The sequence below is a fragment of the Chaetodon trifascialis genome, chromosome 19 (genome assembly GCF_039877785.1).
Source record: "Chaetodon trifascialis isolate fChaTrf1 chromosome 19, fChaTrf1.hap1, whole genome shotgun sequence".
Lineage (NCBI taxonomy): Eukaryota > Metazoa > Chordata > Actinopteri > Chaetodontiformes > Chaetodontidae > Chaetodon > Chaetodon trifascialis.
The window spans coordinates 6787413-6929605 of record NC_092074.1 but is presented as its reverse complement, the minus strand read 5'-3'; the positions used below and the strand labels follow the sequence as shown (position 1 = coordinate 6929605).

The window sequence follows — 142193 nt, the reverse complement described above, 5'->3', positions numbered from 1 at the left end:
TCCGGAAACCTGAGCGGGTGTGTCGGCAGTGTGGTTTGGCGTGGCGGAGTTGGATCCACGTGGCTGTCTTGAGACGTAGGTCGGCGTGTCTCCTCTGCTCACTTTGCCAGATTTGGCCTGTACTCTGGCCGGGGGTTGGGAGTGTGTGGCCTCGGAGCCGTGCGCAATAATTCGCGCACCGCGTTGGGAACTCTCAGTCACAAAGGTGGTTGGTTGGTGGCTATCTCTTCTGTTGCCTGTGACGCTGCGCCCTCACTCACGGCAGGTGGCTCCTCCTCTGACGTGGGCCGCTGCGCTGCTGCTGCTGTTCTGTCCACCTGTTCCGTCTCGAGTTCGCCTCAGCAAGCTTATTGTTCTCGTACATTTGTGTTTATTGTTTTTCGTTGTTTTGTTTTTTTTTGACATCGTCATTGTGTGCAGGCGCTTGGAGTTTCGCACGCCGGAAGTAAGTCAATCTGGATGAAACTCAAGTGTTGGCTGCGCTGTATGCAGTGCTGCTCATGTGGAGGAAATGAATGCAGCAAAGGACTTAAAGCTGCTCCACGAGGACTGATCCACGTCAGCACTTTATTAAGTCTTGGTTGATTATTGTTTCTTTGTATTGTAATTAGATAATTATTTTGATTATTGGTGGATTTTGTGACCGTTGTTGTTTTCTATAGATTTTTTTTGTGTTTAGTCATTTAGTTATTTTTGCATAGGTTTTGGTTTCCTATTTTGTTTGTTTATTATTTGTTTGTTATATCAACAGAGGTACAATCAACCTTGGTGGGGACCTCCTGGGCCCAGCCTAGTGTGGTGTTGGGGCAGTTTCTGGCTTGGTTTTGTTTTTTTCTTGCCCCTTGCCTTGACTAATATCTGCCTCTTTTGTTGGACAGGAGCTGTTGGGCTGGTGTGGCGGGTGACTGACTGATCCCTGCGGTGGCGGTCCCCTCACACCCTGTACAGTAGTGCACATGGGTGCCGGTTGATGGTGTGTGGTTTCTTTTTTTCTTCACGTGTGGTGTGCCTCATCAGGACCCTTCCCATCCCTCTCAGTCGTCTCCGCTTGGTGAGCCCTCAGCCTGTTACACAGCACAGGCACTTGTCCTTGGCAAACTTAACCAACCTGCCAAGAGGCCCCAGAGGATTGTGCAATAATTTGCCTCTTATTATTATTATTATAGTAATCTTGCTTGCATCAGCACTGAGATTGGCTCAGCCTTTTAACCTTTGAAATATCATTAATAAACTTTCTCTTTTATATTTTATTTTGGAACCCGTCAGTCTCTGTGTCTCTCGTACCTGTGTGACCTTCCTTACAGTATTAGAGAGGCGTTTCCCCTCTGACATATTTCCTGGGAGTGAAATTCCCCTAGGTGGCGTTGTCGACACTTATTAGCAGAAATAAATAAATCCAACCCTCATAGCATTGCCACATATGCATTGACACAAAAAAAAAAGAAAAGTGCACAGGGAAGAACTGGAGTTCTCTCTTAACTCCTCGAGAAAAAAAATTAACATCAATGACATGCAAATATTTAGATCTGCGGCAGCTTTGGCTTTACAGCCATTTGAGAGCTTTAAAGCTCCTGTAACCAACATTTTTATATTATGAATGGGTAAAATGACGGTGTAATGTGAAAGGAGTCACTTGTAGCAAAAAACCCACAGAGAATTATCACACAACTCTGGAGCACCCCTCAGCTTTACTCTCCATAAAGCCTGGGGGAGCCATTCAGCTCATTGTTTTGCTTTTACAGCTCACAACTTCACTGTATTCTTCGCTCTCAATGCTCTCACACACCTCAGGCAGCTGTTTCCAGCTAAAAAGCTTTGCAGAGGACACTACCTGCCCACACTGACATGCTGCTGAAGAGCAGGTATTTCCTGAGTTGGTAGAGACCAAAAACAGAGCTAAAAGGGAGTAAAAATTAGACCTACAGTCCTCAGGTGGTGATTTTTGATGTCGTCAGTTGTTACAGTTTGTTTCCCCCAAGTGGCCAACGTAATTAGTTGAAACAGGTTATAAAAGGGATGGTTTAACGTACAAACAGACATGTAGAAATTTAAATCTGCATCTGTGTCAACACACAGTGGGAGCTCCCAAAAATTGTTTTTGAGGTGCCTTCCAGGAACTCATCATGAGCCAGTGGTTTATTAATACATAATTAATTAATTAGCAGTTACTCATTTTTTTCTCCTCTTGTTTCTGTGTAACTCCTGAGGATTACGTGCACCTGAGTATGTGTTACTCCTATTCCAATAACACTTTGATAACTACGAACCTGTTAATTGAGCAGAGGTGCACAGGTTGTGACTTTTATAAATGATCCTGACTTTTGTGAGACAGCAACAAAAATATGTTTCTCAAGTGAGCATATTATGAGCAGATACTCGGATTTGATGTCTGATGACTGTTTTTCTTTAGCGAGACGACTGTCACAGCAGGCAAGAAGAGCTCAATCTTAGACACTGAGCAATAGATCAAGGGCACTTATCGAGAGGAAAGACATAAAACAGGGACATCTGGGTGTTTCTCTGGCTGTTGTTTACCACGAAGAGTTGATTGAAACAGTTGTAAAAGCAAGTAAAAGCAAGAGTCCCTCTTCACGATCTGGCAAAGATATAGTCCAAAGGAAAACAAATCAAACAAAGTGCAAATTAGAGAAAAGAACCTAACCAAGTGAAGATTTAATGTCCCACAAGACCTAATATAATTTGCTTGAAAAAACGATTATTTATTTAGTTTAAATGAATCGGAAACACCTAATGGACAAGTCCGATTTGAGAAGACAGTGCTCTGAAATGATTCTCACCCTGCTTAACACTTACGACTTTCTGATAGGGTCTAAATTGAGTGTGTCAGGCCTATTCATCTTGACCGCCCCCATCATTTCCTGAAAGCTACCAGCCACATTGATTAAGTTCAACAATAGCCTTGTTCACACACTGCCTGAGAAATGGAGGGACTGCCTCAGAGCCAAAGTAATTGCATACATTAAAAGTAAAGACACTTTTGAGGAAGACATTTGGTCTCTGAATTAATAAAACTTCACACCCAGTAATTACTTTGATGGTCATGGAAAATATGATCAGTTTAACTTTAATGGCTGTTTACAACATCAGTGAGCATGACAGAGTTAATGAGATGAGAGGAGAGAGGTCCTGAGGGTTATTTTAGAGCATTATTATTGTACGATATTAATGTCATGTGTCAGTCAGTTGATTACATTTATCATTAAATTCAGTTGAGGCATTCGTGGTCACCAGAAGATGAATCCTAATGACTTGGGTCAAGGTTTCCACAGTTTTCTGGTTTCTAATGAGCATTAAGGCCTGAACACACCAGGGTTTAAAAGACCAAGGATCTTGTGGATCTGCCAGATGAGGTGAATTAGTTAGTCAATTCAATGATAGTCTCACACCTCTCCTTGTGTTTACCAACCAGTCCGTAATCAAATCCATCGAGATTCTTTTCAATCAAGCTTTGAAACTCTTGGACAAAAAGACGATTTTGCCACATTTGAAAGGAAATGCAAGATTTTAAATTTTTTGCCAACTACTGGAATTGTATATTGGTTGAAATTTGCTGCAAACTTCACTTTTAAGAGAGCTTGGAAGTCTTGGTTAATTCAAAAAGATCAAGCTGTACTCATGTCTGGTTTATAAATGCAATGTTTTTTTAAATGGTTGCTTTATTGCATCTGGCTGTACTCAGTTTACTTTCTTGTTTCTTTACTGTTTTAACTTCTTAATCTAATAAAAGATGTTGCAAATTAGCACCTGCTATAAAACTTGCATCAGATAGATTTTTTTTTTTGTTTGTTTATCTGTGTCTGTCCCCGTCAAATAAACCATAAATAAATAATAAATAATAATTGTATCATACCATTCACTTTTATTTAGCCTCCTCTATCTAAGTCAAAACTGTTCCCCATCAGAAAAATGGTTTGCAGACAATAAAGAATCAGTTAAGGCAGGAGTCGATAGTACAAATGCATCTTTTGAAAAAAACTGTGTGAACTTATTGTCCCATTAGCAACTGAGCTAAGCTAATAGGTGTGCTTAGCAAGCTTGTTGTCTCTGTGACCTTCTTCAGTAATTTTTCATTGAATGAATATCGTGTTGTAGTTTCGCTGCAGCTCCATCACTTCCAGTAGAAGCATTTCAGAAATTTCTTTAAGCGGTCAACCACAATTGAAATACTGTTGCTTTGCCAACATTTTTAGTGATTTACAAGCACATGCAAAAGACATTTTCAGCTTGCTCATGATCAGTGTAGTAACAGAAGCTTTGCAGCTTTTATTACTGTTTCCAACTATTACTGTAAGCAGGATGTTGTCTTTACTGTGGATTTCCTGAATACTGTGTACCAGCACAAGGAAAACTAGCATTTCTTCTCCCTCTTCACAGACTTTGAAGAAAAGCAAACAAAAAAATGAACTTTTGATGTTTCTACATTAAGACAAATAAAGGAAATACATTGTTAAAAATGAATTTCATGTCAGTTGTCAGTAAATAAAAGGAATTTACAAAGATTCAAACCTGAATTTCACAGTTCAGAGACACGAACTGCTCCTGCCACAATAGGTGCAATGCCTTAAACATAATGGATCAGAGAAAAGAGCTGCACATGATCAACAGGTGAGATGCTCCATTTACTCATCAGGTGGACATCGACACAGTGGGTGGAATGACGGAAGATTGTCTCCAGCAGCCACAGTGGAGTCTGGTGGACACTGGGAGATGCAGCCTCAAAGGGACACCACAGCTGTAGACATCTGGACTACCCAGGTGCTTGTTAACAACCCACAGGGGATTTACACAGTGGGTTGAATAAAACATTTACATGGATCATGGCAAAGGTGAATGGCACAATAATCCAGGGGGGTCTTCAGAATTATGTCTAAAATACTCTCCAGGGCTGTTGATGTAAAAATCATGAAATGGCCGATGTCTAACAGACATGTGAGAGTTTGCATATTGTTGAACTGTCACCCAAACTGAACATTTATATTGAAGGTCAAGAACGACACAAGAGATCCATCCATCCATCCATCCATCCATTTTCTATGCCGCTTATCCCTTTCGGGGTCACGGGGGGCCGGAGCCTATCTCGGCTGTCAACGGGCGAGAGGCGGGGTACACCCTGGACCAGTCGCCGGGCAGACAGAAGAGATCATCTTTAAATCTTTATGTTTTCATTTTTTTATTCATGGTTTGGTTCAAGTTCAATAATCCCCTCTCAGTTCTGTCTGTCAGATAACTGGCTCGTTGCAGTGCAGCCCCGGGTACATACTGGAACACACAATCACACACATCAATGCCCAAGACATAAAATATAAGCCACACCCGGAGGGAAAGAGTAGCCTGTAATAGCTTCCCAGTCAATGAAATTAGCTGTAGCCACAATCCATTTCCAAAAACAGCAATTACAATATCTTTTCACAGTTATTTCCAATGACATTAGCTCTTTGTTACTTCTGTTTTGTTCATTTACACTGCGTAATTAGGAAGTTTTTGTCAAAACTTTGTTCAATACTTGTTCTGGTGGCGAACCATTATGTTTGGAAAGTCCGGATTTCTGTTGAGCAGACAGTTTTTGCTCATTTCCATCAGTCTGCAGAGTTGATCAAGCTCTTTATGTTCGTATTCATTGGTCACGCACTTTGACAGACAGTCACATCCATTACAGAATATATCAGGCTGTAATCACAAGCCACTTAGTCTGATGATTAACCAGCCCTGTTGACCTGTCCTTTCTATCATGGAACGCTGCCCTGCATTAGCCTCTGTGCATCTGTAAACATTAACCTTTGCTGGTATTATTTCATATGCTAATCCAGTTAGCTGACTGCCGCCGACATCCTCTCTTGTATTTTTGCTTCCTGATTTACTTCTCTCTCTCTTTCTCTCTCCACTTCAGCATGCAGGCCGGTGGTTTGGAGATCAGAGAGTCATCATTTCATAGTTTCATAGTTTCTAGGCTGTGCTTATGTACTTCAGGTTCATCAGACAGGATGTCTCTCAGTTACCCTCAATCTCTCCATTAAGGATTAATCGTCAATTATTTACGGTGGACAGTGACTAAGGATGTCAGTCAATTAAGTGAAATCAGGATCCAAGTACCATTTTGTATCTTAACAATACAATAGGTGTTTGCTTTTTTAAATCAGATACCTCAGTTCCAGTGCCAGTGAGTATCTGTACTGCTGGGATGTCCTTGTTCAATCAGGTAAACTGAAAAACTACTTTTACAATATGGGAAGATTTGCACTCTTGAGTTCAGGCCCATACATTACACTCATGATCCCCAGGGGATGAATCCTACTGACGCTGGTGATCCCCCAGCTTCTCCTCCAGCACCACAATGAGGTTGATATTTGGTTTTTTAGTATTTTAGTGTTAGATGAACTGCCATGAAATTCATATTGATATTCACAGTGGCCAGAGGATGACTCAAAAGGACTTAAGTGATCTCATGACGTTTTATCTAGCACAGCAATGACGTTTCATTTGTCATTTGGAGTAAGATGGCCTGGCTGCTACTGGATGGGTTGCCATTAAATCTGGACATTTGCGTTCCCTTCTGAATAAGGGTGACAAGATGATGGGAGAGAAAGCAGTTTAAATTCAGTGACAGCATGCTAACAAGCTAAACTAAGATGCTGAACATAGTAAATATTACACTTTAACACAGCATGTTATAAATGTGATTGCAACATTACCTGAACGGTCTAAGTACATATATATACATATACGCAGACAGGTAAAATATCTGAAATCTACATGTGACAAAAACATGTGATTTCTTCATGTGATGTCTTGTATGTAACAATGTGAAATACATGAAAATCAAATGTGCCTATGTGCGAAATTCACATGAAAACATTGTTCCAGATGTGAAATGCTTGTTTGTACATGTAGTTGAAAAACCAAATCAAATTTCCTCCACAAGGAGACCGGCTGACAAAAACTAAGCCACTCTCCAAAAATAGCAAATGTTTGCAGGAAGAAGTGCTGCCATTATCGTTACACATTAGACAAGGGTCGGTAAATAGGAGCCTAAAAAGTACTGTTATGGCAGTATATGATTCAGGAAAAGCAAGTGGCTTACTCACTCACTTAGTCAGCCTGACCCTATTTCCCATCCGTAGTCCCCTTGCTGTTGAAGCTGAACCCTCCCTCCCTCTGCTGAGTGGATTCAGTCCTCTCACTCACTCTGAGATAAAAATCAATGCTCTCCCACAGAGCTGTAATCAATAGCTTGGCTTCCACTCCAGAGCCAGAGAGGGCTACAGGGAGCTCTCTCATTATCTGTGTTGCGACAGTTCTTTTTCTGTGATGTTACATCTTGATTGGCCAAAACTATTACCGTAATTTCCAGCTCAAACAGGGTGCTATATAAATAGATAAGCTGTTTTTTTTTTGTTCTGAAGTGCTGCTTGTCAGATTTCAAAGCAATACTCAGATCACAATTTAAAAGAACACACTGGAGCAGAGAAATGGTATTAGTCAAAAAGCACCGCATATGGGTAGCTACTCATTTCGAAACTAATATTTTTTAAGTTGATATGTGAGCAGCTGTTACTCACACGACTTCACACACCACCAAAATGTGAATGTCGAATGCCATTCCTGCAGTGGCATCAGATATTTTTTGAACATTTCAGTTTCAGAATAATATTTACAAAATGACTACTGTAGCTATAAATTAGCCATGCTCTTTTTTTCTTTTTCTTTTTCAAGCAGCCTGATTTCAACGTAGGTTTTGTTTGCTGTTGCATTCAAGTGTGTCAGACAATACCAAGGGTCCCAAAGAATGAGCTTCGTGAAGAATTTACATTAATTAACAGTCATGCTAGCAGTCTGATGTTGATGCTTGCATTGAGCTACGGTAAATGCTAACAACATCCTCACATGTTCACCATGACACATTGATGTTTAGCAGGTATAATGTCTACCATGTCCACCATATTTGTTTGACACCTTAGCATATTTGCCAATTAGCACAAAATAGGAGAGCAGTGTCCATCAAATGCCATGCCGGTTCCTGCCGCCTATTGCATGTGCACATACAGTATGCTACCTGCTAACAGCTGAACGTCATTTGCTTGCCCTGCAGTCGTGTTTGAGTAACAGTGACATAATGGATACAAAAGTCTCCTCAGAGCTTTTCACATTACAGCTGGGTTCATGCAGCTTTATAGTTTCTGTTTCTAAAGTTTTCTAAACTGGAAGAAAAACTCTGACTGCTTCACTTAAAGGCTTCAATGACCATGGTGCGCTCAGACCATGACCTTAAGTGGCAAATTCTTTGCTTCAAAAGCTTCCTCTTTGCATATGAATGAAGCCAGGTACTGTAGGTCCCTGAATATAGTTCTATTATCACAGGGGTATCTGGATGACAATTTTTCATGACTTTTATCCACTTCACATTTAATTATCATTTTAACTTTTACACTGGAGGTCTGGGTCCATTTTGTTATGTTGTGTAACAGCCTTTTTTCCTCCTCTCCTCTTCTTCATCAAATTGGTGGATCTTTCTGGAAATACTGCGAGTCGTTTGCAAGCATTTTCTAAGATAAAATTAATACTTATTCATGGTCTAGTGTCAAACATCTACTTTCCACATGAAGATAATCTGGTTCAGCTGCCAGCCTCATTAGCCTGATAACCGTTCTCTTTTCAAACCAATCAGAAGGGGAAAGAAAACAAAAAAGTCTACTTCAAAGACAAAGTTGATTTTCTATGAAAAAAATTGACCAATATCAGTCACATTTATTCTATGACTGACTGACTGAACACAACATTCAAAAGTGGTGTTACAGTTACTGATAAGCCATATAGTCGCCTGGTCATTGTCATATAAATCCAATGTTAACCATCTTACAGCTAACCTAGAGCAAGCAAAATGCCAAACAAATGCAAACGGTCCAACATTCAGATGCTCATGACCTGAGGTGAAAAGTTACTTCACCTTGAGACAACCAGCAGTTTAAATCTGATATGCAGAGCTCCGTTTAGGATCCCTTATCAATATCAACAATGGCCAACTGTTCCTCATGTTTACCCCACTGTACGGCAGCCAGTACATGTGCACAGCTGGTAGGCGCACTGAAAATATTCTGAAGCAGCAAGCAGTTACCATACATAACACTCCTGTAATACATTAAGCAAAAATAGTCACCATAACACCAGCGGTTAGCTGGGATGTGACTGTGACCTCAGTTGGATAAATCATCAGAATCCAAAAGTGTAAGTGTTTACCATATGTTATTTTTCCTGAAGCTGTGTGTGTGTGTGTGTGTGTGTGTGTGTGTGTGTGTGTGTGTGTGTGTGTGTGTGTGTGTGTGTGTGTGTGTTTTCATGAGCATATGGCCCATATGGCTCTCTTGTCAGCAAAGTCCTGCTGTTGCAGTACTGTCTACATTATTCCCATGGGTGTGTATGGGTATAGGTGTGGTTTACATTATGTGTGTGTACGAGTGTTTGAGAGCTTACAAATCACTAACAATTGGCCCCCTGAGGCAGCTCACAATGTGTCTAACTGCAGATACAAATTGAAGAGAAATATCACTCAATGTAGTCATTTCTGCAGCACCGCAGGTTTTAAGATTCTTTTTAAGCTTGTTGCCCTTATTTGACAGTCAGTGTGGAGAGAGACAGGAAACATGGGGAGAGTCAAACTGTGGAGGCTGCGCTCTGTGGTGTGCACCTTAAAGCAGTGGTTCCCAACCTTTTTTCCCTTGCCTGTGCCCAAGACAAGCCAGGCCCCCCAACCCCAACTCCTACCTGCATACACGCACTAAAAGAATAAAGTGATTAATTACAAACTTTTATTTGCAAAAATAAAAAGCAGTTGTAGGTTTTTATTCTTATCCAATTGGGTGTATTATTGGGATTTTAGAAATTTAATGTGCACAAATATAATTTTGGTAACCTCACAACCTCAGATAAAATTGTGCACACCCCCTGTGATCTCTGGCACCATGGACCCCAGGTTGGGAACCACTGCCTTAAAGGACTACTCCACTGATTTTAACATGAAAGTCTGTTCACCGGTCGAGGGGGGCACCAATACATGTATGAAAAAAGTTGTATTAAGACTTTTGAGGCTTCAGAGGGTGCTGTGCAAAGTCTGGTAAACTGCCTGAAGTGATGCCACTTGAGGCAACACCAGTTAGAGCTTTTGGAAATGAAAAGTCTGGGGTTAAAGTAAGATTACCAGACTTCTGTAGCCCACTCCTCATCTCTGCTTGAGAGAGGTTTTCAGGTTGAGCTGCAACTACCCTGACATACCCCAGTGCTCTTTGAACCATTAGACTACTGCAACTGTGGTTGTATAACCAATGAGCAAGTAAATGGGCCAACAGAGGCACACCCTCATACTTTAACAACTGAATAGGTCGATTGCTAATGACTTCCCAAAATGGCATATATGACTGTTGGACAGTACTTGGTTAGGTTTAGGAAAAAAATCATGATTTGGGTTAAAAACGCTACTGTTGCTTACATTACGTAACTTACATCACTTAAGATAACTCAGGGTTGATTTTTGGTTTCACACGAGACATGAGCAGTCTCATGTTTGTTTGATCTATCCACCCACCCCACCTTCCTCCAACTGCAGACTTTCTTGCTCTTTATGCTACGCCACTTGATTTACTCATTTGCTCCTGTCATAATACTACGGCCACAAGAGGTTGCTGCCTAAACATAAATACGACCTACACAGCTGTTTTTCTGGTGAGGACAGGTTGATAAAAGACATTTTTGTGATGACTTACCACACTTCACGGTTATGTACTGTTAACCTGTGTAATTGCTCACTATACCTCTTAGTATTGAATCTAGCAGTTATTTAGTAGCCAATATTTTGGCAACTTTTACTTTCGTAACAGAGATCTTTATTATTGTCTCTGCAGGATGAAACATGACGTCTCACTGTACTAGTGCATTTCCTTATGCTCTTGTCAAACTTCATAATGTGCAAGCATCTCATCAAAATGAACACATCATGCTACATGTTTCTGCCTGTCACTTCCTTGTCTGTGAATACATTTGGATTGGATAAACAGTATTTTAAGATTGCTTGGATGGATGAATGAGTGAAGTGAATAAAGCTTCAAAGGAGTGGGCATCACAAAGGTAAGGTCTTGCTCCATCGGTTTTTAACTTACATGGCCTCTACAATTTCAGTTGGCCATTTCTGCCGATGAAAAAAGGTTCATTTTGCTCTGTTCTCTGCTCATATGGCTCTCGTGTTCAGCATTCATATTCCTGAATTTAAGAAAATTAACCACAATGAAACTTAAATGATCAGTCTGGAGAAATTTATTGGTATTATCTCACAGAAACTGTTAATGAACCCCTAAAAAAGTCAGACATGTACAGTTTTCCAAGCAAATGCAGAATGATGTGTGCAGAATGAACAGCATTAGTATTCTACAGTAATTATCTGTCCTTCTGGCTGTTAACAAAGTCTTAGCAGACCATAAAAGACCTGAGAATGTTATCTAAGTAAAACACACTTTGCACAATGATGCCACTGAGAACAAGAGGCAGCCCTTTTCTCAGTGTAAAGAATTGACATTCCCACCTGTTCCCTAGATATCTTAAATATTACATTCTTTATATATTCTTAGATGTTCCACGTAGCAGAGCATATGTGGGTGTTTTAATGAAATATCAGTAGGAAGAAGAAGGGCAGCAAAGAAGAGAGAAGAGCTGCTGTCAAACTCATAACTTCTCCCCCTACAGACGTAGTTAATTAAGGACCTCAGCAGCAGCACGTGGCTTTGAATTAATCTGTCCTCATTACTGTGGAAAAATGAGTTAGTTTATTTCTATTTTATCTCTTTCAATCTGTTTCTCTTCATTTTTTTCATCGCATCGCAGCTCTCTCACTCTCCATTCTTGTGGAGTTTTTTCCACTATGTGCATGGATTCATTGCTCATCCACCCAATTTAAACTGATTTCTCTCCCGTCCTCCTGTCACCTCCAGTTTCAGCTGATAGCTTTATGTGAGTTAGCCTACAAGTTAGTGTCACAGCAGATAAACTGTAACTTATGGTCTGGCAGCTTACCTTTGTTTCTGTGCAGATGTAAAATGGCACTCTGAATTCTGATTATTTAGAAGGATATTCTTAGAAAAAGAGGGAAGTAAACAGTTTGCAGAGTTTGTTTCAAAATGATTTATGGCATCTTATTTGTTTCACAACACTAAGAGTCAATATGTGTCATACACCTCAGAGTTTTACCTATTTTGTCACGGCAGAGAGGGGCCAGAGAATTCGCCGAACCAAACTTTGAAGCCCAAGCCCACACTAAAAAACACTGGGTTAAAAATTGACCCATTGACCCAAAACATTCCTTCTCATGGGTGGTTTTCTACCCATTGGTATTGCTTCATTGCAATATTGACCCCACACATTCAATTTTAGCTCCGTTTTTTGAGCATGCCAATACATACAAGCTGATTTTGAATAAAAAAAGCTATTTTTTTTAACACTAAATAGGAAATTTGTTTGAAAAAAATGTTTCATTAACACCATATGCCAACAGAAAGTTTCTGTTTTTACAATATCCTCAATGTAGCTTATCGCAAAAACTCAGGACCTTCCCATTTAATGTAATGATCCAATAGATTTATATCATGACCGTCAGTTTTAATTTTTTCAACTTTTGCTTCTGAGTTTTCAGGTTTTGACCATCAGTTTGGCATGGTGGACAGGTTACAGTTTTTCGCAATTGCTAAAACACATTTCTTGAAACCTCCAAACATTTTCTCAAAACCTTAAACACAAATCCAAAAATTCAAACTACATTCGCAAAACCCCAGACTTTTCTATCACAATCAAACTATCACCTCAAAACCAGTTATCCTGTGTTCAAAACCAAACAATGTGTTCAGATCATACACACAGCAAGTAAAAACATATTCACCTCAGAGCATTCATTAGACACTACATAAAATAATTTAGGACACAGCATCCAGGGCATGCAGTCAACAGAAAATGTTTATTGTAAATGCATTCAACAAAAAATTATCCTAGTCAAAGTGATATCTACATTCAACAAAATAAAAATTCAAAAAAAAAAAAAAGAAGAAGAAAGAGAAAGAAAAGCACATTACTGTTCAGTCAAAGTCACTGAGATTCATTCTCCAACATCTTGTCTTTGTGCGGGGTCGGGCCAGAAGACTTCATCCACATCGCAGGCAATATTTTCCCTTGCCAGACAACGGGGGAAGAACCCTCTGGTGTGCCAAACCCAGCCTTGACAAAACTCCACAGTTATATCATCACAGACCTGTTCCATTGTCTCCAATAAATTTTCCCTGGTGTAGGGCTGTCGGTCATAGACCTTCCACCGCCATGCAGAGAAAAACTCCTCTGTTGGATTCAGGAAGGGGCTGGAAGGAAAACCTTGATGAAGCGCTGGTTGTTGGTGAACCACTCCTGCTCCTGTTCTGCTTCTCTCATTGTCATACCATGAACAAGGACATGGTGTACAATAGTTGCCCGAATTTCATCAGTGTTGATTGTTCTAGGTCTTCCTCGGCCTCTTCCTCATCCCCTTCCTCCTTGTCCACCACCTCTCATTCGAACTCCTCTGCCTCTGTGTTGTTCTATGTTTCTATCCATCGTAGATGAAAGCACATGTGCCACCTGTGCCCTCTGAACTGGCTTTTATCCTGCCCAATTGGTCTGATCACATCATTAGAAACATGTGCGTTCACTTTTGAGTTGTGTGTAAAAGATGACAGCCATGTTGGAGTTGTGTTCACTTTGCTGCCAGTGTTTACAATTTTGCAACACAAGTGTATTACAGTGTGAAATGTGCTTAGTGACTGAGAATGTGTTCAAGGTTCTGCAAAAAAGAGCAAATGAGTTTTGCAAATTGAGTCTAACTGCCTGAACAGTGTTTAAGGTTTGGCCAAAAGAGTGTTTGATTCAAAAAATTAGTTTAGGCCACTGAGAAATGGCTCAGAGAATGGGGTTTAGTGTTTTAGCAATTGTGAAAAACTGTAAAAACTACAATACCCATGACCCTCAGCCACAGACGTGAATCAGAGCTGTCGCAATTCAGAAAGTTTTGACATTGAATTTGTTCATTCAGGAGTGGACCCTGAACCCAAAAGTCAATGGATTTAAGCTGCAGATTGTGTCTTTTGTTTTTTCAGCACTGTACTGTAATCTTTAGCTTTCACCAGCCCTTACAGCTGAGACTGATAGGAACATCATTAGTTATGGTCACAAACCAAAGTGGTAGACAAATGCTGCCCCGATGATCAGAGGTGATCATCATCCATCCATCTACAATCCATCTTGAGGGCAATATACAGAAATTCCATGGTAATCCATCCAATAGCTGTTGAGATATTTCAGGAACCAAAGTGGTGGACTGACAGCTTACTAAAAGCAAGAGTATTACCAGAGAAAAATCCTTGTGGTGAGTTTATGTGCCCGAGATTACAACATAAAATGTATGAGAGCAAAAGGGTGTATTGAGAGTTATCAGCAAACAGAGATTTTCCTGACCTCTCCTTCGCTATTGTCTGCCCTGCTCTCAAACATCGCTTTCACCAGCGGCTCTACCAGCACAGTCCTCCAGCAAGAAGAATGTCCACTCTGCAGTTATGTGGGCTGATATGGCTGCGTAATGATTTTTATTGGTCCAATAATGCTGTGGCTTAATAAGTGTAATCTGTCCGCTAGCCCAAAGGTTAAAGCCCAGCAATATATCAGTGTCCCACTGCTATATTGCCGATCTGTAATTGCTTTGCTGGTGGCTTAATTGTTGAGGTGTACGTGGAGATCATTTGGAAATGATCCATCGCTTAGTACTGTAATAATGAGTTTCCGATGGTTGGCTGGGCTGAAGCAGCCTCCCTCGCTCCCCACAGAGGGAGTTGTTGAACCAGAGCGCTGCGCTGTGTGGTGAGGCGCAGCAGAGTGGAATCGTAAGAGCGAGACTATTCGTGTGAAGGGGATTGTAGGGTTGGGTTTGTTTATGTGTGTATGTGTGTGCGTGTGAGTATTACTCACTGCACCACTCTTAATCAAACCAGCTCTATCCCCTTGCGTCCTCCAATTTGTAAGTACAAACCTGCATTGCATAGAAATCAGGATACAGCCCATTCGTAATCCATGAAGCTGCATTACTTTATATAATTATGAGAGGAGATTGAACTCTCTCTTTTCTCTCACCATTTTCTGCCTTTCTGTGCTGTGAATTATCAGATAAGGCTAAAGTGGCCCTGTCTAAAAAAAGGGACAGCCACTTTCAGCATCCTGCCTCTGGGATGCAACTTACGATCATTTTTCAGCAGATGATGGCCCCATCCGCCACAACCAGACACCACTTCCACCATTTACCCAGTGGACACACATTGCACTCCAATTTGCAATTTTCATGTTTTAAATGTCAACCCGCAGTTGATTATGCAGTCTGCTTTTCCATTAAAGCAGCATCTCAAAAGAATTTAATGCACTTGGAGTACACAGGTTACAAGGTGCTGGTTTTGAAAGGCAGCCATTACCATAATAAAGAGCAAACAATTTCTGTAATCAAACAAGCCTGCTGTCGCCACACAGACCCACATACTACGCAGCAGGTAATTTTCACAGTTCGAGCTGAACTTGAAAATTCTGTAATGTCTATTGATGGGCGGTAAAGAAAAAGATTCTTTTCTTCCTTTGGAACTTCATAATGTGACAGTTAATGATGGATTGGATGTCAGGGGAAAAAACAACGCATGAAGCTGAAAGGCGGGTGATAGTGGCTGCTGCTGTCATTGTGAAACATCACTGTGAATCTCCAAAAAACCTCTGTATATGTGGATTTACAATATGAAGTGAGAACGTTGTCCCACTCTGCTCTGACTGAGCAATTTACATTTGCTGGATGGTCCCTATAGCAGAGAGTCAGACTGAGGTGAGAGCTGCACTATAATGAGATATGTTGTTTGTTTTGTCTGCAGTGACATATGATAATCACAGTATGTTTTGTTATGTAGAGTCAGAAATGTTGTTTTGGTAATATTTTCTTTCCCTGTCTCAACCGCAAGAACACATAATGATTCACTTTTTTTATGCAGCTAAGCAATGCAGAATCGGCTGCCTTCACCGTGCACAACATATGCCGAGAGGCAATTCCAGAGTGAGCAATAGCTTAAAATAATGTGGCACTTCGCATATTTTTCTGTCCGAATTCTAATGCCTTCGTTTCCGGAAAATGTATTGTTTTTAGTGCAGTATAAGACAGACTGTAAATTTAAAATGGTTTATATGAAATATATATTTAACTATATAATATAGAGTTTTTAAATATACGCAGCACATATCTTAGATGTAATATGTTTACATTTCCTCTCAGACGATACATTACCTCTCAATGCTTTTATATGATAATCTTTTTTTTGTTTGTTTTTTTCAAATCCAAACCAGAAACATCCCAGAAAGTTATGTTCTCACTCACACAAACAATAGTAACCACAGACAGTGATACACTGGATGACCTTTCAGCCAATTTCAAAGATATTTCTTCACTAAAATGCTGTTCACCAGGTATTATAAGCAACTGAATACCCAATTTTGTCATTTAATTGTGACTGAATTTCACTGATACACTATATGTATTTAACCCTCCAGCTTGCAGATATAAACACTTGGTCGTTATATAAATAATATAATGCATTACATCTTCATATGGTCCATTTTTTTAATATTTCATCTATAAATCTTTGTGTCACTTTATGATGTGTCAGTAAGTGATCATAAAAATCATAACAGCATGGATTTTTAAAGCCCCCTGACCCACCAATCACATAATACCTGTATTTTTGTATGTTCCCGCTTTACAATATGTATTTATTTGGCCACCATGTAATTCCTGCACCACAGTGACATTCTGGTCAAGCCACTCATCTCTCTGTCCAATTTAAGTGTCTCATTTCTCAACCAAAAAACTGTAGCCATCATACGAGTGATTTATATCTTCCTCGTGTGTGTTTTTCCCTCTCCTTCCTCCGACTTTCCTGGCAGGCTGAAATTGCTTTATTATTCCCCCAGAGTCTGTCAAATCCCCCAGCAGCTACAAACTCATCACCCATCACCGGCTCTTTGTCTGAGAGGAAATAAAGTGTCGGGATTTCCTGGGTGACAGATTTGTGTAATCGTCCTTCGTCCAGGCTGGGGGAACAACTCAGTGGACACAAGAGGAGAGCAGAGGAGAAAAGGAACGAGCGAGAGGGTGGCAGATCAGTCTGCCTTTTTAAAGTGAAAATTGAGTTTCTTTGAAGGGGAGCATCTCAGGTGGTGAGGGTCCAAGACCTTTCCTTTTGAATTCTGAAAAGGAGAAAGTCACCCTACCAGCTCTTGCCTCAGTCCAAGGCGTTATCAGGGACTGGCTGACAAAAAAGATGGCAGCATTCACACTGAGGGTTCCCTCAGCTACTCTGGGTGATTTCCCGCACTGTGTTTTGATTGCATGTTGCTTCAGATACATGTTAGGTTGAAGTGACACCATTTTCTTCGATTTCTCTTCTGCCTCATCCTGTGTTGGGCAGAGAGGGTGATATTTGTCATGTTGTTTTTAACAATTCATTTTTTGAAATGGTAATTTGGTAAAAAAAAATTTAATCTGTATCAGTTTGTCATCTGGGAATAGCTGAACATTTCTCCTTACGCTTATTTGCTTGATTGAGTTGGAGGAGAAGCCAGCAGACACTGAGCTTAGCTTAGCATAAAGACTGCAGCAGCATCTCTGCAGCTCTCTTACTACAGTGCAGCACAATCAATTTGGTTTCTTTAGTCTGTAGACACTGAAGTATTAAAAAGCTGAATTTGCTGTGTTAGTTTAGCTCATTTTATAAATCTATAAGGAAACAGATTAAAAGAATCTGCAGAAATAGTTTGCTAAATTACAGTTTCACAGGGGTTATGTGCAAAAAAAAAAAAAACGCACAGGAAACATAAAAAGAAACTTCTTATTTTGAAATGTCAGTTTCTGGACTGAGTTAACAAACAAGATACAACAAGATCATTTAGTGAACTGAAGATGTGCTGGTAGGTGGATTTTTTTTATTTTTGAACACAACCAAACTAGCTGTTTCCCCTGCTCTCAGTCTTTATGCTAAGCAAGGCTAATTGTCACTTTCTCTAGCTTCACATGTAGCATATGTAGCATTCATCTTCTCATTTAACTAAAGAACTATTGCTACTTTACTATTACTTTAAAAGGTCATATCACTAACATTTTCTTACTTTCATAATACTCGTGCAGTCCAAGCTTTGAGATTTCCTTTCCTGAGATTTCCTCCTCAACACCAAAAGAATGGAAGTATGATGGAAGTAAGATTTCTTTCCAGAAACAGTGAGCAGAACACACCGTCATCAGGTTTAATCCATACTGATTATCAGCAATACATGTACATATTGATCTTGTACATATCACATATTTGTTGCACCATTTGTGTTGCTATTTTAGCTTTAAGTGTAGTTACCAAGCAACCATTAATTACAGGTGGCATTCACAGAAAAGAAATATCTAAAATTGCAGCCAAGCTCATCACTGACCCCAGTGATGAGTTATACGTTAAAGCCCTGCGGTCTTTCATTAAGATCTACAGAAAACTGGGACGTTTTGAATGGTTGTAATCAAACTGTCATTTATTTTGCCCCCGCCAGGCATAACTATTGTCCATGAAAATCACATCTCAAGAGAAACATGGAAGTACAGAAATTTATTCGACTGTTGATAGACGCAAAGCATGAAAACTTCAGCCGTGGCCAACTCCTTCTCAGCTTGTTGATCGTTCACATGTCGGCCAATTCTCAGTGGACACTCAGGCTGTAGGAAATAAATAATCTGGTCCAAAAAGACATAACAGAGAAACTGAGGGGCCAATGTATGCTTTCTCACAATGAGGAAAGTCTGCAGCCTGGAGCCAACAAAAAAAAAAATCAAAATGTCAAGGATCCCCTTTAAAATCACATCCCAAGACATTTAAGTATATGAGGCATCCAGTGGAAACAAATCCTTGTAAGCAAATCAGGGAATCGGTATTGATTCCGTCCCAAAGCATATTAGATATTATCTGTGCTTAAAACATCAGCATTTCTCATCTTCTCACTCATCATCCTGACCCCGATTCCACTGCCTCCGTGCTGGACTCCCTCCTCTGGATGTGAGGCCTCACACGCTGCAGCTCTGCAGAAAGAGATGTGTTCCAGCTTCACGGTGTCTGCAGATATACAGAAGATGAGTTACTGTCAATGCTGATTAAGCCTGTATCAAACACTAACACATTATCAATAGACTTTCTCGATGTGCTCTCTTGAGCGATGTGCAGCGTCTGTGCTTCTTTAAACAAGCAAAATGTCTGCTTTCACAAAATAAACTTATTTCCCAGAGGAGAGGATAAAGTAAACTTATTGACTGGACTAGAATTTCAAAACGCTTGCTTTGTGACAATTGTTCATCTCTTGTATTCAGAGATGGATTTATTGGCTCTGTCTACCCAAACAATCGACTAAAATGTGTCTTCATTTGTATTTCTTTTCTTGTTTGCTCTTGTCTTGTCTTTCATTTTTAATATATATTATGTTTCATATATCCATTCATCTGTGTCTCATTTTAAGTGCAACAGTAACAGATTGTTTTTAATTGTTCACTTTGTCACCCATATTGAGCAAATATTCGGACACAGACTTTTCCTCTGTTTGAAAAGTTAATACACACACTTGTTCATGTTCTTGATGGCTGGAAGTTGAATGCAGTATAGCAATGGTCCCTGTTTAGCACGCAGTTTAAACTCCTTGACTCTTTGCTTTGGCACTGTCATCCTTTCATCTTCAGTGGACCTCTCTCACAATTATGGACTGTTCACGCCTCACCTCACATGTTTGAAATGGCAAAATTTCACAGTAGATCAATTCATTTCACTGGAACCGCTGCACACATTGGATTCATGGCACAGATCTATTGCGTGAAGTTCAGCTTGCCAGTTGAAGTTCAGTCTGCCTCTGATTGGCTCTGACCCTGATTTTTTTTTCTCACCCTAACCTTCTAACCGACCATATAATCCTAACCCTAACGGAGCAATGAACACTAACCTATCAGAGGCACTTTGGGCAGGTCTTTGTGGACATTTTTCAGACTATTGGAGTTTTGGAATAGTTGGCTGCGGGAACAATTGATAATCCCCCCCCATTGGCACACCAGCTGCAGCATTTTACCATCTGGTCCTGCAAATAGTCAATATGTCATCAAGTATCTTGAACTGCATATTTCCTGAAAGTGTGCAGATGAATTTTCTGCATCTTTCTGATGTATCCAGGATTAGCCGAGCTTCTAAGCACCCGTAGACTCAGCGCATGGGAACCAGATTATATTTCTGAGCTGAATTTGTATTTTTGAGCAGGTGTTAAACAGGAGAGAGGACAATTTGAACGTGATATGCACAGTTTTTATGTTGTCGTCTGAGTGGCCTCATGCCACACTGATAAAAGTTTAAAAATGAGCATGCCCCAATGTTTAGAAATTAAATCAAAAGTGCAGCCATGTGAAACTGCACTGCTCTCGTCTTTTCCTGAAAGGTTCAGAAGGGCTGCCTGTTCCACCAACTTGGTTTAATTACATTGATGTGAGAAGCCGGCGAGAACTTGTTAAGCCTCTCTGATTGTTCTCCTCCGGAGCCCTTCACCTATCTCTCCCCCGACGACGACACTGCCCAGCATCGCACTGACTCAATTATCCATGAAATATTCTCCCACACGCATCCTCTGATGACGCATTATGTTGAGAATGACTCTCTGGTTGTGCTTTTCATCTACGCAAGATCAGGGGATGTGAGGGGGGAAAAAACACTGGGAAGGGTGTGTGTGAGGCCAATTTCATTTTCGCCTTGTTTGTCATTTTTGTCTTTAATTAGCCAGCTGATGGTGAATTGTTTGTTGGCTGTTAGTGGTCTGATTCCCTCTCCTTCTACAGAACAGATTGGTGTGCCGCCGGTCACGGTTGCCATGACAACAGCAGTGATAACAGCCACTGGTGGGAAGTTTGCCTTTCATGGTATGTATTGGTCCCATTGTTCTGTTTAGACTGGCAGGGGGATTTTACGATTTTTGGATACTCAACAATATAAACAGAGAACAAAAATAAGTTGTGCTTTTGTAAAATGTAGTGGGATGAGATGTGAATGGCATCCAGATAAATTTGAAGCGATCCAGCATTTTGTTATTCAGCACCAGCATCACACTGCGATAGAAAAACTCCAGCCTCATCTTAAATTCATGATTTACCACTTCACAACAAAAAAAAATCAGCTTTTCCAAAATAATCTAGTTCTACAAAACAACGTATGTGTGCTCCAACTAAATCTCCTTTCCTGTTTGAATCAAGATATTCCTGAAAAAAAAAGAAGAGGTGGAGTAGCAAAATGCTGTCAGGTGACAAATGTTTTGCATCAAAGGGAACACAATAACACCGGTGGCAACCACATAAGGAGCCCCTCTGGAGACTGTAGGTGGTTGTCTGTGCTGACACAGGGACTTCACAGCCCATTCATCCTGCGCAATAGGACCACCAGGTAGGGCCACTTCATTGCTGGAACCCAGGAAGACACCGACACAGACGCCTCGCAGGGCCGAAACAACGGGGCCGCTTCCTCTGGGGGATAAACAAAGGGCCGCATCAACTCGTGAATAAACAGAAACACGCTGCTGAGGTTCAATATACAGCAACAAACACAGAGGGGTACTCGCAAACACACTGTGCTCTCATTACTGAACACAGTCAGTTTATCACTGGGGTCTGTCTGGATTTCACTGTTTTAGCAAATAAATGTAGGCTGGGGCTTACTTGATTCTTAATGAAAAGCAGATGGAAATGTGTGATAGGAAGATGGTTGAAAGGAATGTTTGGTCTGTTTCTGTCCTAGCTAAAACACACACATGCAGACACAATCTGAGAAAACATATTGTTTGGCAAACTTTGGTAAATACTTGCGTTTTTTGGAGGGACTGCAGAGTTAAAAGGTGAAACTTGAGGTGTTTCTGTCTCATCTCCATCTAAACTTGATAAGGAGTTGGAAAGATAGGAATATTTATGCAGGGATGCAGTCAGTCACTGTGGGAGATTTTTGGATCTCAACGCTAGACTGAGAGAAGAAATAACTTTGAGTGAAAGACCCGGCAGGTTCATCCAAGTGGCAACCATCACAGGTGAGTGTGGAAGCCAAACGTGAAAGTAACTTAAACCACCAATCCAATTTTTTTCAAGAAAACAATGGATCAAATGACTATGAAAGGTGCCACTTAAAGTGACTTGGCTCACAGAGAAATACCACCCTGCTCTGCAGCTTTTTAACCTTTCTTAACTAATTGTTTTGGCCCACAAAGCCAGCTCTCAGTGACCTCATGTCCAGTAGTAGCAAACATATGTTTTTAGTAAAAATGGCTGCAATAAATCCATTACACACTACCTGCCAAAAAACAACAGAAAAAATAAAACTAGCTGCTGAACATAATACAGCTTTTAGCAGGAGTTGGTGGAGACCAAGCAGAGCTAAAGGAGAGTGAATTTTAGCTTTACATCTCAGAAGTGGATGGAAAAACGACTCCAAATTAAGGCTGAAGTTGCTCTCTGTGCTCTCTGGATGTAAGGCAGTTCTTTGCTACCACATACAATATAAAAACTTTCTCTGCTGCTTTTTTATCTTCAAAGCTCCAGTAGGCGATCATAACATCCTCTCTCTAGTATTCTCTCAGACCACTTGAATTACAATATGCTGAAAGGTTATTATGGAATTTTTTGCTAAGTCCAAAATAAACTGCCTACTACAGCTTTCATTAGAGTTCCTTTGCCGCCAAGTGGCCCGAAAATCAATGAAATACCACTTTAAAACTTAGTTCCTGTAATGGACAAACAATGCTGGGTACAAAAAGATAAATAAAAACCCCTTTCATTTTCATTTACTTTCATTGATTTATTGTATGTGTTATTGTTAAGCAGAATTGCCGTGTTAGGACCTAGAGATGCAGACCCGGAGACAGGGTTTGTGTAAAACCAAGCAATATTTATTTAACAAACCAGAAACAAAAACGCACTCAACGAGTGGATGGGAAACAAACAAAAGAGTGGATGAACGAAAGGAGCTCCGACGAAGCGGGTTTGGAAAAAACGAGGCACGCGTGGCAGCGGCAGGGAGGCACTGGAACAAAGAAAAACACAGCACCCGGTCAGTGGCTGGAACCAAACAATGGACAACAAACAATTTCTCTGAGATCGAGGGAAAACGGGAGACGTGGTACTTACAGACCAGAAAACCAGACACCGACATGGGAGGATGAAGGAATAATCCGGCAAGGAAGAGAAGACTGCTCACTCCTTAAATACTCGGGCTCATCTGGGAGAATGAACACAGGTGAGTCGAATGAGGTGGAGCTGGCAGCAGGTAAGGGGCTGCCCAGCCACGCCAGCAGGGGTAACCAGACAAACACACACACAGGGAAAAGGGGAAAAAGACACAAAAGGAGAGACAGGAAGGCAGGATCCTAACAGTTATTGGTGTGAGCTTTTAAAATAATTGTTCAAACAAGGAGATATTAAGGCTTAAACCTTCATTAGTCTTTTTTTTGTCAGCTTGGGGGTAACAAGCAGTAAACATAGCACTTACATATTTATCACCTTATAATGATGCTAACGCATTAGCAAACAACTGCCCATTTACACATTCAGCAGGTGCAAAGCAACATTAGCTTTTATTTGGAGTCATGATTCTGTCTGCATGATCAATGTAAGTATAATATTCACGCTGCTTTTAACTTTTTTTTTTTGGTCGCCACCAACTCTTGGGGGAAATATCTGGCTCTTTAGCTGCTAGTTGCTCACTCTGTCAGCTGTTTGGTGCTGAACAGGCAGCGTACAGGGGGTTTTTATCAAAGCTTTTTTACTAAAAAGGGTTGTGTGCTGCTGCTAGAAACTGGCCTGATGAGGCTCAGTGGTGAATTCGAACCAAAACGGTAAAGTTGATATGAAAGATATGATATGAAAGATGCTACAAAGAGCAGAGGGGAACTGCAGAGTCAGGTGATAATACTCTGTAGGTTTGTCACTACACACAACCACTTTCCCATCACACATTTGACAGCCATTGATCCCTTGTTAATATAAAAAAAACACTGATTGGTGCAGCTTTAAAGACAAGAATATTTTAGGTTGTGTTGGCTTTAGGTTGACAGGTGTCTCTGCTGTGGTGGTTTCTGTTTGCTCACCTCGCCTCATCTGAACCCAGCCTCTGCTCTGTTGCCCAAATTTGAATGTTGGACGGGTGATACAAACAGCAAGATGTGGCAGAGGCGGGAGTGATGGAAATCAATCAGAGCCGTGTGATTCGAAGCCAAAACCGGGACTGCAATTCCTGTCGGTCAAGCCGGATTTGGAGGAAGTTAAAAGCAGGCAACCCAGAAGGTCGTATCTTTGTTGAAAGTGTTGAAATGACATCTATTAGCAGGTATCTGGAACATATTCCCTGTTTTGCTTCAGGAAATCAGTTTGTTTTAGTCGAGATGTGTTTCCGCTCTGTTTCCTGGCTATTGTGTCCATCTGATGCAAACTTTCAGCAACCTTAAGTTTGCCATGGAAGCTATCAAAGACCTCATCATTAAAACCAGGTTCTTGTTCATGTGGAGTGATGCGAAAGTATCAGATTTATCTAGTGGAAGTGGATAAGAATCGTGTTTATACGTGCAGTGATGAAATTCAATCGTTTGGCTCAAATCAGGAGCTCTAACTGGAGGGGGAGAGAGGGCTGAGCGTGCAGTGCTTTGTTTGCTTTGATGATCACATTTCTCCCAGATATAAATATATGAAACTGTCTCCAAAAGTGTAATTGAAAGTGAGCACCAGCGTTTGAACCGTAACACCGGTCTCACTTCGCCACACTAATAAGCTACAATTCTAGCTTTGATGTGGAAGTGTGTCACCTCCTGAGGAGAGGAGCAGAGTGAGGGACTCTCCTTCTCTCTCCTTCTCTCTCTCTCTGGGTTCTTTTTATCAACTAAACAGGCAGATATTATCAGTGTATGTGTGAGATGTCATCTGAAGTGAGATACACACACACACACACACACACACACCCTGTTCTGTACATCAAATTATTAATCACCATAACAAAGAATCATCAGCAGCACCCACAAACTGGCACAAAAGAAAGTAGCAGTTCTGACTGTGGCTAAAGGAGAGATATCCATAATTAATTGATTGCAGATATGCCACATGGGACGAGCAGCTTTCATGACAAATTGCCATGCATAAAGTGAAGAACAAAAAGACGGAGGAATAAAAGTCATCACGGGAAACTCATTTTTCATTCCCTCACAATGTTCCCTCTCATATGACATCTCTGTCTGTCTGTCAGTCTCTCCACTCCCTCCCTCCTCACCGTCCCCGCTCATTAACACACCTTTCAGCTGCGACATATAGATGACATTTGAATATAAATCACAAGCATTAACATTTATAAACATGAGGGTTTTATGATGGCCCTGTAATGATGTGTTATAAATCCCACGGCCATGGTTCACAGTGCCAGTGGATACATAAACCACAGAGAGCACTGAATTCTGCTGTGACACAGACATCTGACATCCAGCAAAGATACCGCATAACTGAGTTATGGGCTCGTGTTGCAGGTAACAGACATTGTACATACTGTGTGACATCAATGTATAAATCTAACTGAAGAGTGCACAGAGAAAATAGACAGATGTGACTGAGAGTCGCACTGGGACGGCCTGAGGTCAAAGCTCTGTGCAGGCCAGATGAGTTCATCCACAAAGAGCCTTTTCGAAACTGTTGCCAGGAAGTTGGAAGCATTGTCTAACCTATCACTGCATGCTGTAGATTTACAGTTTCCCTCAATTAAAACTACAGAAAAGCCTGTTTCCCAAGAATTACATTTAAAAAACATTAAAAAGTCATTAAACATTCTTTCCTAATGTATCTGCAAAAAACTCAATGACAATGATTATTATTATTAGTAGTATTAGTATTAGTATTAGTATTGTTATCATTATTATTAATGATAACAATAATAATAAAATTAAGTATGGTTACCATTTTTATGGCTTTGTGTTGGTAAGTCAATGCACATGATTAAGCCTAGGATAAGATTCTCTTAAATATTTAAATTAAAATATCTTAAATTCTACAGAATTAAATATTCATGACCAGATAAGCAACAATCAAAGTTATACTTGGAAACTCAACATTTTTAGATATTATTTCACACTAATCTACTTCTGCAGGACTGTGTAGGTGTGGTTTGATCAGGTTCGATTGACGCCAAGTACCCCACAGCTGTCCTCAAAGTGTGATTAAATTTCCATATATATGAAAATCAACTAACATATTGCTCAATCTTGACAGCAACAAGAGCAGAGAAATAAACAACAGAGAAATCTGTGATGAGGACTAAACAAAACTGCTGTAACTTTGGCAGAAAATTGTGTGTTCATGTAGGAGCCCGTCGCTCAATACCAGTTGCAAATTGCTTTTTAGAGCCTTTCAAGCACAAGACTGAACATGTTTACTTTTTCAATGATTACCCAAAATCCACCCCGATTCCCTGCCCAGATATTTTGAGCAATGGTAAAACACAATCACAGAACAATTACGTTTCCTCATAAATAAAGCCATTTAGTTCTGTTTAACTGTAATGTTTCATAGATAGATAGGTGGATTGATAACAATTTGCTACCTTAACAGGTACAAGGTGGAAGTAAAGAATTGAAGAGTAGAAAAACAACAGTAAAGTGCAGTTTGAATGATGTTTGTGTAAGAAAAGACATTAAGCAGCGGATCAATAGTAGAGGACAAGCAGCCTGAGTATTAAACTGATCATGACATCAAGCTAAAGGCAGAGAGGCTCTCCGAAGACTTCCTTTTGGCAGCACTTTATTCATCTGCAGCAGAGCCTTTTCATTAAGCACTGGACATAATAGATGATCCATTGATTCTCTCTCTGCTTCTCTGTGTCACTCTGTCTGCCAGGCTTTCCCCGATGTCAAAAAATCAGCTACATCTCAGAGTTTTCGACAGTCGCCAGCAATCAAAAGCAAACATTCATCTTGATTACAGTCCGCTCTGAGCCACAGGAGCAGCATCATTTTTGTCTATTCATCATGTCACCGCCTCGCTCGGTAGGAGCTGGGCTCAGCTGCAGCGGCGGACGAGGCAGCAGCTCGCCACATTTTCCAAAACACAACGATTGTGTTTTCATGTAGATATCCAGGAGAGATTCAGGTGAGAGCTGAGAGGTGAGAGGTGAAGGAGAGGAGATGATGAAGTTTAGCCCTGAAGCAGCTTGTCAGTGACTACATCACCCTGTTTGACACCGGCTTCTTCTACTTTTCAGGTGAATCTCAAAGCACACCTGAGCTTGTTTGTGGATGCACTGCAGGGTTAAAGCTGCACTCAGTTACATTGAGAGTGTTGAGGGTCAGCAGTCTTTTACAGCGCTGCATCTCGGTGTGTTGAGCCCCAGGACACGCTTGTAATGTAATGCATTTTACTGCAGGTGCAGAGTGAAGCGAGTCTTTTATGATTATATTAGCTGTGGGCGCTATATAACAGCCACTAGGGGGTCAGACAGTAGAAAAATACTGTATTAATGTGGCCTGACCTCACCTTTGAGTTTATGATGGAATGTATTGAAGCCTTTGGGTTTAGGAGCTGAGCTGGGAGAAGGGGGCACCCTCCAACGAGGCTAAAGGTGTTAGGCTGAGACACAAAACAGCTACCAGCACCTCTAAAGCTCACTGAGTAATACGCTACTACTCTTTATGCTAAGCTATGCTAACCAGAAGCTAGCTGTAGCTTCATAATAAATAGGAAGACAACATGCTATCAGTCTTTGCATTTGCAATGACGTCAGACTACTTAAAATTACTGTTAACAGTAACTTTGAAATGAGACTAATTACTCCTGTAACATCATGTTTGTGTGCATTGTGATTGAGAAATCCCATTAATAACACCATTCCATTAATAATCCCATTAATAACACCTAAAATACAAAACAAATATTTAGTCAATAGCAAGTTGACCCTCAGTGCGTGTCACTGAACTCTAAATCAGGTATGAAATGACACGAGCAATCATTAATCATGATCACATACATATTAGTTGCTATATTTTGTTGTCTCCTGAGGTAAAGTGGTTGATGCTTCAGTACTTCATGATTACCATTAATTACCATTTTTATCTTCCTTCAAGTAAAGCAGAACATCATGCTACCAAACTTTTTTTTCCCTTTAACTCATCAATAACTCAGACCAGATTTCTTAAAATCGCATTTGAATCTTTACATTTACATTCATATTAATATCCGTATGTCATATTGGCTGCTATGTGTAGTGTGAGAAACAACTTTTGTGAATGAACAAAGACATTAAGACATTTTTTTTAAGTAGTCCCATAGCTTGCCATTATTGAGTGATAAAAAAAAAAGTGTAATTCAATACAAGAAGACACATCAGTTCAGCAGTTGGTTTGCATCTCTGATACGGCATATGGGTGTGAATATTAATGGGAACGTGTTCTGAACTGATTATCAGTGTGTTTTTGTTGTCTCTGTCCTGTGTTACTCATGTATTAATCATGCATTCTGGACTTTTTAATGGTGCAAATCTAATAGTATGGAAATACTTCCACTTTATGTACTAATGCATGTGCATAATAAGGAAGCAAATATAATTTATTGCTTGCGTCCCATTTAGCTCCTTTCCTCAGTTAATCAGGAACAGACAAATAAGAAAATGGTCATTGTGTTAATTCAAAGATGATAATCCAAAAATGGAAATAATTATGATAGAAACTGGTTCATTAAATTAACTTTATAATTGTTTACTATATAATTCCTCAATTATAGCAAGTACATGTTAACTATCTGTTAATTAGAAGTTAGCTCCTGATTGGTTCCCACTTGGGTCAACAGCTCAATACTTCTTCTTCCACACCAAGTCCTGATGTTTCATGTGCTTTTAACCAGATTTCAGTTGGACAGCAGCCATTTCCTTACTGTATTCATCAGTGCTCGACACTCCTAATGTGCTGCTGTTTCCATTACTACTTGATGATATTCTTTAAATTGAACTCTTAGCAAATAATTCAGCGGCAAAGTCTCAGCTCTACAGTCACACCGCAGGGAGGGAAAGTTTATTTGGGCTGCTTATGTCAACACCTGCAGTGTATCTTTTATGATGCAGTAAATCTTTACTGATTGCCTCTATCAGACAGGTCGTAGGTGGTGGAGTGGTGTGTTTGAGTGTGTGTGTGTGTGTGTGTGTGTGTGTGTGTGTGTGTGTGTGTGTGTGTGTGTGTGTGTGTGTGTGTGTGTGTGTGTGTGTGCATGCATGGATGTCCCTAACAGGCCAGCAGCAATTTCACCATGCATTAGGTGTGATAGATCAGACGCACAGTGCCACACACCTTAGAGCTGCAGGTGTATAAAAACAGTCAACACATGTATCAAGAACATGGAGATAGTGGTGTGATTCTGTAGGGTTGATGAGATATGACAGGGGAATAATAATGAAACACAGCTGCTGTCTTACCACTGACCTGGATTGATATAGTACAACTGAGATACAGAGGCAGTCAATCCTCCAACACAGCGGGTTCTCTGTCAGAACGCCCTACGCCTAATCCCATTTGTCAACAGCAAAGACACGCTTGGATTTTGGGGTCGTGGCGTCGAACAGCACGTTCAAACACATGGAGACGGCAGCCGTCGCTGCTTAGGATGGCTTTACACTGTGTTGGTGTGTGTTTGTGTGGGCAGAGATGGATAGGTCAGCGCAGTTAGTGAGTGATGTGCTTTGGACTGTCAGCATGAGTTACTGTAATAAAACATCACAACCGAGCGCACTGTGCATACAAACATTTTTAGTTCACTTTCTTGTGAGTTTATCTCCTTTCTGCCACAGAAGCCTCCACATGAAAGGTGTTGGATTCTCATTGCACATCTCTACTTTCTGTGGCAAGCCAGGCATAAATAATAAACATTATCAGTTTCCTTATTGTTTGTCTTTGATGTAGGAGCAGCCTCCTTCTGTCAACCTAGCTCCTGCCTCTTCTTTGTTGGCTTTCATGCACATTTAACGAGGTTATACGTAGTGTGTTAGGTCTATCCCACTTGTGTGCTCGTGTGATGGCGAACCATGTGGGTTTTGTTGTGCGTGTCCTCATGGCTGATGAAAATGCCAAAGCCTGCACGATGAAGCATTTTAGCATGCCTGTTAATGAGAAATACACCCAAAAACAGAATTTTTAAACGATCCCTGCTCTGATCTCGCATCTGAACATCTTGATCTGTGCGAATAAACAACCCAATCTCACTGTTATTGCGAAAATAAATAAAGTGCTAATCTGAGATTTTTTTTTTTTCTCTCTCGCAGAGATAGATTAAAGCTTTGGCTCTTGCTTTTTTTGCGCCTGTTCACGCTGTCCAAGCTGACTGAAAAAAAAACAAAAGCCGCTCTCTTTTAGTGTAGGTTGGCCCTTTAATGTGTTTTCCCTGGCTGAGACTGTGGCACAGCTAGCACACAGATGACAGATGACAGGAGGGAGAGCCTTTCCATGACCTTCCGAGCATTCAACTCATTTGACTTTGATGTGTAAAGTAGAGCAATGAATGAAGGAGCGGCTGGGCTTTAATTTTGGTCTAAATTACAAACTCAAATGAGTAGAGCACGGGGTGAACACAGTGGCAAGGTGCAAGGACCCCCACTCTGTTCCCATGACACAACAGTGCCACCTACTGGTGTGTGCTTTTGTGTGTGTGTGTGGGTGTGCGTGTGTGTACACAAAATCCCCTTCAGACTGGTTTGAAATACTCTGCTGTGAATAATAATTTGTGTCTGATGTGTTTTTTCCACAAAATATTTGGACTAAAAAAATCATCTATTCCTTCCTCGTTTCAAAAGCCAGACTCTGTGTCCACGACTGGACACAACATGTCTCCTACTCCACTGCAAAGCCCACTCTCAGTGTATCTGAGCTCGAGGTTTCACGTTTCAGGTTTCACACTTGTGTAAGGTGCTGATTGGACCACGAATAGCTTCCAAACAATGATGTGATGTCATAAAATAAGACTCAGGCAGCAGATGAATGTGAAAGCCTCCATCTAGTCGGAGTCGACCTCCGCACATGCATCACTCTGCACAGTGTAGCTCAACCACCCAGGAAAAATTCATATAAGCAAAACAAATATTTGAGTGGAGGGAGATGTTTTTTAATCCTCAAGACTGTCATGAAATCAAACCCTATTCGTTGATATTAATCATTGTTTACATTATATTGTGTTTACATTCAGTGATTCTCTCTTTATGTAGTAGTTTTTATTGTTAGTGGCAGAGTCTAACGTTCCTGCACTGGATTCAGATTGCTGTGCCGACTTAAACACAAGAGATTCATAGGAAAATGCAATCCTGTGCAATTTTATCTGCTTGATAAGGAACACATTAGTGCAAAGGGAACATTTCCCGCTGGTGCTGCTTCAAATTGAACAAGTTTAGCCAGCAAAACAGAGGATGGCACTGAAGCAGCAGGACATGCAACATGTTTCTCAGCTGTGTTTGTTACTGGGTTTATTAACTGTAATGTATTTACCCAATTTCAGATTGTAATCCCTTACACTACTCATTACTGAGAAAAGTAACTACATCACTGTAAGGTGTTACTGTAGTTCATTACTGCCCACCGTTGCTTCTTTTTGATACCTCGTGTCTTGGTGCACTTTGTCGCACTCTAGTATTCTTTCAGGTTTGTATACTGTGGTATTTGTTTCCTTTTAGTTTTTGCTTTTTCAATGCTCCTCTTTGTATTTAGTATATGTCATCGGTGGAACAGTGGTAACACTGTCGCCTCCCAGCTATAAGGCTCGATTCCCACTGTGGGTGCCGGGGGCGTGTCCTCCACCATGCCTTCAGTGCCTGCTGCTCGAGGAAAAAGGGTCCTTTCTGTGTGGAGTTTGCATGTTCACCTGGGGTATCCTCCACAAAAAAACCCTACTGAAAACATGCAAGAAGATCACCACCTGAACAATGGTGACGGCTGGCAGCCCACCGCTCCTGGTCTGCCGCGGAGGAAGGACTGCCCAAGGATGGGTCAAATGTGAAGGAATAATTTCACTGAAGCATGTGCATGATGTGTTGTTTGTTCTTCAGAAGCATGAAATGTGTGTGATTAATAAAGTTCTTCTTCTTCTCTTTGTCAGGCACATTTGTGCACAGATACACGAAATAGCTGGACTGAGACGTTATGTAAATTCACGTCTGGTCCACTTCCAAATGAAATGGGGTGCTGTTTGCTAGAATAACATGTGGGCATAAGGTCATTCCACACAGGCAGATCAGTTTTAGGGTTATATTGACATCTGAGTGCCAGCAGTTATTCAGGGCAAGGTCTACTCTCCAGTGATGCTCATATTTAGCTATTTCTTCCTTAAACCTCACTTTGTGGCTGCTGAGGGACAGCTGAAACAAGCTGTAAACACAACATGGACATATCATCAATTTCTTAGATGGCATGGTGAGCAGCTGCTTATTTACACATTCGGCAGATATTGTAGCATTAATTTGAGTTGTAGCATTGATTTGAACAACAGCGTTAATTAAGTTATGTTTCTGACCACCTCATGTATGTAAGCCCAATATTCACTCTTCTTTTAGCTCCGGTTTGGTCTCCACCAACTTCTGAGCTAAATCTTCAAAGGTTAAAGGCTCCACTATGTTCAGCTTGGCACTGAGCAGGTATAGCAGAGCGGGTAAATCACATCTTTTTTGCCTTGAGCTGGAAATGAAAAATGGAATAAAACAGTAAACTTTCATAAAGCCAAAAGGTGCTAAAACGCTCCGTAGAGCTGAAGGGAACTGCAGTCGGGTGATAATTATCTGTTCGTCACTTTGATCACCCTTTCCACATAAAGCCAGTCATTTGAACCATTGTTGATATAAAGTAATGATAATAGCAGCCTTAAGTAGCATTACAGGGACTGTAATCAGACTTGCTTTGAGTCCTGGAATGGATGTAACATCCTACACGGTTGTCTGCTAAACACACTGCTTGTTTATCCATGTATGTGTAACCGTAGGTGAGATCACACCATACAACAGCTAGTATGTGAATAAACACAATTGTTTCAGCAGTCGCTTAGTTTGCAGCGGTACCTGTTCTGAATGTCATGGATTTGTGGAATATACAACGTGCGGTGGCAAAAACCTGAGAACGCCTGTTCGTCTCATCACTTCATCTTGTACGTCTTTCCCTGTGTGTCTGTGTGTCAGTGTCACTGCGGTGATGTGCTGCTTCTCCTCCCATCACATCCCACTGAATGAGCCGTGTGAGAACGCAGACTAAAATAACTGGCGTTAGGACTTGTGCATCCTCAGCTTGATGGCGTATGCATTATAGATGCCCACTTCACAATGTGTCACATCATGTCTTGATTTGCATGCGTACCACGCATTTGATCTTCTTCAGGCAGGAGTAATAACCAAAGCAGAGAGATCTGAGAGATTTTCGCTCGTAGAAGAGGGGGAGCCGCTGAGCTCGACACTAATGAACACGTCTATGTGCAGAGGCTCAGAAATGATGTTGAGTTTGTGATGTTTTCCAGGGTGGAGGGGGGAGCGGGGCACACTACAGTGCAGACTGAACTTTGCCTACATAATTGAATTCCAAGAGATACTTTGCAATAAAAAATGTACATTTAGAAGTTGCATTTACAGTATTTCTCATGCAGCTCCAAACTAGAGAACATTTTCAAAAAATGCAAAGGCCACTACTTAACACACAGCACTGAGGACTCTACACCTGTGTAAATACACACAAGCCATCATAACAATATTATTAACCACTAAATATTGTAGCGTCCTGGGAAGCAGTTGCGTAGGAAAGCCTCCCAGCAGGCTCCAGGGCTTTTGTGTTCTACTATGTTCCTGCTGTTTCCACACTATCTGCTTTATGCATTACCTGCAATTGGGTTAAACTGTGAGCGACTTTGTGTGCATGATTAGTGCAGATCATTTTATTGATGGTTTAGTGTTGTCATAAATGGGAGAATATTGATGGTTCTGTTGCACTGCTGACTTGATGCTTGTTGCTATTATCATGCTGCTAAAGGTAAAATCTGCTCTCTACTGTTTGTTTTTTTTAACATAGAATAACAAGTGATTATTCAAGTCAGTTTACAACAAGACTGAACTGACACATAAACCAAAAACTTTGGTCTGCTCAATGTACAGTAATAATAAGACAGTAACCTTGATGATATACTGTAGAATGAATGTCATACATGGTATTTGAGCTATGTAAGGTATTTGAGGACATTATGTTCTCTTGTAGACTTAGTGGTTTCTGTTTGTTTCTGGTCAAACATCACAAGACACCAGTCCTGTTGCTCAGTCCTCCAAGGGGAAGGACTTCACCAGTAGTTGTACATGTATCAGCCCATTTGCTAGAGATTACATACAGTATACATAACAGTACAGAGACCTGTTTCACAAATGTTGTCTTTAAGACATTGATTTATTTTATTTTTTTTGGTTTGTTTTTGATTTGTTACAATCCAGATCACTATTTGTTTCCACTGATTTCTGTTGGCAAACTCATAAAATTAGCCTCAGCTGTTATGTATCATGGTGTCATCAAGTCCCCAGTATCACAGTATAATAATTATTACCTCATTTTTATAAGGTAATGGATACTTTTCAAATCATTGTGCAATTCAGCTGCATTGCCAAGCCAAGACAATGCAACTGTGGTAGTTGCTTTTTTTTTTCTTTTTTTTTTTACTTGACATGAAAACTTGCCAGTTTATTATACTGGTACAGTCCTTTAATGTTCCCTTTCTATGGGCCATACATACTTTATGTACGCAACCATGAACCACGACCACGCAAGCCAGTGCAGCTTCTAACAGACTTCAATGCTGCTCAGTCCTCAACAGTCCCCGCTTATTGTATGCGAAGCAGACTAGACAGATTGGAGTGTTTCCACACTTCCAAAGAACTGGCCACTCAGCTTTCTGATTCAGACATTTCTTATTCGTGTCCTTCACAGAAGTCACTGTGTGGGGCTGACAGGGGAGACAAAGTGTATGTGTACTGATTGTGTAAATGCTCCTGCAGCAACTCCTCTGTTGACAGGTCAAAGGGCGAGGAGTCATGGGAGGCTGATGGCCATCAGGTTCTCTCAGGTTCTCTCTGTTGTATCACTGGCTGAATAACTTAACTGTTAAGCAGCCACCAGATGATATTGAGTGTTTTCATCCAGCTGATTGACTGGAATGTAGACATAGCACCAGTCAAGTAACACTGATAGGGAAAGATGAGATTTGAGACATCAATAGCCTGCCAAGGGTGATATATGATATATTTAATCACATTTCAGTGTTTACATTTATTTTGGATTTGATGTTTTCTAATTAGGGATCCAACTAAGATTTATTTTCATTGCAGATTCATTTTTTGAATGATCTCTTGGTCTGTAAAATATTAGGAAAAAGTGACAAATGGCCATCACAGTTATGTAGAGCTCAGGGAGGTGTCATAAAATGTCTTGTGTGACCAACAATCCAAAACCCAAAGATATTCAATTTAATGTACAACAAGTAAAAGCAGCTAATTCTTCCAGTTGAGAACCTAAAATGACTGAATGAATCAATCAATTATTGTTATTTCTGTTAAAAAACTGATCGATGAATTGACCAATCGGCTCTCCTTATTTATGTAAGCAGAATGTTCTTTAATGATGCTTTTGTGGAATTACTTCTTTTCTGAGACCATGATCATGATGGGATCCTCATGACAACCCCTGTGATCATCTATTTTCTATGCCGCTTATCCCTTTTGGGGTCGCGGGGGGCCGGAGCCTATCTCAGCTGTCAACGGGCGGGAGACAGGGTACACCCTGGACCGGTCGCCAGCCGAACGCAACATATACAGACATACAACCATTCACACTCACACTCACACCTAGGGGCAATTTTAGAGTCACCAATCAATCTAATGAGCATGTTTTTGGTCTGTTGGAGGAAGCCGGAGTGCCCGGAGAGAACCCACGCATGCACGGGAAGAACATGCAAACTTCACACAGAGGGGTCTGACCCGGGAATCGAACCGGCAACCTTCTTGCTGTGAGGCACCCGCACTACCTGGTGCGCCACCGTGCGCCACCGTGCAGCCCCCCCCATTTTCCAAGTGTGTGCCTTTCAGTGGCTGTGGGTTTGTTGATCTGGTCCATGAAGAGGATTCTCCCAGAGGAGTTCAGGAGGAAAACCAAGAAGGGTCTGTCTATTTTGATGCTTGATGGCAAATTGCGGAATACTACCTGCTTAATGGTGGCGGTTGCTGTCTCTTTTCCCACCTCAGTGACACTCAGCACAGCCTTCTGGGAAATCTGTGGAGGAAGAGGCAGTCAAGAGTCTAGTTTGAAAAATGTAGAAGCTAAAGGGTATTTTTCAGCATTCTCTGGAGGTATATGTCACTATTCTGCAGTTGTTCCTGAACTAGTGCTCATGCGGTGGAGTACACATATTCCCATGTTCATAAGGACTTCAACTCCCGCAACAAACCTAAGAAGAAAGACTTTGAGACTTTGAGCTCGACAGGGTTAGACATACCAGAGAAATCAGTGTTCTCCTCAAAAGCATTCGCTATGCCCACTTCTTTCAGTGTTTCGCCCAGAGAGGCATCAGCAGAGGTGGAGAATTTAGGCAGAATCCCTGGAACATACAGTTGAATTACAGCCTGTCTTATTAAGTTAAAATGCTAATCAAGAACACATTACTTGTTGTTTCAAGTAAATCAGATACATCTAATCCAGTTTACATTTTCTCAAGCATTACTTCACCCACATTATTATATATTATATATCCAGTCAATGAGTCAATTCACTCTACAACACAACACAACACAACACAACACAACACAACACAACACAACACAACACAACACAACACACTTTATCCACAGCCAGATTGGAGGATTCAAAAGTAGCTTCCTCTCCAGTGTCTGATGTAGTCCTTGTTGATGCAGTCCTCCATCTCCATTATTCTTACCTTCATCAGGCAGGACGATCATCGTGGAGGTGTTGCCCTCTGGCAGCATGTTGATGGTGGTGTGGTCGTCAACATCCCATGTATGAGGCGGCGGGAAAATGACGGTAATTTGTCTTTAACTGTCGGTGTTTGTTCTACAGTTATCACACTTCGTGTTTTCATCATTAAAACTGCTTTATTTGACATCTTCTTGCCTCTACAGTAGACATAGCTGATCAGCACCATGGCCAGGGTCCGAGTTCTTCACCATATCTCTTATCTTGGCCTGCGTTTTATTATCAAAGAATGAATTGAACGGCCTAGTCAGTGCCTGACATCCACCAGGAAATGTTCCATAGGATTGAAGCCAGAGCATATAACCACACAATTACCAACATTCATCTGCTCCATGCATGTCAAAAAGATGCTTGTACATTTCATTGATTTAAGGAGCTGTAGCCCAAGCTAGAGATCAGCTGATTGTGGTTTCCTCCTGTAGACAGCACAGACAGAACAGTGGAGATGTTCTCTCCAGCAGCAGATATGGCGTTCAGACTTTTGTAGAGGGCAAAAGCTTGTTGCAGTTAATTTCTCCATCATGGCTGTGTTCTAAGCCGAGACGGTGGTGGTGGCCTGCTTGGGCTGCAGCCAGCAGCAATGCTGCAAGTGCACAACTAGCAAAGATCCCACGCATTTTTACAGCCTGTCCATATGACAGGAAAAACCAGAGGAAGCTGAGCTCGACCATATTTGGTCATGGAAGTATTTGATGAAGAAAAGTCATATTAAAGGCCAAAATGTTGAAACAAAACACACTGATGATCTAATCTTAACAGTTTTACATTGCCATTGTAACACACATGTTTTACAAATTTCATGTCTAAACTTCACTTATTCCAAATGTCAATTACTTCTTAACTTTATGTCCAAGTCCTCAAAATGTTTCTATAACATTCCACATATTTCATCAGATGTCCATGCTTACCATAAGTGTCCTCTTTGCCGCAGTTTGGCAGAAACTTCAGCATTATATTCAGCGGATCAATGACGGTCAGCTGACCAATCTATTAAAAATTAACAAGGAGCAGCCTGTGTTGTCCTGTGCTAAGAGATTTCTGGCACAGCAAGCGGCACTTCACTCAACACAACATGGGCCTACAGTAATCATCACATTACAAAAACAAATGATATTGCAGAGCCTTTGATGGAAATATGAAGCATCTCATTCCAAACAATCATTTCAAATTACTTTAAATCCTTTCTGGAAAAAGAAATGTTAATTTATTTTCAATAAACAGCAATAATTAGTATTGTAAACCATATTGCCACAGGAATGATCTTGACAGTAATATCTGATTTAAAGTTGAATGAATAAAATAACATATATAATGTAAGTTGTTAATGACAAGTCTTTTATGTTGAAACAATTTCTTCTCAATAACACCCAAGCTGGCTCAGCAGTCAGCAGTGTAATACATTATTAGGTGTATATACAAGTCAGCTGGATACAATATATAATGATGTATGTAGACCTTTAGACACCTTACCAGGTTCTGATGACTGATGATAAGAAACTTGTCACGGTGAAAGACTGCAAACAGACTAACTATCTATTTGTGATTGATCTGTCTGTGGCATTGAGCAAACTGTCCACTATTCATCATCTCCCTGACTGGCTTAATATCACTCTGGCATCTCTACAGCGCTTTATGAGGCCATATGAGCTAAAATCCCCAAAATCTACTACAATGTGTAAAAGGTTATATAAGTGACTATGGTTCTCCGAGTGGAGGTGATCATGCTCAGCCATACATGTACATATGCAGTGAAATGCTTTGTTACCCTCCCCAGTAGCATTAAGTCATTAAAAAGGAGCAAATATAAAATAGAAATAGGGGCAAATAAAAAATAAGTAACAGTGACATAATAGTGAAAGACTAGATAGCGTGAGGTCAACATACTGTAAAGATAGAGAACATTACAGGGGAAGTACATTTGCAGACATAAAAGTTATCTATCCATCCATCCATTATCTATACCGCCTATCCCTTTCGGGGTTGCGGGGGGCTGGAGCCTATCCCAGCTACAATGGGCGAGAGGCGGGGTACACCCTGAACCGGTTGCCAGCCGATTGCAGGGCCACATACATGGACAGACAAACATTCACACTCACACCTACGGACAATTTAGAGTCATCAATTAACCTAATGAGCATGTTTTTGGTCTGTGGGAGGAAGCCGGAGTACCCGGAGAGAACCCACGCATGCACGGGAAGAACATGCAAACTTCACACAGAAAGGCCCCGCCTGACCCGGGGATCAAACTGGCAACCTTCTTGCTGTGAGGCACGCGCACTACCTGCTGCGCCACCGTGCAGCCCTAAAAGTTATCTATATAATATAAAAAGTATACAATAAAAACAATGGCAGTAGTGTACTCTACCGTTTAATAAATATGGATCATGCACCCGGAGATGTAAGAGGAGTGCAGTGTACAAGAGTGCTGTCGCTGGTGTTGAAGGGGCATCATGTCGGCTCGAGGCACTGTCCTCAGTAAGGATCCAGGCAGCCCGAGAAGAGAAGCTCAGTTGTCGCCATCTTTGTGTAGAGTATCTTTTTGTGTATACAGTTTATTGATCACACACGGTGTCCATGTCACTTGCAGTCAGATAACAGACTGATTCTCCTCAGTAAATTCAGTCAGCATTATAAACTGTTTGTGCTCACCTTGGATTACTGCAGCTACCTCTGTTCCCTGCTGCAGAGCAGAGCTCAGAGGCTGGATTCATTCATTCATTCATTCACTAAATTACTTCTCATTGTCTGGGATTAGTTTGAGAGGCGAGGTTAGCCAAATAACATTAACACAGTGATATTATTGATATATCAGTCCTTCTTATAATGATACAGAAGAGCTGACTTAAAGTAATGTTAATGTTACATACACATCAGCAGCACTTTATAGTGTTATAGTATCTTAGCTTTACATAACCATTGCCATGTTGTCTGAATGTTTTCATGCCATTCCCTTTACTAGATCATCTATGGTGTTCTTGCCTGTGCTTTCCAGCGCTATATTCTGAATGCAGACCTGCTGGGTTTTGCCCAGCTCATACTCTTTGGAACCCTTTTTCACCAAGTAAACTGCCTTTCATATTCTAATCTCATCTCTGTGTTCTGCTTTTCAGTCCTCACCATTAAATCAGAACTATAATGCTTTAAGAACAAATGAGCTAAAATCTCAAAGCTACTAAAACCTACTGAAATGTAACAAATGTAACATCTGCTCCCCATTGTGTGCCTTTACATGGCTATAGGGTTGTTGATCTTGGCCGTGAAGAGGATGCTCCTGATGGAGTTCACAAAGATGAAGACAAATTAAGTTGTTGAGTTTCATGGTTTCAGGCATATTCCAGGATGCCAGCCTGACAATGGTGATGGCTGTTGCCTCTGTTCCAATCTCATCCACTCTCAGCAGAGCCTGGAGGGACACCTGTGGAGGAACCAGGAGGAGGCAATCAGTGTCTTGTTAGAAACAGAACACATCTAGGAAAACTATAGAGGCTACACAAGTTAGTAAAAGGTCTTTCAACACATTTTATTGACAACCAGTTGTGAGGATTCAAACATTAATTTAATTTATGTTAAGGAGAGGGAGTCTCGCCAGTGCTTGATATAGCCCTCGTTTATGCAGCCTTTCACCTCTTTTACGATGACCACCATAGGGGATTTACCCTGAGGGCAGCATGATGGTGGTGATACAATTTTCGACATCCTGGTAGAAAATGAAGTGATTCCTGTTGTCATCATAAACGTTCACAAGAACAAGTCATTGTGCAAAGTCATCCACATTGAAGCCTGCCTTTGTGTGTGAAAACAATGTAGATGTGTCAGTGCAAATACTTTCTGTTATATGCTTTTAAGATATATTAACATGTTACATTAATATTTAAATCATCACTTCATGCAGTGTCTTGGCCTGTTAAAGTGGGTGAAACTGAAATTTACTTCCCTTGCCTGTGAAACAGACATTGTTGATCAGCACCATGGCCTTTGCAGGATCCAGGGCCTTCACCACATCTTTTAGCCAAAACAAGTTTGATAAGGTTGATGTTGAAGATGTCACCAGAGTTGTAGTGCCTGACATCCTTCAGATGCCAGAGAACTGAAGCCAGGGTGCAGGGGCGCTGAGTTGCCAAGATTCGATTTCTGATTCTCTTGGCTGTGACAAGAAAAAATATGCTTATGCGCTTCATTGTCCACAATCCGGTTTAAAGAAGTGCAGCTCAGGCTGGAGAACAGCTGACTGTCAGTTGTAGTAGAACTACAAAGCAGACCGGCAGACAGCACGGACAAGGCGCCACAGAGTACAAGATGTTCTCTCCAACAGCAGCCCTGGCGTTTAGGCTTTAGACGGCAAAGGCAAAGTCAGTACCAGGAGAGGATAGCATGTGGCAGATCAGCTCTCCCTCTCGGCTGTGTTCAGGCTGGTGGTGGTGTTGGTGGTCTGCCCAGGCTACAGCCAGCAACTGTGCTGAGAGTGCTCGATAGGATACTACGCATCTTTACTGCCCGTCCATACGACAGGAAAAGCCAGAGAAAGTTGTTAGTACATCGTAGCAAATCAAAATAGTCTTCAATAATAAACAACTTTACAATGATTGTAAAAAATAACTGGTGTTTCATTTGATACTGTGTTGTGATAGTATACTTTATCTACTGTGATGAATTAAAATATGAAGCGTATAATGACTAATGGCTCAATACCTTTGAATGTTACTTCTAAACAGCATTACACTTCCATTCTATCACACTTGATCCCCACATGTTGAAAGCTTCTTCATTTCTGAAATTTACATCCAAGTTCTTAATTATATAAACCATTCAGCATATTTTAAGAGCCACTCTCATCATTCACATCCTCTTTGCTGGGATTGGCAGAAACTTCACCCTTGCATTCAACTGATCCAAGAGAGTTAGCTGACAGCTTTATTAAATATTAACTTTTTATGTCGTGTGCCAAGAGATCTCTGGCAAACTTATCTGTACTAATGCAATACAGATCACTGGGCACAGCGTCGGTGAAGAAGCACTGGCGTGTTGGATGAAATGTGTATGATCTTCACACAATTACAGAACTCAAACGATACACCAGAAACCAGTGTCCTCGGAGGGTAATATAAAGAGACTCTCAGAACTGTCATTTCAACTACTTTCCATTTTTTACAGAACAATTCATTCTTCTATCAGTAATCTCTCATTATTTCATATTGTAATTCATGAAGCCCCAATTTTAAAATGATTGGATCTGTGAACTTGATAGAAGATGACATAAAATGGCAGGTGTTCATGACAAATCTTTATTTCGCTTGATAATGAACAACGTTGAGACAGCAAAAGCCCAGTGACACATTAGCTCAATGTGTCAGCAGATGCTTCAAGTGATGTACATCGACTCATGGTTGCATCACATGCAACAGTCAGCTGGATGAAAATGTAACATTTATTTCCCTCGCATCTTTACATGGCTGTGGGGTCGTTAATCTTGCCCATGAAGAGGACGCTCTTAGTCGAGTGCTCCAGGATGAAGAGCAAGAAGGGTCTGTCGAGTTTTATGGTTTCAGGCATACTCATGGGCATGATCTCGAGGGTGGTGGCGGCTGCTGCCTCTGTTCCTGTTTCATCCACACTCAGCACAGCCTTGTGGGACACCTGTGGAGGAACCAGGACCAGGCAGTGAATGTCTTGTTAAGAAGTGTAGAAGCAACAAGCTAGCAAAGGGTCTCTGCAACAAACATCTACTCTACACGATGTACTTGTGATCAATAACATTCCTCCATGCGCACAACATAGGCATGTTCCTTTAATGTTTTCTGTGTACATAACAAACACGTTCACCTCTCCTACCTTTGAGAGTTTGAGCTTGACGTCTTCAGATATGCCAGAGAAATCAGCACTTTCTGCAAAGGCGTCAGTTATGCCCATTTCTTTCAATGTGCTTTCCAGGGAGGCATCAGCTGAGATGGAGAATTTTGGCACGCACAGGTCCACAGAGCTGACAAACAGACCACCACCAAGGTCAGAATCACTGGAATATATAAGCTGATTTCCAGGTTGTTTATTCAACTACAGACTACTCAACTACACTTTACAACCATGGAGACGAGAGTTCGAAAGAAAATCAAATGAATCTCTTACTTCTTGAAGAGTGAGTCATGCCAATGCTTGATGTAGTCCTTGTTGATGTAGCCCTCCACCTTCGCCATCTTGCCTTCCTCAGGCAGGACGACCATCATGGAGGTGTTACCCTTGTAGGGCAGCATGATGACAGTGGTGTGGTTCTCAACATCCTGATACAAGTCGTAGCGGCCTGTCCTCCTCATCATATCCACCTGAACCGTGGTGGTATCATCCACGTGGAAGTCAGCCTTGATTGTTAAGTTTGCATTGAAGGGTTTCTCCCACTGTCCTGTATGATGCAGTGGAGGGGGAAAGTAGTCACTGCTTGTCAGCTCAAACAATCGTGGTTACTTGTTTTAAAACGTTGTAGTATGTAAAATTATCTTGCATTCTTTTACTCTCACGACTCATCTAATTTACACATTCATAGCATGCTCTGTCATTCAGCACCTCACACTACACATGTACACCTCAACTGGTATAGATGGTGTGTCTCTACTGTATGTGTTCTTCAAAGCAGTCTGCATGCATAGTCAGTTCATTTGAGAATTTCTCTGTATGTGTCCTACCTCTGAAGTAGACATAGTTGATCAGCACCATTGCCATGTTAGAGTCCAAGTCCTTCACCAGGTCTTTGATCTTGTCCTTTGTTTTTTCCGCAATCATTCTGTTGATCTCAGCTGCAGCCTCAGGAGTTTTGGTAAAGTCGATATTGTGGATCTCACCGGAGTAGTAGTGCTGCACATCCTTGGTGAATTTCTCCACAGGACTGAAGCCAGTGCGCACCGCAGCAATGTTGCCAACATCCAACTGCGAATTCTCCTGGCTGTGGCCAAGCATGTGGAAAAGATGCTCATACGCCTCATTGATCTCTGCCTGGTTGTGAGCCTTGTAGCCCAATGTGGAGAACAGCTGGCTGTGGGTTTCACCACTGGCCCCTGCAGACAACATGGACAGAGAGGTGGAGATGCCCAGCGGCGAGTAGAAGATGTTCTTTCCAGCTGCAGCCTTGGCATTCAGATTTTTGTAGAGGGCAAAGGCAAAGTCAGCACTGGGAGGGGACAGCTTGTGGCAGCTCATTTCTCCCTCATGGCTGTGTTCAGTGCCGGCATGGTGGTGGTGGTGGTGGTGGTGCTCATGGTGGTCTGCCCAGGCTGCAGCCAGCAGCAGTGCTGTGAGTACGCAACTAGCAAAGATCCCATGCATCTTAACAGCCTGTCCAGGGAAACCAGAGGAGGTTAGTTGGGCTCAGTACAGTAGGTTACAGTAGTATTAGATAGTATAGACCCCTGATGGCGCCATGCCTTTTACTTAAACAGGACACGTCGCTGATGTGGTTTAGCCTCTAAGCAGCTCTACACTTCCAAATTATTATGTATCACCATGCCGTCAAAGGTTCATTTTCAAACCTGATTTTTAAACTTTAAAGTTATATAAAAAATGGTGGCATATTCCAATAAAGTGCCTTGCTTACCTTTAATGTCCTCTTTGCTGCAGACAGTTTGCCAGAAACTTCCCCATTATATACATGAGCTCTGAGAGTCAGCTGACAGTTCGGTCAAAAATTAACCAAGCCAACCCAACCCCTATTCTGTGCTCTCGCATATCTGACCAGACTATGTCTCATGATGCAACCCAACTCATTCACCACAGCCTGGGTGAAGGATCACTGGTCAGATAATGGGCTGCTGGAAAAACATCTGCACATATGTTTTATAACATATTGCATCACATACCGTCATGCTTATATTATCATCACATAACTAAAGATAGCAAATAATACAGCAGAATTCACTGGCCTTTCAGTATGCAGGGAAACATGAGAGAAATCCTTTCAGACTGTGAAGTCATTCTGGTTTTCACTTGATATCCATTGTGAAATCATTGGTTTGCTTTTTTCATGAAATAACATGAAGTGGTATTCTAAATCATACAACCTTTCATCAACCTTTCATCAACATAACTGGGTGACTGAACTCCCTGTTGGCTCATCTTAATAACAATATTGATTTAAAGTAGAAAGATAATAGCATGCCAGTATTTCTTGATCAAGCTTTACTTTGCTTCATGGCAAGCCATAAAAAAATGCTGTGCATGCCGTACATGCAGTTTAAACACTCGTCTTCCAACTTTATAACATATGGACACAATATATAACGTATAATAAAATTTTTAGGCTATATCCAGAGTCCAAAGTCCTTAAGCAAGTCCTGCTGATAGAAGTCCAATCGGATACTATGTTTTCCTAAATGTTGATTGATATGTATCTGACACATTGAAATAACTGCTGTAGCCCGACACACCTTATTTTTCACAAGCTACTTAATCCAAATACTCAAAGCCCTGATTCATAACTAAAAGGTTGATAATACAGACGTCCTACGACAATCCTAAGTATCAGTAATGGAGCAGATCTGGCCATATTTTAATGGATCTGTTTGAGTTACAATGAAAAATAAATCAGAGTCCTGGCCTGTCTGCATCTTTATTGTAAACCAGCCAATAAAAGCAAAATACAGAAACAATGAAGGAGACAAACAAGCAGGCAGCTGTGTGCTAGCATGGCATCTTTTTAAGCCTTGATGTCACCTCCAAGGTTTCTACTTCAAACACAACTACTACAGTTACATTGTTAGTATTCATATTGTAAGATAATCGAGTATCTACGACAGCACCCGCTATTGGAGGCTTAACAATAATTTAAGCTTCATCAAAGAAAAAATATAGCTCCTGTGAAAATTCACAAGTGTGGGTACTTATGTCATCATAACTTGGATTCTCCCATATTTATGAGGTCCACCAACTCGATGTTTAGCTGTCATTTCTGCTGTCTAAAAACATGTTTACGCCCTTCTGTCCTGCTGCTATTACAGCCATGTGTGAAGTGGCCTCAGCCACCCAACTCAACCATGGACTCACCTCACTCTGTCAGCTGATGACGTTTCTGCCACTTTGGCGTAATGCACTTTAGACTCTAATAATGAGCAGCTAGGTTTGCAAATTTTTCAACATCAGCCTCTGAGTTGTGACGGAGCTGTGATAGCACGGTAGAAAAAACCTGCATTGTTGGCACTTAAATTTAAATAAAATCCTGTAGTAATATTAATATAAGCAACTCAGCTAACTGAAGAGGCAATAATTTGACTGTAAGGTCATCAGTGGGGGTAGCCATCGACCATCTTGGAAAATGCATGAACGCTCTAAAGTGGGAAGAATGAGAGGTATTCCTATTCTTTCCATTCTGCCAACATTTGTGTGAATGCTGTATTAACCCATGATGGCCTAAGGCTTATAGGAAATGATGCTTTTCATTCCTACACATGACAATGTGTTATGATATGCCTGCAAACCTTCCAATGAGGTGCAGAAGGGGGTATAATGCATCAAGTGGGGAAGGAGTTTTAGGAGGACAAATAACGCACCTGGATGGTCTGAGTGGAGGCTAAGATAAATTTCACTCTTGTATGTGTAAATAGAGATATCCTTGACAATATGAATATGTACATGTGTGTAAACCTCTAAAGAAGCATATTTGAGAGGTGATTAAGAAAAAAAAATGTGTAGTTACTTTTTAATGTAATACTGTGCTCAATAAAAGACTTGAGATATGATGTAAAATAAAGGCATTGGTCAATGTTTCTTATGAACAAATCAACTGAAATTCACAGGCAATGAACCCAGGGACAGTGAGGAAGAACTCACCCGAGAATCAGGTTTGAGAGACAGAAAAATGCTAGTCTACACCCAACTTATTACTCCTGGAATAATTAGCTATGATCTATAGTAGAATCTACAGTATAAGAATCCATTTAGAACAGTGTATTGCTACCAAGTGTACTACCTATCAGACACTAACCAAGGCAGATGAAAATCTAACCATCATAGAAGCCATCATATCCAGTTACCTACTGTTTGTAGGTTTTCAGCGCTGTGTCCACCATTCTCATAACGTTCAGCCCAGAAACATCCTCACCACGGCAAAATAAGAAAATTCAGGCAGAAGGAAGGGTCACTTCAGATAAATAGACAGTGACAGGTTTTTGAGGAGAATCCTGCATAGTATACCTGTAATATCTGCTGCATAATGACAGGTCTGCCTGCTCAACCACTCATTAGACCTGTCATTGAGAAGCACAGCAAAGAACCGACTGTGTTGCGTCGGCAAGGATGTCCACCAGCACCAGAGCAGCTGTCATTATATACGACAGTTAGGGACGGCTGTGGCTATTATAGTGCCTTGTTTTCCTAAACCATCAGCAGCTATGAAATCTCAGTCATCATTAAGAGTCAGACAGATGATCAGTGAGTAATATATATAAAGCTCATATTGAAATAGAATTTGACAGTTAAAATTTCGCTTATAAATTCACCTTTGACTGCAAAATAATAACACAGGTAATATCTCAAATAATCTAAACAATGTTTTTTTATAATGTCTCTCACCTCTTCCTTATAGCACCCATAGAAGTCTGTGTGTACCCCTGGCATTAAGTATGTGTGAGGTGCTCACATTCTCACCACTTAAATTTTTTATACATAGAAAACATCAGTCCCAGGTCACTGATGGCGTGAAGATTTGACATTTCTGTTATTTGTCCTAGATCTGTTTTCCTATTCCTCTGTTGTTCATTTCCTCAACAAGCTAAATATTATCTCGAGATCTCCACCAGTCTGTCTGATGCCGAGGTAAAATGAGCTAATGTCCAGGAGTTGCTAAGCTCTGCTGCAGTATGAAAATGTAACAGTGTTTTATGAGCGTTTTCATTTCTGTCTTGGCAAATAAGCTTCGACATTCTTGCAAAGCCACTTCCGATAATTGCATAAGATGATACAGAGATGTTACAGGAGGAAATGGGCTGCAGAGTGAAAAAACGACAAAAGAGAAAATGCTTTTGTAGTGGAAGAAACGTGTTTTATGTTTTTTGCAGGAATAGCAAAGATTCAGTCACAGGGATAAATTACTGCCATTTAAATGTCTTTTCATCATTCTGTGAAAATGGAGGAATGAACTCTAAATCATGCTGAAATGTTTGGAAAATTGGAGGTAAAGCAAAACACGCTTGGCAAATTCAGTGAAATTGCAGGAAATGCATTTTTTCCCCAATATATTATGCCATATTATGGAAAAAAACAAACCAATGCTGTTATATAATGTACTGTAAGTGAATGCAGTATAACATCTATAGCAAAAGGGAAAAAAAGACAAAAAGGAGAGTGTAAAGTTCACTTTACTTTAGACATCTGTAGGATCAATAATTCTCCCTATGAGCAGGACAAGCCCTGTGACATTGTCATAGATTATGAGGATGAAAGGTCTGCTAAAGGTAATTCTCGGAGGGACAGAGAAGTCCAGCATGGTGTCAGGTCTCCCCCCGTCTTCTGACTTGGTCTCTTCCATCTCCAGCATGGTCTCATGAGGAGCCTGAGTGTAACGACACAAAAAACGGGAGTAGTGACAGAACAAAGATGGAGAGAATAAACTAAGTAAAATGTGCATCAAGAAGCGAGATGAGCAAAAAGTATAGTTCAGCATGTCAGTTGTACAAAGTGAGTGAGTTCCTCAAAGGTCTCAACCAAATGTTTATGCCTAGTAGTTTTGTGTATTCCATACTGACAAAGAAAAACAGGACATTTTGGTTCTCTATTAACCTTGACAAGCTTCAACGTCTTCTTTGGCGATATTCCCGAGAAGTCTGCTGAGTCTGAGAAAATGGACGATACCCCGGAGTTCCTCAGGAGATTTTCTAAACTGTAGGATTTCCTTAGTTGGAATTTAGGGAAAAGGATTTCTGCCCGCCTGTGAAAACAACAATCAATGCGTGAATGGATTTGCTCTAAGTTGTCTTGTTACAACCTGTGGGACCTGGACTGCAGGCTTTCACGCACTGATGTATAGAGAGCAGTAATTACTGCTGACTTAGAATCTACTCAGCATCATTCATCATGCTACTGAACGACAAAAAGCCAGTGACTGCTGGGGACCAGTGAGAGGGTGTCTGTCCTGTGACGTGGATCAATATACTGTACGCTCAGGGATAAGCAAACATTCTTTAGAGAGGGCAAATACTGTACATGGAACCTATGTGTTAGTATGCTCAAACACTCATATGTAGGTTCCACCCACCACACGTTTCATAACTAAAACCCTGTAATAAATATGACCTTTGGGTTCTTAAAGGGTGCATTCACCCAAATTTAACAAAAAGCACATTAAAAAACATATTTTCTCACTTTCTCTTGCCCTTGTAATATCTAGCCATGCTTTATGTGTCCTGGATTTGAGATATTCATCTCTGACATTTATGCTTCCACCCAAAACAATGAAAGTGAATTGAGTTCTGTTTATGAGCTTCACAATATTGAAAAATAACGTGAAGAAATTTTGTACAAAGAGGTTATAAAAAAAGTGTTCACAGTATTTTCTGAGGACTATCCAGATCAACTGGGACACTTGTAAACTTTCTATCCAAATTTAGCGTAAATGTATGAATGCGTGTTTGTATCCACTGATAAGACAAACAGTTGGTGGCACTGATTCTCCCGTCAGGTGCCATTAAACAATTGTAGAAGAAGAGTGCTCAATGAGATGATGCGACTCAAAGAGCTCCAGTCAAACCCTCAATGAATGAAAACGATGTTAGAAACATTGCATTTATATTGCTTCCACGTATGAATTTGAGGAAGGTTTCAAACTCTTCATAAAACCAGTGGATAGAAAGACACTTATTGCCTCTGGATGCAATGTTGTAGAATTCCTAAAATGTCAAAATGGTCAATGCTATGGGCATCACAAATGAAACTCCATCCACCTTCATTACATTGAGCTGGAAATACAAATCTCAAAGACAGATGTCTTGAAAACGGGAATCATCAAAACAATGTGCATCGCGAGATACCACCAGGGGTACAAGAGATTTCTCGGTGTAATAATTGTATTTGAGGTGAACCAACCCTTCAAATGTTGCATTTCCAGCTTAACAATCATTGTGTTTTCCCACTGGCTCCTCCTGGCCTCAAATTGAAGCTTTTTTTTCTGAATTCACTCCAATAAGAGCTTGATGTAATTAAGATAGGGATGAAAAAGTGTCAACATGTCACATTCACTCATCCTTGAAGCTGCTGACACAGAAGTCCATGCAAGTAGTCAGGAGAACACATGAATGAGAGTGTAGCTTGACATGCCTTGCTCATTCATGGTCAACCATTTGGACACTACCTACCCTGGCTTCAGGTTGCTGAGCCAAAAGCTCATCCGGCTGTCAGAGAGGCAGTCCTCCAGGGGCTGCAGCTCAGCTTTAGGAAGAAGGAGCAGTGAGGCCAGGCGATCTGACTGGGCCAGCCGCACCACTGTGGCGGAGCAGTTGGTGTCATATAGCATCATCACGTCAGAAGAGTCATCCCTGAACATCATGGCAACCTCCACGCTGGTCGTAGCATTCAGCTGGAAGCTCCGTGGCACTGTGTGGCGCCGCTCAAATGGTTGACGACCTGATTTGTGTCATTAATAAAGGGGACAGGTTACAGATTAAATAAGAAAACAGATTGGCAAAGATAGAGGTCGCACACCTATAAAAAGCACCCACTGTGTGAATTTACATATTGGAAGTGTAATGCTGCTTTTTATAATTTAGCTGCAATGTCATTGTCATTTGACCTTTCACGTGTTTTTGAAGATGTACATTTCTCTTTTGCAAAGCAATGAAAGTGATCCATCCCTCTGTTTATACCCTTAATGTACAGGAGTATTTCCCAACCATTGCATTGAGAATAATCAGTACTGTGCAAAAGTTTTATGCAGGTGTGAAAAAATGCTGTAAACTAAGAATGCTTTCAAAAATGTAAGTGTTAATAGTTTAGTTTAGAGAAATCTAAAATCAGTATTTGGTGTGATCACCCTTTGCCTTCAAAACAGCATCAATTCTTCTAGGTACACTTGCACACAGTTTTTGAAGGAACTTGGCTGGTAGGTTGTTCCAAACATCTTGGAGAACTAACCACAGATGTTCTGTGGATGTAGGCTTCCTCGATGATGTTGAAATCATACCGTACAATCACTTCCAGGACTTCTTGTTCCTCTTTACGCGGAAGATAGTTCTTAATGACATTGGCTGTATGTTTGGGGTTGTTGTCCTGCCAGAATAATTCTGGGGCCAATCATACGCCTCCCTGATGGTATTGCATGATGGATAAGTATGGAACCTCCACCATGCTTCACTGTTGCCTGCAGACACTCTTAAATGTACCGCTCTCCAGTCCTTCAGCAAACAAACTGCCTTCTGCTCCAGCCAAATATTTAAAATTTTGACTCATCAGTCCAGAGCACCTGCTGCCATTTTTCTGCACCCCAGTTCCTAAGTTTTCGTGCATAGTTGGGTCGCTTGGCCTTGTTTCCATGTCCATGCCATACGGCTTTTTAGCTGCAACTCTTCCATGAAGACCAGTTCTGGCCAGACTTCTCCAGACAGTAGATGGGTGTACTGGGTCCCACTGATTTCTGCCAGTTTTGAGCTGATGGCACTGCTAGACATCTTCCGATTTTGAAGGGAAATAAGCTTGATGTGTTTTTCATCTGCTGCACTAAATTTCCTTGGCCGACCACTGCGTCTATGATACTCAACGTTGCCCGTTTCTTTGTGCTTCTACAAAAGTGCTTGAACAGTACATCTTGAAACCCCAGTCTGCTTTGAAATCTTTGTCTGGGAGAGACCTTGCTGATGCAGTATAACTACTGTGTCTTGTTGCTGTGCTCAGTCTTGCCATGGTGTATGACCTGTGACATGAAACTGTCTTCAGCAGCCTCACCTTGACTGTTTGGCTGTTCCTCACCCAGTTTTAAGCATCCTACAAAGCTGTTTCTGTTTCAGTTAATGACTGTGTTTCAACCTACATGTGAAATTGATGATCATTAGCACCTGTCTGGTATAATTGACCGGTTCTACAAAATCCCTGACTTTGTGCAAGTGTACCTATAAGAACTGATGCTGGTTTGAAGGCAAAGGGTAGTAACACCAAATACCAAACACTTTGCATTCTGTAAATTGGAAAAAAAAAAAAATTAATTATATTTTTGAAAGCATTCTTAGTTTACAACATTTTTCACACCTGCCTAAAACTTTTGCACAGTACTGTAAATACATGTGCACAAAAACTGCAACTGTCATCAGCCATACAACAAGAAGCTACCTTTGAAATACACATAATTGTTAAGTTCAAGTTTGTCAGAGGCTTGCAAGTCTTTCATCAACGTCTCAAAGCTGATGTTGAAGGCGGAGGGTCCAGTGTGCTGAGGCCTGGACAAAAAACTGTCATAGTCCAGTGAGGGTCTTCCATCAATATGTAGGCCGCTCCACACTTTCAAGTGACCCCCAGCATGAACCCCATCCTCAGTTCCAGTCCTGCCCTCTGCTCCATCATCTACATCAGCTCTGTTTCCAGCATCTGCACCTCCAATTTCAACCCCCGCTGTGGCCCCAATCCCTGCTCCTGTTCCAGCTCCAGCCTTAGACTCTGCACTTTGAGCTCCACCTCCAACCCCTCCCTCCTGCAGTGTGAGGCTGTGTTGCAGATTTGTAAGAGCAGATATGGTGGCCTCCACGCTCTGCTCTGTAGAGTTGGCTGCCAGCCCCAATGCCTCCAGGGCTTGGCTCCGACTCTCGGACCGAGAGGCCTGGGACAGCAGGGCCAGGGCTGACGCCAGGCCCAAGGGCGAGAACAAGATGTTGCGCTGCTGCTGCTGCTGGACCCCAGGCTCAGCAGTGGTTCTGGTGGCCAGGTCATGGTAAGGTTCAAAGGCCAAGGCTGTGTTTAAAGCTGATGTGTTGAGCTGCTGATTGACCTCTAGCTCCTCATGCAGAGGCCCACTGAAGCGTTTCTCAGGCTTTGGTAGAACCGACCCATCTGCTGTGCAGCCTCTTAGCAATGCCAGCACTGTTAGACATGTAAAACTGTACATAAAAAAGATCATCGCTCCTTCTCTCACCATCCTGGCCTGGCCTGGTTCAGAGATGCCGCAGGTTGATCTCTCATAAGACCAACCAAACTCCGGCTTTGGGGAAGTGTTGTTCTCGTGGCTTTGCGCGGGGGTGGCGATGGTGTTGAAAGTATATCGATTTCCAGTGCTGAGCTTTTGACCTGTGGGTTGAGCTCCAAGCAAACAATGGCGGCATGTTTAGTTTCTTAGAATTTCAGCAGCAATGCATGTGTGTGTATTTGGTGGACAGTGAGGACAGTCCATTCTCATCCCCCTCCCTTTAATACACATTCTGGTCAACATGGATTTTGAACACTTACGCAACTGATGCAGATTTAAATTTTGCTCTAGTTTGCTCTGTACACACTGGTATTCCAACAAAGATACTATACATGTGCCTAATATGTTTATGGCACCTAGAAATACAGTATTTACATAGCAAACTCTATCATGTGGAAAGGACCAGCAGAGGTATATCGCAGAACAAGTATTTGATTTATTATTTGTATCTCATAATCTCAAAAATGTCATGAAAAAAGCCTGCATTGTTGATAAGCGTTGACTATCATACAGTATCTGAGATGAAAACAATGAAATATATATTCTAAGTCACAAGTAGCACAGGGAGAGTCTACGAAATGTCAAAGTGCTCATTAAATATTATCAGCTTATCAGCCATGTCAATACAGCTTCTAATTAAACAGCAGGTCATGGGGGATTCTCAGCAGTCAACAGAATGCTGTGAAGAAAGTTTGTCATGTGAGACAGTTGCTGCTGTGTGGCTGTGATGCCACCATGTGGTCGATAACATCCACTGAAATTCAAAGGATTTCTGCTAGAAAACTAAATCAAAGAAAAACAGAGCATTTTGGACATGCATTCAGCAAAAACACCTCGCAAACCCTGTCATAATGTATTGTGTATTGTTAGACCAAGAAAAAATGTCTCGTAAGAGGAATAACACCGTTACGCGTTCATCTGAAACGATAGCCCAAATGACAAATTATTTCTGCTGGCAGCAAAACACAAACACAATCATTAAATGCTGCCTTGAGGGAAATGTAGTGACACAGATAAAGAGTCAAGCCACCCCTAAGTGTCCCTGCTTGGCTCATTCGTAGAAAACGGGCTAATAAGCATATATTAATGATAAGGGGGTGCTAAGGAAGGACTCAGAGGTTCGTCTGAGGTAGCATGAAGCAGCAGTAGAGCAGAATCCACAGGACCAAGAGCATTTCCAGCTCCAATGGGGTTATGTCACAAGAGGCTGCTGAAAACTGAAGAATGAATCCTCGCTCTCTGTTGAAAAGCAGATAAAACACGAGGCATAAGAGTGTTCGTTTCAGACTGAAATGAGACACTTCACATTCATATTCATCATGAAGAAATCAAAAGTAGCAAAGCAATAAAGCCAAAAACACAAAATGTAATTATCCTGTCTTTGTAAGTGAATTGACCAGTGATTGACCAGCAATTCTTAAGTCAGTCTTAAAACTGAACCTGTTAGTTTGGGGATGTAGTAAGAGCAATATTTGATATACAAAGAGTTTTGACAATGGCTTACAAAACCAAAAACACAAGCATAAGAAATGGATTAACCCGTGTGTATCTGCTCTAAAGTTGGCAGTAGCAGGGCCTGCTAATTAGCAGTTAGAACCCTGTTAATAGCACAAAAAAAAAAAAAAAGCAAATGTTGAAATTTCATTGTTTATGAAAATTATATCTTCTTTTAGAATTTGATGCCAGCAACACATTTCAGAAAAGTTGGGACAGGCTCATGTTTAGCTCTCAGTTGCATCATCTTTTAACAAAGAACTGAGGAGGAGCTGAACTGAGTGCTGTAATTTTGAAAGTCGAATGTGTTCAAATTCTTGCTTGATGTTTGATTTCAGCTGCTCAACATTTTTGAGGTCGTTTCTGATCTGGTTTATATGCACTTTCCTCTTTGCATGGTAGAGTTTCAGCTTCATTTGTGGATGCAGTGATGAACTGTGTTCTGAGCTCATGCAGTGACGTCCGCGACAGAATCCTGTCTGTTTTCAGTGCGGTGCTGTCTGAGGGCCTGAAGGTCCCGGACAGCCAGTATTGGTTTCAGCCTTGTCCCTTCTGTACAGAGAATTCATCAGATTCTCTGAATGTTTTAATGACATTAAGGACTGTAGACAATGAAATTCCCAAATTCTTTGCAGTTCTACATTGAGAAACATTTTTCTTAAATTGCTGTTTGTCAGCACAGTCTGTCACAGAGCGCTGAACCCCTCCCCATCTTTACTGCAGACAGACTCAGCCTCTCTGGGAGGCTCTTTTTATACCCAATCATGTTACTCACCTGCTGCCAGTTCACCTAATTAACTGAGTTGTTCCACCAGCTGTTTGCTTTTAGCTTTTCACAGCTTTTCCAGTCTTTTGATGCCACTGTCCCACCTTTTTTAAACGTGTGGCTGGCATCATATTCTAAATGAGGACATGATTCAACATTTGATACGTTATCTTTGTTCTATTTTCAATTAAATAAGGGCTTTCAATGTTTTGCAAATCATCACATTTTCTTTGTATTTACATTTTACACAGCGGAAACAGGGATGCATTTCAAGGCAAAGGGCGTGTAATTAACAAGTTAACTGCATCATTTTGTGAGGTTTCAGGTTATGCTGCAAAAATAGCTGTTAACATGCTCGCCATCAGCCAGAAATGACAAGCTGCCTCTGTTTACCTTAGTGTGAAATTGAAGATACACTGCTTAAAACAGAGTTGAGCCTGTCTGCCACCACTATCATAGTAAACTGCATAGACCTACTGTATGCCATACTAAATTGGAAAGCTTGATTTGTAGTTATCACAAACGAGGGCAGTGTTTCACCAAGAAGTCAACTGTAAATCACAAAAGCCATGACCTACCTGAATGACTGAGAGGTTGCACTGCAGGCAGGAGTCCAACTAGTATCACCGTTGTGGACATTAACACTTCCATTAGTGTCATTTTCTGGGGTAGTTTCACCAGGATGGTCTGTTGTCGCCCTCTTGTCAGTCAGTTTGCGTCTTGTAATCTTACACTTTCTGTTGTTCTCCTCTGCTGTTATAACTGCCTCAAAATCCATTGAATTCTTGACTTCATCACTGGATTCTTCCTTGACTTCATCTCTACAATTTAAATCTTCCATTTTGAGGGCAGTGACTTTCCCACCGTTTTCTTCTTCTGTGTTAATTCTAGTTGCATCAGCTCCTCTGACTTCATATACATCCTCACCAGCACTATGCTGATTCTCCCTTTCGTCCTCCTTTACATTATCCTCTTCCTTTTTATCTTTCCCTAACTTTGTGATTTTCCCTTCCTCAAATGGCATCAAACTGTCTTCCTCTTCTTCTTTGTCTACCGCTTTCTTTTCACTTGCTTTCCCCCATTTTTCAAAAAGCCCTCTTTCAGTATTTTCCTCAAGCTCTTTCTTCCAACTAGCCACTTCAAAAAGCTTTGTTTTCTTGGTTTCATCTACCAGAGCCTCTGTTTTATCACATTCATGCATCACCAGTCTAGCATTTTCTGTCATCTCCTTTTCCCTCACTTCCTCACAATAATGGCCATCATCATTACTCTGTCTTCTGACAACTCTCTCCTCTTCGCGTTTTTCTCTGCCTCGGCTTTCTTCCTCTGGCTCCATGTCAAACACAGCTCTACTGTTTGTCATCTCTCTGGAACTACTTCCCTTCTTGTCCCAATCAAACTTTCTGTGAAACGCTGACTGAGCCCTGATGTCTGACTCAACATTTTGTGCAAGTGAGCCCTCTTGATGCTTACATCCACCGCTGTTTAACAACTCACACACTTCCAGACATTTCACTTCTTCAGTCTGCTGTCCATTCAGGAACATTTCTTCTGCTGTTTCCTCTTCAACCCTCGGTACTTGTCTTTTCAGCTGATTATGGGGTTGAAAAACTTCTTTATTCAGATCTAGGATGTAGTTGTAAGCCTCCTCTTCATCTGAGTCCAGTGCTGACAAGCTGTAGATTCCTTCCTCGGAGCTCAAAGAAAAGTGACTTTCATCCACTCTTGGCTTGTTGTAGCCCTGATCTGCAGACGCTTTCTCCATCCATGATCTGATGTCCTGGCTGTTTACGGCTGTGTCCAGCGGACTGGGTGGCTTTAAAGCGCTTCGAGGCCTGCTTTTCTTTTTGTTGAACGGTGAGGCAGCAGAACTGCCCACAGGCTGTTCACTGATGCTTTGGCCACGGCAGGATGAAAAGATGTCACCGCTGCTGGAGGAGAGGCCAGATTGAACTGCTCCACTTGTGTGAAGTGAGGCGACACAGGGGCTCCCTGAGGGTCTTCTGGCCCACTGTTTCCACAGTTGCTGCTCATTGCTCTTCTCAAAGCCTTTGAGCAAAGCTTGCGCCTCTGGGTCATCAGCGCCGGTCTCCCCAAAGCTGACTGATTCAAGTGATCCGAAATTTGGGATCTGAGGAACTTCTGTTGTAAAATCCTGTAATATATAGTTTATGAGTGGTACTGATATCTCTGCAAGTAATGCTCAGAAAGAGGTATATTTCATTCTTAGTGTTTTTGAATGCATTAAATATAAAGCTGCAGCAAGTTAGCTTAGCCTAGCATAAAGACTTTGAACAGGGGTAACACTTAGCCTGACTCTGCGCAAATGTAAAATCTCAGCTCACTAAAAAAGACATCATTTCTAACTTCTTTAATCGGGACTAAAACCTTCCATCCTTACTACACCCAGCCAAGAAAAAGACCTGCAAATAACCTCCAATAAAAACAATTGTCATTTTTACACCTAAAAAATGTTGGTTAGCAGATTTTGTTACTGTTGGAAAGAGCCAGGCTAATCATTTGTACCAGTCTTTAAGCTAAAGTATGATAAGCCAACTGAAGACTGGTAGTAGCGTCATACTTTTTTTATCTAACTTTCAGCAAGAAAGCAAAAAAAACCACAATGCCAAACTTATTCAAGCCTAACCTCATCTATTCCTGAACAGTGCCTCAGGAACATAGACACATAGGTGATGATAGACTGCTCGTCTGGTGAAGTGCACGACACATCTGCAGGAAGAAGAATAGACAGTTTTTACACATTGGCAGGGGAGACTGTTACTAAGGAGACCATCTTTCAGTTGGAGGCTGGAGGTTTGACCAAGGCCCAGTTCAATGTGACCCTGCAGATATAATAAACACGCCACTGCACACAGCAACGACCTCTGCTGCGCATTTCTAGAGAGGTCAACCTCTGAATTGGTCTGCAATGAGGCGAATGCTTCTGATTTACCCAGCGGACCCTTGATAAGTGGTATCATTAAACTATGTTGGGACTCTGGCACCTATTTAGCATAAGTGCAGTGGTTGTACTGTTTATGTGGTCATGCAGAAAGGCATTTTGTCTTTGGGGATGAAAATGGACCAATGTGTAACTCTTTCTGTTTCGTAAGCTTTTACCTTCAGGCTCCAATAGAGGTGGTATATCCAAACTTTGATGGGCTATCATGAAAGCCAGCTGGATGTTTTCTCTTGGCTCTCTGGACAGACTGTCCCTCAGGTCAACCAAGGCTGGGTTTATGGACTTAATCATAGCCAGGAATGCCAGCCCACTCTTCCAGCTCTTCCCAAAATCATGCACCTCCACCCCAAACCTGCACATTCAAAATGGCACAATGGAAAATATAACCTCAGCACAGGCAGCTCACACATTTCACTTCACTCATTGTGGGTTTCTAAGTATTTGTTTGGTTTGGGACAATTTGTTGACAAAAATGATTTTGTAAGCATTTGGATCTTTTTCAGCCTCACTTTGATGTGCATCCTTGGATCCATTGCAGCAGAGTCTTGATTGCTTTCCCATGGTACTTGGGTTCCCTGGCAGCCTTTCTACCTTTGCCTGGCAGGGTTTTGCAGGAGTAGTTGCCAATGTCATTTGGCTGGGGAGAGAGGTCACCGGGGGAGGGGTAACTGCTCATTGATAAGGAAGAGAGGCTAGAAGACAAATGCCTCTGGAGGCCTCCCGTCACCTCTTTTACCTGTATTGGAGTAAATAAGCAGAGTGTATGTAAGGTCAGTGACAAAGACAAACAGCTGGGACAGAAGTGAAATAATATATTAAGATATTAGAGTGATGGATGACGGGGAAAAAGCCTGCCTGGAAATACAGGATGATGTTCCAGACAAGATTAAGAACAACAGAAGGGACACCGTCAGCAATACTGGAGGCATCGATGCCAAGCAGCTTTACCTGAGGGACAACAGGGAGGAGACATCATGCACAGTCAAGTTTTTCCTGATTTGAATAATATCACTATCATTTGAAGCAAACAGACTCACATGTCTATCATCCAGGAACGCCAGAGCCTTAGAAATGTTGTTGAGTCTGAAAATGCGGTGAGGAGATGACCTAAACCTGTAAAGCTAATATAAGACATTGCAGGAGGAGCGTTTATGGGAATGTTATCAGGATTCATTGCCTTCTTGTTCAGATATAGGTTGATAAAACATGTGCAAAAAATATGAAGCTACAGCCAGCAGCCACTTAGCTTTGCCTCGTGTCAAGACAGGAAACAGGGAAAGCAGCTAGCTTGGCTCTGTGCACAGGTAACAACAACAGTAACTTATATTTTGTTACCTATTTCTAGGTCGAGCTGTAAAGGTGCTGGTCGGTGGATTTTATTGCCTTTGAACAGAGCCAGGCAAACTATTTCCCTTTGCTCCCAGCTACGCTAATTGTCTTGATATTAGCTGACATCAAAGTGTTCAACAGCAGAACTTGACTCTCACTAGTTTGCAGTCAGACAGCTGCTCCAGCAACGCCATCAGTATTCTGCCGTCCTGAATGTCTGTGAACAGGTTGTGCACCTCAATGGGAGGATCACTCTGGAAATAACAAATCGTAAAGCTTATTGGTGATTGTATTTATGAGCTACAGTGTAAAAGACTGATGCTACAGTAAATCCGTATTGATTTGAGCCTTACTCTCTGCAGAAACACATTCATCCACCTGGTGAAGGTTCTCGTCTGCACTGCTTTCCTCTCATCTGGGGAAGAGAAAACAGGGAAAACAGGCACAGAAAATACTGCAGTTTTACAAGGTAACACTGTTGGGAGTATCTTCAAAAACTTGCTCTAACTGAGCAGCGCATGGGAGAACTTGTTAAAATATTTGAAATGAGATAATCTGTGTTTTAATCACCTTTCTATTATAGATTTCGCATGCAACACGTCACACTCGTGAACTACTCTTGATGCAATTCAACGGATGAAATTGTGTATGATTGAGCAATCCGATGCCACATACCAAAGGGAGGACAAGCCTAACAAATGCTGTTATCTTGCAAATTGTTTCCTCTCAAGAGCATAGTGAGGTTTTTCTTGTATACACGGTTATTTAGCATCATTACCACAGTGGGTTGGAATTAGCCATCAGCTGAAGGCTCGTATTTCTTGTCACAGTACCTTGAGGCTGCTCATGTTGATGACTGATCTCTCCCACTGATTTCTTTTGTGAATCCCCATTGGCCTCGTCCGGCATTTTCATTTAACTTCAGTCTCACTCCCACTTAAGAGCCATTGTGGAGATAAGACGGGAGAACAATTCAAAATGTCAGGCACTTGTAGCAATTAGAGGTGCTGGGAGATTTCTTTACAGAATACGGATGAAGAAAAGGCAAAGGGAGGCAGTGTGTCTTGCCTGAACACGCTGAAACCTCCCTCTGAGGTGTTGATCAACTCTAGTTTCCACTCCCCTGAGACAACTCAACCTGAATCCTATTGGAAGGCTGTGGTTCATACAAATCTGTCTGTGGAGGCAGTCGCAAGTCCTTAACTGTTAAAGTGAAGGAATAAGCAGGAGTCACTGTTAGGTTTTATGCTGTACGGTTTTCCTGCAGAGGCCAGTAATAAATTTTTCTGACACGATTCACTGAGAGAAGCACGTTCAGCTTGGACTTGAGGAATTAACTGGCTTTCACAGGAATGAGCAGATGTAGCAATGTTTTTGCTGAGGTGATTTTATAGTACTTGCACATGAGAAAATGTTATCTATAGAGATGGTTTGAGAGACAAACTCTTTTTAGACTTACATCCTTTTGTGATTTTAAGCTTTTATTAGGTAGTGGGAGCAGAGAAATGGCAGGAAGTGAGGGCACAGAAAGATAAAGTCCAACAAAACAAAGGTCCCCGTCCAAACATGAACCAGGGAAGCTGCAGTTCACCATCAGCATCTGAAGCAGACATTCAGACCCACAACAGCCCTGAATGAAAGCAGTTCAGAGGGCTGTGCCGGTGCAGCTGTGTTGTTGAAAGGCACTAGTCCAACAGTTTGTAATACTCAGACAAGATTTTACAGCTCAGAAAATGACTTTATCTTTGGTCTCGACAAAGGCAAACAGAAATATTGAATTCACGTTACAAAGAAATCCACCAGGATGATGTCACATTGTGGCAAAGGCTGAGGCTGGTTCAACTTTTTTTTTTTTCCAGAATCCTCTGTATTGACACCCACACTGTGCTGAAGGACTGGCTCAGTTCAAATGAATAAGGGGGTCTGCAGAGTTTGAAGCAGCCTGAATGCAGCCTAACCCCTCAGGTCCTGATAATGCTAATTCATAGCATTTTTTAATATAGTTAGAAAGTGAGACTCGAGGCTATTTAACACAATGCATTTTCTCTTTAATCCTTTAATCTCTATTGGCTGCTGGAGAGGCTTGTGTCAAAATATATTTGCTCCATTGTGCCTGAGGGTAGGCTTTACATAATACTCTACTACAATAATAAACATATATATGGATATTTCTCAATTGTGAAATTTTGTTTGATGCTTCTTTTTAAGGGAGTGTCCATATTTCTCTGCTGGTCAAATATGCTTTTATTTCCTTCTGCAGTTTCAAAAACCTGCCTCCACTGTCAGTAATCTACATTTCATTTTGAAAAATGCACGATGTCTAATGGGCTCACTTTCTAAAATAGATCATTTATCAAAGAACACTGAGAATTAAGTTTTCAATCACTTGGTATTTGTCGGAAGCTAAACCCTCATTTTGGAACTTAATGTGATGCAATGAAATTTGTATAACAAGCTGCGAAAAGCAGTCCGTGCTGTCTGCAGTGACCCACATTTTATTGCAGCTGTGTAATATTCCCCATTCGACCTCAGCGGGGAACTTCAGTGCATCTTTAATGAGTGAAATCTTCCATCAGTGAACAGAATCGCTCAGAAGAAACTTGCAGTTTGTGTTACACCTGTCATTTATAAATCATAACAGCTGAACTCGTTTCAACACAGTGAAACTGTGAAGGAGCACATTAATGGGAATCATAAATAATATCAGTGTGGAATACCAGCACATGAGCCAAGACTAAAAAACTCAATAATTGGACCAGAGGTCTCTCTTGGTCTGCCCTGCATGGCAGCCTCATTTCAATTTCAAAGTTCATTCCTTACAGAAACCAATCAAAGCTGCTGAAGCCTTGATTTTTTTGCATATCAAATCAGATGTTATTGTGACAGCTGACAGTGTCTGACAGGAAGAGCTTTCCCTGTTTCAAACAATATCTGGCTGTCAGGTTTTACTCTACCTGCCTCAAGAAAGGTGAAGGCTACAGAGCGAGACCGTCACCACCGTGGAAAGCAGGAGTCTGTCCAAGGAACATCGCACGTGAAACTCCTGAGCCTCCAGAAGTCACGCCTTTTCATTCTTTGAGTTGCTTTCTGCAACCTTGTTGGGCCCACAAGCAATAGTGGTGCAAGGAGCAGCATCACAAGGTGGCAACGACCGATCAGACTGTAGATACAGCAGTTGTGCTACACACACGCTTGCTTGCATTTAATGCAGTATTATGTATTACTCAGCCCCCAATATACAACACAAACACATCTGACAGTGACTGCACCTAAAGGAGAATTTATCAATCTGAACATCTGACACATCAATGTATAGTCTCGTTTTTATTGAAACATTTGAAATGCTACGTTCAAATGTAGACAATTCCCACTGAGTCAACTAAAATCCATCACGTAATTTGCACACTCAAGAAATACCTGAAGACAACGTCTGGCCTGCTATCCGCAACATGAAACAAATATTTCAGTGAGATTATGGACAGCATAGTGAAAAATCTGAGGCGCCTCAGCATGTCTGTTTTCCAGCTGGGACTCTGACCACCAAGGGCAGCTTAAAACCATACACTGAAGGCAGTTTCCTGCCAATTAAACTGGGTAGTCCATCCAGGTTTTACTGCGATTAAATTGGAAAAAGGAGGCGACACTGCCCCTGCAGGGGCCGCTTAAAATAGTTCAGGGTTTGTTTTGCTCCTTCCAGAGGTTCTCATGTGATTTTGTGTCCACGTCCCCACAGGCCTCATCATCAGACACCCACAATGTCACCAGGGAGGATTAAAACCAGTACCAAGTCATTTCTTCCCCATTATGAAGCTGGGAGCCTCGGCATCGTCTTCGGCTTCTCTTTCCTCCTCTTCTTCGCTGCTCTCTGAGCTCTTGTCGGAGGTGTCTTTGTCTTTTTTGTTTTTGACCTCCAGCTTTGCCTTCTTCATCATCAGCTTTTTCTGCTTCAGCTTTTCCCGCTTCTTCCTGCGCTTTGCCGTTCGTTCCTCGGCTGCCTGTTTGTTTTGCTCCACCTTATCCAGATAGTCCATGTCGTGGTCATGCTTATCTGCCATCTTGTCCAGAAAGTCTTGTCTCTGGTACTCTCTGCGTCGGAGGTGTCGGTAAACATGGAACTCCCCGCTGCCTGCACCGGCGCTAGAACCCATCACGTCTCGGACAAACTCCGGCGGAGCCCGCGGGTTCCATTCTTTTGGCCTGTCCGGGATGGGAGCGAGCTTATCCGGGTTCCGCATCAATCTCTCCAACTTCAGACGCTGTTCCTCTGCCGGAGTTTTGGCGATTATCAGAGGCTGCGCCTCTTTTCCTCCAGGTTTCCCCTGCTTGTTATTCTTCTGCGTGTGCGCCGCCATCTTTCAAACTATCGCCGTCTTGTTCCTTTTTCCTAATGTCGACCCGGAAGTTCTTAAGAGCTTCTGCAACCCGGAAATAGTTATTTAACTTTTTCTTCTTCTTCTTTTTTTCTTTTTTTTTTGCTTTTCAAAAGAATACGCAACAGTTTGTGATCAAGTATGTGGCAATGGCTGTGGTAATATTACTTTATAATATATGATGTATATATGTATATAGTTATGTGTATATAATGTCACTTTGAATAGCATTAGCTTGTGTAACTGACGTTTAACTTGACGCTTAACATCGACCAATGGCAAAGCAGATTACAATTTGTTTGGGCGCATCCGTCCAATCAATGGCCATGTACCGCCCCTTCTCGCGAGAGATAAGAGTGTTGACGAACTGGTGTTCCTCTGGCTTGTACAGCAGCAGACGAGTCATTTTCAACAATATTTCTTCTCATATTGAACTAGAGTCTACCGAAGATCATGAACAGTTTAATTAGATCTACTTCGAGGTGTCTGCGGTCGGGGGCGGCGGTCTATCTACCGATACAAGCCGGCGGACCCGTGAGGTCGACGTCGGCCCGGTTCCTGTGCGCGGCGTCGGACGGCCAGAGAGACCTTGGTGAGATGGTGAAGAAGGACAAAGTGGTGGTGTTCATGAAGGGGACGCCGGCACAGCCCATGTGCGGCTTCAGCAACGCCGTGGTTCAGATCTTGCGGATGCACGGGGTGGACGACTACGCTGCGTACAACGTGTTGGAGGACCAGGAGCTCAGACAAGGTGAGGAAGCTGTTCATGACGTAACAGCAACAAGTCGTCACCTTTCACGAACTTATCATTTTCAGCTCAAAGTTTCCAGCTTGACAGCCTAAAGTGCAACCAAACTATATGCTTGTATCTGATGAAACCTGTGTTGTGAGCATGGCCTCTTTCACCTGTCCTCCTTGTTAACACGTTATTTATTGGCACATTTACACCTTTGACATATCAGACTTTTGTCAACGGCTACTTTTACAGATCTCCCAGGGTTCAGGTTTTATCTGAGCCCTGCAGCAGGACCAAAGGGTGGGGTCCTTACAGTCAAACGGGTGTCACCATCAGTATGGACATGTGTGTTTTTAGCAGCTCATCCAGCCATACCTGGAGCCATTTCTGTTGTTTTAATAATGGCTGTACTTCAGGGTCAAGGCTATGTTTCTTGTAGTTACATCAGCACCGGCCTTTAATGGGATTTTGTCGATTGAGGCTTATGTTGCAGCAGTAGTGTGATGTAAAGCGGTGACATATGACAGAGTCAAGGTGACTCACACCCTTTCATACACCCACCATCCAGTTTATGGGGGATTTAAGTCCAGGTAGGGTATGAGATACAAATTCTTGTCCAAGAACAGCAAATAAAGGCCACGGTGCACATATTTTACTTAATACAATGCAGAATAGCCGTAAATTAAATAAAGTGTCCCACAATGCACTATTGTGCTTGTGTGAGCGTTCCATATGCTGCATTCATGCAGTGTCTTCAGAATGGGAAGAACAGGAAAGCTTGAGTGTTTGAGTCTCATTGTGTCCTTTTGATTTCCCAGGGCCTGAATCTATGAGGTCACAGAGGCAGGATGTTAGTTGTGGCAAAAGCTCAGAATTTACTCTCAGAATGAGTGGAAAATATCTTATTTTTAGTCTAGTGCCGTCACTGGTGTTGATACAATGATATAAAACAATGGAAGCGTTTCAGCAGTGTGTCAGGCTGTTGAGGGGGAACACGTAAAGCTGGAGTTCTTGTAATTACGCAACTTTTTCAACAGACTCAGTAGCGCACTACAACTGTCTCTGATATCACAGTGTAAGGCATTACACAGTTATTATTATGATCAGTGGCCATGACCCTTAAAGGAGTGACAGCAGAAGAGTTTTGTAGTTAAACAAACTCTAGCGTGAATCAAATGTGACCAACTTAATAAATGAATTCAGGCTGCCACTGCGTATTCAGTTTAATGCTGAGTCACTGTGTGTAAACACATGCACATTTTACTGGGGCGATATGAGATCACTTGATGAAACAGAGTAGGTGCTGGTGTGGGGTTTGTTTGCCATTGCTTAAGTTTGAGTCTCTGTCATGGTGGCTATCACTGCTCATGCTAATTACTCAGTTCTTCTGTTTAGATTATACAAATTACTGTTGCCAAAGGGTGTAGCCAAAAGGCGTCACTTAAGTGACATGTCATGTTAGTCCACCTCCCATGATGCTCTTACCACCTGTAGTGATGTAGTATTAGCTTTAGTTTAAATCTGACTGTGACATCAACACCGTCTGCCTTCCACAGGAGTCAAAGACTTCTCCAACTGGCCCACAATCCCTCAGGTGTACCTCAACGGTGAGTTTGTGGGAGGCTGTGACATCCTGCTCCAGATGCACCAGAACGGAGACCTGGTGGATGAGTTGAAGAAGCTGGGCATCAACTCTGCACTGCTGAACGCTGAGAAGGAATCCAAGTAGAGGAAGAGGATCAACTTCAAACAGCTGACAAGACAGAGGACACATTTATCAGGTTGACCCCCCCTCACTCAGATGATCACAGATAAATCAACTCTCCAGGCAGCCATGGGCAAAATTGACTCACCCTTCTGGCCAACAAGGCACAACAAGAAAGCAGATGAAAAAAGAGTGGACGGTGTCGTCACAAAGATCCAAAATCCAGTTTTCCTGACCTTCTCCTCACATTTCTCATCTTCTCTTCAAAGCTGCAGTGACGATGTTTGGCCATTGGGGGGCATTGCAAACACAACACTGACAGTATTCACTGGGTCTCCATCAGCTCCTGAGAAGTCTCTTCAGCTGCAAAATACTCAACTAGCTATTTGCTGACTTTCTCTGACTGCCATTCGGTGCTGGGCGGGTAGCGTACACTGTGTTCATCAGAGCTTTTTGTGCTGACAGCAGCTGCCTCCTGTAGACAAAAATAAAAGTTACAGGCCAGAAAACCAAAACAATGAGGTGAAAGATGCAATAAAGCTGTATGTGGCTGCAGAGGCCGGTGTTGTTAGGATTGACCCCTTTCATATTACGCATAGTCATCTGATCCATTGATTATAGCAGCTTTAATATCTCATCACATGGAGGAAAACTTTGATCTCTCTCGTACTTGTGTTTTGAATACTTTTCTATCACATCTGGATTCACCACTTCTCAATGCCACCTTTCAAAGAATCTAGTAAAAAAAACATTACAACTACTACTACTGTCCACCTCTTATCCCCAAGCCACAGAGCTTTTAAATAAAATGAGCCTTGAGGTGCACCAAGGCTAAGTTAAGATCTTTATAATGCTGCTTGGTTCACACCAGGGAGAGATTTGATAGAAACCTGAACTGCCTATCGCCACAAAACCAGAGGGAAGAACAAAGAGGGGACACTACTGACGTTTTTACTTTAGGGATTAATAAAACTCACGTGGGTTCATAATAATATAAAGATGTTTTTAACAGCCGGCCAATGACATCTCTTTTCTGAATTTGGAGGTGACTGCAGACATGGACCACGCCTCTCTGACCTCGTTACACACACGCACCATCAATGACTTCGATCGAACCGACGCCTTTGTCCCCCCTTTGTTCTTCCTGCTGGGAGCCACATATCCCGTGCGTCTTCTGTTTTCACCTGCCGAAACGCAACAAAAATGTACCTCGACGACCGATTTCCAACGCGTTTGGATAAACAAGCAGTTGTATTTAAGTCTGTGGTATTTGTTCACTTGTCACTGAAGGAAGTGTTTTGTTTTTTCGAGGGATGGGGATGTTCTTCTGCTGCACTCAGATGTATTATCAAAGCAGTGGTCACATAGTGCCCTGTAAGATATTGTATATTGAAAGCATATTATTGAATCTATTGTAGCTGCATGTAAACCCTGCACCCATTAAATATTTTGTGACAAATAACGAGCGATGTGGATTCTTTTGTACGACCGTCAACATGCTGGGGACGTGAGGTGCCATGTTTCTCTGACTTGACAGGAGGGAAAAGTCCAGGTTTCACTTTTGTGAAATTCGTGTGACATTTTTCTGTTGAACATCTTTTCTCACTTCCTCCTTTGGAAAACTCAAGCTCATGACTGATGACCTCAGAGCTTTCATTTACGTTTCACTATATTAGTTGAAAGAGTCACTGAGGTGATCTGTAAGAAGTTTGAAAAATCTTTTAATACAAAATACTATTTCACAAAATATAACTGGACTTTACAGTAAAGCTAGAGTAAATGTTAAATCTGACTGAGGTGGACAGCTCACAGCTGTTGGTCATGTCCTTTCTCTCCAACACCGTCTCTGTGGCGATCCACAGTCCAGTGAGGCAGAAAAACCAACAAGGAGGCGCAAAGAGGATCCGGGTCAGAGCTTCTGCAGGAAGCGCAGCACCAGGTCTCTCAGTGAGGTGCGCAGCGGCTCGTTGTTGTCGCACACGATGTGCGTCCCATCCTCCTCCAGCTGAATCAGAGTGTCCTCCGCCTGCAGGTGCAGGATGTGTCCGTCTGCCGTCTCCTCCACTTTGACCTCTGTGATACCGTGCTGCGGGGGGGAGGAGAGAAATGCTGATTTTATAGATATAGATGAATATTTGTGTCAGGCAAAACATCCATCTTATAAAAAAGCAGGGAAAAATGCCAACTGATGGCTATTATAAAAACATTATTGAGGTTCCCACGGTTGTCTGCAGCTGTCACACCTTTTGTAATGTGGCCAGGAAGGCGTCCAGAGGCACGGCTCCACTCAGCAGAGGTTTGGGGGCCAGCATGACTGGAGGCTCCTCCAGGACCCGCTTCCTCTTCTTGCTGGGGGGCATTGGAGGGGGTTTGGGCACCGACTGGCAACACAAGAGAGGAAAAACTTTAATCGAAGTCAATTCAGTTCAGCTAATGGCGTCCGTATTTCCACATTCATGTACCTATTTTGTGTTAGAAATTCACAAGACGCACACACACCTGCAGCGTGTGTTTGTTGTCCTTGGAGTGCAGCACTGCAGACACTGTTGCCAGGGAGATGCCGGGTTTAATCTCAGAGGGCACCAGGGAGTTGGCCAGCTAGGAAGAGAAGAATCTGACTTTTAGACTAGAAAATTGGCCACCTGTTCTCAGGCAGGAGCATTTCCATAATCCAATCTTCTCTTTAATTCCAGCTTTTTATACACCATATGTCATTGTCTCCTGCCCACACATGAGAGACTTCAAAGTGTGCACTCACCAGCTGTTTCCAAAGGTACTGATTTTATCTTTTATTCAACATTGTCAGTCTGTTAGCGTTCTTTTAACCAGACAAGTTGAAGAAGAATATATTCATGTGACTCACCTCAGGCAGTATGTAGATGCGCTCATAGCGGCGTCGGAAGGGCAAGTTGAGGACAGAGCAGCGTCTGTAGGGCATGGGAGGGGGCTGCAGCTCCAGCATCAGATCAGAGCGGTGGGACTGGGTCAGTGGAGGCTGGGTGTACTGCTCCGGACACACCACATGGAGCGGCTGCAGGATGCAAATACACAAGTCAGCGGTCAAACCCTGGAGGCCGAAAGAGTCCTTTGAGGTAACGAACGTGCTGTAACCATGTTCCAGTCTGAGCCTGCTTTTACTGAAGGTAAACAGACTACACACGGTCAATTAAACTCCACTGCTGCTTCCTCAGAAGAAACAATCAGACGCTTTGAAATAAAGAACAAGGCTAATGCTGCAGATGTGACATCACATAACAATGGCAGCGCCTATGGAAGGGCACGCAGTAAATGGTAAACTAGCGGCTAAAAGGCAACATAAAGTATATTTGTCTGCATTTAATATGTTCATCCTATTGATTTTACATTCATTTTAGTTTCAGTGTCATGTAATTCATTTCTTCCTCTGCACATGTCAATCATAGGATGCATGTGTAGACTACAGTGTTTGTATTAGTGAATGAAATATTCACATATTCAAATGTTTAATGGCGTCTTCCTTCACGTGTCGTTTATCCTCCTCTGTTTCCTTTACGTATGCAAAGAAGCTGCTCTGCTGACGGTTCAACTGTGCGTGTGCCTGTCAAACAAACAGGATCCGTTGGTCACCGTCAGCCATGTTTTCGTTTACATTCGATGTTGTGCCCGTGGAATGACTGACAGAGTGGCTTTGTCATCCTTAGAGCCAAAAATGGCAAATATAAAAAAGAAATTTCTCTCTATAAACTCAAGCTTTTAAAATCAGTTCATGTAGCTGCAATCCACTTCTTGCTTACTTGTGCTTACTTGCAACAGCCACTGTTGTGCTCATAGTACATTTGGGATATTTACAAATGGGATGGTAACAGGTGTTGGCCATACCTGGACCTCCTTGAGCAGCTTGGATACTTGGTGGAAGTTGAGCCGTGTGTCAATGGGACAGTAAACACACTTCATAGCCAGCGGCTGGTAGGGAGCCAGAGCATCCAGGTAAGAAAAGTCTGGCTCTGGTGTCAAGAAAGAGAAGCCAAAGAGGCTTTTAGACACGTAGCTTTTGCTTTGTAAGAACAGGACGACATCTTTCCATTCATATCGTGTGTGTGATAGAGGAGTGCCTGGAATACAGTTAAGAGTTACCAGTGAAGATGATGGTGTTGAGGCTGGATTTGCCCCACAGCTCCATGAAGTGAACCACGTCCCCGAAGCGCAGAGACGGGTGACCTGTGAACACCACGCACGGCTGACGGAACTCGCTGCTGAAGTCACCATGAATGCTGGGGTAGTGCTTCAGCTTGTTGGTCTGGATGAGCTGAAACAACAATGCAGGAATTGCAAGGGAGCAGTCGACATTACTGCGTCCGGCACTCGCACTCACCGGCTCAAAACACCATTAAAACACTCATGGCTGGTCTGGCCATGAGCGGTACATGAAGGAGAAGGCGTGAAGATCCTCTGCTGCTGCTTACTCTGACAGAGCTCAACATCAAGTGTTGCTCATTGTCAATTTGAGCCAAACATATGGATAGAGAAAAAGATTTCAAGTGATTACTGATTTCAAGATCTTCTCTAATGTAAAATACTGTCTCCTGATCAACCTAGAATGTAAATGAAAACATACTTTCCAAATGTAGTTAACACTGGTATCTCACTGGATTTTGACATGTGATTTGTGTCTCTTTGTAGCGTTTACAGCGAACAGTGACTACATTTACATGTCCACTAATATCCCACGCTTATTTCAAATATGATGATATTCCAAATTTCACAAGGGTCATTTAAACAGCATATTTTAATCAGATTTTCTGAATTAGACCTTCCTCCAAATGGAGCATTTTTCCAATGAAGACATGCAGGACATGTTAATATTATTTGTGTCTTAGGACCTTTCTTTGGACATGCAGCACATTCAGAATATGTCTCTCGTCTGTTTGCGGTCAGCTCTGCGTGTTGGACACAGACTACCTAACCAACAGTTTACAAGCCTGGGTTAGAGACGCATGCACATAAGACAAGCCCTCTGATCAGAATACTATCAACAGGTTTTTGGATATGCACAAATATCGCAGTGCCGACCTTTTCAAGGGGTTGGTTGGACGACTGAGGGAAGGAGGGTGTAGTGTGTTCATCAGTCAGGGTGTGCACGGCTGCATGTCAATGGGATATTAGTGAAACATCCATTTTCATCGCCATGTAAACAGCTTAATAGGGCTACTGTTCTTCTCAGAATAAGGGAAAATAGCTGTAACATTTTGTGCATGTAAATATAGACACTGTCATGTACTGATGTCTGATAACTGCATGTGGTTTCAGAAACCTTCTCCAAGCTTTTGACTGGCTTCAGTGCTCATTTGCGAGCAGATAATCAGGAGTTACAGCTATCGACTATCTCAGAAACGCAGCAGGACTCACCTCTGCGTGAGGGAATGGAGGCTCTGGGAGATACACCTTTGACTGCTTGTTATGGCAAAGCCTAGAATGAGAACATCACAAAATAATCCTGGAGAGCAATCAGCAGGTGTCTGAGAACAAGCACAGTATCACTGCTGGAAACAAGCACGGTTTGTTTTTGACTGCATTTACACGTCTTAAACTCACATTATAATCAAGTAAAAAAACAGCTGTTTCATAGAGATGACTTGTGTTTGCTGCAATGCACCATTCTGGCAGAAAATGGACGCAGCAGACACTGCACTGCTGCACTCAGGGACAGTAAATGCTTGACTTCAACACTAACACTGGCTGTTGCATCTGCACCGATTTGAATGTATAATGAATCACAGGACAAACACTGAGCTCTCTTGAGCAACTCTGTGCAAACTGAAGCAAACAAAATGTATTCATTTTAATGGATGTTTAATGCACAATGACAGATTTGTAAAGTAACGGACAGCTCCTCACCACTCAGCAAAGATCTGAGAGAACTCCAGCGAGCTGTTGGCGACAGGTGAGATGAAGTAGAAGGGCGTGGTCCCCAGGTTGGCGCTCTCAATGAACTGGTACAGACACTCCAGCAGGTCATAGATCACTCCTGAGGAGTAGCACGGCACGAGAACGTTGCCTCCTGCTCGAATCGTCATGGCTGCAGGCACAGATGAATAACAAATACTTACATCACTGATTCAACAAAGACAGAGACAATACGATTCCTCGGTCACTTTAAACAAAGCCTCAGGGAAGTATGACAAATTAAACAACAGGTATTTACTGACAAAAGCTTTTATATATTTATACTACAACAAAGTATCTGAATCCAGAAACGTCTATCAAGACATTTAAGATTATCCTCTACATTTAAACCTACCAAGGTTGCTGCAGAATTCTCCCAGCATGCCGTCTGGGTTGGCGGTGGGCATCTGGGTGAGGCCTGTCAGAATCAGAACATCACTGTTCTTAAGGGAGCTTTGGTCCATGGGCTGAGAGGGAGAGAGATAAGGAGATACTTTAAATTATCACCAGCCCTGTGAAAACGCTCCGGTGAGCTTTATTAAAGGACAAGAAAATCTTTTTTTTCCCAGTTTGCTTCAGGTAATATCAACACTTTAGATGTTACAGGAAATCATCCATACTTAAAAGAGTGATAATAAGAGAACACCCATTGGAAAACGGATTATTCTATTGGTAATATCCCAGATATTATTCAATCAATAAAATTCATCCTATGCTGAAAAACTGATGTGATTTCCCCGTATCCTTCACTGTGGGACAGTGTCAGACCTACATGTAATTCCTAGGTAATGTTTTAATATCCTGGATCAAGTTTAAAATTAAAGAGCTTGACCATGTGCACTGAGAGTGCCCTTTGTACAGAAAAGCTGAGAGAACCTGATGAAGAAAACCTGGACTAACAAAGGAAAGATGGTAACGACCGTCATGATACCATCATCTCTTACTGGGTTTTAGGTTTTGTCGAGCCAGCTCACACAAAACAAAGCCTGGCTATGTTGCACTCGGTGCGTAGTACACCTCCAAATTCTCTCACTTCCTGCTTTTTCTGACAAAAACACACTTACAGATCGCTTTCCTGACCTGACTGGACAAAAGCTCTCTGTTCAAGGTCTATCTTGTTCTTCTATTGGACAGGGAGGCCAGACATACCTTTACAACAATAAAATCCTCTTTAAATGACTGAAACAAGACATCAATAAACAACTTTGTCAATGTATCCCCTGTGTGCCATAAAGTGTATCCTGGAATAAACAAAAGAGCTTATTTTCCCCATTTTCTACCACCATGACTAACGGAAAACTGGAATTCAACAAGAGAGTTTGCTCTTCTCTGTTTGGAGAGCCTTTAAGACTCTCGCATGTTAATTTTAAATGCATTTTACAAACACACACCTGAGGTGAAGTCAAACATTCGTACTGCATTCTTGGTCACTGCAGGTCTTCCTCAGGCCCCATGTGTAATTTTCTCCAGCTTAAGAATTGTTGACTTACCTGTGGATGTGTGGTGAGCAGGGATGAGCCAGACACATAGGAAACTTTCTCATGATGAGACTGGATGATCCAGTTGGAGCTTCCCAGTGAGTAACCAGAGCTTAAGGGGGAGACTTGTACAGCTCCAAACAGCTCCTGGAGAAAGGAAAAGGTTGTCATGAGAGCTCAGAAATAGAGCGAAAAGAGGACAGATTCAGCTATTTTAGTAGCATGTTCAAGTATAATAATTAATCATACAGTCACAGTGTATGGCTGATTTGATGGGCTGTATTAACTCAGGCCTGATGTCTGTCTCAGTCAGTATTGTGTTTGTGTGCTGTATGCCTGTGCACACAGCATAGCAGAAAACAGGTTCTTACCACTTTCTGTGAGTAGCCCACAAGCTGCACTTTGCTGAGGGCAGAGTTGACCTCCAGCATGCTGTAGCATCGCTTCCACGTCCACACATCTACCACATCCTTCAGAGGCCCAGGGAGCATCCTGATATAATAAAAGTATGTTTTCATTCATATCATTTTGTATCATGATCATGTTAAATGCCACTGAAAGGTAACTGGAAATTAACTAAATAAAACTGCAAATTAAAACCAAAGCAAGCGAGATAAACAGAAAAGAGAGAAAAAAAAAACTACAGGTAAAAATTGTTATTTATATATTACATTTTATATTTTCAAATAAAAATGCATTTTCCAATATGATTTTTTTTATTTTTCCACAACCACCCACAGATCCACTTCTCCTTTTACCTTCTTACTTTTTCTCTACAGTCATTTACGTACCTTTGTATTTCTTTGTTTTTCCAGCAGGTGGCAGACTGGGCTTTGGGAACTCTCTCCATGAAGTTGACCAGTTCCTCCATCAACAGTCTGAGGAAAATAATATTTTTGTTTTTGTTCCTTTTATTCTTCAAACTTAAAAATACTAAAGTTACACGATCTCTTTTTACAAAACCATGATAAATGAGGAAAGCAGTGTTAAAATAACATGAATATTGTCCTCTAAATGAATATAAAACAGGCTGATTGTATCTCCTTACCTGCCAATCTGCAGGGTGGGCTCTGTGGCGTACACTGTCCCAGTGAAGCCTGTGTGTTCGGTGATGTAGGGCAGGGCCATCATACAGTGGTAGTTGGAGATCAGGATGACATCAATGGTAGATAGATCCAGCAGTTCTCTCTGTGGCCAATATAAATGGGAAATAGTTTATTTCAATGCCTTATTATTCTAAGTAAAGCATTTGTTTGCATTTGCATTATAATTTCCTTCAGCATTTGAAATACTTGACTGATGTTTTTAGCAAGACATAAGAAATGCCCTTTAGCTGAATATACTGTATGTGTGGTGGCTGGGTGGTGTAGTCTACCTCAGGGAGACAGAACTCTGGCTGTGAGTCAACAAACACTCTTCCTGCACATTCCTTCAGCTCCTAGAAAGATGGTCAGAAATAGTCATTTCTTTGTCACAGACTAATCTTATTAGGTTTGCACTTTACAGGCGTAGACAGAAAGAGAAACAAATCAACAACCAAACAAGTGTTGAAGTTGAGATGCAGATTAAAAGCTGAGTGAGCTAAACGCAACAAAAACTGTTTGTCATACCTTTTCCAAGTTTAATGTTCCATCCTTAGAGACCCAACCAGGTAGCTTGGAGAGTCTAGGGCTGAAAAAGAACAAACAGAAAAACTCATCATGACTCAGAGCAATGGCAACTCTCCATCCATCCATCCATCCATCTTCTCCCGCTTCATCCGGGGCTGGGTCGCAGCAGTCTGAGCAGGGACGCCCAAACTTCCCTCTCCCCGGACACTTCCTCTAGGTCTTCCAGGGGGATCCCGAAGCGTTCCCAGGCCAGCCGAGCGACACAGTCACTCCCACGTGTCCTGGTTCTTCCTTGGGGCCTCCTCCTGGTGGGGCATGCCTGGAACACCTCCCTAGGGAGGCGTCCAGGGGGCATCCCATAGAGATGCCCAAGCCACCTCAGCTGACTCCTCTCGATGTGGAGGAGCGGCGACTCTACTCTGAGCTCCTCCCGGGTGACAGAGCTCCTCACTCTATCTCTCAGGGAGCACCCTGCCACCCTGCGAAGGAAACTCATTTCAGCCGCTTGTATCCGGGACCTCGTTCTTTCGGTCATGACCCAAAGTTCATGACCATAGGTGAGGGTAGGAACGTAGATTGAGCGGTAAATCGAGAGCTTCACCTTTCGGCTCAGCTCCTTCTTCACCACGACAAACCAATACAGCGACCGTATTACTGTTGCTGCTGCACCGATCCACCTGTCAATCTCACGCTCCATCCTTCCCTCACTCGTGAACAAGATCCCAAGATACTGAAACTCCTCCACAGGAACACTCCCTGAACCTGGCAATGGCAACTCTGCCACCTATAAATGAATGAAAGACTAAAGGCAGTACAACTGATTCCAGTGGCTCACCTGTGTACGAGAGGAAGGGGCAGGAAGTTGAGGGCAGACGTGGTGTCCAGCCCACAGTCCAGCATGATGGTGGTGGATTTGAACTTGAGGACATTGCAAGGCAATGTAGGATGACCAGACAGACAATACTGAAAGACATGGAAGGAAAGTCACGCATTAGACAAACGTGGAAAAACAACAACAACACTGTGTGCCAGCAACACAATGCATGACAGATACAGCTGAGGAATAAACAGCACATGACATTCAGTCCAGTCAGGAGATACTGTCAATCTGTAGGTCTGTGAAAAACGCACACACGCACACACGGTTAATCTCACTGTAAGAACTGAGTGCTCCATTTACCAGCATCAGATTAACCAACTGGCTACATTTTCATACCTAACCTAGCTTTTAGCTGCAGAGCTCACGTTAGCCACAGTGGATGAGACAATTAGCTATATTAGCAAATGGCTATTACCTGCTAAGCTAATAGGGCTGTTATTATTACACATAACCTGAAACATTTAGTGACGCATTGTTATAGACAGCTGCCGGTTGACTTGGCTGCATTGATTACGCCATAATCACTCACCAATTTCATTTTCAACACTAGCAACGACTGATAAATTAGTTTGTCGGTAGTCGGCTATGCTAACATTGCATCCTTCTACAGAGGTTTCACGACTCCGCTCGCACTGTTTCCACCACTGTTTCCCTCTACTGCCCTCTACAGAGATGGAGTGTGTCTCAAGCCAAAGTAAATATCTTATTATTAAAGTCAAACGCACCAAACACCAAACAAAACACACGTATTTGTTTGTTTGTGACAGCCCTGAAAAAACACGGTGTCTCACACAATAGTACTAAAAATGTCAATCAAAGTGTCAATAATTGTTGTCAACAAATGCACGTGCCCATAGACTGCAGGGCTGTCAATCAGACCCGCTGGCTCTGACCAGAGCCGTAAATAGAGCAGTTCAACCGGTTTTAAAAGGGTCTCTGAAGGACGGGCGAAGAGACACTTTCACTTTAATTGTGGTGATAATATGAGCTGTGTGTTGTTGTTGTAAATATCATATGAAGTTGTGTTAAATTCAAGTTGAGGCATGTTTTCAGGCAGCCACAGCGCGAGGCGACTGCCACGGGACAGTGAAGTAACACTTGACATTCATTACTCTGGTTTAGCCCCCTCCCTCGCTAGCAGCGGCTAGCTATCTCTAACACTAACGACCTGTCAAACCACCCTAAGTGCCTCACGCCGGTGGATTAATCTCGAGAAAGTGATATGAGTAACGTGAGTTACGTGGCAATGTTGCGAAACTGATGTTGTAACATTGGCACACAACTACTTCTGTATCCCCGGTAGGCCTTTTTTTTTTTTCTTAAATATCTCCATGCGTGTTTTTGTGGCTAACAGCTAACCAGACGATATTGTGGTTAGCTCGCTTGTGACACCACTGAGGTCGATGTTTTCTCATGGAGGATTTGTACAGTTATTAGTCAAGAGGATTTACGAGTGGGCACGGACAGGTAGGGGTTCAAACACCACATTTATATTGATAGCGGATATACACTGATGTCCTGTACAGCTACGACAAGGTGAAAACACCGAAGGCGACGTAAAACTCGACGCTCCGCACGCATTCAGTTAGACCTGGTGAAGTTAAATAGTAGTAACTGTTCTTTCTTACTCAAACAGTGTCTTATTAGCCACCAGGCAATTAAGTCATTTCTTATATATCGATGAAGGTAGAATAACGCTGATGTTGTAGGGGGGAAAAGACATTGAGCATTTTGATAAGGTCCTGAGTATTTGATGAAATAAGTGTGTCTGTGTCGGGCAGAGCAGAGGCGGTACGAGCTCGGTTTGTTCGCCATGGGCAGCGCCTGCAGTAATCATCTTGGGATCCCTCCACCTAAGGGCCCCAATGCTGTGGGATGCACTGATTTCATGATGGACCACACACCACAGGTACGAGTAGAACAACACGTCATCTTAGAGCAGATGCTGACTTTCCTCCCCAAAATAAATGACATAAAAGTAGACAGCTGTGCTCGCGTGCTGCACTGTGTGAGCTTCTGTCTGTGGCATTTACAGGGCAGCTTCTTCCGGCTTTACTATCCATGCCAAGAGGTTGAGAAAGCTGACAAACCAGACTGGGTCCCCTGCAGGGAGTATTTCAATGGCCTGGCAGACTTCATGAAAATCAACAGGACTCTCAGTGAAAGGATTTTTAACTACCTCTTTGGTAACTTCACTTCTGTCAGTAATATGCAAAACATTTCACGTGATTTGTACAAGTGCATGCTGTTTTTGCATATTTTGGGTAATTTATGACAAATGTCATGTAGTTTATATTGCTGCTGGTGTTTCAGGTTGTGACTTGTTGATCCATTATAATCCAGGGAAGGCTTATGAAATCAATCTGCACTCTCAACTACATTACCATAATCAAATAATAGCTCCGACAACAGTGAAAGAAATGGTGTACTTTACTCCGATAAGCTTCAAATCTGCAAGTTAATGTTCACACTGTAAAGGTGTGTGGGAGCAAGCCTTTGCCTGAAAGGTGGGGAAGTCTTTTTCATTGTTTGTAAACTAGCTAAAGTGTACAAAAACTCAGTCAAAGCTTCTGCTCATGTCATTTGTTCATTGCAGGGTCCTTTAAGATCCCAGCCTACTTGGATGCTCCGTTTAAATCGAATGGAAAATGTCCTGTAGTTATCTTCTCCCATGGCCTTGGAGCCTTTAGGTATGTTTGAACACCGCTTTTCAGCATTTACTCATTATGAACTGGATGTTGTGCTCACTTATCAGCCATGACAGATGGTGTAATTGACATCTCCTTGGTCTTTCCTAGGACTTTGTATTCAGCTATATGTGCAGAATTGGCCTCACAGGGCTTCATTGTGGTGTCCGTGGAACACAGGTATGAGCTTTTTTTTTTTCAATACACTTTTAACTCGTGTAGTCCTCGTGTTGATGTCAGGGTTTCTTTCATTAAACTGAGAATCAAGCGCTCACACTGACAGTGTGAAACTCCGGGCATGTCAGTTGGAGGAAATTCTAGTTGAATGTCAGCCAAGCCAACAATAACAGTCTCTTCTGCAAGCGGCTGTCTGTTTATCTGTGGAGTAGGAGTGGAAAGGGTGTGCAGACAATAGTACAAACCAGGTCATCACATTTCTTTTCAGTATAGATAGAGACAAGGGGACCATATGGAGATGAACATAATGGCCACAGTTAGTGTGTCACTCGTGTGGACTGAAGTGGTATTCCACAGAATTTTAGCAGCTGGTTAACAGCTAAAGCCACAGGGGGAAAAAAAGCATGTGGCAGTGTTGTGACATGGTTTTATAGCTGTGACAGGAGGCAGACTTTATTTCACATGCCTGCGTCGATGGTCACACGTCAATGCAGGCGCTCAGTCTGTGGTGCCTTTGTCACGCTGCCAAATTATTTTGCTTAGCATCTCACCGAAACACACATGAAGTCCCCTTTGAAAACCATGTTATTTTGAGCTGCAGCCAAGTTCCTTATCACCATTCATTTGTTAATTATTGATCTTAGAAACTGTTCTTTTTGTTCTTATTCACTTGAAACAGGATGACATCATTCATCTGTTTTTTCAAATGAATTTATTTGATGATTAAAACACACATGACACTGCACCGCGGTCACTGCATGTATTAAAAATCACTGAGAATGGAAACACAATAAAGCCTGGAGGTTTATTTCCATTGCGGTCTTCCAGAATAACACTTAATACACCACGAGATGAAAGCAGAACTACAAACAAGAGAAGTGAAGACAATAAAATCAGCTTATAAATAGAAACAGCAGCTTCAATAAGGCCATTTTAAACGTGCTGTGTTTGTACTGTAGAGAAATGTGTCAAGCTGCCTCTTGTTAAGTGACTATGATTGTCTTTTATTTGTGAGAAACAATTAAGTTCTTTGTGATATCTCCAATGGGTTAATCTCAAATTAGTTTCAGGGGAAACTCCTGAATGCATCCAAATAATAGCTAGGTTGTAGCTTTTTAGTCCTAATTTGGCATCACTGTCTGTTTCTCTGTTCTGCAGAGACCAGTCAGCCTCAGCTACGTATTATTTTCGTGAGAAGACGGACTCAGAGAAGGCGAATGAGAACGTGCCTAAAACATCTGCCTCAGCCCAGGACACCTTGGTCACCGAGTGGATGTACTACAGACCTCTGCAGCACGGAGAGACCGAATTCCCTCTCAGAAATAAACAGGTAACAAGTGATTACGTGCTGCAGTTTAGGAGCTAAAGTCCATGTGAAGGGACAACAGTCGAGTCACTGTGTGAAAGGTGGAGGTGGAGACATTATTCCTCTGTTATGCAGTGCAGGTTTGGAACTGACAGCGGCTGGATTGCACAACATTTTAACTTTACACTCACTAAACAATGCTGCATGGTTTGTGCACGTCAAACCACATCCTCGTTTCTTCACTCAGATCCTTATGCGATATGACTCACACTCTGACATTATAGCCGTTTTATCTTGGTGTTTCATCTGTGCTATCTGTATTGTTTACTGCACTTCATCACAGTGTGTATTTTTTAAGGCTTTGTGGGAAGCTGTAAAGTCAGTGTGTGCTTTTTCCTTATCTCCTAACCTGTGTGTCTCTTTGGCTTCACTCCCAGGTGAAACAGAGAGCAGATGAATGCATTCTGGCTCTGGATAAACTCACTGAAATCAACTCAGGGATACCAGTGCAAAATGTTTTGAACACACAGTTTGACTGGACGACATTGGAGGTAACCTTTGCATGAACGTTTGAGACATCATGAGTGTCTTTTGAAATGAGAAGCAGCAGAGCAGGAGATGTAGTAACCAAACAAAGTACAGGAATTATGTGGGTGATGATACAAGCTGGAGAGAAAAAAGTCAAACTGGAAAAACAACTTCTGATAAGAGAGAATTTCTATAATATTTTAAGCACTATTTGAATAGTAATTAAGTATTTTTGTAGGTATTTTTGAGTACATGCCCACATCTGTGCTCTATTTGCACATACGTATGTAGACTTAATGAGTATCATCGTTGCTTCCAGAGTAGTTTTAAGTTATGCTATGGCACAGTCATATTAAAAAGTTTGTCAGGACGTCATATCAGTCCTTTCACACTGACTTTATGCAACAAACTTAGCAGTTACTCAAAAATCCTCAACAGAGAACCTGTGGTCAGTTATCGTTCTACTCTTCTCTCATTCCCATGGTGGTGAATCTATTATTTCTTTCTTCTTCCCTCCTTTAATGACATGTCCTCTTGTCTCCTGGCTGACAGAACTCCATGGATCTGTGTAGGACAGCAGCCATGGGGCATTCCTTTGGGGGAGCGACAGTGATTGAAGCTTTGTGCAAAGAGGTTAAGTTCAAGTATGTGGATTTACAATGAACATCCATCCATCAGCACGTCTGCTTGTTTTGGAGGAGCAGAACTATGATACAACATATGAGCTGTTTTTTTAAGATTATAAATTCACAGAAGCACAGACTTTTGGTGTCAGTATAAAATCTAGAAGAATGTCATATAACAGTAGTATCAAAATTTCAGCCAATACCCAACCTTCTAGGTACTGTTATCTCCTGGAAACTCTTGGCTCTTTTCAATCAGGTGTGGCATCGCGCTGGACGCCTGGATGTTCCCGTTAGATGATGAGATCTTTCCTCGGGTGAAGCAGCCCATCTTCTTCATCAACTCAGAGAAGTTCCAGTGGGCGGGGAACATCAGCCGCATGAGGAAGCTGGACTCTGCTGTCATACAGAGGAAAATGATCACGATCAGGTATCACGGACAGAGCTGACGTCGGGATAACGCGTTCAGTCTGTTCAGTCCCGTTGATTGTGTAAAACTTTCCACTGCATTCCTTTATCAGAGGCACAGTCCACCAGAGCTTCCCAGACTTCACCTTCCTGACGGGCAACTGGATCGGGAAGCTGATGAAGCTGAAGGGAGAGATCGACCCCGAGCTTGCCATAGACCTCTCCAACAAAGCAACACTAGCCTTCCTGCAACGCCATCTTGGTAAGAGCAGAAATTGCTCACCCTCATGATCTTTAAAGTGTTCTGCTGCACTTCTGGAAGATGCTAAACATCTTGTTGGATTTTGCAGGTCTGGAGAGGAACTTCAATCAGTGGGACCCTCTCATTGATGGGCAAGATGAAAACCTCATTCAAGGAACCAATGTTACTGTGCTTCAGTCTGCCATCTGAACACTGCCTAACATGCTACAGCAAAAAGACCAGGGACTGTCAGATGAACGATTACACCTGGAGCGTGGGACCCCAAATGTCAAGGCAGGCCTGTGCGGCCTTTCAGAGTAACATTCTGGAGTAGTCATGGATAGGAAAGATAATCTCTACCTCACCCGCAGGAAAGATTGGTTTTTCTCGACAGGTAAAACACTCACTCAGTGGACCAGCATTTGTTTCATGAGGCCTGAATGTTGCGTACGAGCAGCTGAACACTTCCTCTTTTTACTGTCGGTGAAATCTTCACCATTACCAGCAATTTCTGAGAGAAATTGTTTTCATCATTTTCATCTTTGAGTGTACATAAAGCCAACCGAGAAACTGTTATTCCACACAAATACTGAACGTCTCTTTGGATATATGACTTTCAAGAAGAGGCGAGCTACACTATGATTGCAATGTGATTATGTGACGAGGCCTATAATGAGAATCGGATCCGACCAATGGGCTCGGGATGGGCATTGTTGAAAAAGTATGATTTTAATTATTAACCAAGAGAGCAAACAAAATGCATCCATGCTGATTCAACAGGACATAGCCACATAAGCAAATCATTAGAAGAATCCGAACACTACAAGGTGGCATTAAGATACCATGAAGCATAACTCTGTACTGTGCATCCAGTCAGTAACATGTAACAGCCTTCTATCTTTCTGCACTTACTGTCTGAAATACCTGCCATTTACACACAACTGAAACTCAATAAATCTGGTTTGTATACAAATCTATTTAGTGTCAGTGTCTTCAAGAAGCTTGATCTTCCTTGTCTGCTCACTCACATTTGTAAAGGCCTTAATGCTAGGGGCTTAGAAACAGCTAAAATTTAAGCTTCTGAACATGCTTGTGTAAACTCCAGAGGCGCACTACGAACAACTGACAATATCATTCTGTTTTTTTAAAAACAACCATCGCCATAAATGATCTAAACAAGCTATAATCCTGTTCATGCTTTTCACTGATAAACAACTGTTTAGTGTCAGTGTGAAGCAAGTTTGATCCAAACCGTTTCATTCAGGAGACATTTGTACAAAGTGAAAGTGTTGGCATTGCTTTGACAGACACCAGATCTCACCCATTCAAACCATCCTCTGATACATTTGAAATGGACATCCTGAGGGCCTAACAGGGACAAGCATGACTCATCTCAGTAGATCTCAAATATTTATTTTGCCAACATAAATGTTTTTCCAACACATGCATGCATCCACACAAAATACAGAAAAATCTATTGAAACCGCTGCATTTCACTGACAACCACTCAACTGATTATGAAATTGAACAAAACTTTTGGTACTTTTCCAAAGAATGAGGCAGCATTTTTACCAGAACAGATCCCCTGAAACAAATCTGTAATACATCAGCCACTGGGCCAAAAATAAAGATGAACCGTGAGGTCAATCCAACAAATCAAGAATGCCAGGAGAACGAACACTACAAATAAAGAAAACTTGAACCTGTTCGATATAACTTAAAAGGTTGCACTTTCCTTTTCAGATGTCCGATAAAGGCACATGAAGGAAACAGGAGGTGGTTACTCCTCTGGCTCTTGCTCAACAGGCACAATATCAGCAGAACCATCGTTGATGAACAGAGAGAGATGCGTTATCTCTGTCAGCTGGGCCTCTAAAAAAGGGAAAACATATCCTTGTTTGGTTATTTGGTGGCGCATGTGGCACACAACAGGTTGTACAGAATATCCTGCAAAGGAAACTTGCAAGTAGTGAAGATTAGAATGAACAGTACTTTAAAGCAACTAGAGAACAGATGACAGGAAGTCTATGATCATATTACTTGATGCATCCCATGACTACTTCATGCTAAAATTGTTCCATTTCAGTTTTATTTTTGCTAAACTGATAACATTTTTAGATCAATTCTTTATATCATCACTTACCAAAACTGTCACCAGCAGAAGATGGCACCTCTTCCTCAAGCACATCATCATTGAAATCCTGGAAGTCATCAGAAAAAACAGTACCCTGGTTTTGATCTTATAGGGTATAATGTTACTTACCTGCTAGAAACCTGCTAACACGCTATCCAGGTTTGCAGCCACTATGTTCTGTATAAGCAAAGCCACTGTATCCTGGTTTCTATTAGTACTCCAGGTAGCATCTACTCAGGTTTCTCAAACCCGAGACATGGTCTTATCCAGGCTTATGAAGACAGGATACCCTGTCCCTAATTAACCATATGTAATGTCACAGAGTCTACAGCTACATATGTCTGAAGTGAACTGTCCATTTAATGCCGTAAGCATCAAAGTCATATATACACATTTGGACGTCAACCCTGTGGACTTGTGTTAGAATCAAAAGGCACCATTATCACACAGTTACCTCTTTATGTTCAGGCAAGGTGTGCACCAGCTGCTCATTGGCCTCCATTTCAGCTTGTTGTAGGTCTGAAAGAACGAGGAGGAATCAGTACAGGAAGGCTTACACACCAGCAGAATATGGTCCTTATGTCCTTGTGAAAATCAAGATCAGTGGTTATGGAGAGCAGGCTAGTTTGGCTGCTAATAAAATTCTTTTACACCATAAATCACAATGCAGGGCTGGCACATTGTTTGGTTCATCAAGTCTGATACCTCTGCAGTCGTCCGACAGAGAAACCTCTCCAATGAGACAGGTCATCTCTTCAATTACGTCATTCTAAAAAGCAACAAAGACATTGTCAGTGATGTGATGTTTTGGAGTTTAATTTTAGAACTGTGTTGACTGATGTCTATTACCAAATCTGGACAGGGAACTGTGGAGGCTTGTGGCTCAGAGTCAGAAGGCAGAGCTGCAAATACAGAAGCAGGTGACATAAATATTGCAAGTCTCAATAAGCAGCTTCAATAAAGTACAGAATGGAAACAGATCTGAGAGGAATGTGGAAAAGCCCAAAATGTGTTCAATTCAGCAATCCTCCATATCTGCCTCACCACAGCACACCACACGCAATGTGAGAACACAGCAAGGACATAAACAGCAAGACTTGTCAGGACCAACAAGACCAATCATGAACGGTTCTGTAGACCAGGCCAATGAGAAGCTTTGGAGCTTGTGGTAGTAACCGCTGGTCTGTGAATGTCCAGTGTTAGATGACACACTTCCATTTGGCTTGCCTCAAAATACTATAACCTCATATTTTAGCATTAACTTTGTAATGTAAGCCTGTAGTAATTATGGTGTATTATGTGTTGTGTTAGGGATGACTCACCAATTAATTGTTCATCAGGAAGCTCCCTACAAGAAAGCTGTGATTCATCATGGACCTAAAAATGAAGTAATTGCACCATTTTAATGTAAAGAAGGGAAATTTGAAACATGATCAAAACAACAGTAATCTATGTATAGCACTTCACATACAACAGCAGCACACTGGCAGAGAGAACCAGGCCTTTAATGAGAACAGGCTAGTATAAGAGGTTGCTGTCTTGATAAATTCAGTATTGCAATTACAAATAATTCCAGTCCTCTTCCATTTTTCCTGATCAATGTTGACTTCTGGCAGATTTCTCATGTTAAAAGTTTTCTAGCCTTCCATTACTGAGAAGTTTTTAATGTGAAACATCTACAGGAAGTACTTTCTTGTTTCACTGATGACAAATTTAACATGAGTTGGGAAAAGTGGAAATCTGGAATCACGAGGTGGATGATACAGGGTTAGGGTATGTTTCTGTGAATGGCCTTTATTTGCTCACAATGGCCACTCTCATGTGAATGCCAGCTTTTGTATAAGAATTCACAGTATTCCCCTCTAAACAGCCTCATAATTCTAAATCACGTCCATGTTTTACCCTCCCTGAGCTGCAACTGGACTACGAAGCCTGCAAGCCAGTACAAAAACAATGCAGATGCAGACACCTCACATGTAGAAACTCATTATGGTGCAATTTACCATTTCCTCTGCTGTCCGACTGCTGAGACAATCATCTCTTGCACTGGCGACTTTGAGGTCATCACTTGGTTCATTTGGATCTGCAGTGTAAATGGAAAAAAAAACAACAAATCTTAGATAACAGAGAAAGACTAAGACTGGTGTTGCCATCTACTATAAAGCAGTGCTGTAGTAAGATTGATAAAAGGGTCATCACACTGCATGCCTGGCACATTGTTTTGCTTTTTATTCAGGAGGCACTGAAGTGTGACACCTGTCAAACAGGCCTCTTCAACAGAGCAGGTCCCCTCTTCAACTCCGTCACCCTGAACAGCAATCAAGACAAAATTCACATGTCAGACAGGACAAGTTTTGCAGTTTGAGTTTACATTTCTGTGGATTCAAATCCATTACCGAATCTTGAGACGGAGCAGTGCAGGTGAGTGGCTCAGTGGCTGCTGTGGTCGTGTCAGATAGCAGGACTGCAGATACAAAGACACAGGATTTAGAGACACAACCTGTGCATTGCCTCAAGGCTTTCAAGCGCATACATGTGGAAAAATATCACATAAATCAAGAAGCCTATTTTACTAGCATCACTGAGTGAGATTAAAATGATTTATGCTTTATTATAGTAAGCATAACTCAGTACACCACTGTGTTTACTTGCTTAACTTTGTTCCTAACAATGCTCAAGTTTGCAATTCTCCATTTTTACTGCACATACGTACATATAGACACAAAAGAGGAAAAAAAGCCTGAATGGTGCTTAAATTGACAACTCAATTATGCAAACAAAGACTCTGAGATGATCATCAAACCTGAATATGTATCCTCATGATGAGCCAAGGTCTCCTCGCCAGCCATCAAGTCAGTCTAAAACAGAACAAATTACCCATCACTGACCTCAGGGCTTCATCTAATGCAGACTGTGTCAATGATGGAAAACTGTCATACACAGACACTCAAAACATCTGTACAATAAATATTCAAAAGTGACTATTTACTCTCCACAAAAGGAACAAAGCAGCACTGGCAAAACCACCATCCAAAATATTTAATTTCCATAACATCACCTCTTCATGTGTGGTAACATGCAGCACTTCTCCCTCTGGGGAACCATCTCCAGCTTCAACTTCCTGCTCTGTTGGAGCATCTATGAAGACCACAGTCACACTCCATAAAAATACAGTCATTCTAGAACACACAGTATTACACTTGTTTTAGCTTATCAATTCTACCTACAGTACAAGTGAAAGGTTTTCTGTCTTCTTGTTAGTTACCTCAAGCTGCAGTGTGTTGTAGGCTGATGTGATAGCTTGCCTTAAAACTTTTTTACATAATTTCATAGCCAGCGCCTGCAATGTATGAACGAGTGTTGTGTGGTTACAATTAGGAATCCCTCACCAAACGTGGGAGGCACAGAGGAGGGCAGCACCAGTTCAGTCCAAATCTGCAAGATGACAAACGCACAAGTAAAACTGAGGAGGAACAAAAATCATGTTCTTGTAACTATTTCACTCCCTGGCTAGTTTTTCCCAAACGTCTTTTTTCAAACACAGAACATGAAAAAACCAAATGTCACTATGTACATCCATACAACTAAATATGGACAAAATGATTCCAAACCTTTGAATACATGTATTGAACAGGTATTTTATTTCTTCGGTAAACTGTTAATGGGAAATAGAAACACAGACAACTTCATGTACCTGCTTTAAGTCTTTAGAAATCTTATCAGTTGTTTGTGGATCCATGCTCTCCCTGGGATACACAGCTTCACGGGGAACCTCGAGAAGAACATAACACCCAATTAGATTTCCATTAAGTCTATCTACCCATTTGTACTGGTCAGTGGCAGTCTGTGTGTGTGTGTGTGTGTGTGTGTGTGTGTGTGTGTGTGTTTTCTGACAGAAGTCACTGTCACATATTTACCATTTTCACTGTTGTCATACTTCTAAGAGGACTATCCCTTGCATTGGTAACCCTGCTGTCCTCTCTCTGCTCATTTGGATCTGGAAATGCAAAGAAACAACCTTAAAAGACAAAATTACTAACTCACAATCACTGAGCATGACGTGACCAAAGCAAATAAGATATGAGCAGAGTACAAATTTTGTTAGACAGTAACTTTCCATATCAATGATTTTCGTAATCCCTTCACTTCTAGCTGCTTATTTGATGAACAGAAATACATCCTACTGTTTATTAATCAGAAACAAAGATAAAAGGAGACTAAATGACTTGCTTACCGGAGACATGTATGATGTCAAAGCAGCTTTCCATGCCGTAGATATTCACCTCTCCAGGCACAGAATCCAAGTCAGTCGTTCCAATCTCGGATGCTTTTATGGCCTCTGTAAGGTTCTCATCCAATGGAGAATTTAAGTCATCTGGTCCAATAGTGTCCATTACAGAAGCACCCTCCTCTTCACTGCCTTTGTCAGCTTCAACAGCACTCTTGTCAGAGCTCAAGGTCAAACTACCTTGGTCAACTTTGTTACTGAGTGGAGGTAATGTGATTTCATCTCTGTCACTATCACATGGCAAAATGTCTTCAAGGTTGGTTTGAGAGACCACCATAGTGGGGACTACGTTCACCCCTTCACTGGAAACATTTTCTGTCAGGCTCAGTATTTGAGGTTCAGTGGTCAAAGGGCATTCTGGCAAAATCTGATCCCTAACTTCCTTTGGGGACTCAGAATGAAGATAATCATCAGAGCTCCTATTGTGCTTCAAGCAACTTGCTAGTTTTGGGTCCTCATCTGCTGTTTGAGGGTCAACAAGCTTGCCAACGCTCTGCTCCTCACTGTGGTCTATCTGAGGGTAAAAGCAAGCAGCAGGGATTTCCATTTCTTGACTTTCAGGATACTTGACTTGATCCTCAGGCAATGTAGTCTCTTTCACAGTTGGGTCACATTGCAGTGGTGTGTTCCATGAAGTGGTCAGTCCAACTGCATCAGGTTTGTTTTCTGTCACAGAGCTCTTCCACCATGTTTTCATTGCCTCATTTATCACCTGGCCCTCACATTCCATCTGCACAAGACATTTGATTTTTCCTTCTTCCCTTGTTACTCTAGTCACAGTCAGCTGTAACACTTTGTCTGTTGTAAGCGCTGCCAACTCATCCACTGCACCGCTGTCCCAAGATCCACATGAAGTATCAAAGCCTTCAAGCTCACACAAAAATGCCTGTGGAGGGATTTTCATCAGGTCAGTGGCCATTTTCCTAACATCTGTACTACTGACTTGGGACATGTTTCCATAGTCCACAAATAAAACAGATAGCTCCTCTTCATTTTTGTTAATGATCTCGGCACGATACCAAAGATGGTCATCTGAAAAGAGAGCAATACATGGACTGCCAGGAGAGAGCGAGTCTGGGTCAATGTGTTTGTGATCACCCCCAACTTCTGAGACATGTGATGTTATCTTATCAAGCTCTTCTGAGTCCACAGGCTGACACCAAACTCCATGAGTATCATTTATGGTCGTGATGTAGACCTCCAACTTTTGTCCCTCCAAAAACTCTTGTTGGTGGTAAGATAGAGAACAGGAGTTCGGTAGACATTTCTGATTTTCTGATACTTGCCTGATGTCAGAGTTCTGGGCAGGTTTTTCCTCACCTTGCTCAAGTTTCTCTGACACAATTTCAGAACCATTCACACTACTGTCTTCAAGACAGACTTCCCACATGGATCCTGACTGCCTGATAAACTGGCACTTGAATATCTTTTCTCCATTACAACTGAGGGCTTCTTTGAGCACTTCCTCTTTTCCAAGTGCTGAATTGTCACTCACCATACAGTGTGTGCTGTACATGGGAAGTTGCAAGAAATGTTTAGGGAGTCTGCCCATCTTGGAAATAGACATCACTGCCGTATTTCCGAAATCAACAAACTCTACAAGAGCCATCTTGTTACTGTGGATTTCTCTTACAACTGCTCGGTACCATGAGGAATCCTCAGTGAACTCTGCTTGGACAAGGTCACCTGGATGGACGTCTTTGATGCTGTCAGTTTGGGGGATGAATTGTGGATCATTGAGCTTTTCCACAAGGGTGAGTATTTCATCCTCCTCTCTGACAAGCTGCACGTAGAAACTCAATGGGCTGTTGTAGTGTGAGACATAAACATCTGCTTCCATACCTGATGTAATAGATTTTGAGGGCAGGTTGGCAAGTTTAGGGAGTTGTTCAACATTGCTTTCCTTCAGAGGTTCTGTGTCAGGTGATTTGGACTTGATGAGCTTAGTTTCTGTGGGCAGACTTTCTTTTTTGGGTTTGACATTGGCACCTGCTTGCTCAGAACCAGTTCTTGTATTACTTGGTGTCTTTACACATGACTGCCTTTGGTGTGGAGGTTTGTACAGCTCTAATGGAGCAGCTTTGACCTTGTGACCATTTTCACAAACATGCCACAAAGGCTTTGGTGCAGACTTCAGATTCATGTTGGCACCCCTCATTTGACGTGCTGGTTTTTGGGCAGAGAAATTTGTCTTGATGGTTTGAGTGTCATCTTTCACTTCTGCAGCTTGTTTTGGCACAGCTTTTCGAATCTTTTGTGCATGATTTACTGAGGTCTCATGTTCTCTGCGACCCTGGCAGACAACCTGCTCTTTTGTGTGTCTCTCGATCTGAAACATCCTCTTGATCTTTGAATTAATCTGAGTGTTTCCACGATAGAGCTCAACCAGCAGTTTCCCATCAGGTTCTCGGGCCACTACCAGTGCTTGAAATTTACAATCTGTTGCACTGGTCTCAAACCAGCTGTTGACCTCATTGGGAACATCAGAGGAACATGGGACATCAGAGAGACTACACACAACTGCTTGCAGAGGCACAGACATTATGTCATTAGCCTCTTTGGGAATTGGAAGCAAGTCAGACTTTTCCACCTCAATAGTGTCACCATAATCCACAAAGTGAACCAGAATTTTTGGCTTTGTGGCCTTGATCTGTCCCCTGTACCACTGACCATCAGTGTACTTCGCGAAACACAACGTTCCAAAGACTGTTGGGAGGTTGACACACTCAAGCTGATGACAGAGATTGTTCACTTTGATCTTGAGATCTTTTATCACATCAGCATTCCTCTCGAGCTGGCAGTAGAAGTGACTGACACTGTTCACACATGTCACTGTGACCTGTTCCTCTGTTCCAGTTTTGATATTGTGCGTTGAATAATAGTACGTGTCCAGGCGAAACATCGTCCCAGTGCCTTTCTTGAATTGTGCACTTTGGACTAGATTGACCATACTGGTGGAGACACTCTCAAAAGGAGTTTCTAGATCCACAATGTTGAAAACAATCTTCTGCTCACTGTACATAACAGCATAAATGGTGCACTTCAATATCACAAAGTCTGATGCTGAAGTTTTCACAAAGCTGTGGAACTTGGCTATTTGTTTTTCATGCCACTCATTTGTGGCAGATGTGGGGTCAACAGGGTTTAACAGACTGCATCGAAAAGCTTGGCCATGCAAAGTGAGGAATTCTGGGCAGATCCTCCTCAGGTCATAGACAGAGATGGTCTCCGTTTGGCCGTAGTCAACAAACAACACATCTACATGAGGTGTTTCGTGTTTGTGAATTACAAGGGCTCTGTACCACATTCCATTATCAGGGTGGCGTGCAACACAAGCTGTTTCTACAAGAGGCTGATACTCACTGCCTCCATAATGCGCCTGTATGTCATGCATGAGCAATTTCAAGTGCCCTGCATTTTGTACTAGTTGGCACCAGAAGTCATTTGGGCTTTCAATGTGGGACACGCTGACATCAAGGACACTTCCGATGGGAAACATGTGCTCCTTGAATGAAAGAAGTTGTCTCTCATTACTGGCACGGCCAACTGTGTTTATGGTCTGGAAAGGCATTCCATTGTTTCTGTATACACCTGACAGTCTGGCAGGTTGTGTGGTCATTTTAGCTTTAGGTTGTGTCAGCGTTTCAACCTTCTCAGCAAGGCCAGAACTACACATCAATGCAGTAAGATCTCCTTCTCCCCGTGCTTGAGGATCTGTTAGTTGGACATCATAGCGACCATCAAATTTTGCGATCACATGTACATTTAGTGTTTTATCTGTGACTGCTTTCATGAAAAACTCACAAGCACTTTGACTCCATCTCCCATCTTTCGGCCTGATACCAGCCAGGGCGCATTTCAATGCAAGGCATGGCAGCTTTTTGAAGTCATCAGAAAGGACCCTGATGTTACTCTTGTCAACCACTTCGGTGTTTCCGTAATCAACAAAGAACACCTTGACTCGTGTCTCACCAACTTCAGCTACAGTTGCTCTGTAGAAATCACCATCTTCTGCCTTGGCAGCACAGTAGAGTCCAGCAGTTGGATCTGTTACCACATGTTTATTCACTGAATCTTTGTACAGATGGTAGATACTACCCATCAGTTTATCAAACTCTTTTGCATAGTTCTGTGTCTGGATCCAAAACTCTGATGGGTCAGATACATTCTGAACAACAGCAACATGAGAGGAGTTGAGAGAGAGGTCTTCAGCTGGCAACTTCTCTACCACGCCTTTCCCTTCTTTTTCCTCTACAGTCTGTACAGGAGCTATTATTTTTCTTTGATTTCGTTCCTGCAGACCTGGAGGCTGGTGGCTGTATGCACTGCTACGGATGGCATAATCCGCAAGTGTTTTTTCACATTCCACCAAACAGCTCTCCTTGGAACCAAACAAGTTGTTAATGTTTGTGTTTTCATCCCCGTAGAGCGTGACATAGTGAACACCCTCAGAAATGCTTTGGTACTCAAATTTGGCAAACACTGTCTTGTGCAGAAGAAGGGTCCTGAGGTAGTCTATCTGTGTCTTTGTCCATCCAACCCCTTTGTCAATGATTCCATGGAGGGAGCAGATGTAAGTCACAACAGGCATCCTGAAGAACTCTGCAGCCAGTGGTCTTACATTCTCCATGTGAACGAACTGTTTTGTTCCATAGTCAACATTCAACACTTCAACCACTTTGTTGGTTGGGAATACCTGTTGTAGAATAGAGCGGTACCACCTGCCATCACTTCCTCTTGCAGCACATGAAAACCCAATCATTTCTGGACCTACAATACAATGGGTCACCCTGCCCTCACAGCACTGTGTGATTTGCTCTGAGAGTTTCTTCAACTCTTGTGAGAACACCTTCAACTGGCAAAAAATCCGCTGCGGACTTGTCACATCTGTGACTATGACGGCCTCTGTAGTTCCTGCTGGCAGCTCTGGGTACATGAAGAGCTCTTGCTTGTGCAATCGCTCACCTGCTCCGATGGAGATCTGTTGTGTCACTGGAGCAACTTCAGCACGACTATGGGACTGCAGTGACATCAGAACGAAGTCCTGGAACATGTCTGGAGACAGCTTCTTGGCAATTCCCATCTCATACATTTGTTTGGCTATGCAAGGGATGTGTAGGAGAAATGTTCTGTGTGGAACCAGTACATCTTGAACATGTGCCTTGACAGACTTTCCAGAGAGAGATTTCAGAAATTCAAGAGCCATCTGAGACCATCTGTTCTCAAGTGAACATGGTAGCACATTAGCAAGCACACAAAATTCCACTTCAGGTGGCAGTTGGAAGTGCTTTTTTTTACCCCATGCCAGATTACTTGTTGTGCTGCTATATGTCATCCCTTTGTCAAAGAGAAACACACTGTATTTTAAGCCATTTCTTGAGACTATGCGAGACCTGTACCAAGTACCATCTATCTGAACCAAGCACTGGTCACCAGGATTTCCTTCAAACTCTTTAAATTTGTTTCCAGGAGACTGAATGTCTTTAGCCAGGCAGTCATAATCTCCTGTCCTATCCTGGATCAATTTTCCCCAGAACTCCACAAGCACACAAAGGGGATGCAAGTGAAACTTGGTTATGTGAACTGTTATATCCGATCCTCGCGTAGGGAGTCCTTGGATTGAAGACATTTTGGCAGTTTCAAGAATTCCAGCAACCCATGATATCACCTTTCATCAACACAGCAGTCAACAAGCACTGGATCTTATCTGGAAAGCATAAAAGCAAACAATATGCACACACACACACACACACAAACATATATTAAACACAACAGGCTTCTATGATAACTTTTTTGCACATAGCACTGAGGTTGATAGTTTTGTAGCACATGCAGCAAATTTGTAGTATGAGTATAAAACACCTGTTACCATCTCTAAAAACAACCCCCCTACCCACCCACTCACTCACTCTCACACACACGCGGGGTGCAGTTTTCCACAAACAGTCATGTGACAGGCAAAGGACATTACTGCTGCATACAGGGCACCATCCAGACCTTAACAAGAAATGTTTTCAGGCAAACATTATCTGTCCATAATGGAAAATTGCAGCAACATAACACCTCTTGTTATACAAAACATCCATTATCTCTGCCTTAAATGAGAATGACAAATGTCAAAATTTATATCACCATACACAATATATTATTAATCTAAAATTCCTCTCTTTTTGTTAACGTGTAAGGTCCTTTTAGTATAGCTGTGATAGCGCTTCCACCAAAGCCACCAGACTGCATTTACAGAAACAGTAATTTTATCATCATAATACACTTGGATACAAATGGATTTAGCTCTCTACCAGAGTGCGCCACTTGGTAGTGAGGTGCACCTGAGAGATCCAAACCATTGAAACCATTGAAAAAAGATGCAGAAACCACTCCTAAGCAAGCTGTGTGTGATCACAGCTTTTGCCAGCTGCAGCACACATCCACCTGATCAAACACCCTGCAGCAACAAAGCTGTTTCTTTGGAGAAATTTAACACAGTTAAACCATCGGGAGCATAGTTAACATCTTCATAAATCACTGAAATGGTGTGTACTGTGAATTTACTGTTTGAATGTTTAGGAAGGAGGTGTGCTTGGGCAGAAGCAGTGACATAAATGTGCCATGAGAATTTCAAAATAAATGTGTATCTTTAAAATGATGATATGGACTGACAGCGGTGCCATAAAATTATTGATGTTCAACATCCAGCCCTAATTGCCAATTTCATTTTAGCTCATTTTGGATCATTTGTTATTAAGTAAGTATTATAATAGGTACTGAAATCTGGGTAGGAATTCCTTCAATGAACCAGTGAAATTCCAACACACAATGAAATAAGTGGAGATGGGAAAATACTGCCATATTCCACATACTCACAATGCCTATTTTGATGTATGTTCACAGGGGATAAAGGAGCTTGACCAAATCTTGCTGTGAGCCAATGCAGTGGGAAATCTAAAAACATGAGGGGCAAAACACATGAAAAGACAGAAACTCTCATTGACCCTGTTAATCAATTGCATACAATTGAGTACTGAGAGGCAGTGACGATGAAACTATGTGATAGTATTAATCAAAGATTAGCCAGCACACACTGCAGCAATCAAAGTCAAAACCAGGGTTAATAAATAAAGAATCACCACCATTTTGCTTGTTCAAACATACCAAATTTGATTTTGTTTGGTGTATTCTGCTTGTTTGGAGTAACCACGGCCCTTTCAGACAGGCTTGTGTTGTTCATGTTCATACAGTTTGATCAAATATAATTATAGTTCATGACAGACAGTTCCTCATTCAGTACACTCAACAACCACTGACTTGCTTGGGTGATAATAATAAATGACTGAACACTCTCAACATCCATCAGATGCCTAATGGCCCCATGCCCCATCACATGTTAGAGAATGATATTTAAAAAAACAACAAAAAAAACAGTGATTTTTTTAATCATTTTAACATGCTCACATCTGATTTGTTAAAAACTCTCTGAAGACCACAGGTATGCAATTAACTGAACTGTCATATAACCTTAACTGACTTCACTGATAAAGCTAGCAAGCAACAAACGCTGGTTTGAACTTTTTCCTCCAAAACAATAGTAAAGTTAAGCTCACGAATCCGTCTAATTTACTTTCACAATCATAGATGAGTGACTCAATTCACAGTTTTCTATCAAAACAATCCCCAAACCGTTTAATTAATCGCAACAAAGACGTGCGTTTTCTTTACCGTTAGCTAACGTTACATCCACAAGTAGCTAACACTATTCGCTAGCGTTGCCTACGTTAGCAACTGCCTTTGACGTTAGCAACAGGTGTTAGCATTTAATGAATTGTGGGCACATTAGCACGATGACTGTCCTGCAATTTAGACGTACACATACGCAGTAACTCAAAGGGAGGTCGTACACAATAACTCACCCGTTTTATTCCAGGGGAACCTGCCGAGTCCAGATGATGAGAACAGCAGAGGTTTACCAGATTAACGTTTACCAGGCGAATCCACGCGCAGCCACGGCGGAGCTAAACGTACTCCACCCGCCCAAACTTTTCATTTAGCTAGACAGTGTTTGTCCTTTTCCAGTGTTTTTCTTCTGATGTACACTGTTGATGACCCGTTTAGCTGTCTCGGAAAATATTTTTGATGTAACTCCAAATTCGACTAAGACACAGCTAACCGACGTTAAGAACAGTTGGTGGGTTGCTAACGTCAGGGAGCGAAAAACAGCCCGCGTGCTGGAAACACTGAACTTTTTTTTTTTTTTTTTTTTTTTTTTTCCCCCTCCATCCCTGACCCGGAACTGTCGTTGTTGTGGCCTGACACGCAAGTAAATGCACAAATTCAGTTAAACCTAGCCTTATTTTATTTATCTATTTGTTTTCTTATACTCTACTTATTTTGGTTAGTGCTGCTGTGGACAAAAATGATACACAAAAATTTGTTATTTGCATAGAAATATTACAAAAAAGAAGTCCTTCCGTCTTTATTATATGTGAAAGATTGCAACGGTCATGCTGATTAAAAAATAATTTGTCACCCAACCAGAGGTGAAAGTCTTTTTTGTATTTTTTTAGTAAACTGATGAATGAGTGCTGTAACTAGGATTTTAAATGCCAAATATTAAAATGAGCTGCATGTCTTCTTATGATTGCTGCAAATCAATTGCCATGAAATGAATGAATGTCAGATGAATTGCTCAAGAATATGTTGTGGTTCAAAGTACCATTTTTGGAGTGATGAGGAAAGTATTGCCTCAAGCTTGATTTCACCAGAATGTTCCTCTCCACAGACAGGATGAAAGCACAGGAAACTGGTCATTGTGTAGATGAATATAGTGGAAACATCACTCAAAGTATGTATACTCATCTGATGAGTCATAGTTTATGGCTGGGAGGAACAGCATGATTTAGTTTCACAACAGAACATTTTGTTATAAATATTTGTAGTTGAACATAAAAATTCTTACATGAACAATACACAATGAGCCTTCTGTCTTGCATATCCACAACAGCAAAAATAAAGCTAGCGTTGATCATTTCATCATGTGCTGGAGACCTGAAACACAAACTGTTCTGCAACTTTGTCCACAGCCACAAGAATCTGTGCATCTTTTTTCTGTTTCAGTTGCTGCGTTGATACATCTCTGCCTTTTGCCTTCAAGCAAAACTAATTTGCACCAAATCTGCATGGTGCCAAATACACAGTAGATGTAGAGTAGAATATTATTCATTAAAGCTCCATCAGTTATGATTTTCTATTAAAACTCAGCCAAACGAGTCTCTGAAATGGGACAATAAACATCACACTCTGCAACCACTTGCAATTCATTAAAAGTAAAAGAAAAGAAAAATGGAATCACCCCGTCAGAAAGAAAGTCAGATAGCTGGATGAATATTTGACTTTAAACTCGTGGTGATGGCAACTACTCAGTAGCATGAATCAGTAACACCTGGGTACAATCTCATTACCACATGATAACATGGAGAGTGAAGATATGGCTCAGGAGCACATGGTAAAAAAGAAAATACCATCCAACGTTTCCCTGGCTGAAGTCAGCCACTAGGGGGAGCCAATGCGCCATCATGAACTAAGGGTGCACTTACTCTAATATTGTCATGCTGAACTTGTTCGTTGACTCTGTACTTGATGACTGTTCAGACTACTTAGATACATACACAACAGAGTATATAATAATTAAAAAGACATAAGAGAAGAGTGAAAATACTGAATTCTAAGACAGTGAAGGCAGAGACACCTTTTTGTTCTTTCTTTGTGACATCCAAACCGCTGAGTACAACAGAAGTCCCAAGATGGAGAAAACTGCTTCCTGTTAAGACTGTATTTGAAATCAGGACTAAACCTTGCATAAAAAATGCTATTTGTTGAGCCACTTTCATGCATTTTAAATTCAATTTAGAACTCTCTCATTCTCCTTCGCTCTCATGTACGCACACACCTCAGCAAAAGTAACAGAAACAGACTGGTGAATTTGAAGGAAGTTATGTCGTGCTGCAAAATCTAACTGGAGAAAGACCAGAGAACAGAAACACATGGATACCTTGTGGAAACCCTGACTAGTGCAGGAAGTGCTGGGAAAATAGCTTTCAGTCACCTCTCAGTGAGGAACTGTTTTTGGATTCGAGTCAGAAATGAGTCACACAAAAATCATGCAGATTGGACAACTCATAATTAATCTAGCTGGAATCCTTGAAAGTATTTATCAGAAAAAAAGACCACTGAATGAGTGTGACCAAGGTGGTACGTACAATTTTAAGTAGAACGCCAAAGGTCAACTCACTGCTTAAGATTTACAGACTAAATCTGGATTTAAAAAGGGAATTGGAGTTGAATCATATGATAATAACAAAATCCCCTCAATCTCAGGCTCTTGGCTGGAGGCAGTCCTTGCATTGTCTCAGCAGGACAGTTTATCTGGTCCAGTTTTGGCCAGAATAACCTGCTCATCCAAGTGTTTCCCAGACCACAACTCATCCCCATCTGCACAAGTGAGACTTAGTAGTTAATCTGTTACTCGCCTCCTCAATGATTCAGCTTAATGTTCACTGACTTGAAATTATTTACATTAATAATCATCAAAGAGAAAACTAAACTGCTAGATTACTGGATTTGCCTGTCCATGTCCTGAAGTCTCTTCGATAACATTAAGTAATTAATAGTGTACAAGGAGTAATATGTCTTTGCAGGCAAATAATGAAATATCTGTAAAAACATACATTTATCTTTTTCAGTTTGTGTGCATGTGGCACTTGGTGCTCCTGAGGATACAAGTGCTGCAGGTGGTGCGGCTGTTGGGGATGTAGCTGCAGGTGGTGAGACTGCAGGTTGCATGGCTGCGGGCCCTGTGCTTCATTGTGCCCTACTTTAGCTGCCTTGGATAGAGGTGCTGTGGCTGTAGATGGAGGGGCAGTGACTGTTGCTGCACTTGGGAGCAGATTCTGAGGCTGCTTGGCATCATGTCCACTTTCTTGTACAGTTTTCTTTAGGGATTTTTTGACGTGATTGACCCTTAAAACGAGCCTTTTTCACAGCACATATACTGCCTTGTCATAGCAGGAACAGCACAGGTGTTACTAATAACATTAACAATGGCTCTGTTCTATTTCGGTGTCTCAGTAAGCTGTGGCAGTGAGCCAGAATGCACATTACCTGAAACCAACGCAGCTAAATGGAATTCAGTCATCATTCATTTGATTATTTACACCTGTGCTATTCTTGCCGTGAAATGTCAAAATGCTTTCTGTGAAAATGACCTGCTCATGTGCTGTGAGAGATTTCTGAAAGCCAGAGTGTCATTTGTAGGTATCTGATTTTTGTAAAAGATTCTACTCTTGCTGCACTGCCTAAAAATGTGTGTCATCAGAGATGTAATCAGAATACACAAACTGCTGTCTGTAAACACAGAAGTTACAGAGTTTGGTGGTTTTAGCATCAGTGCTGGCCTTGTCTGCATCCTTGAGAATCACTGGTGTAGAAGTGAAATACTGTAATCAATCTACACCTGAGGTGTAAAAGAAGGAGATCCTGCAGCTCCAGTTTTGTTCCTTTCAATCATGCAAATAATGTCCATATACATAATGATTCCTTTCAAGGCATCAAGGCAGCATGTTGCCAGCTAGCTGATGATACAGCTAAAAAAAAATATATCAAGCATCTCAATTAATGTATTCACTAAGGTACCAGGGCCAACTAAATGTTTAAGGAGGCACCCTTTTCTACTTAAATATGAAAGTGTTCCAGTTAAAGAAGTGATATATTTCTGAATTAATATTAGCAAAAGTCTGGTAGACGGTACGGTCAAATTTCCACCCCCTCATTCCAAAAATGAAAAAGAAATTAAGTATTAAGTGGCTGAGGTAATATTTCTCTCAAAGTTCAGCTGCTTTTATCCAAAATATCCTGCGGGGGGCAGCAGTACGCCGTATTTGGGTGTAGTTGCTCTGCCGGAAACCGGAAGTCCGTCACCAGTTAGCAGCAGCCATTTTGACGGGAATAGTGAAGAGCAGGGGAACTGCGTGTTTGTTGTTTAGCAGTCGTATTTACGCTTAAAAAGATTTCACCATGGCTATGCAAGCAGCAAAACGCGCTAACGTAAGTGTGAAGAAGTGAGAAGTGGTTTATTCTGTGATGTATGTAACTTATAATATTAGCTTTGTTCGGTTAGAAGCTAGCGTCAGGTAGTGTTAGCATACGGTTAGCCTGTTAGCATGCTAAAGAATTGAACATAATCACACAGTATTATAACTTAGCGTCTTCTTACTTTTTATTGAGACAACGTATCAACGTATTTAGATGACTCATTTTGGACCATCTGGGGGTTTTAAGTTTTTATTTTAGAAACGTGGCGATATGTCCACTTTAACAACGACGTTAATCGCTGAGTTAAACGTCGGTTGCTAATGTTTTCGCTAAGACAAGTTATTGGTTCTTAATCATAATAACGTAAATTATTTAAATGTATAGGATGGTGATATGGCCCTTGGGAAACTTTGTTGGCCAGGAGATAACGTCGTTAATGTCAAATAAATGAGTCAAATGGAAGTAGTAGCAGTTGAAAGGATCTCTGACGTCAGTGTCCATGTTAGATTCAAAAACACTGAAAGGATCCTACGTGTGTGGCCTCACTTGAGTTTTTAAGTAGAATGGCCTCAGCAATGGTCGTGACGTTTTGTCTGTTATTAAAGGCTCAGACTGCATCTCCATTGACTTCTCTGTGGTTTAACCCGTTGTCCAACAAGATGTTTAATACTTGTGTTTCTCTTGCTCTGTGCTACAGATAAGATTACCTCCTGAGGTGAACAGAATCTTGTATGTCAGGAACCTTCCTTACAAGATCACAGCTGAGGAAATGTATGATATATTTGGGAAGTATGGACCAATACGTCAAATCAGAACGTAAGTGTTTATATTTATAGAGATATTTGACAGTGTGACAGACATGCCTCAGATCTAGGATTACATATAAAACTGACTCTGGTCAGAATAGATTGTGTTATTATAACATATAATGATATTATAGCACACATACACACAAACTTTGTAAAGTATTGAGGCTTTTTCAGTGCCATTCTCAAAGTTAAATGGATACAAAGTAGGGCTGGGCGATATGGCTGAAAACTCTATCATGATATAAGTGTTTTATATTGGTCGGTATCGATAATTATTGATATTTTTTATGACCTATTTAAAATAAGGACCAGGAGAAAATTGCATTCAATTTTAACATTTTTATTTTAAATTGAACCTTCCTCTGATTATAATCCCCTCAGCTCAGAAAGGGAAATGCCAACACAACCATGGAAAACACTCAAATAATAAATGTAAAAAAAAGTGTAAAAATGTAAACAGAGAGAAACCTGAGAACTTTTTTCCTGCAGGTTTAGTGCAGAAAGTTCACAAGCTGATTCACCTTCTGCTGAATAAAATGTTTTCAGATATGTGCAGTGTTTTGGAAACATAGCAAAAACTTGACATCTGTAACATACATACAAACAAACAAACATGATAGACAGCACAGTAACACTGACTGAACTATAAAACCAGCCTAAACATACATGAACTATTCAATTATATTTTTATTGCAAGTGTGTTTAAGATAAAAAAAAAGCACGTGTAAGAGATGTTTATAACCTGGCTTCTCCTCAGTGCTCAGTGAAGCATGTCTTTGGCTATATGATATGCCGCTGCCTCCGTTACGTCTTCTTTTAGATGATTTGTCATCAGGCACTGAAGCAGATACCTCTGCATGGTGGTCAGCTGCTTGTGCGGCGGTGCTGCGGTTGGCAGACGTTGGCGAATACGGCTGCGCTCCAAAGAGTGAGTGCGGCTAAGGTGATTAAATAAGTTTGTGGTGTTACAGGTCTTGGTGGGGACGACAGTCTTGCATAAGTTACAGACCACATTGGTCTGACGACGGTCCGACTTATAAAATCCAAAAAACTCCATAATGACGAGCTGACTTTCCCTGTTCTATCGACAGTTTCTTCGCTCGCTGCAGCGCTCACTTTCTATTTCTCATCTCACTCCTCGCGAAGCATCAAACATGAGACAACGAGATGGCGCAACCGAACATGATAATGTTACATGATTGGCGTGTCAGCATGTCTCTCTCACTGATTAGCGATTACTCCCTATGTTGCTCGGTTACCTGAGAGCGAGTGCCTTTGTTCATGCAACCAACCTCGCTTCGCAACTTCAGGTTTCTTCCGACGAAGAAAAACAAATGGAATGTTTTATCGAACGCATTTTATATTGATATTGATAAAGTGTCTATCGCGAGACATATCGCTATCGTTTTTATCGCCCAGCCCTAATACAAAGTTAGAATTCCCTCCACATTATTTTGCTCAGACTGATGAGTTAGGTAAGTTAGTTAGCATTGTCCTATCTCTTATTTTCGACTGCGTCTGCAACTGTCAATGCTTCACAGATTTGTAGATTAGCAAGAAGGGAATGTCAACATTGCCCACATATACATTTTCATATCTCACATAAAAATAGATTCTAAACTGTTTTGGTTCCATTCCCAAACGTCTTTTTCTGTTGCATGACTCTAGATATTGGTCTTGTAGTCACTTCCTGTGTGTTTTGCTCTTCTGTACTTCTCAGAGGGAACACGCCTGAAACACGAGGGACAGCCTATGTGGTTTATGAAGACATCTTTGACGCCAAGAACGCCTGTGACCATCTGTCAGGCTTTAATGTCTGCAACCGTTACCTGGTGGTCCTGTACTACAATGCAAACAGAGTATGTATGAGCATTACAATGTCTGTGTGCATCACAAGGTCAAAGAGCAGTCAGGAATATGCTTTAGTAAATGTCAAACAAAACTGGTTTTGGGGAAATAAAATACAGGTTTTGGATCTTTAGACAATACAATCATATATTTTTCTTTGAGTTATTGCAAATTTATAACTTTCCCTGTTTTATCGTCACTTCACAGGCTTTCCAGAAGATGGACACAAAGAAGAAAGAGGAACAGCTGAAGCTTCTAAAAGAGAAATACGGCATCAACACAGACCCTCCAAAGTAGTTTTCTGGAAACCCCATCCATCACCCCCGTCCCCCCATCTTTTTTCTCGTACCTTTACAAAAATTGCTTTCCTTTTTATGTTGGTGTTGATTTTCTGATGCAGTTATCAAAATGTTATTTTTAAATGATATTTGAAATGAGGAGTCAGAAAATATATTTTGTTCTATAATTTCCATCATCAAGTACTCGAGAAGGCTGGTTAGACTGGCAGTATGTGAATTAACATCATGGCAGGAAACAGCTGAATGCCGTTCACATAGAATATTGGTTCTGAAAATTCAGTTTGATTTCAGGACAGGACTTCAAAAGTTTAGGTTGGTGTACCTGTTAAAGTGATTGACAGGTGGGATAAACTCTTCAGCAACAGGGTCTAGATGGTGATTGGTCATAGTGTTCACCCTGGGAAAGATGTTAAAATATGCTAGAGCAGATTGTTTTCAGTTTTGTTGTCACTTCTACTTCAGACTTCAATAATCTTTTAACTTAAAGCCAACCGTGGATATGCAGTGTGTGATATCAAATCAAGTTTATCAGCACTGACTCTGTGAAGTAAATGCTTTCTGTAAAATAAATGTTCTTTTTCTAAAAGCTCCTGTCTTCTGCCTTTTCACTTACAGTAGATTTAATGTAGTGGAAGTGCTGTCCTCTGCATGAACCCATTTAGATCAATAGGCCAGATGCATTTTCCACATTTGCACAGGAGTTAGGGGCTTGCTGATCCTTGGTTTGCCTGAAGCTTCAAACAGCTTGTGACGGTGCGGTCTCTGGGGTTTTTATTGTGGAGTGTGCCGTCTCTCAGTGAGGCCACAGGCCTTCAAGTGAACCCTGTGTAATCAGTGATATTGTGCCATAGAGTCATGGGTAAACAGAGCAGCCTCTCTCAGTACTGAAGTATTTATATATAGAATAAGAAAAAGTTGGCGCTACTTGGTATTATCTCTGCCACATGTAAATCCATCAAATGATGTATCCACAGAAAATAAAACCACTCCATGTACAGAAGTGATACCGCCACTTCAAAAACAACTCTGTCTCACTCAAAAGTGACATCTAGTGGTTGAACAGGGATATTATCTCTATCGCTCAGCAGTACAACCTTTAGTACTGGCTCTACCTCTTGCACTAACAAATCAAAGAAGGAAGCAGGTTTGCTTGTGCTGTTAGGGCAGTCGCTCTTTGGACCACAAATCAACGAACTATTGATACCGAAGATTTGCTGATTGTCTTGTATGACAGATAAAATACAACAGAATCAGAAATCCTTTATTTATCCCCAAGGGGAATTGAACATCTGAAGACCTCACAATGTACTTGAGCAAATTGTAATGGACACTTTCAGCATTTTTTATGCACTCATTATGCAGAAAAGTGACCCCTGTGAGTGCTTTGTTATGATTATCATTATTATTATTATACATAACATATACATAATGTTGAAACAGCATTTTAATGTTGTCAGCTGGGGTCAATTTCAACTGACTTCTACTCTGTTGGGTCATTTAATCTATAATCAGGTGTTATATTTTATGCTCTGATCGCAAGTTTTATTTGGAAAGACCACATCTGCAAAGGAACAATAGCTGTCAAATAAATGATAGTGTGAAATTCATAATTCCCTCTGAAATGTAGTGAAGCACAAGAATAACATCCAGTAGAAATACTTGTGGGGAAGCTGTTATTGTCAATGTGCTGTTTATCTCTGCCACTTACCTTTTCAGTTTTTCTAGTGTGCCACAGCACAGCTGCGATAGGTTGACTGCACAGGACGCACATCCTCCTGACCCGACTGACACTTGTAAGACCTTAAAGACATGTTGCCATAGAGATTCTACTTAGCAAATGAGAGGAGAAGTGGGAAGAAAAGCAAAGCTAAAAGTAATGGATAACAGTTGAAATCGGTGAAATTACTGCATCAACAATAATAGTAGCTAAAAGCAGACATTATCAGACGCTGCTGGTCTTGGTGTACCTCTGCTATATACAGACACTGCTTGAAGAGATGGTTTGTTGAGTTAGGAGACCAGACAAGAGCCCATAGAGTTCCTTTTATTAGATTAAATCACAACACAGGGAGTAGTGCAGCCATGTCGTCAGGGACACAATACATGCTACAAAAGAATCCTTGTACACGTTTGCCTTTGCTTACATTTGGTATTCTGATAGCAATAATAGTAACAACGGAGTTGGAATTAGAAACATTGTCTGGCCAAAGATGTTCATGTAAAGAAGTTCAGATTGGAAACGAGCCACACAGCTGAGAGATGACGATGGACTGGCATGCTGGATCTTTACTGCAGTACTGTATGTTGTGGCACATCTCATCTCCTTTTACCTCCTTAAGCTCTTAGAAGCCCGGTTGTGTTAATTCAGGTTGGAAAGTGTCTGCGATGCTTTCAGACAGGGCCAGGTGATGTACTTGGGCTTACGGGTTATTTCCAAATCATTTTTAAGAGGTACCACACTGAACTTCTCTACATTTAGTATGTATCTGTACGTGTACAATGTGTGAGAGAGGGGAGTAAAAAAGTACAAAAAGATTGACTGATTGGTAAGAGAGAAATACTTCGAGGGTCAGGGAGGGCGAATTGTCCAACCTACTAAAAACATGGCTTAACAGTAAGGGCTGTCCTCTACTAGTTACAGTGTATAATGAAACGCCATTCACTGCTCCTCTCACTACATAGCATTCACTTACTTCCACTGAAAAACACAAACAGAAAAGTTCAAACGTTGCACAGACCGTACCTCTTCTCCTCTTTAATGTTCAAAAAAGTCTAAAAAAAACCCTCTAAATTCAACATATTGATATGCAACCCGCAGGCTAGGTGGAAAATTGTGGATGTGATGGTTTCTCATAAATAAGTTTGATAACAATGCTCTCCAACTATAGATGAATACTTAGTTCTTCCTTCTAATCTAGTCTAACACCAGCTAAGGGAAGCGGCATTCACTCATTCTCCAGGGGATCCGGATGATGCTTGATTTCAGTTGCCTCTGTTTGCTTCAAAAAGGTATCAATTCATGTCTTTTTTACGCCTGGTTCCAAATGATGGATTCCCCCACATTCAACGTCTGCTCATTTGTCATGAGATAGTGTGTTTAAACACGCAGGGGCAGGGATTTAGTTCTCAGCAACATATACTACAGCTACTCTACAAGGAAACATGCTCCCACAGTTAAAGCAGTCAAAAGAAACTTCTCGACAGATCACAAAAATTACATCCCATACGACAACATTTGTAGAGGACCTACTGCAATGTGATTTTTTCTCCCGAGTCGGTAAAAACCTTTTCTCACGGTTTCTCCCAAGTCTCACTGCTTTGATAAGGCTTTCTGTCTGCAGTTACAGGATGCAAAATGAGGAGATTTTTAAGGCAGAACCTAAAGGCATGCAAATTAACTACGTTTACAATTTCTTTACTGACAGTACAAGCATGTTTTTGTAAGGAAAAGTTGGACAAACGCTAATCCATCTCTGCTAGAGCTAATATTTGAGAGGATGGACGGAGTGTCTTATTGGAGGCAGATACATTATCATAGGAATTTGGTTCAGTCGACATTACTCAGTATTATGAAACACATACAGCTAGCGTCAGTAAACGCGCAACGATAAATAGAGTAGCGGCAAATTCAACATAGCACATCACTGATGCGCAAGCTCCAGTAGAATGAAACTGTATGGAAAATATTTTGCACACTTCACATTTTGGCAGTTGATCTTTGAATAATTTAAATATATATATTCATATTTATATATATCTATATATATATATTATTTGTGCAAGGTGTTCATATGTAGTGAGATATCTTGTGTGTGTGTGTGTATATGTACTGTGAGTGTGTTTGTGGTGTGAGTGTGCACCTGCACTCTTGCACCCGCACACTGTTATATGTTGTGTGTAGATCTTTTTATAGCAAATAACATTCTCATGCACACGAGTGTTTCAAACACAAGAAGCAGATCCATTGAAAGGTAGTCCAAGCATATATTTTTTTTCAGTGGAAATAGCTGCAAACTGAATGGAACATGAAATTCTTTCTGTGCAGTCCGTGGCGGCTGGTGGAGCGCTGCGTTCGCCCTCCGGCCTATTTCTGGAGGTCACACTGCAGCAGTAATACGATGGACGGGTCGCTCTTGGCCGCCTCTTTGAACTCCTCCAGCGAGATCTGGTCATCGTTGTTCTTATCCATCTTGGAGAAGATCTTATCCACCCGCTGCTCGGGCGTCAGGCCGTCCTCGTTCATTTTCATCATAATCACAGTGCCCACCATCTTGTAGATCGCCTGCAGGGGGAGAGAGAGAGCTAAAGTCTCTTTAATGCACCCACATTTCCTTCGCTTGTGTCTTTTCCTGAGTGATGCAAGGAAACAAGGAGAGAGGAATCAAGGAATGGAGGAAATATGATGAGGATTCCTTTCGTCTAAACCGCCGTCTGACGGCAGCACAGATGGAGCACAGCTGGATCACTCGCCACTCGGCTTCAGCCTCTCTCTGGCGTTGTTTGATGCCTTGGAGTTTGTACTTTCACAGAAAACATGATGTGCTGTTCAAATAATAATAAGGACACACAGAAACTCCAGTGTGTGCTATTAGTTTTTTCTTTTTTTTACTGATGTCCTCCACATGACAGAACAGAATGTGAAAGATCAGTCTCTGCAGCATCCACACATGCATGAATTATTTAATTCTATATTTATACTGAGCACAGATCAGTGGGACTGCTCAGATGCTGAATGCATATCAGCCAGCCTGTTTTGTTTTTGACTGTAAATGTTTTGGGGAAATTTTAGGAATATTATACCATCTTACCATATCTCACATGAAGATATTGGATTATGCGTTTATTGCTGAATAACATGAAAATCTCCTCTTCTGGCTGAATACTATAATATGTATCAGACTAAGTGCCCCAAATTCTAAATGAGCCTGCTCTCAACGTGCACTCTTGTTGCTTGTTGTTTCATATTTTTCCTGTGTATGACTAATTAGGGTCTCGTCAGGCCCCGCAGGCTCAGTCCTCTGCTGTATAACCTTTCACTAATTAGAAAAAAAATCCAAAGTGCCGCATCCTTGTGACTCAGCAGGTTAAAAAGCACACGAGACATGTGGCAACAGATCACTTGCTCGCCAACTGCAGCCACGTAACAAAGCAGGAGAACCTTAAAAATAAAGTTCGGCATTTTGGGAATTTGCTTTCTTGCCGAGAGTTAGATGAAAAGATCGATAGCTCTCTCATGTCATAACTAAACATGCTGCTAGCTGGGTTTTAACTATTCCTTTAAAAATGCTAAATTAAAACTTGCTGATAATTTCAACAAGGCTACTCAAAGATGCATCAAAAATATCAAGACTCCTAATTCTTTTAACTTGCTCGTCCCCCTAAAAGCATTATTATTCCTTGCTGTGATACCTCAATGATCTCCAGCATCTCCACCCGTGTGATCTTGCCGTCTCCATCCAGGTCGTACATGTTGAAGGCCCAGTTGAGTTTCTGCTCGAAGCTGCCTCGTGATGTGATGGACAGCGCGCAGATGAACTCTCTGAAGTCGATGGTGCCGTCGCCATTCTTGTCGAAGGTCCTGAAGGCGTGCTGGGCGAACTTGGACGCGTCGCCGTAAGGGAAGAACTGGAATGAAAGAAGAGGGAGCAGATTAGAAACATAAGTCTATCAAAGCTAGCTTTTCTTAATAATCCCTCCAGCAGTGATGCCTTGCTTTCACTCACAGTCTTAAGCTTGATCTCTCTGTGATGCAACCACCACCCAAAAGGAAACATCAATATTCAGCAAGAAACTGGTGTCAAAATACAGCACATTTTCCTTTACACCTGCAAAATATGCATGCAAATCGTGATGAAACGTGGCCCAAAGTGATTCATTGGGGATTAGAGCGTCATATTTCTGGTGATGCAGATCGTGGTTGAAAATGAATGAGGCCACCGGCACACTTTGCCAGATCAGGCTGTAGTTTGTGAAAAACGGGCAGATTAATGAAAACAGATGGTGTTATTTGGGAACATAATGATGCAAGATCTTTGCATTCAAAATCAATAGACCTTCATTACCTTCAGTAATTCAATGGACTTTGATTTCCTATTCTGATCCAATTTAATGGTGTACTACGCAGGACTTTCCCATAAACAATTCTGTATAAAGACTCATGCACTCATGCACTTATGACCCACTAGAATTATGTGGCAGTGACTGTATCTGCACAGACGACCTGTATTTTCCTATTTTGCTGTGTTTAGGATTTCTGGGCTGCAACTTTTTGGCAGTGGGTGTGTAGCCACCAACCAATGCGCTGATGAGGTTGGGACTTCATAAAAAGTTAATGACCAAGAAAAGACAGTAAGCAGCAAGTGGAGGCTATGAAAGCGGCGGACGCGGCGCTGAAAAAATGCAAATACAGTGAGTCCAACTGCCAAGCAGACAAAGCTTGTTCCAAAATGAGAATGGGGTTGGCTTTCACCTGCTGGCAAGCACTGAAGGAGAGGGTGGGGATGAAGAGCGACGCAGAGTTAGCCTGTTTTCTGTTGGACAGGTAGGTGACGGTGGTTAGCTTAGTTAGCTTGCCAGGTAAGTACGTGAGGTGGTTCACTGGGCTGTGTGTGTTCTGCCAGCAGTGGTCGCAGGCGGGGGTGGGGGCGGGGCACTTCAGGTGGCGCTGAGCAGAAATAGGTGCTAACAATTACATTGTGGACTTTATTGATTCCTGAAGGGAAGCTGTTTTTTCCTTCCTCTGCATGGCCCTCTACAGCAGCCAGGAGCCTTTTATCCACTCACGGAACCTTTCATGCACCGGATGCATCCTGACACATTCAACTTGAATATGGTTCTTCCAGTTACAGGACCTCCTCCCTCACAGCTTCACTTTGCAGTACTTTCTTGTTGTGTCTATATGCAGGTCTGAGGTGTCACAATATGGCATACCATGGGGCTAAATAAAGTCTCAGCTTTAAAGGGTCCTATGGCTCTTAGCAGCCTATTTTCTCACTGTGTTACTATGAAATTCAATTGAACTCATCAAATTTAATTTTGATCATTTGTAATCACTTTTGTGATTTGTAATTTGTTTTTGTTGTTTATGAACAAATACCTGCAAAACTAATGACATTCTCATCAGACTCAGCTGTACTTTGAGTTGAAGGCTAATTAGCAAATGCTAGCATGCTAACATGCTAATCTAAGATCGTGAACATGGTAAACATTATACCTGTTAAACGTCATGATTGTAAGTCATATTGAGCATGTTAGCTTGCTGACTAGCCACTAGCAAAGCTAAAGACTCCAAGTCTTGTTAAACTTACTTTTAATTCAAGTCAAATTCACAAGACCAAATTCATATTTTTCCAGAAAATCAAACATTTTCTATCCCAGGATATCCTGTGAACTGTGCTTGTTTTTAAGGTACAACTTCAGCTACAAAACCCATTTATCATATTTCAAGCAACGTTTAATGCAACAAGGATGAATATACGTAAACCTATTGGTTCCCAGCCTGACCACTTTAGCGCATTATTTGGTGATTCTTCTTTTTCAAGCAGCTCTCACCAAAGCCACCAGACTCCATTTACAGAAACCATTCCAACAATGACCACTAACTCCGGCTTGGTCGAAATAAGCTCTTAATTCAAGGAGTTCAATGTTAAAATATCAGGAAAAGAGTGAGAGGGAGGGCGGACATCGTAGAAGCAGCAGGCTAGGGGAAAGAAGAGTGGACCTAAAGTCACTGATCACTCAAAGTTAAAAAGCAAAGATCTCATAAAGCTTTCACAAACTTGGTGTGAGATTTCAGGTGGATTTTTTTGAGTGATTATGGTAGTGTGTCTTCAGCACTGCTCTGAGATAGACGCATTTCATTTACTGTTGAATGTGATAGTGATTACAGTACGCTTTCAGTGTGTCCCAATGGTGCACGCAAACAGCTGTATGTTTTAAGAAAGTTGTTGGCCTACATCTTTTTTAAAAATATATTTCAACATGTTCGTTAAGTTTTTTCCATTTTCTTATCATTTGTGTGGAAACAGGAAATTGCTGGATGTCAGATGGGTATTCCCCTTTCCCCAATACCAAATACTCCCTATACAAAATATTAGCTTTTGATGTGATTCTCCAAACCAGTATCAGGATTTAACAGGACAGCAGCACAGAAAATGGAGTAACACATCAAAATATTACATTTTCTGCACCCAGTTCTGTTTTGTGCAGTGATGTCAAAGTGTACAGCCCTATGACTCTACCATACAATTCACAAAATACTATGGATCAGCTCCAGTCCGAGCCATCACTGCGTAACTGCGCTACATGTACACAAGGTCGGAGGTTAATGCAGTAACTCTGTGGATGACCACTGAGCCCCTGTCTACTGTAGACCGTGAACCCTGTGGATAGCCGCGAGAAGCCGAGCGATTCATTAGATTCAACCTTCCACTTGACCTCTCTGGTAAACGCTCTCAGAGCCGATGGGTAATCTAAGCTGAGCGAGGCTGCTCTCTGAGGACTTGTGTTGCAGATGCAGCTTTCATCAAGGAAACACAACAAACTGGAAGAGATATTCCATTCCGTTTTATCATTTGAGAAAATGTCTTGCAATTTATTTTCTATGCATATAAACTATAAATTTGACATCTTTGCATAAAAGGAATGACTGAAAAAAATCAGTGAATGGCTCAGACATGGATCTATTATGTCATGTTGAATCAGCTCAGGAGAAATGAAGTACCTTTATCATTTTAATATTGAGTCTCAGCAAATGTCATCAGATCCCTGTGCTGACATGTGGACTAAAAGATGAGAATTAATGTACTTTTTCAGGAGGAAGTCAACTTTTACGAGTAAGAAAGGCTTCTAGAAAATGTTTAACTAACAACTGAAAGGAAAGAACAAGTTCTGAACGTAATATCATCATTTAAGTTGATATGATCACCCGATGTATCAGTATGTAACTCCTTTTTAGCTCTGTTTTTGGTCTCCACCAGCTCCAGAGTGAAATTTCATGTGCTGTAGCCTCTAAATGCTCCACTATATTCACCAGCTAGTTGCTACCTTTGTCTGTCTGCTGAGTGGTGCTCGACAGGTAGCCTGCAGTGACTTTTTAGAGCTTTTTTGCTGCATCTAGAAACGAAGTTGAGTATATTAATTCAGGTGATTATCTGTGGTGTCATCAGAGTGACCCCTTTCACATAACACATAGCCAGTCCATTGATTATTAATAAGAGGAGTTTGATTATAGCAGATTTAAACTCCAAAACTTTGAAAACAGCCGGGAGACAATCTACTGCATGTTTATGCAGCAAGCAAATCCGAGGCATGTGCACTTTTGTTTCAGATGGTATAAAACTGTTCTACACAGTGTCCTTGGCCATGTGCGGAGATACAGATTCAAATAAAAAGGCGAGGACACTGCCTTAGCCTCTCCAAAGAGTGACCGCCCCAGCACGAACAAACCGTCTGCAGTCACGACGGGGGGGAAGTCGAGGCCATGAATTCTAATGGGAGGGGAGAGAGTGCAGTGGAAGAGAGATAAAAAAAGAGAGGAGGGAGGAGGATAAATAAGACAGGGTTAGACGCCGAGAGTCAGCTCGGGTTGCAAAACTGCCCATCTGCAATAAGGTCCCACCCATGTAAATTCTGCTGCAGTAGCAAACTGATCTGACTGCAGCGAGAAGTTAACTGAGAGAAGAGATGGGGGGAAGACAGAGAGAGAGTCAGCGGCAACAAGGTGAGGAGAAGAATGAAAACAGGAAAGATGGACGAGACTAAAGCGAGTGTGACAGAGAAAGTGTTAGAGGGAGCGTGACAGCAGTGGAGTTTGCTCCCGCCCTCATCCAGGTCCCTATCTGCCCCCTCTCTAGAGAAGACTAATTTGAAGAAGGAAGCCCCCTCAGGACAGGTGGGGAGGTGGGGGTGTAAAAGCAGGGTGCTGACTGATGCTTTCTGCACAAATGCGACGTGGCTTCCTTCCCACGAGCGCTGCTTCCTGCCCCCGTATGGCCCTGCCTCGCCTCATCTGCCCAAGCACCCGAGGGACGGCAGGAGGCACGTGGACGGACAGGGCAATGTGGGAAGGAAGAGTTTCGAGGGGAGGGAGGGGGGTGAGAGGGAGGAGGAAAGGTGTCAGAAAAGTGATGCGGGAGAGATGCTGATGATGGGAGGGAGGGGGAGAGCAAGCCACTGCGGCTCCTCGACAATCTGGCAAGTTATGAAACACTTTGTTATGTAAAAACGGAGAGAGGAAAGGCGGAAAGTGGGGCAGGGTGATGAGACTGTGAAATTCCTCCATCTGAGTTCCTTTGGTTCCTTTTGTCTGTCTTTGTCACAGGCAGAAGCATCGTCAGATGTCAGAGCAATAGACAGCAACCGTCGAGGCTGAAAAACAAAACCTTCACTAGATGGCACACGATCACCACTTAACCAAACCCTGAAGCTGCAGTTTCCTCGCTTTTATAGCTATGGATATTAGGTTGTTAACATTTCCATTAAGTCTCATTCCTCTTCTGATTTGGCTCCAGTTTGCTGTTATGGCTGTTTGATATGGCTGTTTGGAGTCGGCCATCAAAGGACAGGCTGAATGCCAGGCGGACAGGCACAGCTGGCTTAATAAAGGCTAATGCTACCGTGTCTGTGTGTGTCAATGAGCGTGTGGCGAGGCCTACCCACCCAACCTCCATACACACACACAAACACACGCACGCACACACGACCCAAAACATGCCGCTGTTAAATGGAACATTAAAGCCTTCGTAATCAGCCTGCAAGCTGGCACTCATGCTGATCCAAAACCGCAAGAGAGGAAGCCAGAGAGGAGAGAGGAAACAAGGGAAGGTACGAAGAAGACAGAACAGGAAGGAGACAGGAGAGGAAAGGAAAAAGAGAAAGAGGGAAACAGAAAGACATTTCAGCAGTCACACTTAAATGAAGGCTGTTTCACACTAACAGAACAGTGACTGGCTGCAAGATCATAGCGCAGATAAATAATACAGCTCAAAACACAAAGTAGTGATTCAACATCAATCCTCAAACGAGGGGCTCATCAGTAACGAGCGACAAATGACTCGTGTTTGGTTTGAAAATAACTTCAGAATTAGGTAACAGCAGTGCTGGATCCAGATTTGTGTTTAGTTGGCCTGCCCGCGCTGCCAGCTCTGCAGATAACAGCTAAGCTGGACAGACATCTTGTAGCTTAAAAGCTTCCAGTGATGGGCTCGCAAGGGTCAGGATTTAGATGTGATCAGATTTATTTACTATATGTACATTCTGTTGCAGTTTGGGGAGCTGCAGACTGCATATAAATGGATTAATGGTTTCGGAGTACTTACAAAAAAGCAAAAAAAATGGTAAAAACAACAAAACAAAGGGAACTGAACCGAGGCCGCCTGCAGTAATCTGAGATCTGATAGATGCAGTTTAAGGGCATTTCTCCACCCACTGAGACCCCCTTATCATAAAGCAACAGGTGGCTGGTAAGGCAAGGTTTATGTCGAATAGTTCTCATTTTGATCAGCAGCCAAAAGCAGCCTCGCCTTACATCGGGGTCCACTTTCTAACTTTTTCCTGAGCTTTCAACCACATTTCACAGTCTTCCTGATGGAATGGCTGAATGTTGTTATTAGTAGGAGCACAGCAGGCTACTTTTTGGTAGCTTTGTTAGCTTAAAACTACTACGCAGTGAGGCATTTGTAAATGTAAATATTTCTAATAGCTATCACTGACAAAAATGACATGTCTTTTTTTTAGCTTTTGATTTTTCATTGATTCTAGCTTGATCAAATAACTTAACGTAATTAATCACACCTGACGAAGCCAATAGGCGGGAAAGAAAGCTGCAGACCTGCCAAAACACCCTATCCCAGAAGATGACCCATGGCTGATCATTCATACGCTCACTGTCACTATCCCACGATGCCCGTGCTGGAACGCTGCCACGGCGATAACATGCTCTGTACTGTGTACCTCTATTTTCCACTGATAGTGTCTGATTCTATCGTCCATATACAGTATATATACATACACATTCATACTTTTGAGAGCCTCAGAGCTCATTTGTACAATATAAAATATAATTTTTGACCATGGATGAACATCATTACACTGACCACCAAAACTCAACTGTCAGAGAAAAGAATAAAAGAGAATACAGTATATCATGACTTGAAGGTTTAAAGCCTATTGATATTTCCTCTCAGCTTTCATGAAGCTCACAAGGTCATCTCTCCTTGCTTGGGGATCCTAGAGACACTGCCTCTATTGTTATCAACAATGTGTAGCAGGTTTGTCATTGCTATTCATCTCGCCTGCATACAAACACAGGTTTCAGAGGTCACGTTGAGACTGTAATTTGCCCTTCAAAGCTTTGGACGTCTGTATTTTCCCGTTAGCCATACACTCAAAAGTGAGGCTTTAGCTTTTACTTGTTTCTTACGGTTTCTGTCACTCCACTGTGGCACCAGAGGGCTGTGTAAATAATGCCTTATGTTTCATGCATCCCTTTGCTAACATTGTCAGATGCAGTCAAGCCTATTTAGAGAAACACACAAGCAGAAGCATGGCTTGACAGCACTGGCTGTCACTGCATATGGCTGTTTGCATTGCAAAGCATCGCTTAGATGCTTCTTCACCGAGCAGAATTGAGAGAGAGAGGGAATACATGCATAATCCATTGCTGGGGTATTTACAGTGTGTGTGTGTGTGTGTGTGTGTGTGTGTGTGTGTGTGTGTGTGTGTGTGTGTGTGAGAGAGAGAGATGAAGTCTGTGTGCGCTCTTACATAAACCCTCAGTGACATGCCAGGCAGCAACAGAAACTTAGCCAGCGCACTGCTGTAGCTGCTACTGCTTCCAAGCCTCCAGGGTCTGCACAGATAGAAAACACACACACACACACACACACACACACACACACACACACACACACACACACACTCCCTCACCCTCCCTCTACTCAGTAAAATGCATTTTTAATCATCCCCTTGTTACTCTCAGATGGGTGTCTGCTGTGATATCAGTGTCATCAAAGGTAAACAAGTTCTAACAATAACTGCTGAAATAAGCATTTGACTTTGTTCTAAATCAGATTGTGGTTTCTCATGGCATGATGGCAGATTAGTGACTGACTTTCTTTATGAAAACAACGTGACTGTGTTTGGATGCACTGTAAACAGATACACCAGATGCCCCTCTGTTGTATTACTGACAAAGCAGCTGCTCAAGGAGCATTGGCTGGACTATTAAACAGTACTTGCTGTTACCACGGTAACCACGGGTGTCGCCAAATCAATCAGGACTGAAATCTTCAAAAATCAGCTTAACACTCAATCCAGTTTTTTAGAGTTAGTGACTGACATGTGCAGTCACTGTTAAAGTATCAACTGATAGTCCCAGTCTGCAGTGTTCAGGAGAATCGCTTTCCTTTTTTCAGATAAAATCCAGTAATTCTGTCATCTAGAGCCTCCCAAAAATGCATGAAAAATGATTACATCATTGTGTTCAGCCCACACACACCTCAGCCTGACATGTACTGTAAACACAGCAGTCAACTGTCAGCAACGTGGACAGTCAGTGGTGTCTATATGGAGACATTTTTGGAGTTTGTCAGGGGGGCATGTTCAACTAAAACGATGTGTTCAGCTTCTGTTTGAATTTTCTTAGCGAGACTCAAGGATACAATGTCTGCAGAATGGGAAGATCAGGAAAAATACTCCATATTCCCGACTTGATAGTGTTCATGCACTATTGGAAGCTGCCTGCCGCTCACAGCTAACCTTGTAGTCACAGTCCTATTAAGATAGCTGATTTATATTAGTATTAACTCTGGATTGCATTTTGATGGAACTGCTAGCAGTGGTGCATTTGGATCCAATATACCAATGGTTTTTAAGAAGAAGAAGAAGAAACGTACTTTATTTATCACGTCACACAAGTGAGTTACACTACACGCCATGCTTCTCGTGAAATTATATTTCCGCATTTGACCCATCCTCGGTCCGTCGTTCCTCCGCGGCAGACCAGGAGTGGTGGGCTGCCAGCTGCCAGCTGATGCTGGTGCCCGGGGACCCATCCTTTTTTCGTCACCATTGGTCAGGTGGTGATCTTCTTGCATGTTTTTAGTGGGGGTTATTACGGAGGAAACCCCGGGTGAACACGGGGAGAACATGCAAACTCCACACAGAAAGGCCCCTTTTTTCCTCGAGCAGCAGCACCGAAGGCATGGTGGAGGACACACCACCAGCGCCCACAGCGGGATTCGAACCTTCTAGCTGTGAGGCGACAGTGTCTGGTTCTTTTCACCAAGTGGGAGATTTTGCCTGTTTCAAAAATTCCTGGTATCTACAACTCTGAGTTACAAGTTGATGGCAGTTTTTCCCACTCAGCTACTCGTAATTACAGGTGGAAAAATATGACCTGAATGCAGCACGACTGAAGACACAAAGGTGCTACAAGGAGTCAAACGTGGCAGGCATCTATCTGAGCAGCAGTCAGACTGCATTAAGACACGTGCGACCTTTGTTTATGGTCAAGGTCTGTAAGATTGCTCTGGTCTTGAGGGATGAGCATTTGATTCAGTGAGAAAAATAGGATTTCAAGAAGAGGGGCCACGTGATTAAACCGAAAACGGCCAGTGATAAGTGTAACAAGTACTGGTTGTGTGTGTGTGTTGGAGGTGGGAAGCAGATATTGAAGAGTGGGAGTCCTCCTTTCTGACACCACATGCAACCCATACAGCAGATTGCCTAAAAGAATATATTATGAACGGTTGGCAAGACTTCCATTCTGCTGTCTATTATGCATGATTGAGCAGTCCAGGAATCAGCCTGATTCCTGGACTGCACACTGTCATTAAGCTTGTGATTTAAGAGGAATTTGCAGCAGACCTGTCTCTGACCCTGGTTTATCTGTGGTTACAAAACACCCATCTGGCAGCACTAACTCTGCATTAGGGGTGTAAATGACAGCACAACAGCAGATGGCACTATTGAGTGTGGAAATGTATATCATGCCTCAGGGGATGGTGAGGAGAATAGGTATTGGCATTGAGGAAAGAATGATTAGAGGAGGGAGAGCAGGGGAGGGCTGCAATGAGAGGTAAATACATCAAAATATATTCATAGCAGCATCCCAATCATCAACATATCAAGCCAGACCAGTGACTATCCATGGTGGTGCTGAAATAGGCTTAAAAAAGTTATTTATCACATATAAGAAGCACATAAAAATGTCATGTTCAGTGCCGTCCACCATTGCCATTTTTCTGCCTTTTTGATACCGACTCTGATCTAAATCAGAAAGAGAAAAGCAGCCAGGCAGGGCAGGAAGCAGAGCGTGACTCACTGCCAGGTTTGGCAGGTAGACCTGAGGGCTACCCTCTCCTCCTTGTGACGCAATTCAAAGCGAGGCAGAATATCAGAGAAAAAGTGAGGACGTGCTCGCTTTATCTTCACTTGCCAGCGGTGTGTCCAGAATGGCTCGTCTCTAAAGTGCTTGGCAAGATAAATCCACAGCAGCTTGTGCAGTTTGAAACCACCTTTTAAAAAGCGTGTAATCGGCCTGCAATCGGCAGCTGGGCCAAAAGACGGCACCAGAGAGGAAGGGAAGTAGAAGAAGAAAGGGGTCAGGAAAAAAGGGAAAAGTGAGCAACACAAAATCTCTTCCTTTCCCATTCTGTCCACATGTCTGCAGTATGGTTCATCGTTTATATTGTGCCTCCATTCACATGACTCATCGATCCTCCTCAGTTATTCTTCCTCAGCCTCATTGATCATTCATGGCTGCTCAATCGTCTGAATGTGTGTGCATGTGTAAGAAAAAACCTTGTACTTCTAAATCTGCATGCAAACATTCATGTGTTTCTCCTCCTCGCTGCCTCAACATTATTTCCATCTGAGCTAAAGCACCCGCAAGATGTCTACAGGGTTTATATCATCTTCCTCATATCTGAGTCCATTTATTAAAGTCAAGGATCTAAATTTAATGCAGAACCCTAAGCCTGAGGTCATTGCAAATACGTATAGATTGAGTTGCATTCTCATGGCTCAAGAGCCTAATTTGAGAGTACCTGCACAGCACAAACACACTGCTGTAAGTAATGAGCAGTGCTCTGAGTTTATTGTGCAGTTTAGCATTAAGATGAACAGCAAAAGCCTTTCTCTCTATCCACTTCTAACAGGTGCCAACACTTTGCCCACTCTGATGACTGAGCTTGCCTGAGGAGGGTTTCTCTTTTTTCTACACCTCATTTTAGATTTCTCATTTGTGAGGGCTTCAAGTAGGAGTGATTATGCTGAGGGTATTGAAACTTGTAGTACTTATTTAAACATGAGACAGGACCAGCACCAGAAGAGCAGATGCTTTTACAGTCCAAGAGCATGAAGGTGAAAATAAGAGTGGACCCAATGCAGAACCCTGAGGAACACCCAAATATAAGAGCCAGAGGTGTAGTAACTAGATTGAATAGCTTTATATATAAGCTTTATATATAAGCAGCCAAACGCAATAGGCAAGGGCTGATTAGTGCTTCTGATGAACATTTACATTTTTCAATTTAGTTTTATTTTTATTTGTGCTGAGCCATAAAAGAACAGATTGATATGCTCAATATGAAACTAGAATGAGCAGGCAGGTAGTTTAGCCTAGCATTAAGATTTGAAGCAGGGGGAAAACAGCTAGCCTGGCTCTGTCTAAAGTTTGTGAAATCTGCTGAGCAGCACCTCTATGTTTTATTCATTAATAAGTTATATTTCATTTCTTTAACCTTAACTGGAGTTTCTGGAAGTTGTTGGTTGGCCAAAAAAGCTGGTAAACTCAACTCAATGCCAGTAAACTCAACTCAACGCAAGCTTACGTTTACATTTGTACACGTTTGTGTACAGTTTAAACAAACAAGATTTAACTTGTTAATTTCTAATATTTAGCTGTAAATTAATATCAACTTTGGAGCTCGCCAGGCTGGCTGCTTTCCCTGTTTCTATTTTTTTGCAAACTCTTGGCAAGAAAGCCTGTAAGTGTATTCCCCAAAACGCCAAACTGCTCCTTCAGCTGTTAATATGTTGGGCTACTGATTAAAAATACAACAAACTCTTGGCTAGCCAGAAAGACAGAGAGACAAGGAGTTAACGGACAAAACATGAGCTGACAACAACAAATAAGAATGACTGAGAGTAAAAATTAGACAAAAAAAGATAAGGTGAGCAGGGCAGAAAGAAAGAAAGGGGAAGCCAGGCTCCTAACCTAATAATGCCCTACTCCAAAGCACTACAATCTGGGAAGAGGAGGGCCACTCCACTGATTAACAAGGCCCATTTTATTTACAGAGTACTTCAAGAAAAGATGACCTGACTCGACCTTGAGTGCATATTGAAATCCACACTGAGATACTGGCAGAATGTACTCTTAACTGCCACTACAGTGTATGCCAACATAATTAAGGTATCACTATACACCTTATCCTATTTTGAATGATTATGTAGCTTGTGTTGCTAAGAATATACAACTTATTTGTCATCATCTTTCCAATAGAAATGGAAAAAATTCTGACTAGTAATCATATTCCTGCTATTCCAGTTATTCCGGCTATTCTCTCCTTGTTTGTCTGCCTCCACATGAAGGTCAGAGGTCAGCCTGATAGGAATTCAGTGTCTTCCTGATGGGTGGATGTTTGCTGACGTGGTAGCTTGAACCCTCTTTAACCAGATGAAGGTCATTCTTACTGCTACAGGATTTTAAACGTGCACACTGAGACTAATAGCTCTCTGGCCTTTGGCCTTCACCATTCAACCATCATAAGAGATTTACTGTTAGAGAAGATGTGCTAATGGCTATACACAGCTCAATCTTGAAGGTTCCACGTGAGATGCTGCAAAGAGGCCAGAGAGCGGATGGCAGGTCAAAAGCAATTCATTCTTATAAATCCAACCATCTTGTTTCCCTCTCTCTGCCTCTGTGCATCCATGTGTCTTCCTCTCTGCCTCTCTAAGTGTATTTATGTGTCAGTTGTCTCCATTACAGCTCATTTCGGATGCATCTCGTCTGCAAACACTGACACACACTCTCAGCAATTAACACCAATTTTCTGTTCTGAAAGACTGGAGAAAAAATTTGCGGTGGAAAAAACAGTGTTTGTCTTTGTGAAAATTACAGTCTGCTAATTCAGTGTCAGATTTCCCCCCTCTGCGCTTTCCAAACATTGTAAAGGACTCACTATCATAACGAGTGAGTCATTTTGTCCAGAGTTTATCATTACCATTCATGTGACTCTAATTTTCTGAGCTCTAAACAAAGAGTCTATATTTGAGCAGAGTGTAGCTCATAAGAAGAAGTCTTTTCAAGTGAGCACAAACTGTTTCATGCTGTTAAACCCCATACACAGAGTTTCTCTGAGTGTGTGCCTGTGTTGTGACAGCGATGGAGAATGGCGTGAGAGCTTCCGAGATGGCAAAGGCTATTTTTGGTGTATGGCAGCCACAAGCCCACTTGGAGACAGAGGAAGGGAGGAGAGAGAGGAAAAGGGTAACGAGAGGGAGAAAGAGTGCGAGGGATGAGAGAGCAGCTTAGAAAGAGGAGGAGGAACATATCGAGAGAGAAGAGGGAGAGAGAGATGTTATGCAATATTATGATGAGGGCTACATGTAAGCTTTGCGGTGCACCACCAGCAGCCCTGTTGGGTCGCCACTTTTTGGTGTGAAGGAACACCACATGATTTTTTCAATGTTTGTCCAGTTGAAGCTTTTAATCAAATTGTTGGAGTTATTAGCGTTTATAGACTTTTTTGTATCATGACTGGTGGGATGTAGAGAGGCCTGCAAATATGGATCAAAACGAGCTTGAGTTTTTCAAATTGTGTACTGCTAATAGTAATGAAGCATCAAGTCAGTATTGTAGATGGGAAATTCTCTCACAACTTTGTGATCCACGTCTTTAAATCTTTAAAACTTTTCCCTGCCTAGCCTTGTATATTTGGAATATAGCAGAACACCCATTATGCCGTGATTATATTATGGTATTGTTGTATTGTTTCACAAAATTCTATTTACTGAATATGTTGCTGGATAAGAAGCTAAAATTGGAGCTGATAAACAGCCAGAAACAGTGTCACAGTATTTTTCAACAGTAAAATATGTGTATCTTGGTGACATTCGTAACTCAGTTTCATAAATCACAATGTTCCTCTGTAGCCTTTATAATCTGTAATGCAACCCTCAAATATCAAGTGCCGGCCTGATGTAATGAATAACAGTGGAAGACAGCCGGATTAAGTTTTGTTTGAGCTTTGTGAAAATATCACAATATCATATTACTGTGATATTGATTTCAACCATATTGCCTGTTGTCTAAACTGTGGTTGTATGGGAGTCAATCTGTAACTCTCTCTATATCAGCTTTACTGTTTCTCTCACCCCTCAAAAGTATTAGGATTTTCCTAATAACTCCTCCTGGAAAAAGGTGTTCTTTCACAGCTGATCTTCCCTGTCAATCTAACGTTGTGTCTCCATCTCTTCTGCGGGTCTTTTGTCTCCTGTGATCAGGCGGCATATGTTTCCTCACAGAAAAGAAACAGGCTGTTGGCCAGATGATGTCAGTGTCCGTCTGTCGCTTCATTTACCTTCCTATCATTCTGCACGGCGAGCTGTCTGTCTGTCTGTCTGTCTGTCTGTCTGTCTGTCTGTCTGTCTGTCTGTCTGTCTGTCTGTCTGTCTGTCTGTCTGTCTGTCTGTCTGTCTGGGGAGGCAACGGGGACTCTCACAGCCAGCACTGCAGAATGGTCAGTGGTGCAGACACACACACACACACACACACACACACACATGCACACACACACACACACACATGCACACACACACACACACACACACACACACACACACACACACACACACACACACACACACACACACATACACACACACACACACATACACACACACACACACACACACACACACACACACACACACACAGATGCTGACCTGAATGTAGATGTACTGTATGGATGGATTCTGCTCTGTTGCATCTCGCTTGCATGGCCTCAAGGCTTTTGCTGTTAACGGGTGTGCAGAGTGTGTGCTGTCTGTGTGTGTGTGTGTGTTTGTGTGGGCCGGCATCAAAACAACGCATCCGATCTACAACAAAGCCCTCTCTCCCCTTCATATCGCTTTTCATCTAAAGCGACAAACCAGGAGTTCAGTGTTCATATTTTTCATTTCCAACCTCATGTACGAGGGTGCTAAACTGCCATAACTGAATTCTACAAAGCAGCAAAATCCAATTTCTCAAACACTGTTGCACCGCTCTAACCTGCAGCCACAAGCTCAAAATACAAAGCTGAAATATCAAAGTGGTGTCTGTTGTTTCCTGTATTTCCATGCAGGTGTTCTCCATAGAGACAACAACAGAGCGATATGAGCAGAAGAGATGGGAAGTTGCTCTGTAGCACAAACCATAATGAAGTCCATTATACTGACATCCACCGTATCTCATCACATAACATCAACAGAACAGCAGCTGGCAGGAGACCAGCAACACTGATGCTCACTTCATGTTGCCGTCAGCCAACACACGAACATGCCGTACAGGCAGACACAAAACATATGCAACAGGGTTTCAACTATAGCAGTTCAGTATGGATCGCTGTTAAATGTATGCATGTGTGTTTGTGCATCTCTCCTTGTGGCTGCTGTCTCTGCATGCATCAAGCGCGAGAAAGAAAAAAAAAAAACTAGAGTGACAAAATCTATCACCTTAACATCTCAGGGAGTGTCGTTATCCTGTTACAAATGGCTCCCACAGCGGCTGGCGTGTCAGGGATGAGAAATTTCACACGCTGTGGCATGCAAGCGCTTGAGTGTGAATTGTCACGGAGGCCTCTCTTCCATTTTTACATCGCTGTCTGGCATCGGCGATGCTGCTAAGAGTGGAAATCCACCAGGAAGGAAAAACCTGCAGGGGGTCACTTGAATGATCCGCCGTAGTTTGACCAGGATTTATGAACAGTGACACTTTGGTCGGAAAATGAAAAACATGAGAGACAAGGCGTGATCACGCCAAACGTGCAGGTGGGTACTGAGAGTGTGAAGTGATTGAACATTGTCTTTTTCTAACCTCGGTAAGCTAAAATGAACACGGAGAGTGTGAAAGCTCAGCTCAGTGTCAGTGGAGATTTCTTCATGACATTACACACTGGTGCCAAAGCAAATTAGTCCATTAATCAGTCTGTCAATTGGGAGAAAATTTGAGAATTCATCTAATCCATTTCTACTCAGAGAAGGCTAAATCTATCTATTCAGCCTCATCACCACAGTGAGAGATTACTAATTACTTAAACGCTAAACATGCATTTAAATAAGCTATATCGTTTTGTGTTTGAATTACTTCTGATTTCACACTCTTCATTTCTTCATCCTTTCAGCCGTACGTCTGAACCCAGCAACTGATCAGGATGGATTCTTAAACTATAATCAATCTGACCATTTGAAAGAACTGAGATTCATTACTTTTAATGAGTTCTTTTATAATGATATGCAGAGTAATTCATGACCCTGAAGTTCTGATTGAATGGAACCGTAAGAAGTGACAATACTGCTTAGGTACACACAGAGATACTGCAGCCTCTCTGCTCCACCACAGCATCAACTATGAAGATCACAGACCGCCCTGAGATACGCACACCTATTATTTCCAGCCGACATGCTCCACCTGCTTTCTCTCCCTTTCTTTCTTTCTTTCTTTCTCTCTTCCCGTTCTTTCATTCCTTATCACTTTTTCTTCCCCGCTTTCCCTTTTCTCTTGAAAAGATGATTACCTGCACAAAGGCACTGGGGATTAAAGGAGTGCGAGATGGAGCACAGAAGGGAAAAAAGAAAGAAGACACCAGAGAGCGGCAAGTCAACCTAAACAGCACATTAAGTCCTGGCAGGCAGCCGAGTGGAGGTAACACTGCATTTAAAGTCCTGCTGCTGCTGCTGCTGCTGCTGCTGCTGCTGCTGCTGCTGCTGCTGCTGCTGCTGGTTGGGGAGGGGGCTTCTTGACAGTTGTCACAGGTGCAGATCTGTGTGAATGTGAGGAGATCTGAACAGAGCGGGGACGAGCGCAGGAGCGCACGGAAATAAAGTTCTCGGTGCACAGGTGTAAGTCGAAGCCAGTCTATCTCATGCATGCATGCACAGCGAGGACACACACATACACACACACACACACACACACACACACACACACACACACACACACACACACACACACACACACACACACATATTCCCGTTCATTTCTCATGACTCCACTCGAGCTAATGACTAATAAATAATGTATACACACTTTGCTTCACTTGCTTACTTTTCTCATCTCTGCCCGTCTCTGTTTCTCGCTTTCAACCGACGCAAAAACACACTGTACTGTCTCACTCTCCCTCCCACTAAACATATGACCCCCCCACCACACACACATTTCCAGACACACACGCAGAGTCACTCTTCACAGGAACAATCTGTCCCGTTAATGTGAGGTCACAGCAGACCGTTTTTCCACTTATCAGCCCTCTGGATTTAAATAAAGCCTTATCACTGATACACTGTTGCCTAGAAACACAATAGGATGCATCAATAATAGGATTTACCCAGAAGCCTACAAGACCCCTTTAGATCTGAGCTGTGTTGCCCCCTTTGTGCGGCTGCAGATTTTCCTGCCACTGTTGCTTGTGAGCCGTCGTATTGTGCCATAAAGAGATTTTAAGGGATATTCCACCCCATTTTTTTGTGTTTTTATCCCTCTGTCAGAGCTGCCAAATCTTTCTCTTTTCCCAGGAGACCAGGTTATTTTTGTAGTTCAATTTTAAAAGGATTTGGATGCTTTTCAGTCCGTTTTAATGGGACAAATTGGTCCAAATGGAAAAACGGCATTCCCGGTGGTGACAGATGTGCTTTGCTCTGATTTTTTTTAAAAACCTGGCAGCCATATCTTCACTTACCTATGATTGTTTCAGCTTTTTTTTTTTTTTTTTACTTTCTCTCCTGGTCTCAGCTGATGTTTGAGCTCCGATGGCATTTAGAGGAAGTGCACCAGACCTGGCTTATGTAACAGCAGCCCCCTCTGGTTGTGAGGCATGTTCTGGCACCGGTGATAAAAGATTAAGGCCTCTTCTAACACGAGCAGCTCTCTACATGAAAACTCTTAGGAAGTTAAAGAATTCAGTAAAAGAGGACACAAGAAGCCTGATGTAGCAGCAAAGCGGGGACATGCATGGCTCGCTTTGAGGCAGGAAAGCTAATACAAAAATCCATTTTTGTATTAGCAGCAGACAGCCCTATCAGTTATAGTAGTAATCGCACTCATTTTAATGGTGGATATTTGTTGAAGTATATCATTTATAGCCACTTACTGTGTTATTTGATCAAAAATTTCTCTCTCATTATGAGCTCACTGTTTCTATGAATGTGTTCTGTTTCATAAGACTAAATGAATTAATCATGGAATAAATTTACACTCTTCTGTCAGATGTAATGAGATACGTTAGGCTACATATTAACATGAGAAGATAATCATCTGAGCGCCTCAGATATCGGCCCGTCTGCTGGTTTTCTGCCCAGATACAGGAGCGGCGAATGGGAACATGGCAGGGTGCCTGCTAAAATCTTGCAGGGTTTATAATGGGAAAGCACTTTCCCTCAGTGGTTTTGTGGTGATTCAGAATGTGTTCATGTGACCGCAAAGCAACCCTGTTAACATCATGTGTAGTAAAACCCATTGACAATGCATTTGTTGATCTTTTTTAAATTAATACACAGCTCATAATTTACACTATGCCTCTGCTAGTGATGCTACGATACTGTTGCTGCTGTTGCATCATATGCTCGTAATTCCACAACTAAAAGTGTTACTGCCATTGTGATTATTACTCTGCTTACAAATACTGAGTATATATGCTAAAAGGAAACGTGAATGGTATGACATCTATGAAAAACTGTAGTCCGTACAGACTCTGCTTGGCCAATTTTCTTTTTACATTCTGTTCAGTTACAGCATCACCTATATTTTACTATAATCATTTAAAGAAACACTGATCAATACTTGTATATTAATATGACACACAACGCTACACTTAAGACATGGTTATTTGATCCACTGTTAATACAAAAACTTTGATTAGTGTTGCTTTAAATTCAGGTTAGTGTATCGTGTTTATGGTAAAATATTGATATAGCTGAACTGAATGTAGAAAAGAAAAAACTGTCAGGCCATCGCGTTCATCAACATTATTTTATGTTCAGAGCAAACAGTAGATGGATTAATCTAGCTAGTTACTTAGTTAGCTCCAAATGCACATTTTTATAGATGCCTTTATAGTAACGTCTTGAAAAAGAAACCAGTTACTTGTAATGAATACAATACAAAAAATTGAGCTTTCTGTCAGACATTGACTCAACCTCCATCAGACTATGTTAATATAATGTTAGCATAATGAGCTCAGCAGCATTCTGCGCTCTTTCTTTCTGCTCTGGGGCCACTTTCTCCTGCTCTCCTCTGCTGAACTCCAACAAACTTGGCTCTGTTCTTTCAAACTACTCTCTGCTTTATTTTATTCATACTGCACTATTTTTTCTTCTGCTATAACCCATTCAACCCCATTGTGAGCTGTTAAACATTTACTGCTTTATTGAACTCCGGTCGGATCTACTCAGAGGCGTGTGCTCTGTGTGCTGTGCTTCTGTGTTTGTGAGTGCTGAAGCATACTGTGTGTTGTATGTGTGTAATCCATCAACTGAAAGCGAGTCAGTGGAGTCTCACCTTGACATAGAGCTGCTGGAACTCCTCCAGGTTGAGGCGGCCGGTGGGGCAGTCCTTCAGGAAACCCTTGTACCACTGCTTCAGCTCATGTTCGTTAAACTCTGTGTTCTTCACCAGGTCCTCCATCACTTCAGGGGTCAGCTTGCTGTTCTGTTTCCCCATTTTGCCTGCAAAAAGACACAAACACACACATTCACACACACACACACATACACACACACACGAATTAAACTCCTTTCACTTAATACAGAACTCAAAGAAATGCCCTATATAGAGAACATTTTATGAACCTGTAGGTCTGAAGGCCGTTTGGAGTGATTTATCGAGGCTGAAAACAGAGATTTTTACAGAACAAAGCAACCTTTTCCTTTGCGATGATAAACTGTGTGGAATGATGAATTGATCACAGTCACTGTAGGGTTTCATCACACCCTGTTAAATCAGTAAAACCCTGCTTTCTCCATGAACAACATTTATTTTAGCCTCAGCCTATTAAAATGCTATTTTTTCAAAAGGTTTTTAGCTGTTTACTGTCCACGTGGAGAGCATCTCACTGAGACTCTTTGGATTTTGAAGAGGGTAATAATGACATCTTAAAGTAGTGGTCTACTGTGACTTTCTAGAGAAACTCAAGTGTGTTTTGGTGCTTAATGTCCCTTCATTTCTCCACTCAAGCAGTCTGCATACAGCTGCCTCTGCGGATGTATCTGCACAGCGCCGATGCTGCCACTTTATGGCCTTGATTAGTCCATTAACCAACCCATAATTATCATAATTTGCAAAAGATGGTTAGAGCTTTGGAACATTTCTACTCTCTGCTGAGATGTTTTATTAGACCTCCTTAACTTGAAAAGACCAAGAGAGATACGAGGCAGCATCAGTGTGTGTGGTGCCAGTGTGTCTCGGAGTGCCCAGTGGTGAGGAAAGGAGGCTCAGGCAAGCATCCAAGAGGTGCTGCAGTCGTATGCAGTGCACTGTACACTGAGGCGCGCTATGCTGTACTGGTTTTTGCAAAGTTCCATTTAAAGTGTGAGTCTTCAAAGTGACCATTTTTCAAAAGCATGCCGTGTGTTTTGAGATTGATTTTGCACCACGTTGCTCCACGTTTCTCCTGGCTTCCATATATTTCAATATGCTGTGAAAACCAACAATGCAGTGAGTGGAAGCTCACTTAGGACATAATGCATCACTTTGCTGCCTTCATCCCCCTTCAACTCTGACGTTGGCTGACAAACACCAAACGCCTTTTGACTGTAAGAAATGACTTACTTTTTTCAAAGTGCTCGTGTTTTCTGCTTGTTCATTTTCAGGGCTTGACTGTGTCACAACACAGCTCGGAAATGTACCGCATTTCAGGAGCCAACTGCCACACCCTACATGCCAGATTGTGTTGAACACACCACCAAGGCAGATTTCAAAATGGTCCCTGCTCACAACTACATTATTTACAGAAAGGTCATCTGCAATAGATTTTGTTAAGAGAGTCACTGCGAGTTTATGTTCATACTGAAGTGAAATAAATCAATAGTTCACTGAAGGGTAAGGTGTGACATCAAAATAAAAAAATAGCTTTATGTTAGCTTAGCATAAAGACTGGAAACAGGGGGAAACGGCTAGTCTGGCTCTTCCCAACAATAAAAACCAGATAATAGAAACAACAATTGGTGGTTTGACAGAGCGCTGAGCTAAGTGGCTGCTGGCAATACCTCCATATTTAATGTAGAGACGTGAGAGTGGCATCAATCTTTTGTGACTCTCGGCAGAATAATTTGTTTGAGCCTTTATCTGGATTGAATTGGGCAGGGAGAAGGGTTTGTATTTCTTATTATGACAGAGAGCATGTCTTCTTTCATACAGGCCCCAGTATACACAGGGGTCGAATTATTTGACAGAGTTGTGAAATGGAGGATTGAAGTGTGTGTGTGCACACGTGTGTGTGCACACGTGTGTGTGTAGACCGCGGCTTGGTTAGTTGATCTAATTTGGTTGTTGACATTGTTGATGGAGAGGGAGAAAAGTGGCGAGAGAGACCCATCGATCAGAAAAGTTATTCTTTGTGAACTGAGGAAAAAAAGGAAAATAAACAATTCCTCATTTGACAGAGACCCCTTAGAACCTTCCCGAGCGCCTCACACAGTCCCTGCACTGCAATTTGGTGACCATTTGTCTAAGGAAGATAGATACACTTAGGCCTGAAATCCAATTTTGAAAAATGTGTTCAGCCAAGCTCAGCATGATGCAAGTTCACCGAGAGACTGAGGATGTGCAAAACTAAAAATTTGAATTATGACTAATCAAGCTTCCACACTGCCTGTAAATTAAATGGACTACACTACAAATGCATTTATTACAAATTAAATCACTGCAGGTATCAAAGGCTACAGTGTCCCTATGGAAGCAGGACATGAAGTTAGTTAATTAGTTAAACAGAACATTTAATTCAATCACTTTAACACTGCAACAGGTGGAGATGAGAATTCACACTTCCACAACCCAAAGAATGGCAGAGAGACAGGCTGACTGAAGGAGTGAGGGATGAGAGAGACATGTGACTGATGACCACAGCACAGTAACATCCCCTGAGCTTCCCTTCCATTTGAAGCTTGGACTGGTAGGCCAGTGTAGTACGGTGATCTGTGAGTGAGGGGGTAGTGCTCTCTGTGCTAGTTAGGACACAGATTATGCAGTCTGAGCACACAAAAGTGTTCAGATAAAAATCTCTCAAACGGGCGCTTTTCAGAAGAAACAGCCTTGAATTAATGTGACCCGCTGGTCGATCTAAGAGCATTCAGCTGCTTCTGTTTTTCTTTTTCTTTTTGTGATTCATAACTGACCCTGTGATCCTTCAACTTCAGTTTCAATGTGAAAATCAACTAAATATGTATTCTGAGATCTTGAAAAGTGACGACAATCATCTGTCAGCAGTGGATCAGCCCACTGTGATTTAAAGTCCCCAGCTTGTTGAACAGCTATTTTTCCTCCATAAGACAAACATACAGCAGTCCTACTTGTTCACCCATACGCCTCTTTGATATATGAAACTGATGCAACCACATTGAACCAAAACACTGACGTGGCCAAACATAGGTGTTTCTCATTTGAGTTTTATTTTGTTCTTGTCATTAGCATTGCACATCCATGAAGTACGGCAGACAGATTAAAAAAAATGCAACAGAGGCTGAGATTCTGCTTTTAGTCCTTAGTATCCAAAAACACTGGAGCCTACATTTCCCACAATGCAATCGTTTATTAGAACATCCTTGCCTAAGAAACACCAACATCTTTTGCACTGCACAATTTGTCGTTTCCATGCCCAAGCTGAGATAACCCCGATGATGTCACTATTACATCATTAAGGTTATTCTTTTTGGACTTGACAAAGCTGCTCCAGAGCTACATTTCACAATAAGAGTCACCCTCGATGTGACTAGTTAACCCAATCTATATGCATAAAATTGGTGGAGTGCCATTTGAAAGTCCAACTGAAATCACATCTAATCATCCCTTTTTAAAGTCAAAAATAACATCAAGGTGTTTTTTAAATGTATTATTCAATGGAAGAAAAAGGGCCTTTGGGGAAATATCACAAATGGTCTTTCTTCAGCTGGCTGGAGGGGTGTGTTCCTGTCTGTGTTTGATTGACAGCAGCTGACAGGCTGCCAGAAAGCCTGTGTTACACTGTAGGGACCAAGAGACAAAGTGGTCAGAGGAAGACAGCGTGTTGTCGGTGGTATTGAAGAGCAAGCTAAAGCATCAAACTGGACCGGAGCAGCATGTAAACATAGGTTTGTTTACATGCTGTTTAATGTGCTGATGGTGAATGTTAGTTTGGTGCTGGGTCAGCAAACTAAGGTGCAGGAGAGACGTGCATTCATGTTTGTAGCTTAGATAATAAACAGACTTTTGCAGGAAAGTTAATGTGGGTTGTTCTGCAGAGTCTGTGTAGAAGCTGCTGTCCGGCTCAGAGGGACCATCTGCTCTGCCTACGATAGAATGCTGTTACTGATAAGCGATTTGAATGCGATTCAGATTCAGTAAATGCTACTGAACCCCACCCTTCAGCTGCCCTAAAGGCAAAAGACTATGCACACGCACTGCATGTTAGAAGATAACATCTGCAGCAGTCATTATTGACATGTGGGCATGGGTTAAACAACACTGTGTGAATATGACAACTGAACAAAACATGTTAGCTATCAGAAACATCCCCGCTTACATGCAAAAGTCTGTCAGTGCTGCAGTGAAGCCGAGGAAGCAGTGCACTCCGACAGCAAGTTGTGAACACTTTTCTGTTACAATGCACAGGCTGTCAGACACGATGGGCTGAGCCTGAAGATGGTAGCTGCAGCAGGAGACAGATGTGTCCCCGGAGAGATGCGAGCACAAGACGCGTGAGAGCCTCGGCATTATGTCACTATAGATGTGTGTGCAGGAGAGTGTGTGTGGCACTTCTAGAAAGTAAATACATCACATGCATATTTATACAGCATGTATGCTCAGTATGTAAGTGAATACATGTGTTCTTGCTTACAGTACCTCCCACCAGTCATAAATGCAAGTGTGGGCACCATGTGCTTATGACTGCGTGCCTGTTACATTTGCAGAATGTTGTATCCCATGAGTCATTAAGAATAAAGCCTAAGTGCTGCATTTCAAGGCATTAAAAGCATATGATGAGCAGACTGTTAGCATATCTGATGCTGCACCACACGCAACATAGAAAACCTCTGAGGAATGAATACGTTTTGGATGAAAGATACAAACTTCTGATGTGGCGCTAAATGTTCATTCACTTCTAATGTAATAACAATGTGCTTACACTCTGCATCATAATGCAAGTGTTACTCATAATCTGTCGTCTTTCATTCATGCAACAAGCAGCACAGCTGACTCTGCATCTGTATTGTGTCAGCGTGTTGCCGGTAGCCCAGCTTTACATCACAACGCATTATTACAATGTCAGTAAATAGTTTAGGTAATAAGATGTAATAACGTTTACGCTTTGAGAAATAATCTTAAGCGTTTGATTCACGGTGTCCAAAAAGGCAACACTTAAATACATCACACATCCCCCGCAGCCCGCTTTATATAAAACCCGCAACTGCACTCCCTTTAAAGTGACGCAAGTGGCAACATGGTGTGTTGGAGCAATTTCAAAACATCATCTTCCTCCACATTTTTTAAATATACTTTTCAAAGACCTTCGCCTCATGCCTGTTTTCACAGATCTGATGGTCAGTTTGGCCATAGGGAAATACACATTCTTGCGCGGTTTTGCCAATGCCAGGAATTCATGATCACATTTGTCTTCCATACTTTTCGCTCTCACATCAACGTCTCCACTCACTGTCATTTTTCAGAATCAGAATTAGAACCGGCCCCATTGGCCAAGTGTGTGCACACATAGAAGGAACCGGATTCCAGGTTTTCATCGCTCTCCATGTACTTACACAGGATTTTTCAGAGCGGTGTAAGAGCCTTGCCATCCTTTCATTTTGTTAATGTTCACCCTCAACCTTGTGCTGCAATAAATTAGGACTAGAATGAAAACTATTTTTAAATGTTAGATAACTGAGAGAAATCTCTCCACTCAGCAACCGTTCAGTAGTCTACAAATGTGATAATGATGAGATTCCTTCTACATTCTCCAGCTCAGTCCTACAGACAAACGGGGGAAAAGTGCATCATCAGAAGAAGATGACCAAAGGAAAGAGGCATAAGTTACAGTAAAAAGGGGTAATTGCAAGGAGAGTGGTGTGGGTGTAATCAGGGTGTGATATGAGACAGATGCAGAGGCATGACACGCTTGTTAGCACAAAACACTGAACACACCCCACTTCCCTGTTAGCGCTTCATTTTATGCATGGTAATGTATTTCACCCGTTACTCACATCCACAGGAAAAAAAAAAACAGACAGGATGGTGCATAATCAGCAAATGTCAGCTTTATTTTAGAAGGGAAACCGAGAGGGATCGAGTGTGGGACAACACACTCTGGGTCAGTCTGCAGTGCAATGCAGAGCAGAGCGCCATGCTGACTCCGAACCTGAGTCATAGCCCTTTGTCTCGTAGCCCACCGGGGCATCGTCAAAGCCAAAAAGAAGAAAAAAAGCACAGCTGTACTTACACATCAACAGACAAGTGTGGGCGGACACACAGATCTATTGTCAAATGAGTAATTTTACAGTCCTTTAACAAGCAGCAGACCTGCCCCTGAGCCAGGCAGGAGGCTATTACATAACTCTGTCCCTTTACCATCATTTGCCAACAGGGGATGACCTTGAGAGTCAGGCAGAGCCCCAGCCAGGAGAGGTAACATTAGATACAAGCCATGCACTTTAAGGGTTTGATTATTATTATTGAAATGTGTGTGTGTGTGCATGTTTGTGTGTGCAGGAGAGGCAGGGGTACAATAAGCAATAAGCACAGTTAGATGAGATGTGGTCATGTCTGCACTGATTTGCAAAAGTAGCCTCATGGTGAGTGAGGATAATGTGGGTTAAGGAGACCCACCACACCCCCGCTTTCCTCCTGCACGCGCACACACTCACACACCCTTACAACATCAGCACCAGAGCCAAATTACACCAGGACATCACACCACATCGTGCCATGTCGTGCCAGGCGAAGACATCCCACGTCCTAATTGCAATCGACTAAATTCACACAGTTTGCATTGATCAGGGAGATGGCGCGAACCAGCCGCGGCCGATGCTGATTTGTCTGTTTTTGCACTTTTGTTGTTGAATCGAAAGCCTCGTGCGTGCATGTGTATGTGTGTGGGCAGTCTGAGTAACCCAAGCAAGGCACAACCACGTCTTTCTGATGCTGACAAGTCGCGGGTTTGCGTGCAAAACGTGCCAATAGCATCAGGCATTGATGAAGCAACTGTGCAACACTGACAAATGATGTGTCTCATTATTGTAGTTTGCGCCTCATTAACATGGACGCCAATAAATCCATAATTAGTCTTGTGAAAGCAAAAGGGTGACGCACCACCAGGTTGCATCATGCAGGTCAGTATGTAAAATAAATCATCTCCATGCACACTACGAAACCTTCAACAAATGGCACAGAGCATCCATCCTACCTTACAGTGCGGAGTCAACGGGAGAAGTCCGGTCTGATGTCTGGGGTGGTCAAAAAAAAAAACCCTGCGAGGACGGAAAAGAGGCGAATGAAACGTCTGAAGCTGCTCTTCTGTCGAGCCGCGAGCTAGATTTCTGCCGTGCGTTTCAGTTTATTCTCGGCTGCTTTTATTGAGTTTTTTTGCGGGAGAAAAGTCAGCATCAACCGAAAGTGAGCGGTGCGGGTCCGCGGGATGATGCTACTGAACACACACTGCTGCTGATGAGCTGAGAGGAGGAGACAGATACTGAGAGAGAGAGAGAGAGAGAGAGAGAGAGAGAGAGAGCGCAAGGGAGGGTGTGTGAAAGAGAGAGAGAGAGGGAGAAAGAGAGACAGAGGAGGAGGAGGACAGAGAGAGGGGGAGAGTGTGTGAGAGAGAGAAAGGGGGAGAGTGTGGAGGGGGAGACACAGAGAGAGATACTGACAGAGAGGGAGAGAGAGTGCAAGAGAGTGAGAGAGAGACTGGGGAGAAAAAAAGAGAGGGAAAGAGACAGATACTGAGGGAGAGAAGGAGAGAGAGCGGTAAGTATCTGCCTCTCTTGCTCGTGCTGTGTAGCTGGTTATTACAGGATGATGCTGTGAAGAATAAAGTAAAGGCAGCAAACGAGTTTTCATAGTTTACATTAATTTAAAGTCCAGCTATTCCCCAGCTCGCCTTGCTGTGACTTCAAGCGCTAGAAACATGACGATATCAGTATTTATAATCTGGTAAAAATGACAAGAAAAGCCACACAATGTATATTAGCCAGCTAGCTAAACCAGTAGTAAAGTTAATCCAGCCTTACCCCGCACGCGCAAAAAATTCGCGCCACACAGGATACAACCGGAAAAAGGACAGTAATTTACGCAACCTCTTATGCCAGGTATGCCAGGTTTCATGTTGAACTAATTTAGAAGGTGAGTAATTTGGCAGTAACTAATAGGTGAATAAAGAGGTGAAGTTATTATCATCTTAAAATGTTAGCTAATGTCCGTGTCAATAGCCAAAAGTAGGATATTGTAAATACAGCTCAATAAGCTAGCTAGCTGACTTTGCTAACAGTAGCCATTGTTAGCTTCATAATGACACAAAGGGGTTGTGTTTAGTTATGAAAACTAGTTCAACACAGTCAATTCCAGTGTTTCTGAAAAGGGAGCTAGCTAGTTTTTGTTAAGCCATGTGTACCCCTGGTTCACTGGCCAAAACTCATGCACAAAACAATGCTAACAGCAGCCATTAGCTTCTATGCGTTTTTTTTTCTTTTTTTCTGGCAAACCTTTGTTCAAAGAGGCATAAGATGGTCACAGTGACAGGGATGACACAAATCAGTCCACATACAGCATCAACATTTAAAATAAGATCTTTTTAGGTGACTAAGAGATTGCCATAGATGAATTGTGTGATACATAAAATACAGAGGGATAACGTGTGTTTGTTGATACATCAGTGTTTCATCTGGTGATTTGAATCCTGTCTTCTTCAAAGCAGATATGACAGCTGCATTGTCATGATATTATTCAGGGTATTATATTTGTAATGTTATATTGTAGAGTGCTTGATATTTCAAATATAGTTCTGCGAATCCCCATACTATAAGCACAAAGTACAGGATTTTATCATATGTAAACATGTCTGTGTCTGAGTGCTGTGCCAGACAGGTGACAGTCAAACACAGTTTGGTGCCTACAGATGATATTTAGTGTCATGGTTTGACAAGCACTGTTGTAAATGGTAGAATAAATGACGACTGAATTCCATTTAGCTGCTTTGGTTTCAGGTTTTGTGTATGCTGGCTCACTGTAACACTATCATGGCTTGCTGGGGCACTTGAATAAAACAGAGCCATTGTTAATGTTATTAGTAACACCTGTTCTTTTGCTGCTATGACAAGGCAGTATGTCTAATGTGAATTTGGCCTTTTGTGTTCATTGTAACAAAGCTAGCATTGTCAGAAATTGATGCACACCACTTCCTCATTGAGGCGTTAAAGTAGGGAAGCAACAGTGTAGCTACAGTGCTGTAGTGCCATCTCTGTATTCTGTGCAGTGAATCAGCATTATACTGTGTAACAATTCAATCCACTCACTGTTGCTGTCTCATCTCTTTTCTTCAAAGGTTTGCTGTTGGATTACTTCCATGTTTTTTAACTGCAGGTTTGGTGTAAGGTGAGTTACTGTAGCTATTCAACAGAGCACACGGACTATTATGGTAATACAGATGGAAATGTGGACTATAGTACAGGCTGAGATTTACAAAACTGTCATTTCCCAAACTGTTTTGAATCACTAGAGTGAGTCTGTGTTCCAGTCTGAAAAGTCTTTCTTTAATGTGGAAAAGTTTTTGCTAGAAATGTTATCTACCAAAAATAAACTATGCATTAGAAACATTCTTGACATGATTGTATTTTTTGATAGAGTGACACTTATTGATCTGAGCAGTGTGGCTTTCTGATGCAGTGTTCACATGCAAGCTGTTTCTATTTTAGGTGTAGTAGACAGCCGAAAATGGATAAAATCTCACACGAAGATATCAACCCACAAACTGAGAGAGAACTTAGTTCACCACTCTCTCCGAAACGACCAAAGACGGATTGTACAACGACAGTCAACCACAGTGAGAAAAGCAGATTTTACTCTCCAAAGCTTTTGGCGTTTCAGAAAACCACCAGCTCTCCATCATCAACAAGTACGTTGCAGAAGAATGTGGTCCTAGCGTGCACTGCAGAATGTGGGGATACTAAAGATGAAAAGCCTCATGAGCAACATCACACTGAATTAATTCTCAACCCTATTACTAAATTATCTTCTTCAGACACTGATGATGCTCACAAAGGATCGTCTAAAGTCTGTTTTTTCACTGCAGAGAGACGCCTCCAACTTCTCGTGAAAAATGAGCAGTTTGCAGTTACTGAGAGTGACAAGCTCAGCTCATACCCGGTAGATGATGCAGGTGGGGTATTAGCAGAGTCTCACTCTTCAGAAGATGCCAGAGCTGTGGTTGACATGTCCAGTCATCCTGATTGCAGACATCTGGGGGAAGCGCTTGAAGATGAGCCCCCTGGTGGTTACAGTCTTCCCGATGGAAATGATGAAGATGGGAGGCAGGTGCTAAATAGTGTCAGTCACATCCATACATTCACGCATAGTTCAAGTAATGGAGAAGTAAGATGTGAGTCTGATTACACTCATGAGAACATGCTGCATGATACAGGTTTCTTTGATACATGGAGTAAAGCTACTGAAGTTGAAGAGAGTAGTCAAAGGAGAGACGAGCATGGATTTAACGAGAACACAATTTTCAGCAAGGAAAACGAAGAGGGTTACAGTCCCATATCATTCTACTCAAACCCAGAGGAGGACCCCTCTGTGAACTTGGCAGAAGGTGGAAAAAATGTTGAAAAAATATTAGAATTGCAGATTTGCGAAAATGAAAATGTTGCTGCCTGTGATGGGGAAACAAAAGGCCAAGTTGATGAGAATGGCCGAAGCAAAGACTCCATCCCTTCTGCGGCTGAATGTGCTGAGGGATCAGTTGTTTCTTATGATGTGGTATTAGATAGAAACATTGCAATTGAGATTGTGAGTCTTGAAGCTGATGACTTCTGTGGGTCCAAAGGAGAGCATGCTGCTGGAAAGATGATAGCCAAAGCTCAAAGTGAAACGGTTGATCACACAACAGAGACTCCAATGCTGGCAAGAATCAGTCAAGAGTCTGCTGAAGGAGATAATGATACAGACCCTTTCAGTGTAATTGACCCTGCAATCTGGAGCGAAACTGACAGGGAGGCTGAAGAGAAACGCTGTAACTCAGGGAGCTCTGCAGGTGCAGAATTATCTCCATCAGTAAAAGTCTGCGAGATGGAAATGTCTCTTCCACTCTGTTCTGATGTCGGGCCATCACAGGAGGTTTCAGCTAACGACCAGACTTGGCTGGTTAATTACCAAAGCAGAACACAGCAGTGCAAAGATGAAAAAGAGGACTTATGTCAGTCATGCACAGACCCACAGGCTTGTTCCATCACCACAAATGAAACACACAAGACTAGCAATGAAGGCAGCTGTCACAGGAAATCCAGTCCCAGCAGCAGTCCAAAGCTTCCTCCAGCTGGGGATAGGAGAGAAGAAAGCCATGATACTGTGAGACATTGGTTAAAAGAGCAGGATCAGTCCAGCTGTTTTCCTGCCAGCCTTGACCTCCTGGAGACACCAGAGGTTGAATATTTACAGACTGAAACTGCCAGACAAGAAATAACAAATTTTGAAGAAGAAATACGAGCTGATGAACATGGGAAATCCAAACACTCAGTGGACTTAGCGGAAAGACTTCTACAACAAAATGAAAAACGCAAAGAAGACACAACTAAAATATCAGTTGGCTGGTCAGAGGGTGAAATGCATACAGGTGGCAACAAATTAACACACACTGAAGAGGAATTGGGAAATAACCTTGGATGCTTGTTTGATCACCTATACAGTGCTGTAATTCCAATAATGGAAGGGACAAACAAAAGAGAAGAAGAGGCAAGTCTTGGAGACGAAACTGATGTACAGGCTTACTTAGAGATATTAGTGACATCAGAGGATGGTCATCAGCATCAACAGAAAGGAGACATGACTGAGGCGTCACCTGATGACTGTATCAGTGAGTGGACCGAGGGCAACGTGAGTAAAAGTGGCAACAAATTAAGCCTCATTAGTCAACATGAACAAGGAAATGAACTCAGTTGTTTCTCTGATTACCAACACAAAGCTGAGACATTCATGGTTGGAAATAAAGATGAGCTTTTGGCTTTTACTTTTCCTGCAACAAGTGATACAGTTGTGCCAGGTCCCCATGAATTAACCCATACACAGAGTGGTGACAACAACCCCACTGCCTTAATCTCTAGTGACAGATTTTCCCCAGTGCCATCTGCCTTAACTGTCTGGGACCATGTGCTGGGGGGGTTTGACACTTTCGAAAAGATCCAGCTCTCACTAGACGATGATGATGACGACGATGTTGGCCTTAGCAACAGCCCTCTCCTTACCAGCCTGCTCGGGCAGCTGTTGGAAACATCTCATGGACAACTTTTCCACTCCATACCAGAGGCAGAGAGCAATAGGCATGAGGAGGTACCAGAAGAAGAGGAGGAGGAAGGTAAGGGTGAGGAGGAAGTGGAAAGATTCAAATGCCACTCCGAGAACATGGCAAATGGATTTTTAAGTAGTGATTATAGTTGTAATGAACTCCCAAACCTTCTCCCAGCAGCAGATGTCAGACGGCTGGAGCAACAGCTGAACAATGAATCAAGCTGTAATTCCTCTGAGTGCGTCCAGGATGACTTGAACCCACTGTCAATGTCCTCCCCTGTATCCTCTGAGAGCAATAGTCCGGCCTGGGTTGTGAAGGACAGCACTAAGTTTGAGATGAAAAGACAATTTGACATGGTCTTGAAAGAGCTGAACTTGTATTTCAATATCAGTATGAGTTATTTTGTGAGCGACAGTGGAGCATCGTCACCTGAGAAGTGTAGCGATGGAACTGAAGCCTTGAAGGACGGCACTTCAAACTGCAAGCAACTCAGCAGCCCAGAACAAGGATGCAGTAGCGATACACCATCAGGTAACTTCAAATAATACGACTCTGCTTTTACTGTGCATTATATATCCCTTATTACTGTACATTCAGTGACTTGATGTTATTGGTAAAAGAGTGGTTCCAGTTATAATGACGGCAGCCATGATATTCATATACAGCAGTAAGCACCATTAGAAATGTTCCTATGACCATTCTGATTCATTGGCTATTCATTTTTATTTCAAAATGTCAGTGTTATATTTATTATGTATTTTGCATGTTATTATTAGGCAGAGTATTTACACTACAAAAAACATTATGAGGATCATATAAAAGGTCTTACAGCCCTGAAGACATTCTTCTGTTGGTGCTACTGATAGTTGCATTCCCACCAAAACAGTAATCACACTTCAGAACATGCTCTGGGATATTGCTGCTGTGTTCAGAACTAGATGCCTTTCTTGATGATAGATATGCATATCTGTATGTGTTTTTCTATCTATCTTTGTGTGCATGTTGAAATTCACAGTGCAGTACATAATGAAACTGAGTTACAACTCTGATTCCAAAAAAGTTGAATGTTACCTGTGGAATGTTCCAAACAGGTGTTTTCGGAGCATTCCACAACTTCACTTGAGCAAAGGCTTGTTGTTCTGTGAGCAAATTTTAAAACAGCAGTTCGTCATATTGGGAAATACACTTTCTTTTCGCCTGTGGTTGCTTTGCAGCCTCACGGTCACAACAAGACTCCAGGAAGTGACATTTTCCAGC

At 41.9% G+C, this 142193-nt stretch overlaps 10 protein-coding genes, 1 non-coding gene and 2 pseudogenes across 17 annotated transcripts; 3 read left to right on the top strand and 10 right to left on the bottom strand.

Moving 5' to 3' along the window:
• Positions 1–36207: 36207 nt before the first annotated feature.
• LOC139348110 (alpha-1-antitrypsin homolog) lies at positions 36208–37790 on the bottom strand (annotated as a pseudogene).
• A 2608-nt stretch (positions 37791–40398) lies between these two features.
• On the bottom strand, positions 40399–41922 carry LOC139348109 (uncharacterized; annotated as a pseudogene).
• A 693-nt stretch (positions 41923–42615) lies between these two features.
• LOC139347675 (alpha-1-antitrypsin homolog) lies at positions 42616–44481 on the bottom strand. The gene is made up of 4 exons (XM_070987413.1): positions 43845–44481; positions 43294–43564; positions 43003–43150; positions 42616–42807 (listed from the first exon to the last, which is right to left on the bottom strand). The coding sequence occupies exons 1-4, from the start codon at positions 44479–44481 to the stop codon at positions 42616–42618; spliced, it is 1248 nt and encodes a 415-aa protein (XP_070843514.1).
• Positions 44482–48508: 4027 nt separating this feature from the next.
• Positions 48509–53257, bottom strand: LOC139348105 (alpha-1-antiproteinase-like). Its single transcript, XM_070988055.1, has 4 exons — positions 52459–53257; positions 50496–50763; positions 48925–49072; positions 48509–48697 (listed from the first exon to the last, which is right to left on the bottom strand). Exons 1-4 carry the CDS (start codon positions 53255–53257, stop codon positions 48509–48511), a joined length of 1404 nt encoding a protein of 467 aa, XP_070844156.1.
• Positions 53258–53721: 464 nt separating this feature from the next.
• clmnb (calmin b) lies at positions 53722–62456 on the bottom strand. Of its 4 annotated transcripts, XM_070987151.1 has the most exons (11): positions 62349–62456; positions 60690–61059; positions 60210–60271; positions 60015–60110; positions 59565–59648; positions 59383–59475; positions 59037–59263; positions 58686–58879; positions 58213–58295; positions 56144–57720; positions 53722–54544 (listed from the first exon to the last, which is right to left on the bottom strand). In XM_070987151.1, the coding sequence occupies exons 2-11, from the start codon at positions 60769–60771 to the stop codon at positions 54418–54420; spliced, it is 2625 nt and encodes an 874-aa protein (XP_070843252.1). In that variant the 5' UTR covers positions 60772–61059; positions 62349–62456; the 3' UTR covers positions 53722–54417. The 4 variants fall into 4 exon arrangements, with proteins under 4 accessions (XP_070843252.1, XP_070843251.1, XP_070843253.1 ...); XM_070987150.1 differs by lacking the exon at positions 62349–62456 and having other exon boundaries at positions 60690–62061; XM_070987152.1 differs by lacking the exons at positions 59565–59648; positions 62349–62456 and having other exon boundaries at positions 53723–54544; positions 60690–62061.
• prkrip1 (PRKR interacting protein 1) lies at positions 62212–64269 on the bottom strand. Its single transcript, XM_070987155.1, has one exon. It carries the CDS (start codon positions 64206–64208, stop codon positions 63645–63647), a length of 564 nt encoding a protein of 187 aa, XP_070843256.1. The 5' UTR covers positions 64209–64269; the 3' UTR covers positions 62212–63644.
• Positions 62732–62991, bottom strand: LOC139348237 (small Cajal body-specific RNA 13). The gene has a single exon (XR_011603387.1). It is a non-coding gene; the product is annotated as a small Cajal body-specific RNA 13 (non-coding RNA).
• A 289-nt stretch (positions 64270–64558) lies between the features above and the next one.
• glrx5 (glutaredoxin 5 homolog (S. cerevisiae)) lies at positions 64559–68123 on the top strand. The gene is made up of 2 exons (XM_070987149.1): positions 64559–64977; positions 66519–68123. The coding sequence occupies exons 1-2, from the start codon at positions 64680–64682 to the stop codon at positions 66689–66691; spliced, it is 471 nt and encodes a 156-aa protein (XP_070843250.1). The 5' UTR covers positions 64559–64679; the 3' UTR covers positions 66692–68123.
• Positions 68124–68372: 249 nt separating this feature from the next.
• Positions 68373–77216, bottom strand: ints9 (integrator complex subunit 9). The gene is made up of 17 exons (XM_070987222.1): positions 77087–77216; positions 76513–76640; positions 75678–75738; positions 75443–75505; positions 75116–75255; positions 74859–74945; positions 74439–74559; positions 74080–74214; positions 72945–73056; positions 72542–72722; positions 72053–72113; positions 70781–70952; positions 70526–70650; positions 69531–69698; positions 69167–69265; positions 68911–69048; positions 68373–68753 (listed from the first exon to the last, which is right to left on the bottom strand). The coding sequence occupies exons 1-17, from the start codon at positions 77093–77095 to the stop codon at positions 68577–68579; spliced, it is 1977 nt and encodes a 658-aa protein (XP_070843323.1). The 5' UTR covers positions 77096–77216; the 3' UTR covers positions 68373–68576.
• Positions 77217–77584: 368 nt separating this feature from the next.
• On the top strand, positions 77585–83248 carry pla2g7 (phospholipase A2, group VII (platelet-activating factor acetylhydrolase, plasma)). Of its 4 annotated transcripts, none has more exons than XM_070988136.1 (11): positions 77585–78024; positions 78339–78466; positions 78593–78743; positions 79154–79247; positions 79356–79424; positions 80580–80751; positions 81165–81278; positions 81808–81899; positions 82138–82308; positions 82400–82548; positions 82637–83248. In XM_070988136.1, the coding sequence occupies exons 1-11, from the start codon at positions 77961–77963 to the stop codon at positions 82735–82737; spliced, it is 1305 nt and encodes a 434-aa protein (XP_070844237.1). In that variant the 5' UTR covers positions 77585–77960; the 3' UTR covers positions 82738–83248. The 4 variants fall into 4 exon arrangements, with proteins under 4 accessions (XP_070844237.1, XP_070844238.1, XP_070844239.1 ...); XM_070988137.1 differs by having other exon boundaries at positions 77668–78024; positions 78344–78466; XM_070988138.1 differs by having other exon boundaries at positions 77760–77856.
• A 1059-nt stretch (positions 83249–84307) lies between these two features.
• tdrd6a (tudor domain containing 6a) lies at positions 84308–94605 on the bottom strand. Its single transcript, XM_070988052.1, has 14 exons — positions 89388–94605; positions 88896–89198; positions 88579–88658; positions 88356–88433; positions 88051–88096; positions 87720–87799; positions 87465–87519; positions 87058–87125; positions 86918–86969; positions 85511–85563; positions 85367–85430; positions 85116–85180; positions 84671–84728; positions 84308–84399 (listed from the first exon to the last, which is right to left on the bottom strand). Exons 1-14 carry the CDS (start codon positions 94576–94578, stop codon positions 84308–84310), a joined length of 6285 nt encoding a protein of 2094 aa, XP_070844153.1. The 5' UTR covers positions 94579–94605.
• Positions 94606–100920: 6315 nt separating this feature from the next.
• Positions 100921–104571, top strand: sf3b6 (splicing factor 3b, subunit 6). The gene is made up of 4 exons (XM_070987294.1): positions 100921–101045; positions 101731–101849; positions 103563–103701; positions 103898–104571. The coding sequence occupies exons 1-4, from the start codon at positions 101016–101018 to the stop codon at positions 103985–103987; spliced, it is 378 nt and encodes a 125-aa protein (XP_070843395.1). The 5' UTR covers positions 100921–101015; the 3' UTR covers positions 103988–104571.
• A 1446-nt stretch (positions 104572–106017) lies between these two features.
• vsnl1a (visinin-like 1a) lies at positions 106018–136132 on the bottom strand. Its single transcript, XM_070986818.1, has 4 exons — positions 135846–136132; positions 128756–128922; positions 109399–109614; positions 106018–108271 (listed from the first exon to the last, which is right to left on the bottom strand). Exons 2-4 carry the CDS (start codon positions 128915–128917, stop codon positions 108074–108076), a joined length of 576 nt encoding a protein of 191 aa, XP_070842919.1. The 5' UTR covers positions 128918–128922; positions 135846–136132; the 3' UTR covers positions 106018–108073.
• Between the last annotated feature and the right edge of the window lie 6061 nt (positions 136133–142193).

Bases quoted from the DNA above. Each gene is read 5' to 3' on its own strand.
- clmnb (XM_070987151.1), bottom strand. From the start codon at position 60,771: ATGAAAATGCCGGACGAGGCCAATGGGGATTCACAAAAGAAATCAGTG. The intron at 59,649-60,014 runs GTGAGAGTCAAG...GTCTTATATTAG, and splicing joins AGCTGTCTGACTGCAAACTA to CTTTACAGGTTTAGGTCATC. The intron at 54,545-56,143 runs GTAGGTCATGGC...GCTTTTCAACAG, and splicing joins GCAACCTCTCAGTCATTCAG to AGAGCGAGGATTCATTCTTC.
- prkrip1 (XM_070987155.1), bottom strand. From the start codon at position 64,208: ATGGCGGCGCACACGCAGAAGAATAACAAGCAGGGGAAACCTGGAGGA.
- tdrd6a (XM_070988052.1), bottom strand. From the start codon at position 94,578: ATGTCTTCAATCCAAGGACTCCCTACGCGAGGATCGGATATAACAGTT. The intron at 89,199-89,387 runs GTTGCTTGAAGC...CCAACCTTGAAG, and splicing joins TGAGGACCCAAAACTAGCAA to ACATTTTGCCATGTGATAGT. The intron at 87,800-88,050 runs GTGAGGGATTCC...TGGTCTTCATAG, and splicing joins CTCTGTGCCTCCCACGTTTG to ATGCTCCAACAGAGCAGGAA.
- sf3b6 (XM_070987294.1), top strand. From the start codon at position 101,016: ATGGCTATGCAAGCAGCAAAACGCGCTAAC. The intron at 101,046-101,730 runs GTAAGTGTGAAG...TCTGTGCTACAG, and splicing joins AAGCAGCAAAACGCGCTAAC to ATAAGATTACCTCCTGAGGT. The intron at 101,850-103,562 runs GTAAGTGTTTAT...TGTACTTCTCAG, and splicing joins CCAATACGTCAAATCAGAAC to AGGGAACACGCCTGAAACAC.
- ints9 (XM_070987222.1), bottom strand. The intron at 74,215-74,438 runs GTAAGAACCTGT...TCCTTTCTCCAG, and splicing joins TGGGCTACTCACAGAAAGTG to GAGCTGTTTGGAGCTGTACA. The intron at 69,266-69,530 runs GTGAGTCACATG...TTCTCTTCCTAG, and splicing joins GCATCTACATACTGCCTGAG to CTGGCCAACTCCCTGGTGCC.
- LOC139347675 (XM_070987413.1), bottom strand. From the start codon at position 44,481: ATGCATGGGATCTTTGCTAGTTGCGTACTCACAGCACTGCTGCTGGCT. The intron at 43,565-43,844 runs GTAGGACACATA...TGCATCATACAG, and splicing joins CAACTATGTCTACTTCAGAG to GACAGTGGGAGAAACCCTTC. The intron at 42,808-43,002 runs GTAGGAGAGGTG...GTTCCTCCACAG, and splicing joins TCAAGCTCAAACTCTCAAAG to GTGTCCCACAAGGCTGTGCT.
- LOC139348105 (XM_070988055.1), bottom strand. From the start codon at position 53,257: ATGGTGAGAGAAGGAGCGATGATCTTTTTTATGTACAGTTTTACATGT. The intron at 50,764-52,458 runs GTAGCTTCTTGT...GACACAAATCAG, and splicing joins CAATTATGTGTATTTCAAAG to GTCGTCAACCATTTGAGCGG. The intron at 48,698-48,924 runs GTTAATAGAGAA...CGTTACACTCAG, and splicing joins AGACGTTGAAGCTTGTCAAG to GCTCCTCATGAGACCATGCT.
- vsnl1a (XM_070986818.1), bottom strand. From the start codon at position 128,917: ATGGGGAAACAGAACAGCAAGCTGACCCCTGAAGTGATGGAGGACCTG. The intron at 109,615-128,755 runs GTGAGACTCCAC...CTTTCATTCCAG, and splicing joins TCCAGCAGCTCTATGTCAAG to TTCTTCCCTTACGGCGACGC. The intron at 108,272-109,398 runs GTATCACAGCAA...CTCCCCCTGCAG, and splicing joins AGATGCTGGAGATCATTGAG to GCGATCTACAAGATGGTGGG.
- pla2g7 (XM_070988136.1), top strand. From the start codon at position 77,961: ATGTTTTCTCATGGAGGATTTGTACAGTTATTAGTCAAGAGGATTTAC. The intron at 81,900-82,137 runs GTATGTGGATTT...CTTTTCAATCAG, and splicing joins TGCAAAGAGGTTAAGTTCAA to GTGTGGCATCGCGCTGGACG. The intron at 82,309-82,399 runs GTATCACGGACA...TTCCTTTATCAG, and splicing joins AGGAAAATGATCACGATCAG to AGGCACAGTCCACCAGAGCT.
- glrx5 (XM_070987149.1), top strand. From the start codon at position 64,680: ATGAACAGTTTAATTAGATCTACTTCGAGGTGTCTGCGGTCGGGGGCG. The intron at 64,978-66,518 runs GTGAGGAAGCTG...TGCCTTCCACAG, and splicing joins GGACCAGGAGCTCAGACAAG to GAGTCAAAGACTTCTCCAAC.